Here is a 106,689-nt window from a genome sequence, read left to right as displayed (position 1 = left end):
AGTGCTTTAACTAAAGATAGCAGGCTTTCACTGGGAATTTTTAGTCCATACTCCACTGGACCGACTATCTTGACAGATTCTTTATGGCCAAGTCTGAAATATTTAAGGCAAAAAGAAAACCCAGAGAACTCACCAGTATGTCATTCCTTGGGTCTTTTTCTTAGACCTTGTTACTGCCTTCTCTCCACCTCTCTCCTCTTCACATTGTTTTACATGTGATGTTCAGTGATTTTGTTGTGTTTAGTGGGAAAATTAGAATAAAGTATCTTCTCCAACTCCCTAAAAGGAGAAACCTGTTGAATAGACTTCTGTGATTGCTGACTGTTGACCCAAGGGAATATATTGCCTCTTAAAACAAATTAAAATCTGAATACTGTAATGAAGACAGTAAAAAGTAATGTGAATGTCTTAGGTAAGAAACATAAGAAATTATAAAATCAGATTAAATATGTCCATTATCTCAGAAGAAAACTATATAAAAATTAAAACAATGAGAGTAAACAATGAAATCCAGACTCATAACATGCATTGTTCATTTTTAAATTTAGAGAATATCACTACTAGCTCACACATGAAATCCAAGCTACTTAGAAGTCTAAGATTTGAAGGGTCAAGATGTGAAGCCAGTCTGTACAGGAAAGTCTATGAGATTCTATTCCATCTTATAAATATTTAGCAAAAAGCTAGGCTAGAGGCATTTTTCAGGTAGTATAGTGCCACCTGTGAGCAAGAAATCCAAGTGAGCTGGGTATCAGTAGCTCATACCTATCATTCTAACTACTCAGGAGACTGAAATCTGAAGATTGAGGTTTGGAGCCAGCCCAGGCAAATAAATCTGAAAGACTCTTATCTCCAATTAACAGTGAATAAAAAAGCCAGAGGTGGAGTTGTGGCTTGAGTTGATAGAATCCCAGCCATAAGTGAAAAAGGAAGACTAAACTTTGCAAAGTTCATCTCATGATTATATATTGGGATGATGAGCTATCGAAACCAGGATATAGTCATTTCCCCTAAAATATTAGACTTACTGCTTAAAACTATCTAAAAAAGACATTTTCTCAATGATGCCCCAGTCTTTGCCTTCTTGCCAGAAATAGAATTCCCTTGTAGCTTTCCATTTTTTTAAATTTAATTTTATTGTCAAGGTGGTGTACATATGTTACATATGAAAGGTAGTGAGTACATTTCTTGTTGAACATTGTTTCCCCCGCTCTCATTTTTCCTCCACTCCCCCTCCCTCCAGTCATCCCCTGCAAGTTGTAAAGTTCAATTCCAACATATTGCATTGTGAGTATCGCTGTTGCATTCATTTGCCCTTTGTCGTTTGTCTTACCGTTTTGTTGTTGCCCTTTCCTTCCCTAATTCAGATAAATGTAAATACAAGACCTAGGACACCAAAATCAAATACAGTGATAACAAGAGATAAACCATAGAAAAATGAAAGAGAAAAGAAATTACTTCACATAGTACATTTAAAACAACAGCAAAAAAAAATCTCTTTTTTCCATATCTTGGAGTTCCTTTCACTTAGCATCATCTTATATGGTCAGATGTACACAGCTATTGAGCTATTGTGATCCTCTTCTAGGACTGGCTTTCTGTTTGTTTTTTTCCCCCAAGGCTTTGCTTCTGCCAGTTGATCTCACCTTCAATTTCTTTATTCTTACTGATTTCACTTTTGAGAGGAACTTGAGGAGTGGAGGAGCCGAAGTTTAAGGTGACTCCTTTATCAAAGAAACTTGAGCACAGAAATGAATCATTGTGAGTCCTTGCAAAGGTGATCTCTGAGTCAGAAGAATGAGTGAAGATAAAATGAATTTATGACCCTCAATGGACTTTCCTAAGATCCTAAGACCAATACATCCCATTAATTTAAACAACAACAACAACAATCAAAAGCACAAATGTGAAGATGACTTTAAATCATGTTTCACACATACTTGGGTTAAGCATCATCCTAACCACCATATTGCCAACATTGCCTTTTTTTAAAAAAATCAGAAAGCAGTGTTATTTCAACACTTCTAATTTTAATCACAGCTCTAAATAGGCATGAACACACCCCAGAAAATGACAGTGTATACCTCAGCCTGGTTTTTTCTGTGGTTGACAGCTTTCTGACATAACCTTAGACTGTGCAGGTGGTTTCTCCTCTTCTGCGCAGATTTCTAAATATAGTGTATGCTTTCCACTTGCATAATTACAGGTATAATGATAAAGATTATAAGAAAAACTATCTTGGTCAAATCTCTCAGAAGTTTTTAGTTACAAGAAACTCAGTAAGAAAGACATACAAAGGTTGAGAATTCATGTTGCTTAACATTGCTTTAGAAAATAACGAATTTGTTATTAAGTCCATATTAATTAAGACCATAGTAAATATGGACTTCATTTAGAAATTAACTCCACATTTTCCTTCATGTTTATTTTGTTTCATAATTGGATAACATAACTTTTAGAAGTCAAGGCAAACATCTGGACTGATCTGTATCTTTGTGTGTGTGTGTGTGTGTGTGTGTGTGTGTGTGTGTATGTATGTAAATGTGCATGTGGTGGGGTGGGGGGAGGGAGGAGGGGTCCTGGGGCTTGAACTCAGGGCCTGGGCTCTGTTCCTGAGCTTTTGTGCTCAAGGCTAGAGCTCTACCACTTGAGTCACAGCTTCACTTCCAGCTTTTTTGGTGGTTAATTGTAGATAAGTCTCATAGACATTACTGGCTGCCTTCAAGCCATAATTCTTAGATCTCAGCCTCCTGAGTAGCTAGGATTGTTGGTGTGAGCCACCAGTGCCCAGCTTATATCTTTTTTTTAAATGAAAAGTTGTCTTTTTAAATTGTCTTTAAGTAGTTGTGCAAAGGGATTTTGATTCAACACGTCAGTTTTTGAGTACAGTGCATCTTAATCAATGTCACCCCTTCCATCATTTTCTCTCATCCCCCTCTGGAAGTGGCGTGGCAGTTCACATTCTAAAGCACCAACAGAAAGCCAAGTGAGAGTACAAGGTCCTGAGTTCAAGCTCTTGTACTGTCACAACACAAAACATTTTACCTTTTTCACGTCTGTTTCTTTATGGTAGTAAGAATTGCATTGGTGAAGTCTTTGTTTTTTAATCAGACTCTCAGACCTATAAGTGTTTCCTCTTGGAGTAGATTTTAACTTTTTCAGTATATAAATGACTCAGTACCCCAAACTACTTGAGTAGTGTATGGTTTCTATGGTGATCTATATCAAAATAAAGATTTGTAAGTGCATATACCTTGATGACTCTGGTCCTTGGCAAGCAGAAAAATATCTTGATGTTCTGAACCATTGACAATGTAGGACATAGGAAACAGTAGACTATAGTTATAGTACACATAGGACAGGTGTAGGTACTTTCTTATGTGCAGGGCTTTATGCTCTGAGCCAGAAGCTGTCAATCAAGATGCTCAACGAGACAATTACATATAGAGCAAGTGGACCAAGAGGCTTCACAGCTACCTGGATCTCTGTGAACTCTAAAATAGAATGGAAGATGAGTCTTAGCAGGCCCTTGGTAAGGATGGTGGATCTGGGTAGGAAAGCAGGGTAGACAATAGCAGATTGTCCTGGGGAACGGAAGTAGTGAATGCATAGCAGCTCCCGTCAGTCATGAAATACACTAAAGCTTTTCATCTTCAAAGTAGATTCATCACTTCAGGAATGTGGAGGTTTCTGGCCTGGGCTGCCTGTACCCTCTCCACTGACCACATGTGCCAAACCCACAGGTAACCAGGAGTCATGCTGGGTAAATATACCAACACAAGTGCAAAGCACCCTCACTTCTGCAATACATATGAGTCAAGACAACTCCCCCTTTGAAATTATATAAATAAAAGATCACTAGACTCTGTGAGGAAAATGATAGCAGAGAAGAAGGGAAACAAGAAAAAACTAATGTAAGGAACAGAAGACCATTTAAAGATCCCATGATATTTTAAATCCCATTTCAGTCATAAAATAAAGACAGTAAAATAATTAAATATATATCATCAAGTTAAAATTATAAAGTAGTATTCTTTGCTTGGCAATGCATAAATATTTATGTGATCACCTAATTGTACTAATCGTAGGTGTATTTTTATTTTTTAATCATGTTTAGAAGGTATTTGAGTAAAAGCACTCTAAGCTAACTGCTCATCTTTTATATTACCTACATTTTTGTATTTTAATGCTTTTTATTTATTTTTAATATCTTTATTATGTTTAAGTAGTCACACAAAGTAGTGGACATTCCCCCAAGTGGTTTATGAACACGGTGCGTCTTGATCAAAGCCACTCCTTGCAACATTGTCAACCACTTCTCCCAATCCACCCTTTCTTATCCCTTACATATCTTAATTTTTAGGTTATGTTTTTTTGCCATTTGAAAGAGCAATTTATATGTACAACGCATATTGATCTGTGTCTTCTTCACCGCCCCCCACGTCATCTAACCCTTTCCCTTAAATTTCTCAGTTCTGTATTATGTACAATGAATTCTTACATGCATTCGCTTCCTCCCTCCCTTCATTCTTCTACCCCTCCCCCCTTAGTCCCACTCCTCCCCTCTTGCAAATACCCATTTCCAGGTGCTTATTTTGTTGAGCTTTGACTTAGTCTTAAAAAAAAATTATACTATCTGTGCTCTCCATAGAGTCTATTACACTTTTACACTTTAGTTAATTCATTTGTTACTCCTTGCTTTTTTTTTTTTTTTTTAGGTACTGAGGATTAAACCTAAGGCCTCATGAATTTGAGTTCTTTGCTTCTATTTTATTTTTCAGCTAGGGTCTTGCTGTTTTCTTTGCCCAGGCTAACCTCAAATTTGCAATCCTAGGGCCAATTCCTCTTTTATTTTCCTGCTAGCTTGCAGTGCAGCTAGTGGGCCAGTGCCACACTGTTTGGAGCTTTTAGCCATCAGAACTATGAGCCAAATAAACCTTTATTGAAATAAAGGAACGAGTCAAGTACAAGAGTTTGGCTTCACTCTATAACAGTCTCTTTTGTGAAAAACAACTATCTACAAGACTAGCATTAATCTTTTAAAAGACTGATGCCTGAAGTGACCTAATCAGCTACCCCCTTTCTCTACCTTTTAAATGTTCTTCTCAACACTGCCTTGCTGGGAACCAACCTTCCAGCCCCTGATCTTTTAGGAGACTCTCCCCAGTCATAGCCAAACTGTAGCACTAACCAGGATCATTCAGAAAACAAACAAATAAAAAAAAAAAACCTCTCAAGTTTATGAAGTTTTCATTAACAGAGAAAATGATAAACCTTTTGTTTTATGAACTAGCAAGTACAGATGCAAAGAAATGTGAATAAGTAAATTTTGGCAGTTAAATAGAGTGATGTGACACACCCAAAGAGAGCTTATTCCTAGCAAAGATGTCTCAATATTTAGGAAATCAGTTCACACAATTGCACATATTAACATATTAACACTTACAGAAAAATAATCATTTGTCCAGATTGAAAATTCACCATTCTTTTTTGATTAAAAAAATGTACAGTAAAAGATACATGGAAGTCTAGTGCATATATTTTCAACATTAAGAATTGACTGAAACAGGTATGACAAAGTTTAAGCAACAAGCGAAAGATACACTCTACAAAAATAACTAGAAAGACAATTGACAAGTCAGTTGTCTCTAAAATATTGAAAATGTTCAACAAAATCAGCAGTTGAAGAAACATATAAGCTACAAAACAAAAAAATCAAGCTATTACATTGCAAATGATTAAAATACAAATATGCTCAGTATTGGTGAAGTTGAAAACAGTGCTTTGGGGATGTGTACATGACAAAATAAGAAAGATAATTTTCAATATATTAAAAAGCATTAAAAGTATATCATGTAATCTAGAAATTGTTTCTCATAATTACATCTAAACAAGTCACTTAAGAGAAATGTTCACAAAATTTAGCAACAAGAATTTTGAGAAATCACATTTTTATAGTGAGCATACTTAAATATTCAAAATAGATGATTAGTTATAAAATTATGACAAATCCATATAAAAGAATATTATTCAAACATTAAAAATAATGTTTCAGCTAGGCATTCATGGCTCCTCCCTATAATCCTAGCTACTTAAATGGTGAGATCTGAGGATAGTAATTCAAAGCCAGCCTAGGCAGCATAGTCTGTGAACTCTTATTTCCAGTTAACCACCAAAAAGCCAGAAGTGGAACTGTGGTTCAAAGCTCAGGGGCAGTGACTAGGCCCTGAGTTCAAGCCTTAGGACTGACATACACCAATAAAAACAGAAAAGGTGTTGTATAGAAATACTTGTTGATGGAGAAGTTGTCTAAGATATAATAAGTAATAAAAGCGAAATTTGAATGTTGCAATATGACTTGGGTCTACTTAAAATCAACCTTTGTGTCTATCAGTCATCTATCAGTCATCATCCATCTGTCATCTGTCAACCTGGTATCATCTATCTATCCATCAATCTATCACTTACCTGTCTAAAAAACCCTGAAAGCACATTTTTCATGATGTTAATGTTAATAACTGCCTACTGATGTTTTCACACTTTCATTATAGTTTAGTATTATTGGGTATTGTATTACCATTGTGCATATTGCTTATATTTTTTCTTTTAAAATAAGGATTTGCTTTTACAAGAAAAGAGAAAAATGTTATTTTAAGGTAAATTACATAAATATGGTAGTCTTTTATGTAATACATGACAAAAGTATAAAATATTTCTTTCATCTTAATTACAAAATGAGCACAACAACAGACAGTTACCAAAATAAAAACTATGCATGACCTCGGAACAAGAAAAGTTCAACCTCAGTAATAGTTCAAAAAATAAAATTGAAGTTAGATACTCTTTTTCTATGACCAGATAAACAAAAGGTTCATCAAAAAGAGAGCATTAATTGTCTGTGGCAGAGAATGTTTAGGGACATGACATCTCATATACAAGGCAGAGATGAAAATGAGATTTTAAGGATGTGATCATATGTAACAAAGTTCTTGACATTATATGTGCCTTGTTGACTAGACAGTCTCTCAGATTTCTAGCAAGAGACAGTTGCTGGGATGGATTGTGGCCCAGCAGTAGAGCAACTGTCTAGCGAATACAAGGCCCTGAACTCCAAGTCTAATACTGTTACACACACAAATAGCGAGAGACTTAAAGAGATAGCTATGGACATAGACATGTGCAACTGTGGGTGATCATTTGAATATTATGTGTAATGGTAAGAATTATAAAATAGCAAAAGTTAAAAGAATATCAAATTGTTTGTTATTGTATATCTATGAAATAGAATATTACTTAGAAATCAAATTGAGTGTTTAGAAGCGCACTTAATGAAGGAAAAAATACAAAATATTCTGGAAAATAGAAAGAGACTATTCTTTTTCTGCTTCATGTACATATTAAAGAATGTGTGTGTGTGTGTGTGTGTGTGTGTGTTATGCAAAAGGACCTTGTGCTTTCACCAAGTTTTATATGTGATCACTGAAGAAGACTTTCTGGTGCCTGGCTAATGTCTGTCTTGACAGTTGATAGAAATGGCACTGTGTCTTTCTCTGATATCCTAAGTTTTAGTTTTGTATTTCCCATGATTTTATCATGGGAAGAAAAAGAAAGCAATATCAGTAAATGATGCATCTAAAGAGTTAATGCAAGCACTTAAGGAAATGAGTTAGTGACCTTGAAAATGCAATTCAAAATCATGAAAAAATAAACATGCCACCTATTACATGCTTTGATTGCCTTAAATTGACAATGCTAAAATATACTTTTTCCTTTTCATTCAAAAGACTTGGATAGGAAATTAAACCCATGAGGGTTATAGCATGGGTTTTGAAGCTGTACAAAGCTTATCACTCATTTTTCAGTATTCAGCTTTCTCCTTACTGTGCCGAAGAATTTGTCCTGCTCTGATTGTTAACTGGGCTCTTGCACCAGTTTCCTCACCTAAAAGTGGTTGTAAAGATAATACCAATGCCACAGAGATATTATGAGAATTAAATTAATATATTTAAAGGCTTTAGAATATATATGCTAAGCTTTCAAAAAAGTTTATTACTAGGATTACTATAATGATGAGCTCTTCTCTTTATTTTAATTTTCAGTTCCTTTAAATATTGAGAATTGAATGGCTTTCATAATATTTATGAGTGATTGCTCATAAGTTGCTATTCTGGAAATTAGCTTTTCCTATTGGCCTGACTTCCAAGACTTTACAATGAAAGTATAAAAGCTGAGGAAACCCTAAAGGTATCTTCACAATTTGCAGACATATGTGATCCATGTAGGTGAACTATATAAAATGTACAGTAAACGTCCTCCCCTTCTAAAGTTGATGGACACTTCCTAGGAATTCTCTCTAATTTCCTACTTCGTTGGCTTTTTGGCCTGTTTTGCATTCATGCTTTAACTTTATTCAACCTTTTGAACACCCATTAATTTTGGACTTGTGATCATGACTTTAAAGACTTGGTCTCAATCCTAAATTCAATCACCCCTCCCAACCCCCCTTTTTTGAATCAGAACTGTTAAGTATCTCTTTGCCATATCATAGCTCAGGGAATCTGATCAGACTTGAAATGGCAGGAAGTCAGTTCATGGACAGGTGGGGGGAGTAAGAGAACTTGAGTAACTAACTGTTGAAAGGAAGGGAAGAGGTTGTAAGAGGAGAAGTTTGGGAAGTAAAATGGATATAAAAAAAAGTAGAAATGAAGAAGAGGGCCAAGTCTAGGTTAAATTCCACATTTTTGTTTTGGTTGCCTAGACGATGAATAAAGACAGACAATGAATAAAGAAGATGTTGAGTAGTTGCATTAGGCAGATGTGGGAATTTTCAAGTGGAGTTTTCCAACAGATAGTTGAAAAAAAAATCCACTTTTAAGAATTCAGACCATTCCTTCATTGGCCAAATTTCCAATGAGTTTGTCAAATTGCCAATGAGTTTGAATTAAAGCATACTTTGTATGGAGTAGATTGCTATTTTCCCTTTTCTATTTGTTTGCTTCTCAGGAGAAATGGGGTTCATGCTATGACAGGAAAATCTCTTGTCATTTGTGTCAGATAAATATGAGTAGGATTCCACTAAGAAATCTTTACCACCAGGTATCTGAATTACAGAAGTGAAAAAAATCATACTATGTAACAAGATTTTATATTCATGTACAGTGAAGAAGTTACTAAGCAATGCTATACTAACTTTTTGGCCAATAGAATGGGTTTCTAAAAGAAAAAAAACTCAGAATACACAAAAACATCAATGTTGAAATAAGGCCTAAGAGCACTCATATTGTACACCATGGTTAAAGAGACAAGAGACTACACTGATAAAAATAATAGTTGACAAATTAGAAAGGTGTGGCTTATGCCTGTAATCTTAGTTATTTAAGAGGCTGAGATAGTATGATCCCTTTTCAAAGCCATCCCAGACAGACAAATTTAAGAGAATTTTATCTCCAAAAAGCCAGATGAAGAAAGGAAGGAGGAAGGAAGGAAGGAATGAAGGAAAGAAAGTAAGTTGTGGCTTCAAAGGCACATACAGAAGAAAAAGCTGATATCTGACCACAGGTATAGTTGTATCAATCTCCAATGTTATGTTTGACATCATTTTTTCTGTCTGGGTGTTTAGTATCTATATGAAATAAAAGGCACAAAATTTGATTAAACAATCAATCACAAAATGATAGGGTTGTAGAATAAGGAAGAAATAAAGATGAAGACAAAGAAAATGTTGCCAATAAAATTTTTAAAGAAACAGCATGAGACAATGCTAATTTCTTTGTAGAAAAAAGTTGTAGGAATCAAACAGAAGATTATACTCCCAACAAGGACAGCAGAAAAGGGATAGATCCACAGTGAGAACATAGTGTGGCTGATCTCCCATTTCAACCCTTAGGACCCTCTACCAAAAAAGTATAACCCCAACTCCATAATAAAAAAAACCCAAAATTGTGCATTAAATGCAAAAAAATGTCAAAAACAGCAATGACAAACTCTAATAGCCTGTAGGAATCTTTGATTTCGCTTTTTAGTTGTCTATACTTGATCTGAATTTCTAGTGTGAGCACATGCTACTTACACAGTGGACAGGGATTAAGCTTTGAATTCAGTTCTTAATAAAATTTAACACAACCGACTATTATTCTGCTGCCTGCTAATCCAGAAACTGAACAGAATGACATATGTTCTTGTGGAGTGTGTGTTGTAGACTTTCCCTGGGATGAAGGAGGGTTCTCGTTTTGGTCTGGCACATTTGCTAACCTACATGTCCAGTCACTGCTTGCACTGAGTCTGATGATCACATGGCAAACAAACATAGTCCCCTGGTTTCTCCTGTCATTCTTTCCTATTGGAGCCTGGAGTATAGGGTTTCTCTGGCTCAAGGAGTCTGAGAGCAGACTGTACTATTTTTCTTTTTGAGCTTCTATCTTCAACCTTAGACACCCACAGCTCCCTCTGCCCTCTCGCACATGCGTTCCAGAATTCGGTGGATGCTGGGGAAACTGGGCCTGTCTGCAGGTAGCTTGCTCCAACACAGGCGCATTAGATTGTACAGCTCCAGGGGGCAGTTCTCAGGGCAGGAGAGGATGTTGCCATCTCGCACATAGTATATGACCTCCTCGTGGGCCATCCCGTAGTAGGGCTGCAGACCATAAGAGAAGATCTCCCAGAGGACCACCCCATAGGCCCACACATCAGACTCTGTGGTGTAGCGGTTGTAGAAAATAGACTCTGGTGGCATCCACCGAATAGGGATGGCATCATTTTCATTAGCTTTGTAGTAGTCTGCTGAGTAGATGTTTCTGGAGAGGCCAAAGTCTGCGATTTTTACCACCATGTTCTCCCCTACTAGGCAGTTCCTGGTGGCTAAATCTCGGTGGACAAACTTGCGCTCAGAGAGATAAGCCATGCCAGCTGCCACCTGTCTGGCAATGCAGAGTTGCTCTGCACAGGACAGAGGTGGAGGTCCTGGGCTGGAGACCCGAGCCCTCATGGACAAGTCGCTGTGGCTGAGGCTGCACACGGTGTGAGGGGACATACTGCGGAGGAACTCATTGAGGTCACCATAGGCCATGTATTCAAAGAGCAGACACATGGGTTTCCCAACAGCACACACGCCTGGAACCAAAATAACAACCTCTATTAGACCGATTCTCTAAAACAACACAGGGAACGAGCACTCCAACAGGCAATGAGCAGATCAGAAAACAAGGGGTCCAGGTTTTGCTGACAACATCTTAGTGAAACTCTGACCCATTTCTTTGTCTAAGCATCTCCTATTACCTTCCGAGGTTCAGTTTATTTGTATTCTTCTTGGGGTGCCCCAGCTCCTGACCTTTCCAATACAGTTAGCTTTCCTTTCTATTGTCCTTTTACCCAGTGACTATTTTATTTTTTACAAACATTCCATTTATCCGTGTTTTCTCTCCAATATCTTTGCACTTTGAAAGATGAGATTATATGTTATTCCTCTTTAAATTTCCCATGACCACAATATACCACAAGTAGGTGTTCAATAATGCTTTTGTTTTGTTTTTGGTCTTGGGATCTGAACTCTGGGCCTGGGCGCTGTCCCTCAGCTCTTCATCTCAAGGCTAGCACTCTACCACTTGAGCCACAACACCACTTCTGGCTTTTTCTGCTTATGTGGTGCTGAGGAATCGAACCTGAGGCCTCATGCATGCAAGGCAAGCACTCTACCACTGAGCCACCTTCCCAGTCCTGGTGTTCAGTAATGTTTAATGAGTAGATTCATGAATGGATATCTGCTCCACGTGCATGGCTTAACCACTCAGTTTGTGTTTACTTCTCTGAAGAATGACAACCAAGAAGACGTATCAAGTTTGGAAAGAACAACAAAAACAATCCAAGATCCTTAGATGAAATATTTAGATGGCAGCAGTAAAACGTGCTACAGTTTAGGCTGTATTTTACTATTGATCTTCATTCTACAAACAAAATGATGTTAATGTAAGTGGAGATGTATATTTAATGCCAGAAGGGCATTTGAAAATCTGCAGAATATCTTGCTATATTAAGTAGGAAACTTGTGAACTTGTGATAATTAAGTCAACTGGGCAAAATATCAGCATTAAAAACAGATCATTAGATTATTCTCCTTAGGAAAAAAATTGAGGTCTCATTGAAATTTATTTACATTCTTGTTAATTTTATTTTTAATATATTTTATATATTTTAATCCATTTTTGTATTCATATCTTTTCCTATTCTAAATGTTGTGTCTTAACTTAGCTTCACGGATTAAATACTCTGTGTTCTCCAGTGATCTCAGATTTATATCTAAATCAGGCTGTTTACTGAACTTCATGTCTACTTAACTCATTAACTCTCTGGAAATTGAATAACCATCTTGAACAAATGTATCTGAGAAAGTAGTCTCATTTCCTCTACAAAAGTAAACCTACAGGGCTGGAAATGTGGCTTAGTGGTAGAGTCCTTGCCTAGCATACATGTGGCCCTGGGTTTGATTCCTTGGTGCCACATAAACGAAACAAAAACTAAATAAAATGATTTTAAAAACATAAGTAAATCTACTTCTGGGTTTCACACAACTCAATCAATGGATCCTTCATTCTTTCAGCCATGCAGCCATAAACATTAGAACTCTCCATGCTCCCTTCCCATTTTTGGCAGTCCTGGGGTTTGAACTCAGAGCCTTACACTCACTCAGATTGCTTGCTTAGCTGAAACTATGACTTGAGCCACACCTCCAACTCTGTTTTTTGCTAGTTATTTTAGAGAGAGAGAGAAGGTCTAGAAAGCTATGAGTCACACGTATCATGTTGTGTTATGTCACTTCTTAAATTAAATTTTCCTCTTGCTTTCTACTTTGCTCAGAGTCCAAGCCAGTTTTTAAGGAGGCATAATTGGCTCTTTCTACCTCTCTATCATAATACCACTCTGATGTTGTCATTGATAACTCTTCTCTCTCATTCTTCTCCAGCTATCCCCACATTCTTTGAGCATACCAGGTACTCTTGCCACATTTGTAAATTCTTGCAATGCTTCTTCTTGCTCTTTTCCAGTGTCTCAATGTTGTCAGACCTTTACATGCATATCACATTCTGTCACAAATTTTAACTCATATTCCAAAAAGCTTTTTGCTTTGAATTTTTTTAAGTTTGTAGATGTTAGGTCTGGAAGCAAGGCTCAAGTAGTAGCATTCTTATCTCACAAGTGCAAGGCCCTGAGTACAAAACCCAGAATATCACAAAAATGTCTTTACATATTAATTTCCAGCATACCACATTTTGTGAATTTGTTTTTCTTATCTGTCTCCCCAGAATAAGAATAGAAGCTCCATGAGAGATGAGAAGGGAGTTCTGGAGGTTTGCTTTTATAAAACTATACAAGCTAGTTATTTAATGTTTGTAAATTTCTGAGCCTTAATAAATGACAACACTAAGATGAGCAAAAATTATAAGTGATTGCCCCCATGGCATTCCAGTGGGGGAAGAGAGAATAAATAAAACTACAAAGTATAAGATGCAGACTATGAGGCATTAATAAATTGTGTGATAGAAAGGCAGTGTCTATATCTGTATGGGGGATAATATTTTAAATGCTTTCTTGCATAGGCAGGAAGCAACAAAAACAGAAAAGAATGGAAGCAATGATGTGGAAAGCACCACACATCTTCCAGGGTTGGCACAGAATGAACATAGAACCTAGGTGAAGCATTTAAGTTAGAAAAGGAATAGAGACAGCTTACTAATCAGAGGGAAGCGAAAGCATAACTAAGTGAAATATAAAAGAAGAGGCTCAGAAAGCCTTCGTTTTCTGATTAAGTCAATTTCTTAGAGTTTCATACCTAAGAGTTTCACAATGTTGGGGTTGTCAAATTCCGCCATGAGGGCTGCCTCCCTCTGAAAGTCGGCTTGCATATCAGCAGAGGCTTCCTCCTTGAGCATCTTTACTGCCACCATGGTGAAAGGTTCATAAGGAAGCAAGCCAGGGGCCCTGGGAAATAGGAGGAAAAGAGCCGAAGATCAGGGAGATTATACATATCCTTGGTGTGTTTGCCGTGTTTATACACATCCCCCGCCTTTTCTACAGACAAAATCAAAAGAAGATGACAACAATAGTTATACTTTAAATTTCCTTGACTCCTATTAAGAAAATTAAATGGGGTTATTCTCAACATAGATTAAATTTGAAAGAAAATGCATTATTTATTAATTAGTGATTCTACAGTGTGATTCTGTTATCTGTCTGTCTGTCTGTCTATCTGTCCATCTATCTACCTACCTACCTACCTACCTACCTACCTACCTGCCTGCCTGTCCACCTGCTCTCTCTGTGTCTCTCAGGGCCTCATTCTTGCCTAGCAAGTATTCAGCTGCTTGAGCCACAGCCACAGATCTTTTAGTTGTAGTTGTTTTTCAGATAGGATCCTGTGCTTTTGTCTGAGGCCACCTTTAGACTGTGATCCTCCTGTTTCTCTTGCCTAGCCAGGATCACAGTTGTGCCCCTTTACATCTGGTTTATTTGTTATTACAGGTTCTTGCTAATTTTTTTTTTCCAGGTCAGGCTTCAGTTACAATCTTCCATCTCTGCCTCCCAGTATCACTGCCATTCAAATCCCTTAATCTTTAGTTAAAATGTAAAGTCCTTGAAATCAGGGACTATGGTTTACTTGTCCTCATGTTTTCCATAGATCCCTAAATTGTAACTATTGGTTTCCAATAAATATTTGTAAAATGCTTACTATTCATGTAATCTCAATACCAGAACAACTATAAGTAGAAGCAAAATTGTGTCTTGCCCAAGATCAACAGTGACCAAGTCTACCTTCTCTGACCCAGCTGTGTGTCTGCGGAGCTGTACCCATGCAGAGAGCATCTTTTATTCTATTTTATACAGTACAAACATTGAGCTAATACTGGATTTGTAACTACTTCTTTCTTGAGCTCATTATTTTTCTGAATCTTTACATTATTTTCCTATGCTATTTTGCTATTCCATAAATATATACTTGATATCTGTCTACACATACCAAACTTTGCATTCTTAAAACATAAATTCAAAGTAAGCTTTAAATGAAACAAAGATAACAGCAAGAGAAAACAAGACAATTAAATCTGAGAATTGTTCACTAAGGTCAATGTACAAAATTATGGTTCAGTACAGAAATTCTTTTGTCTAAAGGAAATACAATTGAAGTATTAGCGATTTCTTTGAGCACTATAAAAATGAAGATATATTTAGGTTTCCTATAAATTACTCCTCTTGAATACAATAAAATGTATCCTTTCCAGGAATACTAATTTTTTTCAGCAAAATGGGAAAATTATTAAGATTTAATTTAATAGCATAAAATGCAAAGAAGCAAAAAAATGGACTAATTTGATAATAACCATTCTAGATCATATATTTACATTAAATTAATGGTCTGGTAGTTTTCAGATATAACATTTCAATAGAGTGCTTATAGTTTTATGGGTCACATTACCTTGCTTGAAAGACTCTTCCAAATGCTCCCTCACCAATATCTCTCACATATTCAATGTTATTTCTTGGATACTCCAAACTGAGCAACTTGGGATTCAGCAGAAGGGGCATCCTCTGGTACATGGGATTAGGATGGAGCCTATCTAGCAAGAGCTCAGAAGGCAGTGTTGTGAGGGTAACTGCAGCTGATTCTCTGCGAGTAAGACAGACAAGATCAATAAAGAACTCAGGACAAGATAAAATACTTGTGCTCAGACCTAGGGAAAAATGTGGCATTTTGAAGTAAATAAAACATATTACAGCCAGGCAGGCACTAGTGGCTTATGCCTGTAATCCTACCTACTCAGGAGACTGAGATATGAGGGTCCTGGTTCAAAGGCACCCAGGGGCAGGAGAAGTCCATGAGACGCTTAGCTCCAATTAACTACCAAAAAAGCTAGAAGTGGAGCTATGGCTCAAGTGGTCGATCTCTTACCTTGAGCATAAAAGCTCAGAGATAGCACCTAGACCTGAGTTTAAGCTCTATTGAAAAAAAATTAAATTTAGGACATGGTATCGCCTGGAAAAAACCCACACTGATATTTTTAAAGATCATGATATGGATACTTAACTAAATAAGGGCTCTGGATGTCATTTGGAAAATGTTGGTGTTGCCAGGCACCAGTGGTTCATGCCTGTAATCCTAGTTACTCAGGAGCTGAGAGCTGAGGATCACAGTTCAAAATCAGCCTGGGAAGAAAAATCCATGAGACTCTTATCTCCAATTAACCAGCAAAAACCTGAAAGTGGGGGTGTGACTCAAGTGGGAGAGCACCACTAGTCTTGTGTACAAAAAGCCAAACAAGAGCACAAGACAAATTTTTTAAAGAAAATGGTAAATTTTATATGTGTAATTCTCTTTGCGTTGCCAGTTCTATGATTCATTATTTTTGAATATTTTTAAATATTTCATTATGTGATTATCTTCAACTCATATCTCACCTCTTCTTGTTTTTCCATTCTTTCCTTCGTCGGCAACAATATAGAGTGCTTATGATGAGAAGAACAAACCCAGCAAAGCTGGACATGATGGCGATGATTATAGTCATGGAGTAAGTAGGAGAGACAGGGAAGGAGGAAGAGGAGGAAGAAGTCAGGTTTGGAATGTCCACACTTGGCTTTGATGATGTCATTGGTGGGAATGCTGTAAGTAAACAATCATTCTTTTAATTTCTTCTCAGAGCTTCAAGAAACATTTTCTTTCTTTATTCAAGTAATTAGTAAATGGAGTTTCATGTTAAGAATATGTTTATGTCATGAGTTCTCTCTAGTTATATAGCTATAAAGTCTAATTGTAAGAATTCTGCAAAGTGCAGTTGTAGGAAAATCCAGTTTAGGGAATCATAGGATTGTAAAGATCAGACTTTGCAAGTCTTATATATTTTCAAGGGAAGTATAGGTCTTTGCTACTGCTCTCAATACAGTATCACAACGCCTGTAACTGACAATAGTCATAGAAATTATTAGACAAAATATTTTCAGATAATTAGAGTTGATGTCAGTATTATCAGAACTGAGCTTTTACATACATATAATGGAATCAATTGAAAATACGATACAAATGAATAGAACTCATCTAAAACTTGAACTCAACCTTGATTGTAAACAATCAATATAATTTTAAAACAAGTAAAGTCTTCATTAGTTCTGGCAATCAAAAGATGTCATGTTTCTACCATAGGACATATTCTATTGTGTATGTATTAAAACAACCTTGTTAAATATACTTTGAATCCTCTTAGTACATTGAGTAAAGACAAAAACATGAATATAGAATATTTAACAACTAATAAGAGTATTTTCATGGCCAACAGTGAACATGGTAGCCTAAAAAGAGAGAATAAGCCTTCTTTTCAAATATTTGTGAAATACTGACATACATGATCTATGTCAATATCTCAAAAGAAGAAATTATGCAGAACTACTTTTTGACCAAAATGAATTTATTATTAGATTTTTTTAATCCAACAGGAATATAAATAAAAGACAAAAGACTTATTTTTTTTCTTAGAAAGTTAACATTAAGCCAGGAACTAGTGGCTCACACCTGAAATCCTAGCTACTTGGTAGTTGAGTATCTCTGTTCAAAGCCAGCTCAGACAGGAAAGTTTGAGACTCTTATCTCCAAATGGAGCTGTGGCCCAAGTGGTAGGGTGCAAACTTTGAGTATATTTTTATCAAGCATTGTTGCCTCCTCCTTTGTTTTCCCTTATCATCCTGCCCTCCCATCTCCCCAACCCCAAAGGTTTTCTAGCCATTGTTACAGATTAGAAAAAAATGCTTAAAATTGTGTGTGAAGAGGGGCCAAAACTGTGATCACTGGTAAACTCATAGTTTTATCATCTCTTAAATATGAAGAAAAAGAATAAAAGAAAGCATGTAGTAAAAGTAATAGCTATATGCAAGCAGAAGTTAATAAGTTAGAATACACATACAAAAAATGGTAGAACTGAAAAATAGGTCAAGTCAGTTTTATAAACATACGTACAGTGGTTTAATCAGTTGAATTTTAATTTTAGAAAGACAAGAAAGGTAGAAATCAGGAGTGATAAACAAGTTACCACAACATATCCAAGATCAAGAAAAACAAAATAGTATATAATTAGTAATTACATTTATTAATCTTAAGGAAAATGATAGGAACATATTGTAAGATCCGCTCCTGGATGGCAAGCAGACTCCACCCTCCTCGCAGCAAAGTCTCCGCCCAGTACCTGTGTTACCTAGGCAACTGGCACACCTGGAAGAGGTCACATCTGCATCTGCTGAGTTCACATCTGAATTTGATGTGGCCATACCTTTCTCCACCCATACCTTACATAAGGCCTAGCCCAGGCCCAGATGCCCTCTTTTCTAGCTCTTTTCTCTCTCTTTCCTAGCTCTCTCTTTCCCAGCTCTCTTTCTCTTTCCCAGCTCTCCCAGCTCTCTTTCCCCACCATGTGAAGGACCAAGATGGCCTGGTGCCAGCCGGAACAATGAATAAACCTACCCCTTACCTGAATACCACGTGCGTGGTGCTGTTCTTACTTGGCTACCTCTTTTTAAAAACCTAACACATATTAGTTACCAAATTGGTGAATAAGAAAGTGTGGATAGAGCCGTAAGCAAGAATTATCGTAGAATTATTAATATAATCCTTCAGTCTTCCAAGAGGTAAAATTTCCATGTTTTAAGGTGTTCCAGTAAGAGGAAATTACTTTGAAGTTCTTTTAAGAAGTTAATAATACTAATGACATAACCTGGCAATGTAGACTATGCAACATAGACTTAGCCGTTGACTTTGGTATAGTAAGAAAATAGTGATTAAGTATTTGGGGATGAATTAATATATTTCAAAGTCAAAAGATAAATTTTGTTGCAGCAGAGGCCTGAAAGCATTTGGGACAGGACACTTGTGACAGCAGACATTTAGGATACTTAGGTAAAATTTCTTAGTCTAGGAGTGGACACAGGATTAAGCCCTACCCACCATTGGATTAGTAACTGGTTTTGAAGCCTGTAGAGGTCAAGTTTGATCACTGCTGTGACTCAGGCAGCTACTGGGGATTCCAATAGCATCAGCACAGCAGTAAAACATTGGTGCATAGGAGGAGGCCTCATCTAGCCCAGAGCATACACATCCCAGGTTCTGCTAGGATTGCCTCAGAAGTGGTCTGATTCTCTAGACCGAGTCACCCCTAGATTTCTCAGTATAGGAGGGGTGGGGCCTTAAATGAGTGAATTTGCTTCCTGTTGAGAATAAAGTGGGATTAACTACTAAAAGGGAGAAATCGCTATTTTTTCCTACATGGATTTTACAGAACAGTTCCTTCCATGTGTAGCATGTGGGAGAAAGCAATGTAATGTGTGAGGTTAGCAGTGTAATCTCCTTTATAAGTGTTAGGATATGTTTTTACAAAAACATCAAAGTACATTTTAATGACATGTTGAAAGAAAAATCTGTGATGGCTCAGTAAGGTTTATTTTTTTAGGCAAAGGCTCTAGAACTTAAGTGACTTTCCCAATTCTAAGATTCATTTTTTAAATGTGACATGCTTTGAAAACAACTTGCTGTCTGTATAGATTTAAATACTTGATCCTTTTAGAATAGTTTTGCTGTTATTTCTTAAAATAATTACTTCAGATCTGTTTGCTATGGTCTTCCCTAGCACTGTGCTACTTATTTCTTTGGGTCTAAACAATTAGTTTGGATTTCTGTTCACTTGACTTTTTACCATTTTTCTTTTCCTTTGTATCTTTCTCTTCTCTGATTCATGTTATCTCTCATTTTTTCCCTCCAAACACTGAGGAAGTATATTCAGTCATTCGCCCACAACTTAATGCATTCATTAAATCGGTATTGTTAGTAAGGTGCCAGAAATACTGTGATGGTGGTGCCAAGTCTTTGTGATGGGAAAAAAGGTCCAGATAGATCATTTCAATAAAATGTAGGAGTTCGTTATAAGGGTAGTGAGAACAGGATGCTCATGAACACACGGGGCAGTATCCAATCAGATTTAGGCATACAGGGTAGGTTTTCTAAAGTAAATTTAAGTTGTAAGGAATGAGCAAGTAGTAACCAGATGAAAGGTGCTATTGTCTAAATGTTGTGTCCCTTGAAAAGTTGAGGAAGAAAAGTCCTCATTGATGGGATTCATTCACTTATAAATGTGGACCTAGACAAATCTTTTCCCCTTGTGCGTGGAGGTGGAAGTGAGAAGACAGCTATGTTCACAGCTATGTCTGTGACATCTGTGTCTGTGGCCTTCACCTGACACTAAACTTTCCAGTGCCTTGATCTTGGATATCCGGTCTCCAGAACTCTGAGAAATGAATTACAGTTGTTTATAAGCCACCTGCTCTATGGTGTCTTGGTATAGTATCCAGCACAGTCTGAGATGAAAGTATTATATGTAAGGGGTTAAATGGATGATGGTGCTAGGGAATGGGATAGGTTCAGGATGGGGAGATGGTGTCTACACCAAAGAAATAGTGTGAAGATGGATTCAACCAAGCTGTTAATGGTATGTTCCTGCAGTACACCTAACAATTTTATCGTTTGAGTTAGGGTGTATCTACAGGCTACAAATACAAGGTTCAGGTCACAAAAGGTCTTGCATGCCAATCTAAGTGATACAAACATTGATCAGCAATAAATGGAGAAAATGAAGTAAATGAACCTCCTTAGAAGTCATCAATTACAATAGAATGTGAAAAGGTAGTGACAGCTATTCAAGAAGGAATCAGTTAAACAATCAGATAAACCTTATTATACTGGAGGTCCTGGGGAAGAAAACTGATAGGGAAGAAAAGCCAAGTGTAGCAGGTACAAACCTAGGCTCTGAAGACAGAGCCAGAATCAGAAATATTTGAGTTCAAACCCTGGCTCATTCTCATACCAAAGGAGTCAATTTGGGCAAGTTGCTTAGTTTGCTTTCTCATATAGAGAAATATGTAGGATGGATTACATTCATAGGACTTCATTTCATAGGGATGGTTGGGTATACTAGGAGAGGTAATTAGCCTAGCACAGTGATGGGTTTGCCAAGCATAGTTATTAACTCCCCATGTACATGTGGGGAGAATAAAGATGAAAGGGAAGAAAGAATCAGAGAAAAAAGCAAATCATTACAAGAACAAGCCAGATTATAGTTCTTTTGCCACTGAATCTTTGAAACAGAAGATGATTCAGGGCTGAGTGCTTCTGTAAAATATGTGAAATCCCACAGAAGAGACAAACAGAACACTTAGCCGATTTTGCATTTCTAATATAAATAGGACAAAGGCATTACATGATCCTAAAGACAAAGAAGCTTCAAATCTCGAAAGTGTGGAAATTTAGTTCTTGTGCTCAAGAACTAAACCCCTCAATTCCAAGTTGTACCCCAGACCAGATTCATCAGAATATATGTGTGACTCAGGAAACCATACTTTTAAAGCTTTCCAGTTGATTTCAATGTGTAGACTATGTGAAGAGCTACATGGAGCCAGGCATGGTGGCATATATATGTAATCCCAGGATTTAGGAAGCAGAAGCAGCATAATCATGAATTCAAGCCCAGTTTGGGCTTCACAGTGAATTCTAGGCTAGCCTGAGTGATATAGAGAGTCTCTCTCTCTCTCTCTCTCTCTCTCTCTCTCTCTCTCTCTCTCTCTCTCTCTCTCTCTCTTTCTCTCTCTCTCTCTCTCTCACTCAAAGTAGGGTCTGGCCTGGCCTAGTGGCTCAGTCTATAATCCTAGCTACTACTTGAAAGGTAGAAATCTGGGGATCATAGTTTGAGCCCAGCCTGATCATAAAAGTTCATGAGACTTTATCTCAGCCAATGGCTGGGTGTGGTGGAATATGCCTGTTAATCTTCAGGTGTGGAGAAAGCACAATGATGTAATAGTGAGCACTTGCCATCCCAGAGAAAAAGGGAAGCTTAGAAAGGTGGATCACAATCCAGCCTAGCCTAGGCATAAACAGAGCCTGTACTTTATAACTAACGCACAAAAAGGAAATGGAGTGGTAGCTCAATGGATGCCTCAGGAGTACCTGTTAGCAAGCATGAGACCCTGAGTTCATATTTCAAGGCCTAGGTTTGATTCCCAGCACTGCAAAAAAATAAAAAAGCAGAAAGAAAGCAAGAGAGAGAGAGAGAGAGAGAGAAAGGAAGAAAGACAGAAAGAAGGAAGGAAGAAAAGAAAGACAGAAAAGCAGAAATGGAAACTCATTCAATTTAACAACTAGTATGTTACAGAAAAATGATATCTCATTAAAAAATTCCTACTTGTTAGTACTATGGCTACCTGGGTGCTGGTGGCTCATGCCTGTAATTCTAGCTACTTAGGAGGCTGAGATCTGATGATTATGACTTGAAGCCTGCCCAGGCAGGACTGTCTGTGAGACTCTTTAATTAACCACACACACACACACACACACACACACACACACACACACACACACACAAAAGTGGAAATGGAGCTGTGATTAAGTGGTAAAGTGCTAACCTTGTTCAAAAAGCTCAGCAATAGTGCCCAGGCCCTGAATTCAAGCTTAGGAACAGGACCAAAAAAAAAATTAGTATGACTAATTCTAGAAGTAGGAAACATTTTTGGAAAAGGTAGGATTATATTTGAGTTTTCTTCTTGTTAATTTTTTGTGTTATCTAGAAAAAAACTATGGAATTATTATAAAAATACTCAGCAATCAATATTAAGAACTCACTCTGTCAAAATTCAGAGTACCTATCTCCCAAAAATAATTTGTCCAAATAAAGATCATGAATTAGCTCACTGAAGAAATGAGTGTCTTCATCTGTATGTCATTAAATAACGCAAAATCATAAATGCAAAATCAGAAGGCAACATTTTGCAGTTGGCTTGTCTTATAGGCATATGAGACATAGAATAGCTAAGAAACTTGAGGTTGAGGATATTACTCATATCTTTTATTGGGATGAGTATTTTTCATGACCTAAACAGAAGATGTAAGCTTCCTTCATGCTCCACTTTCAGTGAGTTATGGTGGAAATAACCTCTTTGAGAGGCCGAGAGGCGCTAAGTATTCTGTTCTGACTGTCATAAAGTATGAGTGTAAATATGCATGCATAAATTCAATACATACACATAAGGTTTCAAAGGCACAAACAGAATTACTTACTTGTTAGGTTTTCTTTTTTATAATCTAAAGGGGAAAGGATAAAAATTTGTTTTAAGTGAGCGTATGGATACCTTGTGAATTCAGTGAGAGTGTAAGAAATGTGACTTCTCTTTCAGCTTCTTAAGAGATAATTGGAAAACATTCTTTGCATTCAAATATGAAAATTGTGTTTTTGAAATTAAACCAGCGGTTAAGGCTGACAACATTGTTCCTTACGGAGGAAGCACATTAAAGCAACATGCAGCAATTCTGTTCTGTTTTGTAGCTCAGCATTTGCAAAAATATGCTTTATTTGTTCATGCATAAAAGCTGCTTGACTGGCTACGAAAGACAACTTTATTCCTTTATCCTACTCTTAAGACAAACTAGAGGTGTTTCTTAGCCACTTTTCTGCGCATTCCCGAAAATATTATAAGCTAAAAAGTCCCCTATGAACTAAGATGACATCCAAGCAGCAGTTAGAAATACCTGCAAATTTACTTTAGAACAAATAGAATATGTCTTCATGCTAACCTGTGCCCTTAGTATAGCATTAAGATTTTGTTATTAGGTATGAGAGAAAAACAAAGCAAAACAACATTTAGTAAAGCCCAAAGTATCAGAAACCTTAAGTTCACCATTATTTATTAAACATAGTAAATTTCTCTTAATTTTCAAAATCTTGGGGGAAACACATTGTTACCTAAATATGGCAGCCTGGTGCACGCCATGGGATCCCAGTGCATGCTGGGAAGCTTACTGCAGTCTAGCATGGAGAGGAGGTGTGTCCCAGATCCAGGGGGTCCTCGGTGGCTCTTTTCTTCCATCAAAAGCCATTCTTTTGCACAGAAGAGCTCCTTTACTGCTAAGCAATATTCCCTAAAGTATTGAATGTAGAACAAAACTTAATGATGAATCATGACATCTGAAAGGCAAATTTGCACTGGAGCTTAAATTTTGCCACTTGAGCTATGGCTCCAGTTCCTTTTGCTCTGGTTTTGATTTGATATAGGATCCCACTTTTAGCCCTGGCTAGCCTAGACCATGACCCACCTTTTTATGTCCTGTAGGTGGGATGACAGACATGAGCCATCACACCTAGCTTTTTCAGTTGAGTGTTAATTATATTTCCATTCATTGTACTATGATCTCTGCTTTTGCACAGATATGAACAAGTCCATAATTTTAAAAGAAATCACAGATTTATTTTGCATTGTGAAAAGTGAGTCAAAGTATTCAAGTAATTATTTCTTCCAATTTTATTAGAAATGATTGAGCACTCTAGTGGGAAAATGGGAAAAGATTATAAAGAGAAGAAAAAAGTTAAATTTTGTTTTACATTGCCAAGTACACTTAAGATCTTTCTTTTTCTCTTTATGTCTTCTTTTTTTATGGCATTGGGGTTTGAATCCAAGCCTTATGCTTATGAGGTAAGCATTCTACCACGTGAGCCACAGCTCCTACTCTTATATGTTTTTTATGGGGTCATGTGGTTTTGTAATTTAAAAAGAACACAATGACTATCATAAGAGAGAAACGTATTTTTAATCTAATTGTTATTTGTTTTAAGCTTAGTCCACAGTGTTAAACTGTATCAACGGTGTGAACAAGATATTATCCTAGTGGTCACCACAAATTAAGTTACTAGTGCTCAGGAGAAGGCTGACAGAATCTACTGTAACATTCCTTTGCTGCTTATACTGTTTTATCTATTACAAATGTGCTACTTTCCAGTTAAAGGATTTAACTATTGACCAGCATCTCCAATTTACAGTTTTGATGATCCTATGAAGAAGACCAAGAAACAGAAATCCTAACTAAAAAATATAGTATTCAACAGAGGCATTATTTCTTCAAATAACTGCAAGAATGTTTGAAACTATCTGTATTTCCTAACTTTTAGTAAGACAATTTTTACTTCTCACCTGCCTTTTCTCATTTTCTTTTTAGCCATAAGTCTAGCTTCTCCCTCTTGTCCCTGTTATTAATGAGAGAATTTTCTCAACACCAGAAAGTTTTAGATGCCAAGCCTGATTGTAATACAATCTTCTTAGATGATAAAAATTCTATTATTCCTACAGTGCCAATAACCCTCAAACTTTGTAATGTCTATTTAATGACCTTATTGTTATCTTTTTCTAAAGTGCCTTAACATCAGATAAATTTAAAATAGTTCTTAGTTTTTATCAAAACAGACATGGAGTTGGGTACCAGTGGCTCACTTCTGTAATCTTAACTATTCAGGAGGCTGAGATCTGAGGATCAAGGTTCAAAGCCAGCTTTGAAAAGCAGGCAAATCAATGAGACTCTTATCTCTAGATAGCTACCAAAAGTTGGAAGTAGGCTGTGGCTGAAGTAGTAAAGTACTGAAGTGGTAAAGAGCAGAAAAACTCAAGGGCAGTGTCCAGGCCCTGAGTTCAAGGCTCAGGACTGGCAAAAACAAAAACAAAAAACAAAAAACCACCACTACCACCAAGAAAAACAATAGAGGTGGAAATGTGCTGTGTTGTGTGTTTTCTTAAAAAACATTTAGGAAAGGCTATCTATCCAGTTTCTATGTATCCCATGCAGGTGACTGATCCTTTAATCTTTTAAACTTTGTTGCACTAATGAGGAAACTGAAATGTAAGCCAAAATATATATGAATACATCTAGAAAGGAGAATTGGCTTCTTCTACTGGATTCAAAAGCCAAGGCAATTCTTCTATTTTACATAAAAGAAGAAAAATAAAGGAAAGAATAATTCTAAGGAACATAAATGTGTGGATTTCAATTTCTAAGGGATATGGAAATTTTAAATATCTGTTCGTAACCTCCTTCCCAAATGAGAAAAGACTGTCAGTACTTAGAATATAAGGTGGCATGCATTTAACTTGATAATAGTATTTTGAATGATTCCATTTATTGACAAATAATGATAATGCCAACTTGTGGTGTCCTCTTTATTTTTCTTTGTCTTGGCCTATTAGTGAAGTCCAGGCTTGTTCAGAATATCTATTTGGTACGCAGCTGGGATATTGATGTAAGGGATTTGATTATGATAACAACGCTAACATGAATAATAGAATAGTTTTTGATGTTGTAGGTTGCCATCAGTGATTACAGAGATTCCTTCCTCTTTTGGTTAAAGCCAGAGTTTGTTTGCCTTTACTACTGCTCACAAGGACATTTTTGTAAACTTTTCTGATTTGCAGTCAGGACAATGGAATGTTATCTTTTACTACTATAGAAAGCTTTACCTGCAAATGGGGCTGGGAGTAGGGACCACTCCAGGGATGCACTCTTGGAAGACATGGTTGCACAGCAAAGCCTCAGCAGCTGGCCGGCAGAACGGGCTCACTGCCTTCAGTTCATTCCAGGCAGTGTGGACCAGTAGCTCTTGGGCTTCCTCTGGGTCCGCGTAGGAGGTGTTGAAAAACACAAAAGCATCTTTTGCCAGGACTGTGTCGCATACCTCCCCTCTGTACTGGGTACAGTAGCCTTTGTTATCTTTCTGTGGTTTACTGAAAGAAGCAACAGTCAACATTCTCACTCATGTGCTATTATTCCTTGGCATGCATCCTATATTTCTTTTTCTACTCTTACATCTGCATCACAGAACCAAGCTGGTTCTGTGTACTAGCAAATTGGTAGGAGCATTCCATTTGAAGATTATCTTTATTTCCAGCTGTAATTATACCATCTTTATCTACCTCCACGTGCTTTTATGGAGGCCAAATGTGCTAAAGGGTATAAGAAGCTTTAAAAACAGTCATGGGCTAAATAGATTAGGTATTTTTGTTATTTGACTTCTAGATAAAATTCTTCTGCACTTAGTTGAGTCAGTTCATATGCTTCTTACAAAGAGAAAAAAAATCCGTCTGCAAAACATGATCATCTTGATGGTTAACAAATGATGGAGCATACTAAGTAATCTGATCCAAAATGCTTGCAGCTTTAAGAAGATAGATTGTTTATTTGTTGTGATAGTTAAATTCTTAACTTGTAGAGAACTTACATCTTTATCATACCTTCCACACCTGGCCTCTCTCACTCACACATCTCCCTAGAATTTCACTAAGGAAAAAAGACATGAATGGAGGAGAATGGTATGGCCTTCAGGAGGTGCTAAGCAGCATCTTCAGCTCTGTTGTGTTCTCATTGTGTGTTGGAGGAAGCCCCTAGGTCATTGAGCCCGAAAGGTCCTTCTCTACAGAATGATGTAAACAACTATTCTAAGCTTAGATTGGGGAGTGAGATGGGAAGGCAGGGATGGTAAGGGGGAAACAAAGGAGGAGGCAGCAATGTTTGACAAGAAATGTACTCATACCTTGCTCATGTCATTGTAACCCCTCTGTGTGGTATTTTCACAATAAAAAAAACCTTATTATTAAAAAAAAATAACCAGGTGCCAGTGGCTCATGCCTGTAATCCTAGCTACTCAAGAGGCTGAGATCTGAGGATCTCAGTTCAAAGCCAGCCTGGGTAGGAAAGTCTGTGAGGCTCTTATCTCCAATAAACCACCAGAAAACTGGAAGTGGCGCTGTGGCTCAAGTGGTAGAGTGCTCACCTTGAGCTGAAGAGCTGAGGGACAGCGCCCAAGCCCAGAGTTCAAGCCCCATGACCGACAAAAAAAATAAACTCAGATTATTGTTTGTCAATGAATAATATGTGATGAAAACACCATAAATTCTGTAATGCTAGTAGGAAAAAAGGGTTAAAGACCTCTCTTAGAACAACTTAGGATGGAAAGATAATATGTAATAGCTTGAGAAAAAGGAAAGGTAAATAGGGGAAGGATATGGCTTAAAAGGACAAGTACATTGGGTAAGAGCAAAATATTCTCTCCATGTCTCTGCACTCAATTATTCTTTTGGGTTTTGATGTCATGTGCTAATTGCTAAATGATTTTTCCATAAATGCCAAAAACATATTCATGATTGAAACAAAATGCAGCTTCTTTGTAAAAGAAAATAAAACCAAGAAAAGTTCTTAAGAAAAGTTAATGAAGATAGCCTCAGAGTAAAAGACTCTTACCAAGTAATTAATATCAGTCTCTGTCTCTCTGAGTTTCTGTTTCTTCTATTAATAAAAGAAAGGTTGGAACAACCTCAGGGTGGCTAAATAAAATTGAATCCTCAATCAGTTTTAAGATTTAGCTATGTAACCAAGGAGATGTGAAAAAGAAAAAGGGAAAACATGACAGATTTTGAATAAAAATTAGATCTATTATTTTGGGTTTCTTTGGTAAAGAGCACAATCTTGTAAAACTCTCTTGCCTGTTGGACAAAACCACAGATACAAAGTACATGAGTCACTCTTAGTTTTCCATATATCTGCGCTGTTCCTGGGGTCATGAGCACTTGACTTGGGGCAACGTATCTGCTTGAATTAGCTTCACAATTCAAGCATATGGGTAGATATATAGAAACTAACATACACAGTACCTTTCCTCCCCTCTCCCTCTCCTTCTCCCTTCCCCCCACACAACTGCATGCTAATTATCTATTTATTACCTTAAAAAAATTTTTTTTGGGTCCAGTCATGGGGCCTGAACTCTGGGCCTGGGCACTGCCCCTCAGCTCTTCAGCTCAAGGCTAGCGCTCTACCGCTTGAGCCACAGTGCTACTTCCGGCTTTTTTTCTTTTTGCTTATGTGGTGCTGAGGAATTGAACCCAGGGCCTCATGCATGCAAGGCAAGCACTCTACCACTGAGTCACCTTCCCAGCCCTATTTATTACTTTTTAATCTACTATCATCGATCTATCTTTGTCTATCTACTTTCAGTGTTTTAGCTACTTCATTTCCCCCCCTATTTTCCAGAGACTTACAAACCTCAAATTTTATGTGGTAATTAAATGTTAGATGCATGAAATGGAGGAACATTGGGCCATTTTGTCCCTCAGTTTCCTGAACTCATCATTTAAAAAAATTAAGAAGGAGCTCTTAGCAACAACTGGAGAATGAGATGAGCGCACACTTTTCACTGGTGTTTCCTGTGGTCTTTTCCATGTCCTTCAATCTCTCCACAACCAGCCCAGATGTGTTTCTCTACCTTAGTTCTTAAGACTGCTATAGGGGCAACCCTAGAACCAGCTGGTCCCACTGCTCATTGGACCAGTGAGTCAGTGACCTGTGAATCAAAATGCTGATTATTCTGGAATACCTTGCCAAGATGATCTCTTTACAATTCTAGTTAATATTGCACATGGAGCTTGTTTCTGTTTTGCCTCCTGACAAACTAAACCTGTCATCTTTCTGTAAAAGTAATAATGGATCTTTGCTTGGTCTCATAACCCCCTTTCACCCCTATGCAGTCAAATGAACTCTGAAAGGATTCTCATTATACCGCATACCCCTCTTTCTCTTTTCTTCAACATATAAGCATCACCTTCAATAGAACACTTTACAGGGCTACCTTCCAGTTCATATGAAGGCAACACATAATACCACGTCAAGTGTTTGTCAAGATGACCAGCCATGCCCTGTTTGGGCTATGACAACCCCCTACTCTAGTGTGGCTACACATTGTCTCCTTCCTGTTTGGTGGAATTACAATTGACAGCCCCACCTCTCTTCTGGTATAGATAAATCCTCCCTTACCTAGTAGCTACCTTCTTTGCCCTTGAACTTTCCTAACAAAGGTATTGTCAGGATTCTGTGATGCTTCTTCCAAAACAGCTGGAACTATATTTATTTTTTTATGCCTAGTGTCTCTGTACATGATCCATTTGCTAAGCCAGAGGTGGACAAATACAGTATATGGATAAAAATTCTTTTAGCAATACTCAGATTAAGTATTGAACTAATAAGTTATGGTACAATGTTTAAATACTAGAATTTGGTCAATTATGACAAATCATGGTCACACATAATCAAAGCTAGTTTAAATTTTTCCATAATCTAAATCATGATCAACACTAATTTTCATGACTGGGTATATATACAGTATTTCTTAAGTCTTGTCAAAAGTAAAATGTTCAACTTTTTAACTTTAATTGACAGATATTATATACATATTATTTATCATATACAACAAGATGTTTTGAAATATTCATACACTGTGGACCAGCTAAATTATACTAATTCATAGATATGCTCTCTCACATACATTTTTTTGTGGTGGGAACATTTAAAACCTATTCCTAGTGACTTTTCAAGAGCATAATATGTTGTTAGTAACTGGAGTCCCCACAGTGTAAAACAGAGCTCCTGAACTCATTTCTACTATTGAACTGAAATTTCCTACTCCTTGCTTTTGAGCTAGTTTAGATCTCATTTTAAACATATGTATTTATTTTAAGTGTCTTTGTGTTTTCCTGAGAGCTAAGAATAGTATTTGCTTTTTAAATGGCTGCAAAAACTCAAAAATAAAATTATTGAATGACACATGAAAACTAAATGGAATTCAGATTTCACGCCCATAGGTGACATTTATTGGATCAGAACCATTTCCACCTTTCTGTGCAGTGTGTGGGACTTCACTTTGCTATATCAGCAAAGTGAAGCCGGGGAAATCAGGTCTGCCTTCCTGAGTAAATACCTGGCCCTTTACAGGAAATGTCTGCCAACTTCTGCTTGAAAATTCAGATCAAATATCATTTTCAGAATGCCTGATGCAATGTCCTCAGCAAGAAAGACATGACCTTATTTTCAAAAAACCCACATGTATTTCTTCTGACTAAAGTTAATACTCACTTATTATGTAAAATAAAAAGTGGTACAGAGAAGAAACAAAAAATTTAATTTCAAAATTATAGTAAGCAAATATATTAGGATTTCATGTAGGCATATTTGTGTACATGGAGATATAATCAGTGAACATGCAAAATGAACTCTGAAATACACAGTACATTCTTGTAACCTAGAAATTTACTTAGCATTATAATATTTGTATTGCCTATGCCATTAGTTATGTTTCAGAAGCATTGTTATTAACCACTTGTATCAGTTTATTTATTGTTTATACATTATATCAATAAGTATAAGGTGACTTAAAATAGTTATTCATACTTTTGTTCCCTCAGGATATCTTACTAAAAGTGGATTTATTCAGTAATTAATATAACCATTTTATGGTTCATAAAAGTAGCCAACTCAAAATTGAAGAAGTTGTAGCAATATTCTTTTTACTAGCAGAGTTTGAGAGTACATGTTAATTGCAAGTAAAAAGAAAATGGAACAAAAATTGCTTTGTTTCACTTTTTTTTTTCCTTTTTTTTTTTTTGTTGGTCATGGGGCCTGAACTCTGGGCTTGGGTGCTGTCCCTCAGCTCTTTAGCTCAAGGCTAATGCTCTACCACTTGAGCCACAGCACCACTTCCAGCTTTTTTCTGCTTATGTGGTGCTGAGGAATTGAACCACGGGCCTCATGCATGCAAGGCAAGCACTCTACCACTGAGCCACCTTCCCAGCCCCTTTGTTTCACTTTTGAGACAGGTTTTGCTACATAACCCAGCCTGGCCTCAGACTTTTTATGTAACCAAGGCTAGACTTCTCCTCAGCCTCCCAAGTGCTGAAATTGCAGGCATTCATCACTATTCCTTACATAAGACTATTCTTTAATTAGCATTTATTTAGTGACTAATAGAAGTTTTAACTTCCTTGCTTGAGTTTACTTGCATGTGGATGATCTATGTCTGTTCACTGGAATTTGTATGTTTCTATTATTATGTTGTTTTGGTCTTCGGGTCTGTTTTTGTGCCAGTACCATGCTGTCTTTGTGATTATAGCTCTGTAGTAGAGTTTGAAGTTCGGCATGGATAGCCCTCCCATATTGTCTTTATCCCCTAGAATTGTTTTGGCTATTCTAGGTCTTTTGTTGTTCCATATAAATTTTTGGACTGTTTTCTGTATTTCAGTGATGTACGTCATTGGGATTTTAATAGGAATTGCATTGAATTTGTATATTAATTTTGGAAGTATCACCATCTTTACTATATTAAGTCGGCCTATCCAGGAGCATGGGAGGTCTTTCCATTTCCTAGTGTCTTCTGCAATTTCTTTCTTTAACTTTTTATAGTTCTCATTAAATAGTTCTTTTACATCTTTGGTTAGGTTAATTCCTAAATATTTTATTTTTTGGGAGGTTATTGTGAATGGGGTTGCTCCCTTTATTTCCCTCTCTTCCTGTGCGTTATCAGTGTATAGGAAGGCAACTGATTTTTGTGGGTTTATTTTGTATCCTGCTATTTTGCCGAAGTGACTTATGATTTCTAAAAGTTTGGGGATGGAGTTTTTGGGATCGTGGAGGTATAGTATCATGTCGTCTGCAAAAAGGGATAGTTTCACTTCTTCTTTCCCTATGCGGATCCCTTTAATGTCTTTTTCTTGCCTTATTGCCCTGGCTAAGGGTTCTAGGACTATGTTGAAGAGGAGTGGAGACAGTGGACATCCTTGCCTTGTTCCTGTTTTTAGGAGGATTGGTTGTAGCTTTTCCCCATTAAGTATAATATTGGCTATTGGTCTGTCATAAATGGCTTTTATTGTTTTTAGAAATGTTCCTTCTATTCCTATTTTCTCCAGAGCTTTTAGCATGAATGAATGTTGAATTTTATCAAAGGCCTTTTCTGCATCTGTGGCGATAATCATGTGATTCTTGACCTTGGCTCTGTTGATATGCTGGATTACATTTATTGACTTACGTATGTTAAACCATCCCTGTGTCTCTGGGATGAAGCCTACCTGATCATAGTGTATTATTTTTTTTATGTGTTTCTGGATTCTGTTAGCTAGAATCTTGTTAAGGATCTTTGCATCTGTGTTCATCAAGGAGATTGGCCTGTAATTCTCCTTTTTGGTTGGGTCTTTGCCTGGTTTGGGGATGAGTGTGATATTGGCTTCGTAGAATGAGTTTGGGATAGCTCCCTCCTTCTCTGTTTCTCTGAAGAGCTTGAGGAGTATGGGTATTAGTTCTTCTTTAAAGGTCTTATAGAATTCTGCTGTGAATCCATCTGGTCCTGGGCTTTTTTTTGTTGGAAGACTTTTGATAGCTTCCTGTATCTCATTATAGGATATTGGCTTATTTAATTGGTTAACTTCTTCTTTGCTCAGTTTGGGTAACTTGTATTTCTCTAAAAATGCATCCATTTCCGCCAGATTTTCTTCCTTTAGAGAGTATAGCTTTTGAAAGTAGTCTGTTAGAATTGTTTGGATATCTTGGGTACGTGTTGTGATGTTTCCCGTGGCATCCCTAATCCTATTAATATGGGTTTCCTCTCTTCTTTTTTTAATTAATCTTGCCAACGGGCCATCAATTTTGTTTATTTTTTCAAAGAACCAGCTTTTTGTTTGGTTTATTTTGGTTATGGTTTTCTGATTTTCTAATTGGTTAATCTCTGCTCTCAATTTGGTTATCTGGCTTCGTCTAGTAGCTTTAGGTCCCATTTTTTCTTGTTTTTCTAGCTGTTTTAGTTGCAACATGAGATTATTTACTTGGTCTGTCTCCATTCTCTTGATGTGGGCACTGAGGGCAATAAATTTGCCCCTCAGGACTGCTTTTGCTGTGTCCCACAAGTTTCTTTGTGAGGTGTTTTCATTTTCATTGAGTTCTAGGAAATGCTTTATTTCTTCTCTGATCTCTTCTGTTACCCAGGCCTTGTTAAGGAGTGTGCTGTTCAATTTCCATGTATTAGAGAAATTTCTGCGGTATGCTTTGTTATTGAGAGCTAGCTTGATTCCACTGTGGTCAGATAGGATACAGGGGATTATGTCGATCCCTTTGTATTTGCTTAAGTTCCTTGAATGAACTATGATATGGTCTATTTTGGAGAAAGTTCCATGAGCTGCTGAGAAGAATGTGTACTGTGTTGTTTTAGGGTGAAATACTCGGTAGATGTCAGTTAATTCCGCTTGAAGTATGGCCTCACTTAATTCGGTAGCTTCTTTGCCAATCCTCTGGTTGGTAGACCTGTCCTTTGGTGAGAGTGGCGTGTTAAAGTCTCCTAGTATTATCGTATTGGGATCTATTTTATTCTGTAAGTTTGAGAGCATTTGTTTAACATATCTGGGTGCACCGATATTTGGGGCATATAAGTTGATGATGGTTATATCCTCCTCTTGGATTGTTCCCTTTATTAATACGTAGTGTCCGTCCTTGTCTTTCTGTACTGATTTTAATGAAAAGTTTATTTTGTCAGATATCAGGATAGCTACACCTGCTTTCTTATTGGGGGAATTTGATTGGTAGATCCTTTTCCACCCCTTCACTCTGAGTTTGTTTGTATGTTTGGCTGAGAGGTGGGTCTCCTGAAGGCAACAGATGGATGGGTCTTGTTTTCTGATCCAGTCCTCAGTTCGTTTTCTTTTAATTGGCGAATTCAGCCCATTTATATTAAGAGAAAGTATAGAGAGATGCATTGTTGTCCCTGCCATTCCGTTTTCCTAAGTTTTTCTTCTTTCCTTTCCTCCTGTGCTTGCTCAGTTAGACTTTGAGTAATGCCTGTTTGGGGCAGGTCCCAGTTCCTGGTTGCTTTCTTCAGGTTGTGTCCCCCCTCTTAGAATTCTTTGTAATGCTGGCTTAATGTTTATGTATTCATTTAGTTTTTCTTTGCTATTAAAAGTTTTCAGTTCTCCATCGAATGTGAATGCTAGCTTTGCCGGGTATATCAGTCTGGGTTGGCAGTTATTGGCTCTCAGGGCTCGTATGGTGCTTTCCCAGGCTTTTCTTGCATTCATTGTTTGTGTGGAGAGATCTGCAGTGATTCTAATTTTTTTCCCGTTGTAGTATAGCTCCTTCTTCATTTTTGCTGCATGCAGGATTGTTTCCTTATTATTCAGATCCATCATTGTTACTATTATGTGCCTCGAAGTGTTTCTCCTGGGATCTTGCTTGTTGGGTGTTCGATAAGCTTTTGTGATGTAGTTAAGATGGTCGTTTTTGAGGTGGGGAAAATTTTCATTGACTATCTTGTTAAATAGGTGTTGCATTCCCTTGCTCTGGAATTCCTCACCTTCGTCCACTCCGATTATGCGAAGGTTAAATTTTTTAGCATTATCTGCTTGCTCTTGAATTTCCCTTTGGTTTAATTTGAGTGATTTTTCCATATCTGTCACTTTTTGGTCCAGTTGGTGTATTCTGTCTTCTGTATCTGACACTCTACCTTCCATTTCATTCACTCTGTTGACCGTGGCTTCTATTGTGGTTTGCATGGTGGAAATGGATCCCTTTATGGATTCAATGTTGGTTCTCAGAGTACTGATCTCACCTCTCAATGAGGTGATATCAGTATGCATTACCTCTAATTTGGCGTTTATCTCACTTCTTACTGAGGTTTGTGCAGCTTCTATTTTTGCATCCAATTTTTGTTTGATATCCTGTATATCTTTTGATAGTTCATCCTTGTGCTCTTTCAATTTCTGATCCATTTCTCGCTTTATTTCTTGAGTCATTGCCTCCAGCAACCCTTGGATGTAGTTTTTGTCTTCCATTCCTGCTTTGCTCCCACTGGGGCTCTCCCCTGCGTGGCTGCTGGCTTTTGAGGTGAGCTTGCTGTCCTGGGTAGTGGTAAACCTTGTGATTTTTCTCTGTGATTTTCGCATGGGGGTTCAGGAGACTGCTCTTCAATCTTGTTTTGGTGTGTCTGTCTTTGCTTGGTTGCTGATTCTCTATTGGTAGAGAGAGTCTGTGCCTGATCTGGATTCTGTTGGGAGCCTATTTCCAGCTGCTATTCACTTAGGATTCTCAGCTCTCTGCTGTAGCAATTCCCGCCTTTGGAAGGGTTGAGCAGCCTAGACTGCTTGTGTTTGCTCCTGCGGGTGCTCTTGGGAAGATCAGATGCTCTGGATGCACTCTCCCAAATACTGGAGTCTGCTATGGGCTCCTGATGTGTTTTTGTTTGTTTGTTTTGGGCTGGTTGTGGGCTTGAACTCTAGGTTTGGGTGCTGTCCCTCAGCTCTTCAGCTCAGGGCTGGCACCCTACCATTTGAGCCACAGCCCCACTTCTGACCCTTTTTGCTTTGTTCAGGCGCCGGTCCCCTGGCCTGGTTCCGGCCCCAGCCTGGAGCGCGCTCGTTAGGCCTGTGCTAATGTGTATACCACCTTGGTTATGCAGCCTGGAGGACACAGTTCAAATTTCTTCTACTGTTGGTAGTCTTGACCCAGGGGCACTGTTCCTGGCTTGAGCATTTAAGCTCCCTTCCCGGGGCGCTCTTGCTCTGGCCTGGCCAGCAGAGTGTGCTCCACCGGCTGGTGGGGCTCTCGAACAGTTCCCAGTTTTAGTGGGTCCTGTGGTCCGGGTGTTGGGGTAGGGAGTCTAGGTCAGGGTCTGGGGATTCCCTCCAGCTCTGGTCTCCCTTGATGGATTCCCTGTCCCCTGATGGGTACTCACCCTGTAGGTCGTCAGTTGTTGTTGCAGTCCGTCAGTTGTTGTTGCAGTCCGAGTTCAGTTGGGGTGGTTGCGGGCTGGGTTGGGCGGCCCCCCGCCGGGTCGTTGCGATCGCGATTGGGCGGGTGTTCTGCGGACAGGTCCCTTTGTGGCGCTGCTGGTGCCGGGCGGCTTTGGCGGGATGGAGCCTCTCCGCTCCGGTGGAGAGTGATGGGTGGGGTGGGATCCTCCTGGAGACTCCCGGCTGGTAGGTTTCTCTGTTCCTGGCGATCCGCTGTTCTGCAATCCGGTACCTGGTGATCTGCAAGCAGCCCCCTGTGTCTCTGGGGCTCCGGCAGCCCCCGCCGGGCCGGCTGGCCGGCGGCTTGGCGCACTGCCGCGCGGCCAGTAAAGGTTGGGGGAGGGGTCTTCGCTCTTCTCTGTTCTGAAATTCTTCTTTTCCTCTCTTTCTTTTTTTGTTATTTTCCACCTCTGGTTTTTCTCTGAGTGTTCGTCTTTTTGTTGTTGTCGGTCTCTTGGGGAGATTAAAGGTTGGAACTCGAACTCTCTTTTTGGTTGGAGAGAGCTGTGGCGTTTCCCTACTGCCCCGTTGCCATCTTGAGAACTCCCCCTATTATGTTGTTTTGTAATTAATCTGTATGTGTGCCCTAGTAAAATATCAATTCCTCAGGTGTAGGAAAGACAAGCTGGTTTTATGTCTCCATTTCTAATAGAGTGTCAGGATTAGAATAATTAGTTTAAAACTGCACAGTGAGTCCCATACATATGGCACTCACTATCAAATGGCCAACATTGTATTTTAACTTTTACCATGGTCAGGCCACATGGTTCTTCAGATTCAGTGTGGAATTCTTAGGAGTCAGTACTTTGTCTCTTAAAGCATAAGTTAGTAACTTTTTAGAGTAAATAAATGCATCAAAGCTGTATGAGTTGGAACAAGATTTAGAACAAATCAAACTTTGTTATATAATACATTATTTTATTCCATAGAACTCAAATCAGTGGCTGGAGTTGTACACTTGCTCATTTTCTGTGGTAGATGGCTGAGAGCAGTAGTTACAGATCTGAGTTCTGGAGTCTCTGTACCTGAGCTCAGGTATAGTTTGTGGGTTGCCTATCTATGTGGTGTGGGCAATTCTTGGTGCATCCAGTCTCCCCTGTGAAAAATGGGAATGGGAATTGTTTGACACTGAAATGTCAAAATAAGAAAAATGGTGCTCGTAAAAGTACCATGAAGTTGAGCACTGGTGGCTCACACCATAATCCTAGGCTCAGAAGACTGAGATCTGATTGTGGTTCAAACTCTTATCTCCAGTAAATTGCAGAAAAAGCTGGAAGTGGCACTGTGGCTCAAGTGGTAGAGCTCTAGCCTTGAGCAGAAGTTCAGAGATAGCACCCAGGCCCATAGTTAAAAAATAAAAGGTACCATGAAACTTAATTGCAATTGTCACCATCATAATTATAATTATTAGTTGTTCTGATTTGATTCAGTTGTAAAATTAGTTGGAAATTCTGGCACACTTTATAGAGTTTTTATGATAGTCAATTTTGATTAGAACTGCATGTTCAACACTATAGTTTACCTAATATTACAAGATGGTACTCTATCTTATCTGTGAAGGAAGGTTTTGAAGTTGGTCCTGGATTCTATCACCAACAGCATTATTTACTAGTTGTGTAACTCTCCAGTAGCCTTAGTTAAAAAAAAAATATTGATGATCATAGCCCTATTTCATAGTGCTGTGCTGAGGACATATTTAAATAATCATTGTAAAGCTCTTACCACAGTGCCTGATAGCCAGTAAGGTTCAGTAGTACTACCTATCTTCGATATCATCATTACCTTGTAAGAGTATTGAAGGCTTAGACATCAGAAACTTCCCAAAAGGTTACAATGGTTACAAAGGTTACAAGTAGCAGACAATTAATGATGAGTTAAGTAGAAACACATACACAAAACACTGGACTAAAGATAGCTTCTTACCTCCATTCTATGAACAGGATAGGACATTCCCAGAGGAAATCAGTTTGAAAAAAGAAGGGGAAAAAATTAAAAAGAAAGTTAATACATTTGCATCTTGTGATTGGAAAGAAAGCTTTGACAGAACTAATGTCCAATATTCTGTAATGCTCTCTGCTTCCACCAGGAATCCCGATACTATATGGGCAGGCAGTTTTCAAACAAGGGAGTCTTGGCCATCATCGCCTAAAATAGTGTCTCAACTCGGAAGTTCCCTGATTAGCCATCAGGAAACTTTGCCTTTAAGAAGCTAAAACATGGCTGAGACTTCTTTCAAGAGGGAAGTAGGTAGAGGAGAGGTTAGGAACTGTTTTCCCTCTAGACCGGGCTGGCTTAATGGATGTGTAGCTTAGGCATTGAGTCATACAAGGCCTTGTGGTTGCTCTAATGTTCTGCTGTTAGTCTTGAAACACTTAAGTGCCTTGAGAATTTTTATTTTGAAATGGTCTCTGCAAATTCAGAAGCCACTTGTGCCCACAGAAGTAAAAACTCAGGGCTCAGTGGAGACTATGGCTTTTTCTCATGACAGAGGTAAAAGTAAGGCATATATGCTCTAGGTAACACCAATTGCTGCATTAGAATTTCTCTAAGTGTCAAGACCTAAGTTTTCATCTAAACCATGAAAGTTTTAGCTCAATTTAGCTGCTATTCTTTTGACATTTTTAAGGATTCTACAATGAATTTCTTGGCGAAGTCGTCTCCTTGAAATATAATGAATTTGTATTCCTGATTATTTCCTTTATAGGTCCAGGGAAAAATACATGATTTTTGTAACCCCAAGGTCATGTGAACTTTCTGCCTTTATGTATTTAAAAACAACCAAATTTTTCTTTTTGCAAAAATGTCAAGAAATACACATTTTTGGCAAATTGGCTAATGAATTCTGAAAGATTTCAAAATTAAGTAAAATAAAAAAAGACAATGATATCTAACAAACTCTAATATAATTATTACTAGTATAAAAATAAGCCAGAAATAGTCTATGATAATATTTAGAAAACGTTTGGAATAGTAGTCATGGAGCTATCAAATTAGGCAAATAGAATTTATGTAAACTGGTTTTAAGTGCGTTGACTTTGGTTGAACTAGTCTACTATAAATGCATGGTATTTATTCCATCAAAATGCTGGCATCTCCAATCCAGACAGTCACAGTATGTATCCCAATATACTTCTTTAAATTTTCTTACTGGTTGTTAACTGGTAAAAAGCTCCCAATATCTAAGGTTAATTGTTTTAGAAACTATGTAAACTTATACGTAAACATATGCATACAACTAGATATTCAGAAAGATCAATCTTCCCATTCTTTGTTCTGTTGAGTAGAGCCTGTACTGAGATCAACAGCTTTGGATCTCAGCCTTCAAATGAAGTTAGGAGAGAATCCCAGTAAAAATAAGAGATAATGAAATGAAATATTTTTCCAAATCTAATCTTGAATGGTTTTTGTGGGTATATAAGCATAAAATGTATAGTCGACTCTTTTCAACTGTATGTAAGCCTTGAAGTCTTTCTTTAAAGTCTATTGCTTTCTAGAGGCAACTAGAAGTAACTAGAAGTTACTTTCTAGAAAGAATCACAACCACCTGGGCCTGAGGGAAGAAAGGAAGGACCCACTGGAGTGTTTGCCACCACTTCAACAGCAGGGATGCTGCTTTTACTCTGAGACCAGTGGACACTATGGAAAGGAATTAGGGTACCAAGAAGGCTGGCCACCAAATAAAAGGATGATAATAACAAGAAACAATAGGTTGCCCCTGTGGAGACTGAGATGAAGAACTGGGGATTATGCAGAATCTTTCATATAAAGGTAGCATGTGATGTATTGGCCTATAAAGGACGCTTCCCCAAGACTCATATGACCCTTAGAAGGTCATCAGAACAGAAATAGTCATGTCCCACCATGGCATTACAAGCCTTGGCTACTGCACTGCACCTTCTAGGTTGTAATACTGGCTCTGACATTTATTTGCTAAGAACCTTGAACATAACTTTCTGAGCTTTAATTTTCTTATAGTAAAATGAAGATAATGAAAGTATATTTCTAATCAAATTATGAGAATATGCACGCATATTGATCTAGTATTCAGGATATACTTCATAATCACTAACATTATTAGTGTTAATAACCAATAGAGAAAGAACTAAAACATTTTTTGTTCAGGAAAAGACATATTCCCTCTTCCCTATAAATCCTCTTCTCTTTCCATGTGCCAGAAAAGTAGAAGGAAGGAGAGGGAGAGCAATAGCAGCAGACCACATTTAATTTTCTTGAGTGACAGATTGGCTGGCATTGGGCAGAGGAAAGAAGTGATGTTTAAACTGGATTGGAGATAAGAGCTTTAAAATAGATTAGTTTGTGATTTTCAGCCTTTAAACTTTACCTGAAAATTATAAAATCTGCTTAAGAGCTTGCATGGATTTGATCTCCTAGGGAATAAGATTCTAAAAAGCTTAATCCTTAGTCCTCATGGTTGGAGAAAAATAACACTGTTTCCTATGTGTTCTTGTCAAGTTTCAATTGCTCAATATACTAATTACACAAGTAATCTTGAGTCTTCGTTAACACTGGTTCCTATTGAATTTGAGTTATTCAGAGCGAATGCAATCCACAGTGGACTTAAAAATGCTTTCAATACAAATCATGATTTTACCCAATAATTAGTTCAAAAGTTTAGTCCCTCTTCTGCTTAAGGACAGAAGCCCATTCATTTGTGATAACCCGAAGTACATTCAGATATAAGAAATCACACATTCAAGTGTGACTGTAAATTAGGTATCAGGGTAAGTCCAAGATTTGCAATAATCCAACCACCAGAGGAGTCATTGGACAATAGCTAACCTAATACCTATTTATATTCTGAAAAAAAAAATCTAGGATGTTCTCTCTCTTTTGTTAAAATAGGGAGGTTAGTCTTTAGGACTATCATTTTAAGCATCTAAGAGATAATAATAATGCTAAATGGAAAATTGTAACTTGAAATAAGAATTTAAATTATGATTGAATTGGGGAGAGACCTACAAGGATTCCTTAGCCAATCAGAATGAACAACAGATAATGCCATGGGATAAATGGAGCTCTATATCACTGTGGATTTCTGGGGACATTGGCATGTACATAGACCAGACCTCTGGGCAAATCTCCCCTTGTGCAGGAAGAACAGATAGAAGGAGATATTAGGAAGTTCTGGAAAAAGTCTGCAATTTGAAGGAGTAAAGGCAGATTCTAATAGCAGCTGAAATGAGAGATCTAGTGCCACAGATGGAACTTATCTTTCCACATATGTAAAAAGATGCAAAAGGAGAATTCAACATCATGAGGATGAATCAGTGCCAAAGAGAATCCAGCCACAGTGCCTCAGAAGAAATGAACTACTTAGACTTTATTTCAAGGGCAAATACATGAAGATAAGTGAAGCTAATGAATGGTAATTTCTAGATTTATACTAAGAGAGCCAGAATATACCCTCCTTCATTGGATTTGTGTTTCTTAGAGGAAATCTAGTTTTTCCTCCTCCCACCTCCTTTTTCTACTCCTCCTTCTTCCTCCTCCTCCATTTTCTCCTCCTCTTACTCATCTTCCACCTGTTCTCCCACCTTAGTTCCTCCTCCACTTCCTCCTTCTCCTTCTCTTCCTGTTTCTAATTGTTGGCAGTACTGGAGTTTGATCTCAGGGCCTCATGCTCACTAGAGTAGATCCCTTGACTCTCATCTACACCTCAGCCAATTTTTGCTTTTTTTTTTTTTTTTTAATTTAATTTAATTTTATTTGTGAACATACTGTACAGAGGAGTTACAGTTACATGGGCAGGATAATGCGTACATTTCTTATGAAGCATTGCAGCCTCCTCCTTTGTTTACCCTTCACATCCCTTCCCAGCCTCCCCCCTCCCCCCCTAATCCCAATCCTTCTCCTCCACCACCCCCCCCCCCCCCCCCCCCCGCACCAACGTTGTAAAGCTCGTTTTGGACATGACAACTTGTACTTCTCATTGTTGCAACAGGTCCACCTGTATCCTTAAACAACTGGTTTTTCCCCATCTCCTCCACAAGTTATACTGACATCAAATATAGTGAAAGCAGGGGTTATACTGTGGGGGAGGGATATACAAAGCAACAAAGAGATAATCTTATAAATGTGTTAGAAACACATGCATGAAAGAAAAAAACATTAAAATACACATCTAAGGGTTCATTTTCCTGACATCACATTATCTGACCTTTTCCGCTTGACTCATACATATACTAGATATTACAAATAAGGGAAACCATGGGACCTATGTTTCTTTGGGCCTGGCTTACTTCACTTAATATAATTTTTTCCAAGTTTTTCCATTTCCTAACAAATGGGGCAATGTCATTCTTTCTGATGGAGGCATAGAATTCCATTGTGTATAGATACCACATTTTCTTGATCCATTCATCTACTGAGGGGCATCTGGGTTGGTTCCATATCTTAGCTATGGTAAATAATGCTGCAATAAACATAGTTGTGCTGGTAGCTTTAGTGTGGTCTTGTTTGTAAACATTTGGGTAAATGCCCAAAAGTGGGATTGCTGAGTCATAGGGGAGTTCTATGTGAAGTCTTTTGAGGAACCTCCATACTGCTTTCCAAAGTGGTTGAACAAGTTTACATTCCCACCAACAATGAAGTAAGGTTCCTTTCTGTCCACATCCCCTCCAGCATCTGTTGTTAGAGTTCTTGATTTCCAATTTTTGCTTTTGTTTTTTTCTCTTGTTAGGGCCAGCCTCACACTGTGATCTTCCCACCTATGCTTCCTGTGTATCCTAGATCACAGATGTGAACCACAAAGCCCAGCTTGTTGGTTGGGATGAGACTCTCATTTATTTTTTTTCCTCAGGCTGGTCTTGAACTGCATTCCAACTTATTCTATCCAGGAGATAGAATGGAATCACAGACATGAGCCACAATGTCTAATGTCTAGTTTTTTCTTTCTCTTTTTATTCCCTTCCCTTCCCTTCCCTCCCCGCCTCCCTCCCTCCCTTCCTTCCTTCCTTCCTTCCTTCCTTCCTTCCTTCCTTCCTTCCTTCCTTCCTTCCTTCCTTCCTTCCTTCCTTCTTTCCTTCCTTCTGGCAGTGGGAGGTAAGGGGACAGAGAAGGAGCCAAATACTAAACAAATATTTTACATCAATACTAGGTTTGTAGCCAAAAAAATCCAACAAAATTAAGAAAAGTGAGGGAAAGCGTGGGTTGCGAGCAATAGGTAAGAATGTTGAAAGAGGTGACATTAAAATGCATTGTATTCATAAACTGCTTTGTTGAATGGAAATTCCTTTATACATCTACTTAAAGATAATATAAATATAAAAATTAATTCTTGCATAAATAAATATAGCTGCTCCAAACAAAACAACCTAGATACTTTTTTAATTCCAAAAATTTCCAACAGTCATCCATATTTATAAAATGTTTTGAATTACTGGGAAAGATCAGTAAGACTTTGTCTGCCTTTTGAAACATGCACCTACCATAATTCAAGTAAGATGCCTGATTCTAAAAGATTGCTTACCTTTTATGCCTAACTGTAACACATCTGGTAACAATTTAGTGTGGCTACTGGCTGTTGCTCATTTATTCTTTTTCCTTTTATTAAAAGAAAAACAAAACACTTTGTGTCACTTTAAAGCCACCATGAATTTGCCAGGTATAGTATCTGTTTTGTTAATAAAAATATGCTTACCCTGTGATGCCTAAAAATACCGATTGTTAAAGCAGTTCATGTGATCTTTTCTATTCTTTATATGCCTGTAAATTGTCTCCAACACTGGGATAAATCAAGGTTGTGAGAGACAGCAGTACATTCAGTCATCTATGGTAATTTTGCTGTGAAATTCAAGATATGACATCATCTCTTTTAAAATACAGAATGTAAACTTGTATGACCCATTACCAGGAGGAATATTCCAGTACTGCCACATCAGACTTCTCCTCATTACTCATTTGTGGTGATACTATACAAATCCATATGAGTTGGAAATTCATAGAGTTGCAAATTTACAAGTCAAAAGTCCTAGACCTGAAAGTCAGTACAAAGAAGGGACGTTGCCAGCAATGTTGATAGAACAAGATGGCTACTCAGAGAGGTTGGATGCAACCCTACACTGCATAAGCAGGCTTAGAACTTTGGACCTCACTGTTTGGGGAAGGACCTGCTCCTGCCACTAAAAATAGGAAATACAGTTGATTCCTCTTGGGAACCCATGTATATATTTTGGTGACCTCTGGCTGATCCAGTACAATACTCATTCCAGGGAGTCATAGACTGTCTTGCTGATCTCTGCCCTTGAATTGAGGGCTCTGGTGACAAAGAGAAGGCATCTGTCCAAATGCTTAGCATCCTGATGAGTGTAAATTGCAATCTGAGCCTTTAGGAGTTGTGATTGAAGGGAAATGCAGCTTCCTGGTTCATCAGGAGGCATTCCAAAAGTTTTCCTGATCCCTTTGATGATTAACAGCAAATGTAAATCACTGTGAAAGAAGTATATCATATTTCTCAAACAATGCACATGTATCTAAGCATGCACATGGAAGGATACTGGGAAGACCTTCCTTTCCTGTTGTCTTTCAAACCCTAGAAATATCATTAGACATAACCCTAAATACTAGACCAGCTCTTTCTATTTCCAGATTTCCTATTGGGATGAGTAAATAAATAGATGGAAGAAAAGCTTCCAAGTGTAAAAAGAGCAGTGACAGAGAGAGCCACTGACTACAGAACAGGAGAAGAGGATGGAGAGGCTGAAGTGAGAAACAGCAGGATTCAGAGTAAGAAAGTGTTGGCAGAATGGCAAGAGAAGTGTTATGTCTGACTGGAGCTCTGGACTTCTGGAAGCCTCTAGAGACCTCAGGAAAGAAGGACCAAAAGCAGAAATGGAAAAAAAAAAAAAAAAAGCAAGTGCCCAAGCTCCAGTAGATTTGGGAAGTCTAAGGCCCAGTTTGTGGGAAATGTCCCTGAATTAAAATGGCTCTAAGGATCCCTTTTTCATTAAAGTGGCCTGATGTTCCTGGAGTATTGGTCTAGGGAGCACCTGATGGATAGGAGAAATTTCCTCAGGGGGTCCAGAGGATTCTTCATGAGGTTTAACTGTCAGGTTTAACCGACAAGAACAGGTCAAAGGGAGAAAGAATGAATGGCAGATACCCTTTGTGGTTTGGAGGACTTAGTCAACTGCACTTGAAAAAACCTCACTAGATCTGCCGGGGAATATTTGGGGATATTCTGGATAAAGTGGAGGAGGCTCAGGTCCCCTAATGGTTAGTAACAATTAACAAGAGAAGGAGAAGAAGAGCTAAACAGAAGAGTCTTAGAGGGCTTTTTTTTTCTTTCCTAAATTAGAGAAGAGAGTAACACTTTATAGATAGCAATTTTCCAGCTCATAGGCCTGTTTCTGATTGTACCCACTCCAGATCTCCTGCCTGTTTTTTTTTTCTTTTCCAGTTTTACACTGAAGTTTTGGGATATTTTTTTTCCTACTTGATCCCCACTATCGTGGAATATTGTGTCCTATATGTGGACAGCTTTTGTTGCTACTCATGAAGTTCCTGAAAGCGTAAAATCTGAGATCACAGTTATAGGTAAATCCTTTCCTTCTGCTGGGTACTCTACCCAAGTTCCTTGATGATGCCTTAGCAGCTACTGTAAAGATACCTTTTCCCACAACAGTTTAAAGGATCAGCTCTGGGGCCTCCATGTTCCCTCCACCTCTAAAACTGACTTCTATGCCACTTTGTGACTGGGTTTGCTGATACTGGACTGTATAACCATCGCACCTACCGAGGTGACTGCTGTTTGTCCTCTGCTCCTCTGTTGATGCTTGTCACCTCCTGTACCACTACCACCTTCACCCTGCTCTACGGCTCATTGTCCTCATCCTTCACCTGAGATATTGCCTTTCAGTGCCACCTGTCTCATACCTCAAGACTCTTTTTCAATCACCAGATGATATTGTTATCTTTTGAAGATGCTGATTTCTCTGTTAGTTTACTGTACTTATTAATGGAATAGGATCATTATTTGGGCAAGGACAGGGTGAGAGAGATAATTTTTTCTCTATATAATATGGAGGTAATCATGTCTGTGGTCTTTCAGTGTCTTAAAGATTATACCCTGGGGTAGGCGGGGGGGGGGGGGGGGGGGGGGGGGGGGGGGGGGGGGGAGGGGGGGGGGCAATTACAAACTCACACCTGTAATGCTAGCTACATAGGAGGCTGAGATCGGAGGATCGCAGCTTGAGGTCAGCTTGGGCAGAAGAGTCTGTGAGGTTTTATCTTCAATTAATCATCAAAAAGCTGGACATGGAACTGTGGCTCAAGTGGTAGAGTGCTAGCTGTAAGCAACAAAGCTCAGGGACAACACCCTAGGCCTTAAGTTCAAAATCCAGTAGCAGCACAAAAACAAAAATGAACCAACAAACAAATTACACCAAAGGATAGATGTGCCTTTGTATGGTGTAGCTAGAATCATTTATTAAGTTTCCTCATAGTAGTCAAGGTATTGCCTCTCTGATCTCTGTACTTTTGGACACTGACGGCTACCACACTAAAAGAAGTATCCCTGAGCCCTGACTGGCCTGTCCAGCTTGTTGGTATGGTGTGGAAACGAGGAAGGTTAGTAACATGAATAGATTTTAATAGATATAGATTTTCTCAATTCCTTTTCTGGGTTGAAATCTTGGATTAGAGGTATATTGATTAAGGAAAAAGCCAATAGAAAAGGAAGAATTTTTTTAACTTCTTATTGGGAATCCTGGAAGGAATATACCCTATAGGGATGTTTTTACCCTGACATAGGATGGTCACAGGAGGGTGACCATAATAGCGTGACAAGACTGAACATGCAGAAGAACTGAGTGAGCCCTTCTGAATTTTCCTTTGATTTTTGTATGCCTTGAAAATGGTCCAGAAGTTGCTTCAGGCTGCATGAGAAATAATGGGGGGTCCTGAGTTATGATTCAGGGGCACAGTGGGGACAAAGGGGGGACTTCACTGTTGAGGTTGCAGGGGAGACTCATAAATATGGGCTTGATAATAGATCTGACTGAGATACTAAGGCCTGTGATGACCTAGGGGTCCGCCAGGGAGGTCCTCTGGGTTCCAACCAAGACAAGAGATGAAGTTGCATGTTTCCCTACCATTGTATTTACTCCCTAAATGTAAGTCTTCTTTTCTTCTCTGTACAGGAAAAGAGATGGTAGGAGACATGAAATGGGGGATTATCATGAATGACTGAAAATTACCAGAAATGAAATTTTGTAGGATAAACTTAATCAGAACATTTGGTTAGATTTCAGTACTTAGAGATAAATGTTCTCCCTCGTTCTTTTTTCTCCCCCCCCTCTCTCTCTCTCTCTCTCACACACACACACACACATAGTATCTCACTCTCTCTGTATTACTCTTTCTCTTCACATAAAGTCCTTTTACATAAAAACAGCAAGGGCAATGTAAACAGTAATTATTTTATTACTTGTTAAATTGACTTGAATTTAAAGACTCTTGTCATTCTCCAGGATAAATAATTTCTGATGGCTGATATGATGCCTCTAGACTCTCTAGACAGATGTATCCCCAAGAACATGGTAAAGGGAGCTTAGTTTGCGGGGGGGTCTTCTGCCCACTGGGTAGAGGTCCATTCTTGTTCAGTGCTCCCCATGTAGTTCTCTGAGGTCTCACTCAACTCAAATTAAAAATTCCAGACATTACTGGAAAGTTCCCCACCAGAGGAGATCAAAAAAGTCAGACTGTAATAAGAAGCAGTGGGCTTTGAGAGCTGGCATCGGATGCAGAGCTTGCTTTACATGTCAGGCCAGTCACCTTTTGGCTGATCCTTGAACAGTAGACCTGCTATGAATATAACATGCCTGGTATTTCCTGATACATGGATTATTTCCATCTCGAGGAATTCCATAAATGTTCTCAGAAGCCTTGGGGACATTTGAATTTTAAAAATAAACCTGTATAATGCAACACAAATATCCCAGAAAACACATGTGTCAGCAATTTTCCTTGAAAATACCTGTAAGGCTTGCCGTTGTTTACATAAAACAGGAAAGAAAAAAAAACCTACAAGAGTCTTGCTTGTAGGTAAGAATGGCTTTGAGAAATAGATATGCGGAAATCGGCTCAACCATGTTAAGTGTCTGCCAGCTGCTCTTTGAGAGACGAAAAAGAGGCAGGCAGACAGACAGACAGATACAGAAAAAGAGACAAAAGACAAAGGGGGGAAAGAAAGGAGGGAAAGAAGGAAGAGGAATAGGAGGAAAACAAGAAATAGAAAGAACTGAGCTGGGGGGCAGAGATTGGAAGGGATGGTAAGGGGAAACAAAGGAGGAGGCAACAATGCTTGATAAGAAATGTACTCATTACCTTGCCCATGTAATTGTAACCCCTCTGTATGGCATTTTCACAATAAAAAAATTCAATTAAAAAAGAAAGAAAGAAAGGAAACTGAGCTTCTGTTAAGTTGCTATCCAACACTTTAACAAATATTTGAAGATTTAGTTTGTGAGGCAAAAATCATAAAAAGTCCATGTCTAGATCACTTTAGAATGTCCTTATGGAGGGGAAAATAGCCCAAATGAGACTGGAGTAAAAGAGAAAAGAAAAGGAGAATTCCCCTATTTCCATAGAGCATGGAATAGTGCCAACTTCATTTTCTCCTGGAGCAATGCAGACGCTCAGGGCAATCCTACCTGCTATACTAATGGTGGCTGCCGCCTTTGCAGTGCTGAATTTCTCTCCGTGCTTATTGGTAGCTATGCACGTATAGAGTCCTGGCTTGGTGATAAACAGCTGCAGTCTTGAGTCAATCACTCGGTCTTTCACACTCTCTTGAATGGACCCAGAAGAAACCTAACAGAGTACGGAAAAATATAAGATAGAACCAGATTGTGGATTTCCCAATATACTGCTGCAACTAGTAGACCAGAAGATAAAAGCATTAGGAGCAAGATCAATAGGTACATGGAAAAGAATTGCCAAAGTAGTGGAAAAAAAAATCCCAACCCCGTGCCTATGCCCTTGCAGTGTGAACTGGTGGGTCTTCCCCCAAGAAGGTGCCTCTTTCTTCACACTTTTAATCTAATTTAGCTTGTGTCGTGTTTTGGGATGTCTTCATGGAGACTTGTAAATTTCTCTGGCTCCTTGTGAACCAGTTAGAGCCAGCTTGAGGATAACTCACACGCAGTCCATTTATTCCTACTGCATCGTGCCGAATCCAATGAAAACCATCAAACATATGAAGAAGGCTCTTCTGGACCAACCAGCATACAACCTGCCAGTGATAGGAGCCAGGCCCACCAAGGTTGGTTCAAATCCTGTTTCACATAAGCCAAGGATCCAATGATCCTCAGACTGGTAACCATCATGAGTTCATAAGTGGTTATTAATTTAAGTCATTAAGCTTTGGGCAACTGATGACTAATAAAAGTTAGGGAAGACACACCGTGTAAATGCTCCAAGATGTGTCCCTTATGTTCTAAAATAAGGACATCCAAGTATGAGATGTTTTAGTCTTTGGGTTTTATTCCCATAACCCCTAGTTCTCCATAATGCTTATCATCTAGATAGATGACTACCCAGTCCCCTAGTCCCTCCTTAATCCTTGAATTGAGGATGAATGAGAAGTCATTAGAAAACAAGAACAAGTTAGCCCTGGTGCCAGACACTTGTGATCCTAGGACTTCAGAAGGCTGAAGCAGAAGTATTGTGAGTTTGAGGTCAGCATTAGCTATACAATGAGTTCAAGACGAGCCTAGCTAGATAGGGAGCACTGACTGAAACAAACAAGCCACTAAACAAACACATACATACAAAATACAAGTGCAATAGCAACAATAAGTCTTATAGTTTAGATCTTCAATGCCCTCTACAGTTTCATGCACTAAGGATTTCATAACCAGTTAAATGGGACCTTGTTGAAGGAAGTTAAGTCCCCTGTCCCCCTCTTTTCTCTTTTTTTTCTGGCTGCCATGAGCTGAGCAGCCTATTCTACCATGCTCCCAACCATCATCCTGCCCTGTACTACCTACGTCCGAAGCCGTGGACCCAAGTGACCATGGACTTACATTTCTGAAACATGAACCAAAATAAATCTTTATTTTAAGTTAGTTTTCTTAGATATTTTGTCACAGTAACAGAAAGCGACACAACAGCCTTCACAAATCTATCAACTATGAACCAACTCAGCGTCTGGCATCTAAGTATCATCAAGATGGTGACACTTTTTACATTAATGGTCCTTTTTTCATTGTCTTCTTGAGCACTATGTCATTTTTTCCAATAATTATTATTTAACTATTACTAACTATGTGAAGGAAAAATGATACCAGCGGGGGAGATCTTGAGTGAAATGACAATGATGGAATCAGCCCATGGCATGCCTTTACTTTATTTTGGGGGAGCAGAAGTAGGGACCGTGGTGACCTGAGCTTAGCTGCTGTGGAAGATTCTTCTGTCCAATGTCAGTGAATGTGGCCAAGTATGACAAGATTGGAGCCAGCTAGTCTCCTGTTTTGCATGAGAGAGGATTTTCACAGGGTAGCAAGGAAGGCAGAAGTCCTGAAGTGAGACCAGCTCTCTTCCAGCTGCCACGTGGTGGGCTATACCTGGCACCAAGTGCTTTCTGTAGCAATTGGGTAATGAGAGTTTGTACTTCATCTTTGTCTTCATCTCTTTATTATCTGTCTTCACTGCTATCTCAACTGCTATAATGGGAACTGGTTTACATGATTATCAATTTATCTTAACTGGGGAAAGTTCTTAGGTCAGATCAAGTAGTGTGGGCATATTCACCAGATAAATAGTCCATTCTTTATGGAAAATTAACCAAAAAAGAGAGATATTACACTCAGATGTAAAGTCCAATTGAAAATATCATTGTATTTGTCAGAGTTGCAGTATCTTACGGATATGAGATATGAGTGTTTAGTTCCAAAGGACTAAACAGTTTTAAGTAGAACTTTGGGCCCTCCTTGGCTTTTCATACTAAGCAGCAATAAGGAAAAGAGAGACAGAAGACTACAAATTTATATGTTCAGTTGACACGTTTTGTGCTATCTTGAATTTTATATAGTGTTTCTTTCCAGTTTACATAAGTGAAACCCATAGGGCAGATGCTTCCTCTGTTTGCAAAGCCACTTCAGTCAAGAAGCAAAGCTGTGTAAGGCCTGAAGACAAGTTAGATCAAGCCATAGCCCTATGCTGCCTAGACTCCCACTATTTTCATGTTTGCACTGAAGCCAGTATTTCTAAAAACCTCCTCAAGGTCACTGAAAGCATCCTTCATAGGAAAGAGAAGCCATTTGGAGCTGTCTGAACACTCTCCTGGACGTCATCTGGGTGTTGAAATAGTGTGAGGAGACCAATGCATTACACAGCTCTCTACTTGACTGTTCCTTTGGGTCTAGAGGCCTTGCTCCATTTGGTCGGTGACTCACACCCAGCAGGCCTTGTTAGTCATAGTTTGAATTTGTTTTTCTATCTTCATGGATCATCCTGACCAACAGTTTAGTATTTTGGATGATCTAAAAATAAACACAACCCTCTGTTCTCCACTTAGATCTTTGACCCCCCACTTCAGGTTTGAAATATCAAAGGAGTAAGGATCAGGTTATTACTCTGAGCTTTTACTAATATGTGTGAGAAGAATTTCGTTGGCCCTCCATATGTGTGGGTTGTGTGTTAAACCAACTGTAGTCAAAATATTTTTAAAAAATGTGTCCATATGGAGCATATACAGACTTTTTCCTAGTCATTATTCCCCAAACAAAACAGCAATAAGAACTATACAACATTTATATGATAGTAGGTATTAAAAATAATCTAGGGATAATATAAAGGCTGATAGAGGATGTGAAAATGTTATATGCAAACATTACACATTTTATACAAGGGACTTGAGCATGCAGAGTTTTCTTATCTACAAGGTCATGAAATCAATACTCCCTGGTTACTGAGGGTGACTGGTAACTGAAGTGACTGCATCTAGAATTTCCCGTTGGTACATTATTTTCACTAACCTGAAGGAACCACGTAAACTACTCTGGGCATGGTATTTGTAATTCCTGAGCTACTGATGGCTTTGTAAAGAGATAATATATTAATTTGCTTGTGTGTAGCAATCATTTTCTTGAATATATGCATATTAAACATCATGCCCCATATCTCAAGTGTATGCAGTAAAAATAATTAACTATTTAGTTATAGTCACCCATAGTAAGGTAATACATATAAAAACTCTTTGAAGGTAGTTAAGCAGTATAGACCTATATAATATATTTTGTATATCAGTAATATACTAATAATATCTAATAACACTGCCTTGAGAGATTCTTCCCACAGCTATGGATAATATTGTACTTTTATGAATTGGTCTTAGCACAGGTTGAGCTATGAAAGGCCTACTGGCTTCAATGGCCCTGTCTTGTGAATAGTTCTAGCTGGTTGAGAATACCTTGTGGAATGGTTAGAGTGTGACCCAAGAGGGCACATTTTCATGTAGTTTTAATTTCTAGACATCAATAATTTCTATACATTATAGAAAATAGATAGATTGAGAGAGATGTCCATGTTGGTTTTGACCCACAGTTATATGTGTTGACTTCTTTGAAACTAGCTGTTCAGTTACTCTGAAAAATACTTTTTATATGTAATTTTTTGGTCTACCAGCTAGTAAGACTCCCATGCTTACATACTTAAACCAAAAATACTATCTTTTAAAAATCTGATAAAATGCAGATAAATCTCTTTTTAAGAATGTTCAATATATATTTGTGAAGGTGGAACTAGAAAAATAAAGGAATGAGTGGGGTTGGGAGAGATGAAGGTGAATTATGAAAGGGTCTCACTGATCAAGATGCATTGTGCTTATAAACTGACATGTTGAATTGAAACCCCTTTGTACAACTACCTACAGATCTTTTTAAGTGAGAGATTGAAAAAAGGTATTCAAAAACTCAATTTTCAATATATATTTGGTTATTTCTTTTTAAAAGTTTAATAAATTATCAAAATAAGTTGACTCAATGCATTTAAATAAATGAAATTTCAGTAATCAAATAATTATTAAATTTAATGGTCTAATTAAAATTACTTAATTTTAATAAATGCTTTTTATTTTAGCCAAGCACCAGTGTAATCACATTTGTAATCCTACCTACTCAGGAGACTGAGATCTGAGGATTGTGGTTCAAAACCAACCTGGGCAGGACAGTTCTTAAGACTCTTACTCTTAACAAATTACAAAAAAAAAAAAAAATCCCTCCAAAACAAAACAAAAAATAACATCCTGGAAATACTGCTGTGGCTTGGGGCAAAAGAAGCTCAGGAACAGTGCACAGGCTCTGACTTCAAGCCCCAGGATCAGCCAAAAAAAAATTATATATTTGAAACATTTGAGAAGTTATATTTATTGGGAAAAGCTAGAGAGACAGTTTTTCCAAATGTTTTTCCAGTGCCTGAATAATAGAGATATCACCAGTAAGTGTTTAAATAAATCTGGTTGTAAGAACAAAAACATGGGATTTTCCTTGTAAAAAGCTAACTCTGCTCTAGCCATCTCTAATCACTATGTCTAATATTGTGAGGTTTACCGAGGACTGCACATTTCCATGGAAACCAATGGCATTTCCTTAGGAAGAATGGAAATCATTTCGGAATGCCTTTGACCCCCGTTTCTTTACTTCTTCCAACTCTTCAGCTCTCTGTGGAGTTTTAGTTTGTTGGCATGGGCACAGAAAGGGAAAAGGAATCATTTTTACCTCTTAGAGGGCTGTGGACATGGTAGCATGTTAGGAGGTTACTTGTAGTTCACTCAGGTTGGTAAAAAACTACAGATCAAACTCTGCTTTATTTTGTGTCAAATCTCTCCTTGCTCTGTACTAGTTTTTTCCAGTACTCTTCTAAAATGAGATCAGAGGTAGGGGCTCCTTTAGGTTCTCTTCAATGGAATTTCTGCTTTGCTACTTTTTTTGCTACCCTGTGTCTGAAATTGCCTCTGTTTCCGGTGACTTATGTCAGCCTAGGCCAAAGTATCTTGATTTCGTTTTGAACTTGGCTAGAATTACCAAGAACTTGGCTGTAAGAGCAAGGCGCGTTCTCTGACCATAAGAACTGCGGCTGCAGCTTTGCCTTCTTCCTGGAGGAAAGTCACTGCTGGTTTATTTTGTTCCTGTTTTAGAATCAGAGCTGACAGATCTATTTCGCCTTTAACATTTCATTCCTGACATTTTAACTTTTCACAAGAAAGTAAATTAAGAACACAAGGAAGCAAAGGACAATGAACAAGTCAGCCAGCAAACAGAAAACAGAAACAGACTCACAATGGTGTTTTACCACTCACAAATAAAAGTGGAAGTTATATTAGTGATTTCCACAAGCTTTCTGTCCTACAGTGCCTACACACAGCCCTCACCTCTCTGATCTTTGCTCACTCACCTGTGGCCATACTAGTCACCTTGCTGTCCCTCTGATGTAGAAGATGCATATTTATCTCAGAGACTGTCCAGTTGGCCTTTCTGGGACTACATTGTCTCCTCCTTCATCTCTCTAGCTCTTTGCCCAAATAAATAGCTTTGCCTTAAAGAGACTTAACTGCTCTGTTGAAAACAGATCTTTCTCCTAAATTCAAGCTTTCCAATTCTGTTTCCAGCATATTTATTTTTGTAACAGTTACATTCCACATGCAATATAGATTATCTTATTTGTTTATTTTATCATGTGTCTTCCCCTATCAGCATGCAAGGTCTCTAAAGGAAGGGAATTTTATTTTGTTTGCTCCTGTTTCCACAAGGCCTAGAGTAGTGCTTGATACTCAGATGTTCAACGTACATTTGTAGAGTAAATAAATAAATGATTATATGTAAAGTGCTTGTAGCAGGACTTGGCTCAAAATAGACATCTAATACACATTAGCTACTGTTATTCTTTTTGTGTGTGTACATGCCAGTTCTGTTGCTTTAACTCCTGGCCTGGTCGCTGTCCCTGGGCTTTTGTGCTCAAGGCTAGCATTCTGCCACTTGAGCCACAGCTTCACTTCCAACTGTTTTTGGTAGTTAATTGGAATGTGAGTTTCACTGACTCTCCTGCCTGGGCTGGCTTTCTAGTTTGATCCTCAGATCTCAGCTTCTGGAGTAGCTGGGATTATAGGCATAAGCCACTGGTACTGGCCTGCTACCATTACTCTTAAAAATAAAGAAGAGAACCAGGCACTGGTGGCTCAAGCCTATAATCTTAGCTACTCAGGAGAGTAAAATCTGAGGATTGTGGTTTGAATCCAGCCAGGGCAGGAAAGTCCGTGAAACTCTTATCTCTAGTTAACCACCAGAAAACTGGAAGTGGCACTGTGGCTCAAAGTGGTAGAGTGCTAGCCTTTAGCAAAAAGAGCTCAGAGATAGTACCCAGGCTGAGTTCAACAACAAAAAAAAGGGGGCGGGGAAAGGAAAGAAGGTTGAACAAGTACACGTGACTTCTAATTCTGGATTTTTTTAAAAAATGAAAGTTGCCTCCAGTTATGAACTAATCTTTCACAGATGTAATTTATTATAATTATTTAACTTGTGGGAAATAATTATAACCATAAATCCCTTTTATACAAAGACACAAAGGAAGTATTTGGTTTTCTACTATTCCCCCATGATATAAGATTAGAAGTAGTCTCCTAGATTATAGTGTATATGGCAGTGGTTTCTAGGACAAAGACATTGAAAGGTTTCTAAAAATGGTTCAAGGAGGACTAATGACACAATCAAGGTAATTCTATGAATATGGGCTCTAGCCTCAAATTTACCACTAGTGGGTCTGCCCCAAGTGAATCTCCACATGGCACTCACAGCATTTCCATTTTCAATCCAGCTGATGGTTGGAACAGGGATTCCTGTTGCTGTACAGCGTAAGGTCACAAAGGAACCGAAGGTGACATTGTGGGATTCAGGAGCCCGCAGGATTCTGGCAAAAACTGTTAGGAAGACAGAGTGGTGAGTGAATGACTCAGTTAGTGTGGTCTTTAAAAATGCAAATTAGACTATGGTTTTTCCATTTGAGATCCTACCTGTGTTCTTCTGTCTTAAGGACAGTTCCCAAGGTTATGATTCTTCCTCTGAGTCCTTTATGTCCTTAACTATCTCGTTATCTCAGGACACACTGAGTTTGCTATTCTTCAGTCTATGACACTTATTCCTCATGTCTTTGCATGAGAGGTTCTCTGTATATGTAATTCACCTCTATTTAAATGATGTTTTCTCAGAAAAAAAATCCTCCTTGGTTACCCTACAGTGTAACCCTTCTTTCACTCATTCCATCATTCTATTTTATTTTCTTTATGGATGTACTGTAATTGAGTAGTATCTCCCTTTTTTTAAATTGTCTGTTAATTTCTTCCTTCGATTGCCTAACACCAAAATCTTGGCCCATTTCTCTCACTGTGTATTCAGTACCTAGAAAAGTCCCTGACCAAAGTAAGTACAGGACAGTATTTTAGGGAATTAAAGAAATGATTGCCAGGCACTAGTGATTCCTATCAGTTACGTGATAGCAGGAAGGTCTTGGTTCAAAGGCAACCTGGAAGAAAAGTCTTTGAGACTCCCTGTCTACTTGATTAGCACAATGTCAAACTAGTGCTGTGGCTCAAGTGGTAGACAACCAGCAGTGTGAGTCAGAAAGTTGAGGGAGAGTATAAGACCCTGACCCCAAGCCCAGTACCAGCACAATAAAAAGAAATAAGAAAAGATTCATAAAAAATAAATGAGTCATAAATACTTTATTTCCTCAATGCTACCATAGTAGAAAGACAGGCAAAAATCTGTCATAATTTTTGGAGAAAGAGAGTCATCTCATTAGATAATATGAGTCATCTCATACTTAATCTCCACTGATTAGAGAAAATTCTTCTGATGTGACAATTTTCTCTTTAACTGATGGCTAGACCAAGGCTCAGAATGTACAATCAATTGAAGGATAATTAGTAAAATCACAGAATTATTGAACTTGGAAGATATGTCAAAGATAAACTAGATTCTTGCTCTGATTTTATAGATGTGGAAATCAAAACCTCATTAATTTTCTTTTGTGAATGAATGAATGTAATGGTAAGAAATCTGGTCTTATGACTTGTCACTTCAAATCCAGTGTTCTTTTAAACTATTATGCAATCTTTTTATTTCCTGTTATAATGCAAAAATATAGTATTTTTATCTTACTATGCCTTTTTTAGGACTTACCCATAGAACATGACATTAGAGTATGTATTCCCAATTAACAGAAATTAATTAAATAATAATAAGTAGTAATAAAACAATAAACAATAACAAATGGTAGTAAATCAATTGACTAAGCAGATTGGTGCTTTGATGCTTAGTTCTAGTTAGTTGAAATTTATGGAGTTGAATTCCAAAGGAATGGAGAGACAGTATATGCTAGACTGTTATGCATAGAAAGAATAATCATAGATCAAGCACAGAGATTGTTAGAAATTTATATATCTATTTGTATATATTATATATACCTACTCACATATATTAGCATATAATATTATATTCTATTATTATATGTTATGTATGTATATAACACACATATGTATATGTTGGATCCACAAGCCAGAGGAAAAATAAAGCAATAAAATGCTGACTTCAAGGGCAACAAGGAGTTAAAAAAAATCTAATGGTTAAATGTAGCTGAATCTACTCCCTCAAAACTAAAACACAGCCAGATGTACCTGATGTAAGTTCTGGGGGTCTATTTACCAATCAACAATAAGTAGCAAATCAGGAGCACATTGTACAATACCATAGTCATGCATTTCTGCAATGTAGAATGCATGAAATTTACAAGGGCAAGTTACTTGATTCCCTTAATAAATAAATGGCAACAAGAGGGAAAAAAGAATAGGAGATAAATCAGCTAAATGCAATGTATAGCTCTCTTTGGATAGTTTTTCTATTATGGTGGTACTGGTGATTAAATCCAGGTCCCCATGCTTGGTAGGCAACCACTGCACCTCTTACACCCTAGCCTAACTATATACCCTAGCTGAACACCCTAGCCTTTCAGTTTTTAATTTTGTTTTCGAGAGAGTCACTAAATTTTGTCCAGGCTGACCGCCAACCTTGGGATCCCTGAGATTGCAGAGATGTGCATCTCCTAGCCTCTCTGGAGATTCTTACTCTATTTAGCCTAAGCTTGTACCCTGTATGTAGACTTTTGACAACTTACACTGACCAGGTTCTTATCATGTAGGCACTATTTTTTTTTCTGCTGGTCCTGGGGCTTGAACTCAGGGCCTGGGCTCTGTCCCTGAGCCTCTCTCTGCTCAAGGCTAGTGTTCTACTTGAACCACAGCGCCACTTTCTGCTTCTTCTGTTTATGTAGTATTGAGGAATAGAACCCAGGGCTTCATTCATGCTAGGCAAGCACTCTACCACTAAGCCACATTCTCAACCCTGGGTACTATTTTTTAAATGCTTTTTATCAACAATAATGTAGACCTAAACAGCACAATGAATTTGAGGCTGAAGTAATTCATGTAGGGGTTAGTTTACAGTTTTTAGTATGAGTTTACTACAATTAACATCTTACAGGTTCTGTTGACTCTGAGAATATAAGAAAGGAGACCATGAGAGATTTGAGTTGGGCCATTTCAATCTGATAAGTGTTAGAAACTTGTTCTAATGGCATTGGCTGTACCTCTCAACTTGAATAAGAGCCTTCTGGCTGAAGATGAGCACAATTTAAAAAAATGAAAAAGAACGAAATCTAGATTTTTTTCTTCTGTTTTGATTTACAAAGACAAAAGTTTTCATTTGAGGGACTTAAGATTTTTCCTGGAAATTTAGTAATTTGGGAGGGTTCATTTTGCCCTAATTTATAGCTTTTCATTTTTTCTTTAGCCAGCATTGATTTATTTGGAATATCATTTGGGCTCATTCCAAAATGTCTGCTGATCCATATTGCACAAGACAGCTAAGCATAATGCGAGACAGTAAATTAGTCCAAGTCCATTCCTATTCTCTAGTTCATCATGTTGGAGTTAATTTAATTCATACGCATCTCTACTCCATGTCAGACCTTTCTGGGAGCTCTAGTAGGGACACACAAGGAGAGAATAATACTATTGGCGTTGCAGGTAGCTTTATGAACATGAATCTTTGCTGATGAACTGTTCTTCCTGAAGTTCAGATACTATGCCTGATCATGGTTGGTTATCAGATATACTGTGGTAAGAAAAAAGAAAAAGACCATGGCTAGCTGGGGAATGCTACTCTCTCTTCTACACTCACATTCTCTCCAGAAAATAAAACACTCAGTCGTCAGTATGAAACTTAATTTCTACCTTTCCTTTCACCTTCCCTCTGTTCTCAAAGGGACTTCCAAATGTCCTTTGGGTTTCCATTCAAGTATCTCACTATCATAATGCTTTCTCATCTTCATTCCCTTAGTCCTTAGTCCTATTTGGGTTTCTTCATAGTGCTTATTGTAATTTTATGAATGCTGATGAATTAACTAATTAATTTCATGTCTTCTCTCTGGAATATAAGCATCACAAGATCAGAGTTTATATTATTCATTAATGCAAGCTCACCAATCTGTCTATCTATATATTTGTCTATCCAATGTCCAGTTCCTGGATGGTACCTGGTAAGTGTGCTCTCTCTCTCTCTCTCTCTCTCTCTCTCTCTCTCAACATGTGTGTATATATGTATATATATTTGTAAAGCAGATGAACAATTAAAGAGGGAATGAGTGAGTGGATAAATGAATGACTTTTCTGATGTGACAGTGGGAAGGTGTGTCTCAGTCTTCCTCTGGTCTCTGTTCCCTCCACCCTCCTGAATATCTGAAGGTAGTGGGGTGGGGTGCATGGAAGTAAGTTCATTAGGCTGGGGCTTCTCCATCAACCACAGGAGTGAAATGAGAAAGAGTGCCCGGAGGGTAAGAAAGGGGAAAGAACAGAAGTTGTATTATTCTAATTATGCAGTAGAATAGAAGGCTTTATTTTTTTCAATCCAGCTTTATTAGTAATAAAGCACATGTATTATTACCTGTCTAATAAAGCACATGCATTATTACCTATCTATATACCTTTCTAGTTCTACATATAAAAGATGAAGATTTCAACACATCTAATATTTGCAGTGAAGTCAGTTACAATTACAAATAATGCCAGAGTAACCTCCATGTGTAATAACACATCTATAATGATGTAGATTAATAGTAATATGATGGATTATTAGTGGTAGCCACAAGTTGAAAATACATTATAGGTCATCAATTTAAAACACAATGTGATGTTTCTTATCAAATAAGATATATATCAAATAACCTTATTTGTACTTACTTGCATGAAAGAGAAAGTGTGTATTTCTGTTTCTCTAAGTAGCTAAACTGCTTAATAGAAAGGATATAAAACTAATGATTTGAGAAAAGTTTGTAATTGTTTTAATACAAATTTTTGAAGACGTTTCAAGCCCCACAGCTGACAAAAAAACTTTTTTGAGAACTTGTATACCTACTCTTGGTGAATGTATTCTAATCTATCACTCTCCAATTCACTGAGTTATTTCCTATTTATTTTCCCATGGGCACACAAAAGTTATTGTTCTTCTGTACCATGAACAATAGATACCAGCAATCTATTGATCCCTAGCTTCTCTCATGGAATCCATTGATGAATTTGGAGATTATTTTTATGGGGCAGATTTGTAAAGCCATCTATGGGCTGAGAATTCTGCATTCAAATTTGTGAGTAAACAACCAGCAATTCCAAAGTTCATTAAAATACAATTTTCAGACACATCATCAGTCTTATTAGTGGTTTTCATTTTAAGGGATAGTGCATATTAATGACATAAGGCCACCATTTACTCTGAAATTGCCCTGTGGTGTAATGGAACTCAAAGAACCCAAATTAAGTCCTGAAGTAACAAGCACTTTGGCCTAAGATGAATTACATCTATTTCCTTGGTAAGGGAGCACTGCCAGATGAATACTTCAGTCTCTTCTCAACTTCTATTTCCAAGCAATTATTTCAAAAGACATAACTAGCTGACATAAACTTTGTTTTCTCTTAAGCATTTCTTTTTTAAAGAAGATTTCAGTTGATTCAAACCAACAATGACTTAAAGGAATAAACGGGGTAAAAAAAAACCTCGTTTTAAAAAATCAGAGATCACTTAGAATGTTTCCACATGACTTTAGTTGTAAGTAATCTCATAATTTAAAAAGAATAAAAAAGGAAAAATATTCAAATATAGTTGGACATCTCTAATCTGAAAGTCCAAAATCTGAAGTAATCTGAAGTCTGAAAGGTTTTAAGTACTGACAGGTACCAAGAAGTTTCCATTTTAGAGCATTTTAGAGTTTGGAGTTTTAGAGTAGGCATGCTCAACTGGAGAGGTTTATATAAATAGTATAAAATTTTCTGGTCCCAAGCATTTTGGGTAACAAACACTTGACTATAACATAAATAGCCACTATTTAAACTAAAATTAGCACTAGATTAAATCATAGAGAGGTAAACTATATTGCATGAGAATTTGAGTTTCATCCCCAAAATATCAATATGTAGGCTGGAGAGCACAAAGCATGGGCCTTGCTCAGGATGGAAGTACTTTTTTTGTTTTGTTTTGTTTTGTTTTTGGTGCCAGTACTGGAGTTTGAACATAGGGCCAGGCTGTCCCTGAGCCAATTTGTGCTCAAGGCTAAAGCTCTACCACTTGACTCACAGTATCACTTCCAGCTTTTTCTGAGTAGTTTATTGGAGATGAAAGTCTCATAGACTTTCGTGCCTGGACTGGCTTCCAACCACAATTTTCAGATCTCAGCCCCTGAATAGCTAGGATTATAGGTATGAGCTACTGGCACCCAGCTTATGAGGTACTTTTTGTGATTGCAACTCTTACTCTACAGGAGGGGTTTTCCAAGACAAATTTGATTTCCAGTTATTTTCTTTTAAACATATTCCAGAAAATACACACATCTGTGTGAGATTAAAATGAAATAACATAATTTTTATTGATTTGGAGCAATTGCCTAAAACTCCTTGTCCTATGAAATACTTCAAAAAATTAAAAGCATAAATTGGAACCATGACATTTTAACAATTCTCCAAAATTTTAGCCCCAACAACTTTCCTACTCACCTAGAAAAGAAGCAACTTTGCTTAGCACCTGTATGGAATTTATACTCCTTTGCTAATTTATTTCCTTTCATTTTACTTATGCTTCCATTTTGGGACAGTAAACTTGAACATTCTGTTGGCCCAGGCTTTTCTTAAGAAATGCAAATGGTCAATAAGCAGGTTAGATAACAAAGTAACCTATCTACTCATCCTCTGTTAGATACTCTGATTTCATATCCCCATAGGTCACTTGTTTCTTAAAACAATGCCACTGAGAATTGTTTCAATGGTCAGACAAAATAAACCATTGAGAGGAGCCATGCATTTTAAAAGGAGCAGTGCAGCAGAAAAATTTAAAAATATACCTTTAGTATCCTGCTCAGGTTCACTTTCTTCTATTAATAGAAACAAGACGAAACAAACACACATGATGAACACACAAACAAAACAATACATCATGAAAAGGAAAATCTTTGATCGTAGCATATCAATTATGCAACAGATTAATTAGAATCTGCTTGCCTCTTATTTTAATAGGAAACAAATGCAATCAAGGGAAAGTGCTGACCTTTTCAAAGCAAAGGATTAAATGACATAAGATTCCAAATGACCATCTAGGCAGCATTATACACAAAATAAACTTCAGTGTACCCAACAACATAGCTCATTCATGCATTTTTATCTTAATGTGGACAATCCCCTTTCTTTCAAGGCAACAGAGTCCCTACTCTTCTCATAAATTCTGTTCCCCTCCTAGCTTGACTTCTCCTCTTACAAGGCCCTGCTGTGAAGTCACTGATGCTGAGTGTGAGAGCTCAGTTATCATTTCTATGGCAATAGACTGGTGTTGTGGTAAACAGAGGATTAGGGGGTTTCTGCAGAATCAGAGAAGACTACCACCAACGGAGATCTGCAGCTCTAATGGCCAGAGACAGATCTGAGAGAAGAGAGAAGTGTGCCACAGAGGAAAATGCAAAAGAAACCAAAAAGTCTTAGATAAAAAGGATTGAGAATTTATAAACTTAAAAAATCCTAGATGAGGAGAGACAAGGATCAAATTAATTGTTTCAAGATGTTTAGTATAACCATATCACTCGTAGACTGTATGTGAACTCTTTTTTTTTTTTTTTTGCATGAAGGTTTATTTATTCAAGTCAAAGCCCTTCTTTTGAGTTAATGACATGCCACTGGTACTATTTGTTTAAAAGTAAGAAATGATGATGCTGTTGTGAGCCACGTTTTTTGTATAAGAAGACACTTACACACTTCTTCATAGATGATAGATATTTTCACAGAAAGTATCCATCATCTTATTGAATGCTGTGAGTGAATATAATTGAAACAAGACAGTCCATTCTCCAGACGAGGAACTTGAGATTCAAGATTCATCCCCTGGGAAGAATTAGAAATTTGACCTCCTTTCCAGACTTGGAGCCTTTTCTCCAAGATAGTGTTATTAGAGAAGTCTCTCTCTCTCTCTCTCCCTCTCCTCTCTCTCTCTCTCTCTCCCCTCTCTCTCTCTCTTTCTTTCTCTCTCTAACACTTAACCCTCCCAAATTTAAATGAATTTATACTCATTGGCATATTCTTGTAAAAAAAAACCAACAAATTTCTTGATTTAGCGGTTCATTTGACAATCTCTAAACATCCTCCTAACTGTAAGTGCTCAGTTAGAAGTTTTAAATGTCTCTAACCTCTAAATCAAGAAATTTGGGTTGTTTAACAACATACTCTACAGTGCCTAATGAAAAATAGGTATTAGGTAAGGAAGGATTCATTTCTTAAGAATTCTAGACATTTGGAAACTTCAGAGTTTTGCTTTTGTTGTTATTGTTGTATAAGACAGGGTTTCCAGGCTGACCTGGAATTTGAGGTCTAAGCTGACCTCAAATTCATGATCCTCCTGTGTATACCTCTGTGGAGTGCTGGGATTGTAAACATGTTCCACTGCACCTGGCAAGGCTACCTGTTGATAGCCTAGACCTTAATCAGAAGAAATACATGAAGCCGGGCATGGTGCTCCATGCCTGTTATCCCAGCTACTCAAGAAGCAGAGGCAGGAGGATGTGAGGAAGAGGTCAACCCAGACAAAGTTAGCAAGACCATCTCTCACTAAAAATGGAATAAAGGCAAATGAGTTGGGTGTGTAGCTCAAGTGGTAGAGTTTGCAAGGCTTTGGGTTTGATCTCCAGTACTAAAAAAAAAATGTGTCTATGCGTAAATGCAAATATATACATACATATTTTGGATGCTAATGAATTTATAAACATACATGTACATGCATACGTACACACTCAATGTTACTTAAACTTAGAGAAAATGCCAGTGGAATAACCTGGAAAATCTACTTAAGCTTGGTATATTCCTTCAGTGGGCCAGCTTGTTGGTCCATTCAGAGTCACTGGAGTCCTTAACTTTTCCATGTGTCCCCCTTGTCTCACGCTGAGATGCCTCCAGATTTCATGGGGTCTTTAGTCCCAGTTTATCATTAAATTCTCTTTTAACTACTTTAAATGCCATGTACTGGCCTTGTCTACCAGATTCATTGTAAATCTTCTTTAGTGGGGTAAGGATGGAGCCATCTTGGGGTTAGTATTTAAAGTTCTCTACCATTGGGAATAGTAATGCATTTTCCTCTTGTTTTCTTAAGATGGCCCAGTAGGAGAGGTAGAACCAATAGATACACTTGATGTTACAATCTGTTGATTTTATTGCTCATGTGACTTAGTAATCCACCATTTTATTAAATATTTTTACTGATGGGAAGCTGACTATAATTATAGCAGCGTATTTTGATCAGTTCTTTAAAAAGGAATAAAAAAGGTAATATTCTTATAATTTTTAAATCAAAACAAACTAAAACTAGTCTCCTCATAAATACTACTGATGAAACCTATTTCCTATTGTGTACTGTGAAGGAATGAAAATCTGAGAAATAGTTTCATGTTTCCAGACTTGATAGCTGCACTTCCCCAGCTTGATTACTGACTTTGGAACTTACAAGTTCCCATTGTACACAGAATGAAAACTCATACATTCATTAAGTGTAATAAATCTGACTGTTTCTAAATGCTTCCGAGAAAATAAATTTACAAAAGTTTTTACTTGCAGTTCTGTCAGCTAGTGATGGGAGCTAGTAGAAAAACAGCCAATTAAGGAATTGCAGCCTATATGGCCTGCAGATGGCAGAAGAAGCTGATAAAACGTGCCTGACAACAAATGGATAAAGGGGGCTACAAAAAAATGAGGGAAGTCAGGGCACTAAATCTTTGGTACTATGACCTTAAGGGAACAGAAAGGAGATCTGCCAATCAGAAAGCCTTCTGCAAGCACTCCAATTCTCCTTTTTTAACCCAGGGCCCACCTCTGTTACCCTGAAGATTGTGTATGACGTTTAGATGGGCTCAAGTGCTGTCTTGTTGCAGAATGTGTACGCCACGTGCTCTCTTTGTCTGCCATATTCCTTTAGTAATAAACTTTCCTGTTGACTTTACTGTGTTTGAGTCTTGTCTGAGTTCTCTCTCACCATATGCAAGGACCAAGTTCAACTTAGCTGCCCTAAATTCCTGGTAATACTAACTAGCTCATTGTTCCTACTTAAAATTGGGAATTTGCAACACTCATATTTATCCATTTTGCTCTTATGGTGGTTTGGCTCCCCAAATTTTACTGTGCATGGTATGTGTGTGTGTGTGTGTGTGAGTGAGAGAGAGAGAGAGAGAGAAAGAGAGAGATAGAGGGAGGGAGAGAGAGAGAGACAAATACTTAATTCTAAGAAAGGTCAAAAAGAAAGTGTTTCCTATCCAATTGACTAGAATAGTTGATTGGAGAACAGAAAGGACATGCACTGCTATAGAGTAAAAAGTGGAGCTATCAAAAATTCCTGATAGAAATGGAATATATTTGTAACCTCTTGCATACAACCCAATGTGTTTACTTACAGATTTATAGGTACATTCTATCTACTGCATCTATGATCTACCACAGAAAAGGGAAACCATGCAACCTTTGTTTCTCTGAATCTGGCTTACTTCACTTAATGTAATTTTTTTTCAAGTCTTTCCATTTTCTTATAAACGATACAATGTCATTCTTTCTAATGGATGAGTAACATTCCATTGTGTATATATAGCACATTTTCTTGATCTAATTGTCCACTAAGGGGCATCTGGGCTGATTCCATATCTTGGTTATGTTGAATAGTGCTGAATAGTTGTGTTGGTTTCTTTACTGTAACCTTGACTATGAAGAGCTCAAAATAATATAAATTTTTAGAAAGACTAGGCCAAGGCCTAACAAAATCAGAACCAGGAAATGGGTGAATGGAAGATTGAAGGGTTGAGTCAGGGGAGAAGGGGAGAAGAAAGAAGAGGAAAAGTGTTGGGGCCAGGGCACCAAGAAAAAATAGTTAGAATTTAGCTATGTAGATGGAGGAAGTTGGAATCACACCTTTGTTGTTTGTTAGTGATATCAAGACTTCTTTTTTTCAGGTAATGGAATTATGAGAAAAAAATATGCAAATAAATCAAACAGAACTTAGTGGTGAAGCCAAATATGATCTGGCTATTCCTAACTTGGAAGAATGTTAGAATAATATTTTGGAGAAGTATGTAGGAATATGAGCATATCAGAGAGTTTTCAGGTAAACTAGGTTCATCTATCACAATAATTGGGAGCAAGTCAGTTATTATGTAATGTCAAATAGTATAAAGGTTAGGAAAATAAGCTCTGAATTCTATGCTGCTTGGTTAGAAGTTCTGCATAAATCATACTACGGAATTTCTTCTACATAAGCAAGGTGTTTACATGTGTACACATTGGCTTGCCTATGTATGTAGAAGAAACTATTCATTATGCAGTCATCATGTTTGGTGAACTACTTTTGAGATAGATGTTTTCTAGATGGGTAAAACATCGCTTTTTTATTTTTAAATCTTTGTTGGTAGTGTGAGCAGAGGCATAGGCTCGCTAGGCTGGTACTGTCCCACTTGACGCATGTCCCACCCCTTTTTACTTTAGTTAGTTTTGGGCAGAGTCATTCATTTGGGTTGGCCTCAGACTACCTCCTCCTACCTATGCCTCTCCAGCACATCTAGGATTATAAGTAAACAGCATCACACTCAGTATTTTTTCTGAGAGATATTTTGCCCAATCTAGCCTCAATTTAAAATCCTGTTAATCTCCTGCTAGGTAGTACTGAATGACCAGGACTGATGGGAGGTGATGTTAGATGAGACAATACAGAATAAGATTCTTGCTTTCATTGAGAATACTAGAGAAGATACTACATGCTTTTAAACTTTATTAGAATTAGATTATCATCTGTGTATTAAAAATGTAAAGTCATGTTGTCATGTTGAAAATGGATGAGGTGGGGCGGTGGGAGGATTGGGGGGAGGGGGGGGGGGAGGCTGGGAAGGGATATGAAAGGTAAACAAAGGAGGAGGCTGCAATGCTTGATAAATGTACGCATTATCTTGCCCATGTAATTGTAACCCCTCTGTACAGTATGTTCACAAAAAATTAAAATTAAAATTAAAAAAATGTAAAGTCATGTTCAAAATATAGCATTATGACCTACTATTTCAAAATTGGCAAAATCTAAGTGAGATAAATTGTAAAATCTAAAAAAATTAAATTCACCCACTAGAAAGCTAAAAAGAAACAGAAAGGGAAGCAAAGAAAAGAAATACCATGATAAATAGAACATGTGATAAAAAAAAACAATAGAAAGTTCTATTTTAAAAAAACCCACAAGTTTTATGAGCAAGTATAAAGACCTATTTACTATATTTATTTACTAAAAACAAAGCTGTATTCTAAAAGGCTAAAAGGAAAGAAAAATAATGGGAAATGTCTAAATAAAATGTAGCAGCAATATTAATGTCAAATGAATAAGAATTTATGATAAAAGTATTAATCAGAAGATAACATTGCTCAAAGATTGAAAGGAAGTTCCACAACAATAATTAATGTATATGCACCAGACAATATAATTTCAAAATCACATAAAGCCCACATTGAGTTGGGTGCCAGTGGCTCATGCCTATAATTCTGGTTATACAGGAGGCTCTGACTGAGAATGTGACTCTAGGTCTGCGAGACTCCATTTTAACCAAGTCGTGTGTGGTGGTGCATATGTGTTCTCCTGCTATGCAGGAGGCAGCTTGGAGTGCTAAGGTTCCAGGCCAACCAGGAAAAAAAAGTTTGGGAGAACCTAAATTAATTGAAAAAAGGCTGAGCATGGTGACGAGTATACTGTAGCAGGATGCAGGAGGATCATGGTATAGGCTGACCTGCATAAAAAAGTGAAATTCTATCTCACACATAATCAGAGCTGTTAGAGAACTTGTAGGTTTAAGTTCTAGTCCAGCTCTAGTATCTCTCTCTCTCTCTCTCTCATACACACACACACACACACACACACACACACACACACACACACACACACACACACGAGGACAAACTGACAAAGTTAAAGAAGTCATTAGAAAATAAAGCTAATACCAAGTTGAGCCTCTGGAGAGTTGATTGTGGGCTATTTCTGCTAAGAGGGCCAATATTCAAAAAGAAAGGTCATAATTAAAAATATGAATAAAGAAGAAAAATGCTCTTTTTTCTTACTCTTGACTGTAATTATAAATGTAATTTAGTTTTCTTCCACAGTATAAACTTACTGAAATAGAAAATTAAAATAGAACGTTTATAAGTGATACAAAATAACTTCTCAAAATAGAAAGGCATGAGTGCTTCTCAGTTTAAGTTGGCCTTGGGTCTACTTTTGAATATCAGTGTTCTTAGTTTTTTATTACTTTGTGAGAATTCATTTAGTGATGGTATTAAAGATTCAGCTGACTTCTAAAAATTCCTAAAATGAAGTATATATATCAAGGTAAGAAAATTATTTCGTGTATATAAAACATTCTGAAGAAGTTTTTTATGCCTTTTAAAATTTTCTAAAGATTATTTTATTTATCATTTCACTAATTATTTAGAATTTTCCTTATAATATCTTAAAGGGAAACTGTATTGTCTGGTGCTCCAGGATTTTTTCTTAGGACAAACTCACTAATTGGAATATTAAATCTTATTAATAAGGTACTTCTTTGCATTTATATGTAACACTCTTAACTATCTAGGTGGTAGATCTATGTTTTAATTCCAGCTTTACTGCTAACTAGCTTTTTGATTTATGTTGTTTCCCAACCTCTCTAAACTTCAGCTTTTTCATTCCAAAAATATAGTTATTAACCCCTAAATCACAGAACTGGGAAGATTAAATTATATGATTTAGGTAAAGCAGTTTACAAAACCCAAACAAACACTGGAGGAAAATTCTCTTTCTCCCTTTCTCTCTCTCTCTTTCTCTCTTTGCATACACACACAGACCTATTTTGGTCTCTAGGATATATCTTTCTGACCCATGAAAACTGTTCCTTCAACTGACTGCAGAAGGATATGGTTTTATTTTATTTCATTTCATATTTTATTTTGATATGGGGCCTGAACTTTGAGCCTGGGTGCTGCCCCTCAGCTCTTCAGCTCAAGGTTAGCGCTCTACCATGTGAACCACAGCACCATTTCCAGCTTTTTCTGCTTATGTGGTGCTGAGGAATCGAACCCAGGGCCTCAGTCATGCAAGGCAAGCACTCTACCACTGAGCCACCTTCCCAGCCCTCTCATTTTATTTTATTTATTTTTTCAATGTCAATCTACCATCACTCTCTACAACTTAAGATGCTGAACATGTCAAATGCCCTTTTTCTAGGTGTTAAAAGCATGTAGCCAACTCCAGTCTTAAACTGAATGGTCAAAGATAGCAATTACTCAGAAAAAAGATAAATTTCTTCTTCAGATCATGTTGGTAAATCAGAGATGTTAATCTCTATTATTTGAATAGGTTCTTAAGCAGATGATCACTTTTAGCATTGTATTTTTTAAAAATTGTTGAGTAGTAGATGCTTGTAATTAGACAAGCACTATTCACAGCAAAAAGAATCCTTTAAATTGTTGTGTGTGTATTTTTTTATTATTTATTTAAGGAAAAAGGTGACAGGAAAGATTGGAAAAGTGACCAGATGAGGCATTTGATTTTGGAACAGATTCTTCTTTTGTTTTCCAGTCACTAAAAGATAATAAGACAGTAATAATGAGCAATCTAAATAAATACCTGGCTTCTCTTTCCTAACTCTTGGCAGCTAAAGCAAAGAAACTGGATCCTGGTGTGTTGTCACTGTTTACATTTCTGTCCCCTTTGAAGCAGAGCTGGGCATGGGGCGGTTTACCTACTGTGGCTCTGCTCTGGAAGGATCTGAAGGCAAAGACTCTTACAGAACACAGACACATGCCCCTCAAAAGCAGAACTCTCTGGACTCCTCAAAGGAAAGACCACAGCTTGCATGAGATCATGATTCTCTAAAGTGGCTTGGGTTAGAAACATTTCTGTGGCCTTTGACATAATAACATTTTTCTAGCTTGTAAATAGGTTGGTGACTAATGAGTATGAGCAAGAAATGTTTACCAAGTAAGTCAGAGTCAGACTAGGGTCTCCCAAAGTTCCCTAGGTTTTATTTTTTCTTCCTTTCTTTTCTCTTTCTTTCTTTCTTTCTTTCTTTCTTTCTTTTCTTTCTTTCTTTCTTTCTTTCTTTCTTTCTTTCTTTCTTTCTTTCTTTCTTTCTTTCTTTCTTTCTTTCTTTCTTTCTTTCTTTCTTTCTTTCTTTCTTTCTTTCTTTTCTTTCTTTCTTTCATCTGAGCTGTGGAGACAGCAACTAGTAAGAATAGTTTTATGAAATTGATTCTGAAAACTTAAGTTTAATGATTAGCTAATAAAAAGGTGGACTTTAGCTCTGGATCACTTTTTCATTCTTTAAAAAAAATCCATCTGCTTGTTTTGATGGGAGGAGATGCTAAAACTACTTAATTACTAGGACTGAAGTCTTGAAGTCTTTCTAACCCTGCCTGCCTTCCTTCCTTCCTCCCTTCCTCCCTCTCTCCTAACACCGTCCTCTTCCTCTCTCCTTCCCATCCTTTCTCCCCCTCTTCCTTTCTTCCTCTCTTTCTCCTATTTTTCTCCTTTTCTTTTCTTTCTTTCTTCCTTCCTTCCTTCCTTTCTTTCTTTCTTTCTTTCTTTCTTTCTTTCTTTCTTTCTTTCTTTCTTTCTTTCTTTCTTTCTTTCTTTCTTTCTTTCTTTCTTTCTTTCTTTCTTTCCTCTTTCTTTTTTTTTTGGAAATAGTTTTAGATTTACAAAGGAATTACGAAGCTAGTATAGAAAGTCCTATTCACCAAAGTACTATTCACCAAACTCTAGTTTTATATAATTGAGGTATATATACTAACACCTTATGATATTTGTCAAAATAATCTTTTTGACCTAAGCTCAAGAAGGTAGCTGTGTCCTGACAACATTCAAGAAACTAAACCTTTCTTTTTTTAAGCTAACCAGAAATTTTAGTTGAAGAAAGAAACAGTAATTATAATCTCAAGGGCTGTCAAAAAGTAACTTGGGTGTGAAACATTGGTTTTATTTTGTTCATTCATTCATTCATGTGGTTTGAATCAGAGCCTTATGTTTACCAGGTAGGTGCTTTTCCATTTAAGCCATATCTTTTGCTTTGATTGTTTTTCATAGATTCATATTTATATCTAGGCTGTCCTGAACTGCTATTATTTTTATTTTTCTGTTGGTCATAGAGCTTGAACTTTGAGCCTGGGCGCTGCCCCTGAGCTCTTCAGCTCAAGGCTAGTGCTCTACCACTTGAGCCACAGCACCACTTCCTGTTTTCTGAATGGTGTATTGGAGATAAGAGTCTCGTGGACTTTGCTGCCTGGGCTGGCTTTGATCCTCAGATCACGATCTTCAGATCTCAGCCTTCTGAGTAGCTAGGATTATAGGCTTGAGCCACCAGAGCCAAGCCTAACTGCTCTTCTTCTGTTTATACTTCCCACAGTTGGGATGACAAATATGCACAAGATGCCCATCTTTTATTGGTTGAGATGGGGATCTTATGAACTCTTTGCCTGGGATGGCCTGGAACAATGATCCCCCTGATATCAGTATCTCGCTGATAAAAGATCATAGGCATGAACACCTAGGAACTCCATCCTGGGTTTGAGAACATTTTCAGATGAGATTCTGAATTCTATAACATCACATACTTCCCAACTATAGGTTCCTATGCTGACATGATTAGAGCTATCTTTCTGTCCATTGGTATGGAAGAAAGGATACCATTGAAGAGATTCTCAAAATTAGTCTGTGAGTCAAGTCACAGATCATTGACTAAAAGATAGTGTTCAAAACTCCATAGTTTCTTTTGTCTTCTTGGCTACAAGTTAGTGTTAGTCTGTCTGTGCACATAATGAATTTCTATTTCCTCTTGCCTTGGCATTGGATTCATGTCATAAGCAGATCTTCATCAAAGCACTATTAGCCCTCACTTCTTGAAGGCTGCCCCCTCCTCTGTCCTGTGTATACCTCACCAAAACCTCTGTCTTTGCAAATATATAACACTTCAACTATTGAAACTAGTTGTTTGCATGTCTATCACCTTACTAAATTGGGAAACCCCTTTTAAATTTGGAGGATATCTTGAATGCTGTTTGCTTCCAGACTACCCTGGGGTGAACAGCCAGGTTGCTGTGATGTCAGCAGCCTCCTCTACCGCATGCTCCCTCTATGGTGTAATGGTCTGACACATGCCCGAGGTGACAGGGCCAAGTGACTGTCCACTGAAACCTCTGAAGCTTTGAGTCAAAATAAACCTTTCCTCTTTTTAAGTTGATAACCACAGGGATTTTGGCATAGTAATAGAAAGCTGACTTATATTTTCTATGTATGTTTAAGAGTTAATTCATTTAATGGAACATAATGGGTACTCTACAAATAAATAAATTCAAAATTATCTTAACAGTTATGTCTTACTATCTGTGGATAAACTGTTTAGATTATTGAGATTCATATAGAATAAAAACATTACAAGTAGACATTTTAGGTGAATGCTTCTCAAAGTACAGTTAACTTCCTTGAAGGATAATTTGCAGTATTTCTGAACACTGCTAACACAGTCCTATAGAACCTGAATTTCTGGGAAATACATCCTGAAGTCATGTCTTTTAAGATCTGCTAGTCCCTAGTAACTCGTGTCTAGAATCCTACCTACTTAGGAGGCTGAGACCTGAGGACTGTGGACAGTCATCCTGGACAGACAAATTTAAGAGATTATTTACAGTTAACTAGCAAAAGGCCAGAAGTAGAAGTGAAGCTCAAGTGGTAGAGCATCTACATGATGCAAAAAAAAAGCTAAGGAAGAGCATGAGGCCCTGAGTTCAAGCCCCAGTACCAGCACAATAAGGGGGGGGGGGGCGGGAATCTATAGATGTTTGTGATACACACTAATATTTGAGAACCACTTGAAGAATGAGTTCCATTCATCTATCAATTAGATAATTCAGTCTCCTTCTATAGAGGTTTCAACATGGGTGTAATCAGTAATATGATCATGAGACAAGGCTACTCTGGTCAGTTTAGTGTAACCAAGACTACAACTATGCTTCAGATTTAACGCTGGGATACACAACAGGAAGAGAAAGGGGAAAATAAGAGTATAAGAAAGTGAGGTCTACAATACTCAATTCAAGAAGTAGGCAAATGTTAAAGGAAAGCCATCCTTTCTAAAGCGGTTTCTCACTTAGGGTTTATTGAGGAGCAGTAAATGATAGAATGATCAATATTTCTAACAAAAATTTCAGAAAATAGTGCTGCAATGATTTAAGTTCAGGATATATAGTTAAGTGGTTTTCATGCTTAAGTTGTTGTATGTATGTCATTATTTCCTGCACAGGATGCCCCCAAATAGCTTCTTTTCCTGTTTTTCACTAGAGATACACTTACATTTTCATATGAGCCCTTGCATACACTTCCCTATTTCATTTGTCACTCTGGGGCCAAACTTAAGTTGTAATCTCTAACAAGTACCAAGAATGTAAGTACAGAGCATTGTTGATTGAGGGTAGATTTATGTGCTTTGGAAACTAGAGGAGCAGTTGGTAATGCTGACATTCTGTTTATGAAATCTGAGAAACCTAACCGCTAGTAGTCTTTGAATAGAAGTCATCAGCTTTATAACAAGGTAAACTACAGTCAGTAATACCATCGCCCAATGTTTATCAAAGAGCTATGATGTAGATGCTGTAGGTATGCTCAGTCCATTTTAAGAACCCTATGCTCTCAGAAATACTGCCTGCAGTTCAGAAAGGAGGAAACAGAGGTCAAATAAAGGAGGTCAAATAAATCTATCCAACCTTGTGTTAACTAGTAATGGGCATGACTAGGATCAATACCAGGTCTAATTAATGCCCATAATGCATGTGAGTTCTCCAGAGCACTGATTTACACAATTGAAAAGGAAACAATTAAGAATGAATAAGTGGAAGATGCCTGGCATAGAAATCAATACATCCAAGCTCTTGTGCTAACTTGCGCAATTATTTGTCTGGTCTCAAGTTTCCTTACTCACAAAATAAATGAGGCTCTACACCAGATTCTTTTTTTTTTTTTTTTTTTTTTTGTTGGTCCTGGGGCTTGAACTCTGGGCATGAGTGCTGTCCCTCAGCTCTTCAGCTCAAGGCAAGTGCTCTACCACTTGAGCTACAGCACCACTTCTGGTTTTCTGGTGGTTTATTGGAGATAAGAGTTTCATGGACTTTCCTGCCCCGGCTGGCTTTGAACCAGGATCCTCAGATCTCAGCCTCCTGAGTAGCTAGGATTACAGGCGTGAGCCACTGGTGCCCGGCTACACCAGATTCTTTTGATAGTTAATAAAAATGATTTCTAGCTGGGTGCTGTTGGCTCATACCCATAATCTTGTCTATTCAGGAGCTGAGATTTGAGGATCATAGCTCAAAGCCAGCTTGAGCATTAAAAAAAAATCCTTGAGACTTTTTTTTTCTTTCTTTTTTTTTTGTCGGTCGTAGGGCCTGAACTCTGGGCCTGGGCACTGATCCTCAGCTCTTGAGCCCAAGTCTAGTGCTGTACCACTTGAGCCACAGTGCCGCTTCTGGCTTTTTCTGCTTATGTGGTGCTGAGGAATTGAACCCAGGGCCTCATGCATGCAAGGCAAGCATTCTACCACTGAGCCACCTTTCCAGCACAAGAGACTGAGACTCTTATCTCCAAATAAATAGCAAAACGCTGGAAGTCTCAGAGATTTTTCTGTGGCTTAAGTGGTTGAATACCAACCATGATTAAAAGTCAAGTAGGAATTTGAAGCCCTGGTATCAAGCCCCTGTACTAACACACACCAAAAAAGTACATTCTATTTTTAGATAAAAATTTAGTTTTTCCCCTACCATCCACTGTAACCCCTCTGTACAGTATTTTTACAATAAAAAATGTACAAAAAATTTAGTTTTTCTTTCCATTGGACTTTATTGCTTCTGCCTCCAAGCTAAAGATGATAACTAAAAAAGGGAGCTATAATTGCCTTGACTAATTCTTCTATCACTGTTCCTATGTCACAGAAGTTAGATTGGGCCCTAGAAATAATATTGATGATCATTATTTGAATGTTTTTTTCTTGTGCTGATGAGTCTTGCAAGAGCCATAATGTATTATCTAAGCTTATCATTCAATAATTTTGAGGTAGATAATTCAAATTGTAAGGTGAGGTAAATAATTCAACGTGTAAATTGGGAAACTGTTGCACAAAGTGATTAAGTAATCTCCTAAAAGTATGAGGTAGAAGAGCCAAGATTTACAAAGTTAATTCCAGACTCAAGAGCCCATGGTGTTTTCTTAAAGGTCTAGAATTCAGGTCATTAACCAGTACCTTCAATTCCCCTACCAAATCATGTTTTGCATAGTTTTTGTTTGTGGAAATAGACAAATTCAAGTCTCCAGGTTATGTACTTGAGATTTGAAGTAAATAACTGAATGTAAAAGTATTTTAAATCCCCATTGCCACAGATTTTAAATAGCTTTCCAAACCATTTGCATGAGTCTGAGTACATGAAATTTACATCTTGAAATTAGGCCCAGTGAAGACAAATTTGGCATTTTCTGCCTTTTATTGCCTAGAGCATTGCTCAGAGCATCTTCTTGGGATAAATTAATTCATTACAGAGAAAAAAAGAAGAGAAACTTCTTTATTTGAGTATGTATGTACATGTTATTTAAATATTTGAAAAATGAAATTAAAATTTTCCTCCAGTGAGAGTATGTCTGTTTCAAGCCACAATAACTTTTCATTCAAAGAAACAGAAGTTGCATGGTTTCTCTCATTTTTAGTAACTAGAATGTACCTATAAATCTGTAAGTAAACACACTGGATGGTAAAAGACAAAAAATACATTTAGACATGATAAATTATACAGGTCTCTAGACATTCACACAGTGAACTAAAGGAGGATATTCTTAGGAGAGGATCACAAATGCTCAATGGCTATGAACATAAGATCATATAAAATTATAGTTATCAAAATGAACTCCAAGAAATGGAAACGAGGGTTTTTTCCTTTGTGGCTGTTTTTGTTTTGTTTTGTACCTTTTATCTTGTTTGTAAGTTTATCTTTTGGGGGAAGGAGAGTGGGGAGCACAGAAATGGTGGGTAAGCAAAGGCAGCAGTGACACTCACTAGACACTGTGGAAAATGCACTACACTACTCGGGTGGGAGGCAGGAGGAAAAACTGGGAGAGAGCGAGGGAAGGGGTGACACTGTTCAAAAAGAAATATACTCATTACCTGACTTCTGTAACTGTAACCCCTCTGTACACCACCTTTACAATAACAATTTAAAAAAAGAAATTCAAAGCAAAAACAAAACCCTTTTCATTTCAAACAATAACACGTCAACATTTTACTAAGCCATGAAGGACTGTCCGGCACACTTCTTCAACACTGCCTTTAAGAGATTCTAATTCTCTCTTGACCCCAAAGGATTATCTCCTTAGTATTATAATTATTATATTACTTTTTGTTTCCAAGGAGACTTGAGTGGCAAGTCTTCAACTGAAAAGACCTCTTAAACATTCTTCCCTGAAAGTGTTCCAGAACTTTGTAGGTGAAACCACAATAAAATGTCCCCTGCAATCAAAGCCAAGGGGTCAAACTCTTTTAGAGCATGCAGGCTATCAAACCATGCAGATTTAGGTTTCCCAGTGATAGCCTCTAGGGATATCAGAGGTTCACAAGTTTTTCTCTTGGTTTAAAATACACAATGTATTCATAACAAGTCAAACCTGTTAGTGGCATCAAGCAAGAAGGACTGATGCCGGGAACAGGACCACTGCAAATGTATTAAAGCTACATCACAGCACACGTGGGGGTTTAAATACCTCGCTCTGTGGCATTTGTCATATTAAGAGCTGCAGCACAAACAAAGGGGGGAAAAACAAATAAAATGTGGTGTAAACATGACATGTTTGCCCCTACTTTTGTAGATGCAACAAGAAAATTTAATCTCTAGGGCAGAAGACTGCCAGAAGACTATCATTTTGAAACAGTAATGATGTTTTTAGTCATGTGGGCACATTCCTTCTGAGAAATGATATAGATAGATAGATAGATAGATAGATAGATAGATAGATAGATAGATAGATAGATAGATATTGTGCTTCATTGTTGCCTTTTTTGGAAGTCTAGTTGTCATATATGCCACATAGGTTCACAGATCTTCAGAAAATAAGCTTCTTAATAGATATGGTCAGCTATAAGAGGGTATGGCGATGCCTTTCAGACTGCAAAGAAAAGGATCCGCCAGCGCTCAGGTACCCTAATGAACAATGGAGTCTCATATACTGAGGCCGCTTGAATTTTGTACATGGCCTGCCTTCCCTCCTCCCTCTCCAAACTCCTTTCCTATTTGTTGAGGCTGGATGCCACTTTTCAAAGTCTCCATGACCAGGACTTTTATATAACACTAAGAAAGCCTACAGCAATGCAACCTAGAATGACTCTATTCTCTTTTTTGTTCTGCTTCTAGGCCCATTCTGCTCTTATTTATCACTTGGTATGAATGAAAGCTATCACTTCTCACTGGTGAGGGGTGATAGATGACCCTCACCTGGCTCCAACCTTTTCTCAATGGCTTAAAACCCCAAGGTTAAACAAGGTCATAGCAGAAAATGCCATTAAAAGAGAGCAACATCAATCTATTTTAATTTAGGTTTTATGAAATCTACATTCAACTAGTTTCTATTATCAACTAGTCTTTCATCTTAACATGATATTTACAGAATGTGGTAAGCTCCATGTTCAGCCCCAAATAAACACAATTCTGTTAGTCTAAGTAAAAAAAAAAAAAAACACAAAGAAAAAAATAGATATTTGTTTGAACATGGTAAATGAATCTTTTCTAATGATTCAAAAAACTTATAACAAAGACCCCTAATAGAAAAGCAATTTGTTTTGTGGTATTAGTGTTCATTAAACATGTATTTGCAGAGGGGCTTATGCCACTAGTAAATCACAGAAACACAAAATCAATCTTACACTTCTGAGGTTGTCTAAAGCAACCACCATAGCAGTCTCTCAGTGAAAAACCCAGCCTTCCTTCCCCTTTATGCCTGTACATTCCATGATTATCTCCCTCAGCACTGAGTATCAGCCATCCTGGTTTTTATTTTTTTATTATTTTTTTTTTTTTGTCGGTCGTGGGGCTTGAACTCTGGGCCTGGGCGCTGTCCCTCAGCTCTTCAGCTCAAGGCGAGTGCTCTACCACTTGAGCTACAGCGCCACTTGCGGTTTTCTGGTGGTTTATTGGAGATAGGAGTCTCACGGTCTCTCCTGCCCGGGCTGGCTTTGAACCGCGATCCTCAGATCTCAGCCTCCTGAGTAGCTAGATTACAGGCGTGAGCTACCAGCGCCCGGCTCCATCCTGGTTTTTAAAGGTATTCAGGAGAAAACTGTTTCAGATATATAAGTGAAACACTTTAGATACGCACCATGCCTAAAATAAAATGTAGAGTACAGTGGAGAAAGTCAAGACTGTCCCTTGGAAGAAAATTTCTACTATAAAGCTCTGGAAAGCAACTTAGTCTCTGTTTTCAACCTAGCAAAACTAGTATGTGGCTAATATAATCCTTGGAGGTGGAAAAAGTGTGGTTGGAGTCATCCTACTGAAAATGGTGCTTTCTTTTCTGTGGGTACCTAATTTAAAAAATAGACACAAGCCAAAGGAATATTTCTGGATAAATTCAGAAGGCTTATTCGCTAATATGTTTGGTTCATTATCGTTTTACCATTCTATATTCATTCTATTAAGACACATTTAAAGAATGATCCTAACTAAAGTGTGGAAGCCACAAACCAGGTATGGGGCCTTTAGCACCTGCAAGACAAATCTCAATTTTAGAGATATTGAAAAGTACAATTAAGGACCAAGTGTTGATTTTGAGAAACTAATGGTTCCATGCAGTGATTATAGATACGATGAAAGAGGAGAAAACAAGCACCTTAGAATCTGAAATCTGTCATGCAAGTTTTTCTGGCACATCAGACAAAAAACGTGTGTCTAGTCACATCCTGTATGAAGTTCTTTCCCCAGAACTACCTGAGGCAGTAGCTCATTATCCAGAGAAAGAGCCCCCAGGTTGTAAGATAGAGAACCTTTTTGGAAGAAAGTTTGTCATTCTAGATGACTATAGATTTGGGAAACAACAGAGACCTTCCTGTCAAGTATATACCCTAATGTATTTCATATGCTGTTCTTCAAATTGGTTTTTATTATGGACCTATTATATTGGTAATCAGTGTTTCTAAACCATTTAGAATAGGATCTTGCACATGGTAAGCCCCCAAACAAGTACTTACTGAATGAAGTACATGGACTAAAAGCTGCAAACAATTCTATAATGTTACTATATCCTGTATTAACTAGCAATCATAACAACCTAAGATATGGGTGTTACTTTTATCTCTAGTTAGAGATGGGGAAACAACTGGTTAGAGAGGCTCAGAGCAGTGAACCAGAGTCATATCACAGATATGGTGAATGTTTTTAGATGTTAACACATATTTATTTCATAAGTAGGCAGTCTTTCATATTATCATGTCTGTCATAACATCAGAACTGTAGTGTTTAGTCAGAAACTTAAACCCATATTATATATATGTATGTATCTGTGTGATATTTAATTCTTAAGTGGTTTTGGTATCTTAAAAAAAATCCCATGATTGATTGTTTCAGTCCCTTGCAATAGTCTCCTTTGCCTTACTTTACTTTCTGGTAAAACTCTAACCCTTATCTCTTGTCTTTCTATTTAGATTGCTACTCTTTCTAAAGAGTAAGAGCAAGATGTGTTGGCAGAGATCTACCATACAGATCAATGTCCCTCCATATTCATGATCTTGACTCTACTAAGACCTTAACATTGCTTCACAATCCTACTTCTCTTGTGAGTCATCTCTCCCATCCCACAGCTATTTTAAAACCATTTCCACTCCCTTTATCCCTGCCCTCCTCCCATGGCCCCCTTACAGAAGTATTTACAGAAGATAATCCTGCTTTCTACTTCCTAGAGGAAATAGAGACCATGAGAACAGAGCTTTCTCAAATTCCATTCACCCAGTTTATGAACTGGTTCATACTGGAAAATGTGCCTTCTCCCTTTTTCCCATTACAAGGAAGAATAATCTCTCCTGTCTAAGTAACCATATAATTTATCATGGAAAGCTTGATACTTTTGCAAGTAAAAGAAGGATTCTATTAATAATTATTCCAGGACAACAGGTGTAAAGCAGAATGTCCTGGGAAAATCAGAACATGTGGTCACCCTGCACATAAAGTTTATGGTTCCATCTGGCCTCTGGAAGCACCCTTGCATGTACTAAATCACCACCCACATTCTCTTTCATGTTTTTATGCTCTCCTGTATGGCCAAGTTTTCCTTCTCATTAAAGTTTCAACATCTTCAGTTATTTTTTAAAACAATTTCCTTGTTGATTCTTGTCCCTTCTCTGTAAAGTTTATTGAAAATCTTGTGTCTGTGTTCTCTCTCTCTGTCTATTTCTCTCTCTCTTTTTCTTTTTCCCTTTCGCTCGCTCTCCTCTCAGCAATCATTCTTTTCCTCATTTACAGAATTCACATTTCTTCCCTCATTTCCGTTCTCTTTTTTTTGGGGGGGGGGAGTGGGTACCAGTTTTGGGGCTTGAATTCAGTCCTGGGTCCTGTCCTTAAGCTTTTTTGTTCAAGGCTAGCACTCTACCACTTGAGCCACAGCTCCACTTCTAGCTTTGTGGTGGTTAATTGGATATAAGAGTCTCACAGACTTTCTTATATGGGCTGGCTTCACACTGTGATCCTCAAATCTCAGCTTATGAGTAGCTAGGATTACACGTGTGAACCACCAGTGCTGGGCTCACTTCCGTTCTTGACAATGTCACACAGGACTGTTTTGTTCTTTAATAGAAGAGGCAGCCATCAATGTAGAGTATTTCAGTTTCTTAGGTATCGTTATCTCTGTGGCCTGGTGGAAGTTAGCTGTTCTCTCTCTTCCTTGGTTTTATAAAGTGGTTGCTGACTGATTAAATGAAATAAACCATGTAGCATCAATAACATTTTAATTGTTAGCCAATCGCTAGCAAAGATTAGCATTTCCTTATAGAAAGCCATTCATGTTGGGCCATCTTCAGTTAGGTGGTTCCATTAGGAGCTCTGTATGTCACAGTGGGAATTTTTGAGGCCAGAGAGAAGGGTAAAAGATCTTTATATTGTTATTCAAAGAGAAAGAGAAGCCTGCGGATAGTATGTAGGAAAGGAGTCTAATTCCCCTGGGACAGGGTGTTTCTGGTTTCATATTTGTTATGACAGCTAAGAGTAGTTAGTTAACATCGTGTACCAGGGTGGTAGCATGCCTGGCGTGTTTATCTTTGTGAGAGACTGTCATTGGCAAAGCCCTGTCTGTCCCGGCATATCCATATGTAATGCACATAGTACAGAGTGAAGCAGCATTATGGAGTTCTGATGAAAAACATTCATCTTGTAAGTAATTTGCCGCGTTACACTATGGTATAAATGCAGCTGCCCTGACTGACCACGGTACATCTCCCCTTCTGCTCCCACCGCTGCCAAGCCAGCAGGCATTTGAAGGCATTTTGGGGTTTCCTAATCATTTCTTTATTATATTTTCACCTTTTGTGTGTGATAGTTTGAAGTAGCCCTTTCTTTAAATCATATCTGCATTTTATTTTATAGGAATTTCTCAACTGTTTCTTTTTTTTTAATTAATTTTATTTTATTTTATTTGAGAACATACTGTACAGAGGGGTTACAATTACATGGGCAGGATAATGCATACATTTCTTACCAAGCATTGCAGCCTCCTCCTTTGTTTACCCTTCACCTCCCTTCCCATTTTTTTTGAATTTTTTATGTTTTAATCACAACTAATTGTGATTAAATTATAGTAGTTTATATTTCTTAATCTTCTAAGTAGCATTGATAATTATAGCAACTATGCTGACAATAGATCTTTTTTTGTACGTTGGTACTGAAGCTTGAACTCAGGGTCTGGGCACTGTCCAACTAGCACTCTACCTTTTGAGCCAGAGCTTTACCTCCAGCTATTTTGGGTGATTAGTTGAAGATAAGAATCATACAAAATTTCCAGCTTGGGCTGACTTCAAACTGCAATCCTTAGATCTCAAGACTCCTGAGATCTAAAGTGGCATGAGCCAGTAGCACTCAACGACAGATCTTTTTGTATTTGTTGATTTCTGGTGCCACCAGTTTTATTCTTTACCATGGAAGGTTAATAGAAATTTTAATCAACAGTTGATGCAATAATATAACTAAAAAATTGCTTCAATTAGAGGAAAATGTGGGAAATGAGATGATGAAGGCTTGTAAGAAAAAGGACAGTTCTTTCAAGAAATAAAATTCACCTATTAGAGCAATTAGTAAACTGCAGGGGTGAGAAGGAGAAGGTGCAAGAAAGTATAAATTTGGGCAGAAAAGTGAGTGGGATGGATCAAACATTCTGGAGAATCAGTGAAGCCTTTTCTGCTTGACCTGCTGTCTGTGCTGACATGTGATGATAGTCTATCATTTTATCAATCAGATAAAAAAAAGCAGGAAAAAGGTGGCAATTCCTATAGCCAGGGTTGATTGAGTCTTTGTAAAGACTCAATCATTAAGTCCAAGAAACCCCATTTTACAAATGAGAAAAGTGAGAGCCACAAATGTTAAAACTTGGGGAGGACTTTATTCTTAGATTATGCTACAAGTGTAAGTATGTTGATAGTTTCTATTCTTGTTTTAGTAAAATAGGAAAAAAATTCTATGAACCCATGAATAAAACACTTAGAGCTAGCTGAATTTTGATTCCTCAACCAAGAAACTTCACATCAAATTATTGAATCAATTGACTAAAAGACATTTTGACAACTTATTTGTGTGTGTGTGTGTGTGTGTGTGTGCATGTGTGCACGCATGCTAGTACTAGGTCTCTCTCTCATTTACCTTTTTTTTTTTGCATTGGAGGAGATATAGCTCACTTTTTTGCTGGTTAATTAGAGATGAGAGTTCCACAGATTTGTCTTTCCAGGCTGACTTTGAACTGTGATCATGAGCTCTCAGCCTCCTGGAATAGCTAGGGTTACAGGTATAAGCCACCAATACCCAGCCTAGAACCATTTTTTATATGAGCTCTTATGACCTCTAATTAGTTGTAGAAAGGTGCTTTGTTTTAGTATTCACATTTATGTACACAATGGATATTGATCCAAGTCCCCTCTCATTGCTCTATGTTTTGAATGCATCATTTCAGTTTTCTCCATTCCTTATGACAGAACACAACCTGAAAAATAATACATTTTTTCTTCCCTACATTTTTGTGTGGAAAACAGATAAAATTGTTATCCTCAAATTTGCAAATGAGAGATAATTATCCAAGCCAGGAAGAAGTTCTGTTCTGTTGTTTTAATATTATACTAAATTTAGTGTATTGATGATGAAAGCTACCAGTAATTGTGGGCAACATAGAGAATATGATTTCTATGCTCGTGGAAATGTCTTTCCTTAACACTTCTCTTAGGCCCTAATAGAGCTTTCCCGGTAAAGTACAAGGCCCTGATCACATGGAATAGGAAGGCACACAGGTTCTTACCCTCAATTTCCAGCTTCACCAATTTGGAATAGGCTGTCCCCAGGCTGTTCTTTGCCACACATCGATACTGTCCTGCATCTTCTTTTTGCACATTGTGAATCCTTAAACTCCCAGATTCAAGAATTGCAATGCGGGAATTCTCCTGCCAGAGACAAGAATATGCAATGGAGAATATCTGTGACAGAGGATACATTTGCCATAGCTCGTCAACTCATCACCATTAATTACTGTTATCAAAACGGTAACCTTGGTTAGATTGAGCCTTTGTTATATCTAACATACAATACTGAGATTGTGAAAGATTACCTAAATTAATGAGCACAATGATCTCATGAGATAATATATCTTTTTTTATATATAAGTGTGCCAGTTCTGGAGCTTGAACTCAGAGTTTGCGTACTCTCACTGATCTTGTTTTGCTTAAAGTTAGTGCTCTACCACTTCAGCCACAGCTCCAGTTTCAGCTTTTTGGTAGCTTATTGGAGTTAAGAATCTCATGGACTTTCCTGCCTAGGCTGACTTCAAACCTCGACTCTCAGATCTCAGTCTCCTGAGTAGCTAGGATTGCAAGCATGAGCCACTAGAACCAAGCAAGATAATATTACTTTTTAAAAATATTTTCTCATGAAAACAGGAGGGCTATCTTAACTTCCTAAAAGTCATGTCCCATTAGGTTTAATTAAAAGCATTGCTTTTATGTGCTCAGAATGGAGCTCAGTGGTAGAGTATATTCTTAGCATTCAGAAGACCCTGGGTTCAATTCTCATTAACAAATAAATAAACAAAATCCTAAATAACAGATTACCCCCACGAAAGTCAGACAGATCCAAATCTCAAAATCTCTACCAAACAAAAAAATAAAAAATACTTAAATAATAAAAGTATTATTTTTAACTATCATACTTACTATACACCTTACATTGTATCCTTATGAGAATATATTTCCTTCAAAATATTGGAAAATTCCACAAACAATATGAAAACTACTCTTTGGAGTTAAATTATGACAATTTTTTTTCTTTTTAAGACTTGAAATTAAGGAACATATAAAGAGCCCACTTTTGTTGTTGTTTGTTTTGAACTCCGGTTGTGCTTTCACTTGGCTGTTTTACTCAAGGCTGGCATGCTACCACTTGAGTCCTAAGTTCATCTCTGGCTTTTTGCTGATAAATTGGAGAGAAGAGTCTCTTGGAGGTATCTGTCTGGGCTGACTTGGAACCAAAATCCTCAGATCTCAGCCTTCAGAGTAGCTAGGATTATAGGCATTAAGGAAATATAATGAAACTTAAAACAAAAGGAAAATTAGAGAACTGCGCACAGTATGATTGAAAACAGCTGCCATTTACTTTAAATAAAACAACTCTAATCAGTTTTGTAGTTTATTTCAATTAATTGACATATGTTGATACCTTTTCATTTCCCATGGAATGTGTTGGGCGTGATTGGATGGAAATAGAGGCTCTTTTCTTATTTTTAGGTCAGTCATGGTAGGAAGAAGCAAACATGTTGCAGTATAATAATTAGCCAGAAAAGGTTGGGGTAAAATAGGAAGTTTCATCTGCTTTACCCTCTAATATTCAAATATTGGATGTTAAAAAGATTCAATAAAAAAAAACAACCAACAAAAAAGAGACTAGCCTTACTTTGGCTTTGCTTTCTTTTTCATTCTGACGCTGCTCATTTCTATCACCTTTCCCCGCTAGCCAGTTTCAAGTAGAATGCTACAGAGTTTACATAAATAAAAATTGAAATATATAGGTTTTGTTTAAATATATGGAAGAAAATTTGTACTGAACATTTGTAAGCACATAATTTGAGAGTTGAAGAGATGTTTGTATTTTAAAGTGCATATCTTGTATACATTTTTTGGGGAGGGGTCCGGTCGTGGGGCCTGAACTCTGGGCCTGGGCACTGTCCCTCAGTTCTTCAGCTCAAGGCTAGCGCTCTACCACTTGAGCCACAGCGCCACCTCCAGCCTTTTTTCTTTTTGCTTATGTGGTGCTGAGGAATCGAACCCAGGGCCTCAGGCATGAAAGGCAAGCACTCTACCACTGAGCCATCTTCCCAGCTCCTCTTGCATACATTTTTGACACAGTGGTCACTTACCCTGAGAGTGCTGTCTCCCTTAATCCAGGATACTGCTGGTTTGGGGTTGCCCATGGTTGTACATGGTAGAACTGCCTTTAATCCTTCTATGATCTTTAAGTTTATAGGAGGACGAGTTATTTTAGGTTCTACAGGAAAGTGAAAATTCAGAATTAAAAAAGACAATATGTTTGCAGTGAACTTAAGAGTTTTAACTTCCAGCTAATTCTAAATGTTCACTTGAGAATAGTTTAGGCCTGTGTAGAATCATTTTAGGCCTGTTACAAAATTCATCAAATGATACATCAAGTTCACACTGGATATCAAACAAAAATTGATTTAAAAGTTTTCTAAGCAATGTGAACTCATTTCTAAAATACAACAAATGAGATGGCCCTACTAGCATATACCCGCATCAGTGAACTCTCCTAAGATGAGAGTGGATAAAGAAGGGATGAGAAAAAAGTCTTTTGTATATAATCAAGATCAAGACTACTAGGGCTAGAGATAAAATGAAAGCATTCAAATGAATGCATCCCCATAAACCAGTAAGAGATATCTAACTGTGCTTCATGCCTCCAGAATCAAGCCTTTGGTATTTTGCAAATGAACCCATCCTCCCCTTTTTACTTGATTGTGAGCACATCCCCACCTATTTTCTCATGATGGCTACTAAATCAATTGTCCATCAAAACCCCATATTCCCACCATGTCCCCATACTAATTAATTGAGGACTCACTTATACTTAGATCAAACAATATAAGAGTAATACACAATTGAAAAAACAATACAAACATAAAAGAAAAGAACCAAATAAAAGCAAAATGCATCCTGAAGGTAACTAAAGAAAGTAAAAGTATGTTTCTTTTAAAGAATGTTTCTTTAAAAAAAATCATTAGTGTTATGCTGAGAGAAGCTTCATTGAATAGAGAATCATACAAAAAGTAGAATTTGTTATGAAAAATAAAGAGCAGTCAGAAAAAAAGTATTCCTAGAAATTAAAAATACAGTTTTTGCCAAGTGCCAGTGGCTCATGCCAGTAATAGTAGCTACTTGGAAGACTGAGATCAGGAGGATTGGGGTTTGAGGCTAGCTAGCCTGGCCAGAAATGTTCACAATATTTCCATCTTCATGGAAGGAGATGGATGTGGTGGTGCACACCTCTTATTCCATTACAGTGGAAAGCAAAATATAGGATGTAGTCTAAGTGTGCACCCAGGCAGGAAACAAGATGCTGTCTCAAAAATAATCAGTGTAAAAAAGAGCTGGAAATGTGACTCAGTGATTGAGTCCCTGTCTAGGAAATATGAGGCCCTAACTTCAAGCCCCAAGCCCATTAAAAATATTTTAAGATTAAAAAAAATTGGTAATATGGTCATACAGAAGACAAAATTTATGATATGGAAGGAAAAGCTAGAGATCTCCAAGAAGGGAAACTATAAAGAGATGTAGAAAATATGAGGGAAAAAAATTAAGGTCATAAATAATTGAAAATAGGATGTGTTTTGTGTTTAGAGTTTAACAATAAGGGAATAGAAAGAATGAAAAGAGAAATAACAAAAACATCTCACTTTTACATCCAAAATTTTTATATTAAGGCAAATAAGCTCCAAACATATTCTGGACTATTTTTTAATATTTATGATTTCTAGAAATAAAAACAAAAAATCCTCCAACTTTTAAGAAATGTAAACAGATAAAAATGGGGAAAAACTTCTCACCTGAAACATAGGATATCACATGTCAATGTAGAATTTTCTGCCAAACCTTAGGGAAAAGATATCTTAAACTCTGCATCTAGAAAAATTATTATCCCAAAGGAAAGGCAGAATGAAAACTTTCAGTCATGAAAAGATTCAGAAAATATCCTAGATGCTCACACTGAATTTTTATACTTAAACGATGACAACAAAAAGTAAGAAATAGGGATGAAGGCCAAGGTAGTCCACCTGTGTGTATGGTGGTATTTCTGCAATTTCCTCAATTAGTGTCAGAGGAGAGAGGGTTAAAGGAAGTCTTAGCACAAGTTCCACAGTTTGCAAGCAGCAGATGAATGTCTCCTGGAGGTCATGAGACTCAAGAATGCTGATGTGAGATAATACACTAGGTAGAAGAGATAACTAAGTATGAATGGAAATCAAATCCCAGTTGGTATGGGGGTCAGTGGAAAGAAGAGAAGAATAAGGGACAAGACAAGGGAGAAGTCAGGACAATAGAATGTGGGTGCATGTGAGCGGTGGTGTGTCATGGCAGCAAGAGAATGGGGGATTCAGATCCCATTCTTCCTGAGAACAAGCAATGAACACTTACTTAAAGAATAGTCATGAATGTGGTAAACTGTCTACCTCATCCAACAAGGCTGCTAATAAAGTGTTCATAATCAAAGTGAGTTATTAGACCTTATGATTTTTAATGTAGTTCATTTCCAATGGGTAGCAAGATGAGGTATGGTGCTGTTGATTAGCTGATAAAAGAGTGAATTTGTTTCAGAGTTGTTAGGATGAAGTAGCTGATGGTTCTTTTTCATGGCTTTAAAATGCTTTAGGATGATCGCAGGATGAGAGGACTGAAAGGTAATGAATCTAGAATTAGAGTCTTTGATAAATCTGGATGAGTATCTAGGAATGAGTAGATGACACAGTGAACAGACAGAGAAAAGAGAATGATCTGAATGGCGTAAGTCCTCATGAGAAGAAAGATATTGCATAGAAATACAAGTAGAATGACTTAAAAATAGCAATTAGCAATGAGAGTTAGGAAATTAGCCATCAACACTTGTGGACATGAGATAGAAAAACTGAACATTCTCTATGCAAGCATAAATTAAGTTTGAAAGAGGAGAAAGGGTAGAAGTACATATAAAGAAGTTGCATATTTTTTTCCGAGTCTTTCCATTTCCTTATGAATGGGGAGATGTCATTCTTTCTGATGGAAGCATAGAATATATACCACATTTTCTTGATCCATTCATCTACTGAAGGGCATCTGGGTTGGTTCCATATCTTAGCTATGGTAAATAATGCAGTAATAAACATGGTTGTGCTGGTAGCTTTAGTATGGTCTTGATTGTGGTCATTGGGGTAAATGCCCAGAAGTGGGATTGCTGGATCATAGGGGAGCTCTATGTGTAGTCTTTTGAGGAACCTATACACTGCTTTTCAGTGTTTACAAGTTTTATAAGTTTACACTGTATTTGATTTTGGTGCCCTGGGTATTGTATATATGTTTATCTGAATTAGGGGAGGGAAGGGGAACACAAAAAGGGTGAGACAAATGAAAAAGGGCAAACCAAGGCGACAGTGATACTCACAAGATGATATGTTGGAAATGACCTGTACAACTTGGTAGCGGGGATTGGGTGGGAGGGAAAATGGGAGAAAAATGAGGGAGGGAGTAACAAGTTCGACAAGTAATGTATTCACTACCTTACATATGTAACTGTAACCCCTCTATACATTACCTTGACAATCAAATATAAAAAAGAAGTTGCATATTCAAAGAGTGTTTGGTTTTAATGGAATTATGTATTTCAGATGCCTGATAAAGATTTTAGAAAGATGGATACAGAAATAAAGAAGTAATGTAAAAGCAAGAAAATGGGAGACAACAGGAAGCCAAGATAACAGCATTCTGTAGCATGGAAGCAGATGGCAGGAATGAGAGGTGTGGAATTAACTCCACGAAAGGTTGTAATTTGCACTTGAACTTGACTTGCTATTGAGACTCCAGATATGAGTGAAACTCTTTTTCAGATTGTGTGGAGGCAACTTTAAAATCAACAGGTGATTCTCTTTTGCACTCACTCATCTTCACTTGCAGGGCTCCACAACTCTCTGCAGCTCCTCCCACACCATTGTTGGCTATGCAGCAGTAAATGCCATCATCGCTGTCTTCTACACTCAGGATGGTGAGGAGCTGCCCGTTCTCCCGAATGCTGTACCGGGTATCAAAGAGCCTGCAGGTCATAGAGAAAATGACAGATGAGTGCATCATCATGATTCGTTGGCTTTGACTGACCAATCAATGATTTGTCAGTGAGAAATTGTTAAAAAAAAAAAAAAAAAAAGGAGAGAGGAAATTTGAATGAGTTCTGCATAATAATAATAATAATAGTAATAGTAATAAAAATGTCTTACTTGGCACATTAACATAAAACTATGTTGTATGTAATCTTTCCTGGACTCTATAATTATCAAAGCATTACCAAGTCCTACAAAAATGCTTTGGAATGGTGTGGCTGCTGCAGAGACCAAGTATGTATTCTGTTTTACTTAAGAAATTGTATCAGAACCAACTCTTCCCCCGTAATTACTGGGAGGAAGTAGCTTGAAAATGAACATTGGCATATGTATGTGATGAGAAGAAAGTAAATCATTTACAGAAGTAGCTGTTAGTTGAATGGTCATTCTCTCATTAAACCTATTCTTAATGAGTATCTAATGAGTGCCAGGCAGAGTCTGGTTACTGAGATATCAGGAGGTAAAACAGCTTCATGTTGTAAAGATGTATGATATAAACATATATATATATATATATATATATATATATATATATATATATATATATATATATATAAAGAGAGAGAGAGAGATCATTGCATGCAAACTTTCCATTGAGAAAGCAATTAGAGCAACAGTAAAAAATGTGAGGCAAATCATCAAGATAAAAATAAACTTTTTGTTGTGCTGTTTGGAATTTATCAAGCAAGAGTTTTTTTGGTAACAACGTTGTGTGTTAAAAAGAATGACAATGCTCAAAGGTTCATTTCTTTATAGACAGAACCCATGAACATGTTACCTTCTATGGCAAGAGGGATTTTGCACATTAAAAGTTGTAAAGTGGCATATTCTGGAATCAACTCATCAATGTAAGTATAATATAATAGTCAGGGTCTTTAAAAGATGGCAGAGGGAGGAGGAACAGTGGTGTTACAATGGAGGCGAGGGTCAGAGAGACACAGTTGCTAGCTTTAGAATGGAAGAAAAGGAGAAAAGGACATAGATGGATTTCTAAAAGTTGGACAAGGCATGAAATTAAAATCTCCCTTAGAACTTTCAGAGGGAACTCAGCTTGGCGAACACTTTGATTTTGACCTAGTAAGATTATTTTATACTCACAACCTTCTAAGATAATATTTACACTATACTAAGTCACTAAGTTTGTGTTAATTTGTTATTGCAAAAATAGGAAATAAATACAGATTTCTGGTAACTTGGAGGGGTGCTACTGCTACCACAAGTACATGAACGTGGAGATGTAGCTTTGAAATTGGGGAATAGGTAGAACTGGGAGAAATTCAAGGACTAAGATACTAAAAAGCTTACATTTCTTGACGAGACCATCAGTAGAATATGTATGCTAAAGAATCTGCTACTGAGGGCTCAGAAGGAAGTGAGAAGCATGGCAGGAAAAATCTAAATCATCTTAGACAATACTTAATTATTGTAAACTGACTGTTGGTATAAATATGGATGTTAAAAACAAGCAAGCAAGAAAGGAATCCTTGCTTGAGAATTTGTAAACAGAGAGCTTAACTAAAAGTTGCTAAAAACTATTTCAAATATTTTAATTTGCTCAGCTGAGTCTTCCTATTCCAAAACTTCTGGGACATCTTGCTGATAAAGTGCTTGAAGTCTAAAAGCATAAGGCAGTTTCTCACAGCGCAGGGTCATTTTCCTGCATTAGAACAAATAGCATAGAAAGAAACATGACGTTTCAGTTAGAGGTTATGAATAATGAGGATCATTTTTTTTTTCATCCAAGTTCAAGGACCCTGGTGCCAGTTTAAGCACTTGGTATGGACTGAAGATTTATGTCCCCCACCTCAAGTTCATGTGCTGAAACTTGATCCCCCAAATATGATAGCACTTGAGGGTTGGTGCTTAAGAACATGATTAGGTCATAAGCAGAACAGACTAATACCTCTATAAAGGAGACTGGGGAAGAGTTTACTCATCTCTGGCCTCATCTGAAGACATAATGGAATAATGGCCACCTCTAAACTAAAAGATAGACCCTCACCAGAGACTCAAGTCTGCTGACTTTTGAACTTGGACTTCTCAGCTTCTAGAAAGAGAAGTAGTTTTATTATATTTATAAGTTACTCTAAGATATTTTTTCATAGTAACCTAAATGGACTAAGAGCATTCAGTCTTAATGCAAGCTACATTGCCTGTGGTTTTTTTGTTACAGACTTTTAAAAGAACATTTCTTGATCAGATAATTATTGTAGTAAGAATAAGATAGAACCTTTAGCTGCTGAATGGGAATTTCATGTTTGAGAGTGTGTCCCATTCTGTGTGGGGAGTAAAAAATGATGGTAATAGAGAGATCTGATTCCTAGAAAAAACTTTCTCTGTCTCTCTGTCTCTCTCTATCTCTCTCTCCCTCCCTCCCTCTCTGTCTCTCTCTCTCTCTGTGTCTCTGTCTCTCTGTTTCTCTGTCTGTCTCTCTAGCTCTCTGTCTGTCTTTTTTTTCTCTCTCTCTCTTTCTCTCTCTGTGCTGGTCTTGGGGCTTGAAATCAAGAATAGGGCACTGTCCCTACGCTCTTTTGCTCAAGGCTAATGCTCTACCACTTAAACCACAATTATACTTCTGGCTTTTTGGTGGTTAATTGGAGATAAGAGTCTCACAGATTTCTGGGTCATAGGGGAGCTCTATGTGGAGTCTTTTGAGGAACCTCCATACTACTTTCCAAAGTGGTTGAACAAGTTTACACTCTTACCAACAATGCAGTAGGGTTCCCTTCTGTCCACATCCCCTCCAACATCTGTTATTAGAGTTCTTGATTATAGCCATCCTAACAGGGATGAGGTGGTATCTCAACATTGTTTTGATTTGCATTTCTTTTATGGCTAGGGAGGTTGAGCATTTCTCCATGTGTCTATTGGCCATCCTTCTTTCCCCTTCAGAGAATTTTCTCTGTAAGTCATTAGTTCACTTATTTATTGGGCAGTTGTTTCTTTGAGGATTTGTTGTTGGGGGATTTAATTTTTTGAGTTCAAGGTATATTTTAGATATGAGACCCTTGTCGTATGGCTATTGAAGATCTTCTCCCAATCCGTGGCCTTTCTATTGATCTTGCTAGCTATGTCCTTTGCCATGCAGAAGCTCTGACCCAGCAATCTCAGCATTTACCCGAATGATCACAAACAAGACCATACTAAAGCTATGAGTACAACTATATTTATTGCAGCATTATTTACCATAGCTAAGATATAAATGCCCCTCAGTAGATGAATGGATCAAGAAAATGTATATGTACACAATGGAATTCTATGCCTCCATCAGAAAGAATGACATTGCCCCATTTGTTAGGAAATGGAAAGACTTGGAAAAAATTATATTACATGAAGTAAGCCAGTCCCAAAGAAACATAGGTCCCATGGTTTCCCTTATTTGCAATAACTAGTATATGTCTGAGACAAGCAGAAAGGTCAGATATGTTGATATTAGGGAAATGAAACCTAAGATATGTATTCAAATGTTTTTCTTCCATGCGATTGTTTCTAACATATTTATTAGATATTTCTTTGTTGCTTTGTATGTCCCTCCCCCATGGTATAACCCCTGCTTTCACCGTATTTGATGTTGGTATAATTTGTGGAGAGGAAGGAAAAAAAAATTGGGATACAGGTGGACCCATTGCAACAATGAGATATACAAGATGTTATGTCGAAAAACGAACTTTAGAACTTTGGTAGGGAGGGGGGGACAGGGGAGGGGAGATGGGAAGGGAAGGGAAGGGGAAACAAAGAAGGAGGCAACAATGCTTGATAAGAAATTTACTCATTACCTTGCTCATGTAATTGTAATCCCTCTGTACACTATTTTCACGATAAAAAATAAAATAAAAAAGTTTTTTTAAAAAAGAGTCTCACAGACTTTCCTGCACAGGCTGACTCCAACCACTATCCTCAAATCTCAGCTTCTTGAGTAGTTAAGATAACAGGCGTGAGCCATTGGCTTTCCGCTAGTAGGATACTGGAGGTGCCAGATGTAAGGCTGGTCCCCATTATCTTGGAGTATCCTGGAACATGTGCTTGGAGATGTGTGATCGCCTGGTGTCTCATAGTTACTGTGAAGCGTCTTCCTGGCTATGGCAACATTTTCTTCACGTCAGGTAAATCACTGTTTTTCTTTGGGAAATTCTCCTAACTTACTGAACTTCAGATCTTACATTTATACAACGGAGAAAGTTACACTGATGTATTTTGGAAGCTGAACTTGAATATAATGGAAAGCTGCTGTTGCATTTATGTCAAAGATAACATGTCGGGCAGCAGGGACAGTCTTACTAAAATAAAGTATAATACTTACTTAATGAGGATTTTATTTCTGGTCCAAGAAATTTCAGGCTGGGGATAGGATTCTACTGCACACATGAAAGTAGCCACTTCTTCAACTAAGGCATCCACTGTTTCCAGAGGGGTGGTAATAACTGGTGCTGAAAGGTGAGGAGACATCAGAGAACATTCCAGAATGTTATTTGTTAACCTGTCCTTAGGCATCCAGAAGCCATCACATAGCTGAATGAGAGTTGTATTTCCCCAGAGCAAAATTTTTCCAAAAGTAAAGATTTTATGTAGAGAATTATGTACATCTCTACTTCCATATGAGTTATTTGATAATCCAAAGAGAGGCTTTCAGGAGAGAGAGGTATAGACTTCATTACATATAAATAGGAGCAGATTCAAGATCTTGTGATGCCTAGTGTTATATAATTTAAGTGCTTCTTTAAAGAAAAATATAAAGATTTCTACATCCACCTCAATACTAATCAATATGAATATAAATGAGTCTGAAAGAAGCCAGAGTAGAAATGGACAGTAGCCCAAATGTAAAATAAAGAGCAAAGAACCCAAATAGGCATCTCTCCAAAGAGAATATGCAGAAGGCCAATAAATGAAAAGAAGATCAACATCACGCATCAATAAGGAAATGAAAATCAAAACCACAGGATACCACTTTACACCCAGTAGGATGGCTATAAAGAAAAGTAAAAAACGTTGCTAAGAACTTGAGAGAGATTGGAAATGGTCAGGGTGGGGGAAGAATGGTATGACTACTGTGGAAAAGATTCTATTGGTTCTTCAAAAAAAGAGAAAGAGGTCAATCTAACTCAAGGACAATTGTGTCTGTGTGTGTGTACATGTACACAGAACTACATTAAAACCCCATTGTACAGTTAATATACACTAAGAGAGAATTTGTATATGATCTAAGGCAAATAAATAAAATTATACAAGATATGAGTCCTATAGTTCCTAATTCCTATACTTTATTAGCTAACTTGCCTGGGGTTAGTGAGTACTATATAGTTTTGGATACACAGGACATTATTTTCCATATCCCAATGTACTCTGGGTCCCAAGAGCTATTTGCCTTCAAATGGGAGGACCCAGAGATGCATTAAAAAGATCTCTTTGTGATTTTGGAAAAAATCTTGAGCAAAGGCTTTAGAGAACTAAGGCTGGGGAAAAAAATGGAACCTTGCTACAATATATAAACGATGTACTGATTGCAAGCCCTTCTAAGGAGGTCTCAGATAAATAACTAACCAGTAAAGATTTTCCTGGTTTTGGCAGAAGAGCACTATCAGATCTCCAAGGAAAATACATAAGCATCTAAAGAAATGGTGAAATATTTGGTTTGATAATCTACCAAGGACAGTATACTCCCCCCACTGCCCCTGAAAGAAAATTAGCCTTTATGAGCTAGTTCATCCCCTCTTATCCCCCTTCCTCCTAAAAAAATGAGGAAGCCACTGTGAGGATTCCAGTGTAAGAGATATTTCTGCTGCAATGTCCTTGTATGACAGGCTACAAGGACAAAATGGGATGGACAATGCAATCGAGCCTTTAATAAACTCAAGAGGCTTGTAATGAATGTCCCTGCATTAGTTCTTTGATGTAGTTGTGCAGGAAAGGCAAGATCACAGCCAGTGTGTTGAAACAGATGCTGGGTTCCTTAAGAAGGGCACTGGTTTACTTCTCTAGACAATCAGATAGTATGTTTAAGACCTGATCCCTCAACTTGCCTGTTAAAGAGGCAGAAAAAGTAACCAGGGAGCAGCTACTGACATTGTAGACTCCACATCGGATCCAAAAGGTCATCATTGCTTGGCAAGTGGTCAAATATTACCTGTTACCATACCATGCTTAGTTGCTAGATATCCTCCTGCAATTCCAAGCCATCATCTGACACTAAACATTTAACTTGGCCACTCTATTTCCTATATGAAAGAGACTTTAGTCCATATAAAGACCAGGTATACTCAAGCAGAAAAGACTTCTAGAGTGAGCCCTTGCAGGTGTTTTCAAAGCATGGAGCACTGTATATTAATTTATTCTGTCATTTAGAAACAGAACCCAGACTCTGTTATTGTACCCTGGTCTGTGGGTTACATTCAAATTTGCTGTTACTGTCTTCCCTTAGAATCTATCCCAAATAAGTAATCTCACGTACAGTAGACACATAGATGACTTTCACTGCACTAAACAAATTAATTGTGCTAAATTGTACTGGTTGTAATAAAAATAAGAGGAAAGCTAGGTACTATGTCTGTTGGAATAGTCTTGTACTGTCCTACAAAAGACAGTTGTTCACTTTTGTGAATGCTGTGAGATAATTAAATATAGATGTTATGAAAGCCAAATTATATAAATTTATTAGTAAATAAGTTATCTTAAAAACTAAGTCAGGCATGGTGGCACATGTCTGTAATCTCAGTTACTCAGAGACAGGAGGGTCACAAGTCAGCAGAGAAAGTGGCAAGACCCTGTCTCACAATAAAGATAAGAAGGCTGAGGTAAGGCAGAATTGTTAAGAGTACTTGCCTAGCAGGCGCAAGGTCCTGGATCAATCCCCAGCACTATAAAATAAAAACGAAAACTACAACTAAGAATTCTCAAAATGTATCAATTCCTGTTTAACTTCAGTATGTTATTATCTATGTTCTTAAGGTCATTTTCATCAAATATATCTGTATGATAGCACAGTACATAAAGGACGGTCTACAGGAGCTACTTCCCAATTCAGTCTTCAGTATTTGTTGTAACTTGACATTGCTGTAGTTAATGGTTTGGAGTATTTATACTGCAGAAATCAAGAAGTATAACAAATAGGGGTCTTTTTTTCGCAGAGAAGTAGCCATTCCATATATATCAGTGAAATGTTACCTAGCAAGACATTATACAAACACTGCAATTAATGTTTTAAAGAAAATTAATTGATAAAGAATATGCTTATGTGCTAGGTAAAAAATGACAGAACACAGAATCATAGAAACAATATTATTATCCCACTTCTCTGATGGATATATATATATAATAGTGAATTTTTGTTTTATATTTGTGTGTATGTTTTAAAAATAAATGTTTTTTCCCTCCCATGATATTAAGGAATTGAATTCAGGGCCTTGGGCCTGCCAAGCAAATACTTTATCACTTGAGCTATGCAATTAGTCTTTTTATTCATTTTGTTTTGGAGGTTAGTGCTTGCTACCTATGACTGTCCTGGCCTTAGTCTCACAATCCCCTGCATACCTGGAATTACAGGCACGTATCATCACACCCAACTTTCAAAATAAATTTTAAATACCGTCTATGACTGTTATAAAAAATAAACGTTAGCTAGATGCTGGTGGCTCATACCTATTCCTAGTTATTCAAGAGGCTGTGATCTGAGGATCGGGGTTTGAAGTTTGCCCAGGCAGGAAATTTTGTGAGATTCTTTATTTCCAATTAACCACCAACAATCCAGAAATGGAGTTGTGGCTCTAGTGGTAGAGTACTAACCTTGAGCAAAAAAAAGCTCAGGGACAGCACCCAGGCCCTAAATTCAAGCCCCAGGACAAGCACCAAAACAACAACACCAAAACAACAACAACAAAACTAATAGTTAAATCACTTATATAAAGTACAAAGCAATAGAGTGAACTTCAGTGTTCAGGTTGACTTAAAATTCCTATCTCATAATTCAAAAATAGATAGTACTTTGCCGTAGTGGTTGCCCACAGGTAACCATTTCTATTATACCATTATTTTTACAGGCAGAATATAATTAGTTAAATCTGCTTTGCCCATATTCTGAAATTATCCAAATTTGCTATCAAAATTTATCTGGCACAATCGTATAGTTGCATTTAATGGTATTTGTGGAGGTAGCAAATGTTTCCTTTCATGCTGCTACCGAGCTTTTATCACAGCTGGGGTCTGTGTAAAGTAGGAGGCTCTTTCCCTCTCCGAGGACACTGTTGAGAACAAACACAAAAATGAACACTTTTGTAGACCTAAAGACCTAAAGACCTTGAACTGGATGACTTGGACACAATATGGTACTTCCTTGACACTGCCAGCGTCTGATTGAAGAGCTGCTGCTGGACATGTCAGAACAATTTACTACACCAAAAAGCCAGTGTATTTGCTCACTTCTGTTTCATGAAATCAGAGCTGAGACCTTGGAAAAGATTCATGCTTCTCAACATCCTGAAAGTGTGTGTGTGTGTGTGTGTGTGTGCGCGCATGTGTGTGCGCGCGCGCGCGCCAGTACTGGGGCTTGACTCAGAGCCTGGTTGCTGAGCTTTAGTTTTTTTTCTCAAGGCTGGCACTCTACCACTTGAGCTACACCTCCATGTCCAGATACTTTTTCTGGTTAATTGGACATAAGAGCCTTGTGGACTTTTCTGCCCAGGTTGGCTTTGAACTTTCATCTTGAAACTGGAACTTTCATTTCAGCCTTCTGAGTAGCTAGGCTTATAGGTATGAGCCACCATTGCATGGTTAGCTTTTTTGTTTTTTCTTTTCAGTATAAGAAAACAGTAGTTCTAGGACTATTTCAGATTCCCCAAAGAGAATATTAGATACTGACATATCTTCAGAGAAGATGTAATAAAGTGAAAGTTATTTTTATTGTAGGATTAAATTGTAACTCATAAGGTTTTTGATAAAAAATAATTATTAATGCCATGTTATTAATTCTTGCAAAAGAACACACTCCTAGCTTCTCCTTCTGGGGATGGCATTAGGCACAGGCAGTTCTGCCCAGCCTGTTAGGATTTCTGAAATTGCCTTTGGTGGGGTTAATCCACGGTCTCATGAGGATCCATTTAAAACAGGCTTACACATTATCCAGGGGTGGTTATTAGTTACCAATAATCTTAGCATGAAACCGCATTATGGTAGCTCTTCATTTTAAGAGGAAAGTAGGTCTTACAGTGTCTGTATGCTTTCCCTAAAAAACATCAGAAAAGTGTTGGGGAGCAGGAAAAGGAAACCTGATCTCAACATTCTCGTCCAAGCTTTAAGCGTCCTTGTTCCTTGTTCTGCTATTTAACCTCTACTACACAGTTCTGTTATATAACCATAATCGATTTGCCCTGTAGGTATTAATAGCAGCACTGACCTGGGAAAGCACCAATCCTGAATTAATTTGTTTGTCCTTGCTATCATATATACTTATCACATTATTGGACAGGGGCACTGTAAAGTTTCGGTCTCCAGCCCTAACTGGATTTTCCATCAGGCCTGGGAAATCCTTGCCATCTTTCCTGAATGTACTCCTTGTTTCCGGTTCCTTCACTGACAAACTCTCCCCCAATGACCTCAGGTCCTGTTTCACTGAGGAGTTACCCACTTCACCATTGGAAATAAGGTAGAGAGGAAAGAAATCCTAACATTTCTTCTCTTCCTTTCTTTTCTTTAAGGTTGGTAATACTCAAAGCAACTGTGTTTCCCTAAACACACAGTGAGTAACTCTTACAACACACATCCTTGTAAAACCATTTATCCAGAACTTGCTGTCCTGGATTTATTTCACTGGCAGCTGCGTCCTGTACTGACTCAGTCATATGTCAAATCTGTGAATTCTATCCCTGGGTGCATATGATTTAAAAGGGAAGGTTACTCCAATATATCTAAAGATAAATCACTTAGACACTATATAAATTGGATTCTATATATGGTAGTAAATGGGGTCATTGGATTTTGACAGGAGATCCTTTTGCATATTATACAAATGCAGTTGCATGAACTCTGTGTCCTGTAGAATTTTATATCCTACCATATGCTTCATACTCCTGATTCAGCAGTAAATGTTAAAAGTGTATAGTTGAGGCAGATAGCCAATACAGCTCTGGCTACTTTCTTACATGACAGTTTATAAAATTATCCTTCTTGTGGTTATGAAATGGCTCATTATTAAAAGTCTCATTAGTTGAAATGATTCAGAAAGATATTGAGTGTCCTCATTGTCTTTAACTATTAGGAGCCTCAGTTAAATTAAAATGAAGCCAATAAACTATTAATTCTATAAAGCTGGATATTGATTTAATTAAGGAAATGATAAGCAAAGAATTAGAAAAGAATCTTCTGGCTATTTTTCCAAGCCTTAAATGTCCTTGTTTAAAGTATATTCATTTAAGGGGCTGGGAAGTTGGCTCAGTGGTAGAGCGCTTGCCTTGCATGCCAGAGGCCCTGGGTTCGATTCCTCAGCACCACATAAGCAAAAATAAAAAATAAAAATAAATAAAAAAATAAAAAAATAAAAAATATATATATATTCATTTAAGATACATTTATTTTATTATGTCATATGCTATCACGCAGATACCTTGATTTCAATCAGGATAAAGTACTTAAGAAAAAGGAAGTCACTTTAAAAACTCTTCTTGTTATTACATTTGGCAAACAGAAAATGACTATGAGAATTTAGATGGAGAATTCACTCTTATTTTGATAGTATCCACATGATTCTTTTCAACCAACATATTCCAAACATTTCAGCGCTTAAAATTTTAGATTGTTTTCATGCTGTTATTTGCTTCCAAAACTCTTCTGTTTATTAAGTGGCTATTTGTTCTTCTAGGTGTGGTGTTTCAGATGAAAGTTATTATTAAACCCACATTGATTTAGATTTTACAAAGCAGATTGAGAAAAAATTGTTTTAAATTCTAAACCCTAATTACAGCAGCAAATAAGTGATAGGTAACAAAGTTGATTTAATAGTCTGGTTATTTTATTTAAAAGCCAAGATACTTGGCATTTTTATCTTAACGTCACTATTTTGAAACTTTCAAAATGGAAATAGTGTTACATTTCAGATAGGACTGTTGTATAATTTAGGCACTGAAAGCATTTCTTTCTAGAATATAAATTAGGAGTTATTTCTACAGAGACATTTGGGGACTCTGTTTCATACACTGAATTCTCATTTGGACTATCAAAATCTATTGTTCTGCTCCTTACCAAACTGGATTTTAGTAGCTTTTCATCTTTCGCCATGGCTCTTTTATGTATGGACATGGTATAGAAAGACACAGATGAGACCTACTACAATCCACAGTTCAGAAACATTCAGGTGCTGTCGTAGCGGACATCCGCTGTATGATCAGGAAGTATTAACATAATCTGAAACCAATGTTAAGGCTTTCTGGCTATTATTAGCTGGTGGAAAAGATCTAGATTCTCTTTTATCTGAAGTATCTGTTGGAAAGTGTTTTAATACATCTGAGGATACTCTTCTGCTCAAGTAAAATGAAAACAGAAAAGCAAAAACAAGACAAAAAAAATCTATAAACTGAGATTGGGAAAAAGTCACACCTTATTTGCATGTGAACTTTGACATTATGACTCAAAAATGTTGAGTCACAAAATCTAAAGATAACATTTCCCATCTACTTACAAAGAAATGTTACCTTTGCTTACTACCCCATACGAACTTTTCAGTACTTCTCTAAAATAAGATAAGGACAAATAATCTGGATGTGTCCTAAAACACCAAACCCCTTTCACTCCATTTTGATTCATTTCATATGAAATTCATTAAATGATACCATTCAGGCTGCTTTCACATGACTTCATTAAAAAACATATTTCTATGAAGCCCTCAGTCACTTTACAAATCACAGACTTTCCACTCTTCCTGACTTGACACACATTGGTTTTGAAATACCCTAGCCAGAAACCATATCGCTATGGACATTCTTGCTACTGCAACAGGTGTTTGTCAGTTTCTTAAGTTGCTTTCCTTTCCCCTGAGGTGGTGTTATTTCCGGTACATTCCAAAGGCTCTGAGAAAAAAACTTCTGCACTCTTGCCAAGCCAAATCACAACGCCAGCCTCAAAGTTATTGACAACACATTGTCTTTCAGCCTCAAAGTTATTGACAACACATTGTCTTTCAGCCTCAAAGTTATTGACAACACATTATCTTTAAGCTTTCATTGCATTGGTGTCTTGTGGACATCTTTCTCTCTTTCTGATTTTTGGTAACTAAATATTCATGTAGCGTTTGGTAAAACTGAAACCAAAAAGTAATGACTTTTGTTCAGATATCTGGAATTGGAGTGGGTTTTACACCTGGCATACTTGGTGTCATACATTTTCATCATCCACTTAGACCACCTTCAGATCGGAAATACACATAAAACAGACTTGGATAACTAGCACTAACCCACTAACATCTCTTCTAGAAGAGAGAACTCTGTATGTACAGCAAGGCTCAGCTTATTTGTGAGTTTTGTAGAACTTAAGAGGGAAATATTGACAGAGAAGAGTTCATCTACCAACTACTTATACAGATACATTCCCCTTTATTTTACACTTCACCTCTATCGCACCAGGTAAAACCTAAGTCTACCATACTGTGAATCAGTTGTCATGAAACACACACACACACACACACACACACACACACACACACAAAACTTAGGACCAAAAGAAGATCATAAGGAGAGAAGATCCCTCAGACTAACCTTTTGGAAGTTTCTCAGTCCCACTGAAGGCAACCAGAGTGAGAATCTGTACCAGTGGAATGTGGACGAGCTCTCTCATGATTAATCCAGACTCACACAGGAGAAAGTTGGTTCTAGATGGGGAAAACGCCCCACAGTTTACATTTTAAAGCATAGTTGTTACAGTAGGTCCGTCTGCTAATGACTGTTCGTGTCAGCAGCTCCACAGGCTCTAAGTATAATCAGGAATTCTCAGACTTGGCTGGAATGATGGACACAGCCAGCTGGTGAGGATCCACTTAGGCTAGTAATGCAAGTGCAGGGCTGGAGGAACAAGGGAAAGAAAATCCCTTCAGAATCCCTTTTAAGACAGTGGCAGAAGGACAATACCAGATGCCTTATGCAACGAATGCTATTCCCTGAGGTACAGATTTCCTGACCTTTTGATTGAAGCCCACCACTCTCTAGCTCTCAAAAAATAATGTGAATCTGCCTCGTTTGGACTCTTCTCCATCACTTGGATTCACCATTCCAATCCCTACAGAGTTTAACAACTAAATAGCCCTTGAATTGATCATTCCTTATCCTCACGCTCATAGCAGGCCACCCAACTTCTTTCTCAACATTTCTCTAGATCACAGTCATAATCTCCTATATCTTCTCCAGGACTGTGTCTTGTGATCCTCTACTCTCTGCTTAACAGCCTCAGTGGCTTCTCATCGCGTACAAATATCTGCCATTCTCTTTGATATGACATAGAAGGTCTCAGTAGAGTCTGTCCTCCTGGTTAACCTCATCGTTTACATCCATGCTGCCATTTATAATAGTTAATGCCCTGCTGGTGGTACTCAGCTCTCACACTAGCCTAATTGACTGGAAGGCATGCATCATCTCACACTAACAGTGGGTGGCAGATGGTGCTGAACTGTTGTTCATGAATGCTCAAAGCATAGTGATCAAAAGCAGTGTCACATCTCTTCCACTTTAAAAATAATCTACAATGTCATTCAGGCTCAAGATATAAAAAGGAAAAAAATCATAAAAATTAATCTCAGCCAGATGCCAGTGGCTCATACCTGTAATCTTAGCTACTTGGGAGGCTGAACATGGGAGGATTGCAGTTTGAGACTAGCTCAGGCAGAAAAGTTCAAACTTTTCTTTTTAACACACAGCTGGATAGAGTGGTACATGCCCGTCATCCCAAGCTTTGCGGGAAGCTGATATCTGAAGGATGAGGGTGTCAGGTTAGCCTTGACAGAGATGTCTGTGGATTCCCTCTTCATGGAAGGAAGCTAGATGTAGTGGCATAAGCCTGACATCTGAGCAATTATGGGAAGCCTAGAGTGAACAATATGATTCAAAGACTGTATTTGTCAGTTCTTCATCACTGTAATGAAATACCCAAGACAAGTTATATTATAAAGAAAAGCGGTTTTATTAAACTCATAGTTTTGGAGGTTTGAGGGCCTGGTATCTGCTCAATTGGGCTGATAACCTTCTTGCATGAAGAGTCCCAAGATATCATATAGCAAGAGACTGAGATGATACCTTATTTAGGTCTATTTGTTTGTCTATTTCTTTCTACTTATGAAACCACCCAGATACTGTAATGGAGGCTGCATTCTAATGGTTTTCTTTAATCCCAATCACTTCCTAAAGGTGTCACCTCTGGACACCACAGTTGGATTATATTTCCACTTTCTTAATATCATTACATATGCTTTTGGGGATTAAACTCCTGCATGAGTTTAATCCTGTGTGACCATGCATATTGTGTGTGTCTCAGTAAGAACTTCACTTAAATAGCAATGAAAGCAATGCAATTGAAAACATCAAAATGACTAATAAAATCTAAAAGGAAAGTATATAAGGCAAGGAATTATTAGAGTTAGCCATTAAAACATCCCAACTTTTAAAAGCTAGCATAACAGTACTCTCTTTCACACACATATACACACAAAAAAGGTAAAAGGCAAAGTCTAGGAAATTTTAAAACAAGCATTCTAGAGAGTAGGAGAACATATTGTTAAGGTTGTCAGCTATAAGTTTATACTGCTAGTCAGATAACTGGATGTCATATTTTTTTCTCCAATACTTCTTATGATAGTTGGTGAATGTTTAGGTTTATTAAGGGGGTTGAAGGAAGTTGATTTCATTTCTTAGTAACATGCTAGCCTAAGGAACCAGTGCTCCAGAAAAGAAAGACAATGAAATGTGGTATTAGAAGCAAAGCAGATGTACCAAAAACAAAGGTAGTAAACAAGTGATAACCTTGACAGAAACCAGAACAATGGGATCAAGGCCTATTAATGGCTCAGAGACATGGGCAAGCTTAACCAGCTTAGGAGTTTCCCTGGGAAGACAGCCTACAGTCTGGGGCCATTTTGAAAGCACATAAGCACATAAGTGGAAACACACTTGGAACCTCTGATGCTATCCAAGGGAGACTAGATAGTTACAAGCATGTAGTTGGGAAGAAAGAGTAGACTTGAAACAAATGTGGACAGGGATATCAAAAGGATGTGTGTGTGTGTGTGTGTGTGTGTGTGTGTGTGTGTGTGTGTGTGTGTGTGTGAAACCAAGGCAAATGCTAGATTTACAACTTCAAGTCAATGTAAGGTACTTTATTTACATGTTAGCAGGAACTCCCAGGAGATAAAATGGTCTATTGAAGTGGGTCAATTTGTATTCTATATATCTCAGGCTGAGGGTCCCAGAAAGAAAGAAATGGTCATCTTAAATAGAATTAGACAATACACACAGGTGGAAGCTGTCAAGGAATGACAAACATTAGTGTAGAGTCTAAGAGATATTAAGGATTGCTCTTCAGTACCTCTAGATCTTCAAGTAGAAGGAACAGAAAAACCTATTATTGGAAGGAGGCAGAGGCAGCCGTGTGGGCAGGTTCCTAATAGGAGATAAGGCCTTTGGTTGGGTGATTCAGCCCATAGAGATGGCTTGGATTTCCAGCAAATTTCTTATCAATAGCCCAATACAACCTAGCAGGAAATGAGCCACCAAGAAAGCCCACTGATAGAGTTCACAGAGGTGAGTTTCCATAGGCACAAGATGAAAAAGGAAGGCTGTAGAGCAGATCTGAAGAACAAATTTAAGGATTATTTTAAGGAATCGTAGCCTTTTTTTGGAGCACACATGGTAAATAAGAGTATTCTCATTTGTTGTCACAATTATTTTGTCATACCTTCATTCACCTC

The 106,689-nt window shown here is 37.6% G+C and overlaps 1 protein-coding gene across 6 annotated transcripts; it reads right to left on the bottom strand.

Annotated features, from left to right (window-relative positions):
• Positions 1 to 9,785: 9,785 nt before the first annotated feature.
• Positions 9,786 to 103,710, bottom strand: Musk (muscle associated receptor tyrosine kinase). Of its 6 annotated transcripts, XM_042696505.1 has the most exons (16): positions 103,496 to 103,710; positions 95,062 to 95,188; positions 90,546 to 90,697; positions 86,763 to 86,890; positions 84,657 to 84,798; positions 62,920 to 62,949; positions 56,274 to 56,398; positions 49,137 to 49,296; positions 38,389 to 38,395; positions 26,341 to 26,604; positions 23,805 to 23,980; positions 23,123 to 23,146; positions 16,444 to 16,645; positions 15,464 to 15,655; positions 13,823 to 13,971; positions 9,786 to 11,109 (listed from the first exon to the last, which is right to left on the bottom strand). In XM_042696505.1, the coding sequence occupies exons 1-16, from the start codon at positions 103,572 to 103,574 to the stop codon at positions 10,427 to 10,429; spliced, it is 2,640 nt and encodes an 879-aa protein (XP_042552439.1). In that variant the 5' UTR covers positions 103,575 to 103,710; the 3' UTR covers positions 9,786 to 10,426. The 6 variants fall into 6 exon arrangements, with proteins under 6 accessions (XP_042552439.1, XP_042552445.1, XP_042552452.1 ...); XM_042696511.1 differs by lacking the exon at positions 23,123 to 23,146; XM_042696518.1 differs by lacking the exon at positions 62,920 to 62,949.
• Positions 103,711 to 106,689: the final 2,979 nt, after the last annotated feature.

Source organism: Dipodomys spectabilis, unplaced genomic scaffold, assembly GCF_019054845.1.
Source record: "Dipodomys spectabilis isolate Male_0828 unplaced genomic scaffold, ASM1905484v1 ptg000006l, whole genome shotgun sequence".
Classification (NCBI taxonomy): domain Eukaryota; kingdom Metazoa; phylum Chordata; class Mammalia; order Rodentia; family Heteromyidae; genus Dipodomys; species Dipodomys spectabilis.
The sequence above is the reverse complement of the archived record's forward strand: the minus strand, read 5'-3'. Positions and strand labels throughout refer to the sequence as shown.

Excerpts from the sequence above, each read along its gene's own strand:
- Musk (XM_042696505.1), bottom strand. The coding sequence starts at position 103,574 with ATGAGAGAGCTCGTCCACATTCCACTGGTACAGATTCTCACTCTGGTT. Across the intron at positions 62,950-84,656 it reads GGTGAAGCTGGAAATTGAGG|AAGAAAGTGAACCTGAGCAG; the intron begins GTAAGAACCTGT and ends TTCTATTAATAG. Across the intron at positions 16,646-23,122 it reads TAAAAAAGAAAACCTAACAA|CATTCCCACCAATGACATCA; the intron begins GTAAGTAATTCT and ends GTTTACTTACAG.